Source organism: Gadus chalcogrammus, chromosome 14 (assembly GCF_026213295.1).
Source record: "Gadus chalcogrammus isolate NIFS_2021 chromosome 14, NIFS_Gcha_1.0, whole genome shotgun sequence".
In the NCBI taxonomy this organism is placed as follows: domain Eukaryota; kingdom Metazoa; phylum Chordata; class Actinopteri; order Gadiformes; family Gadidae; genus Gadus; species Gadus chalcogrammus.
In genome coordinates this window covers 9717801-9860292 of record NC_079425.1, presented here as the reverse complement: position 1 = coordinate 9860292, position 142492 = coordinate 9717801, and the positions used below count along the sequence as shown (strand labels likewise).

The following is a 142492-nucleotide window of genomic DNA, read 5'->3' as shown; positions in this document are numbered from 1 at the left end:
AAAGATATTTTGGGATTTTCCAGTCGAAATATAGACTTGAGTCCTATAGGAAGCAAGCTTAAAATACAGGCCTCTACATTTGGGCCCTGTTCTTTGCTCTGTTGATACAACTTTATTCTATTTTTATTTTAGGTCTTTGCCTCATTTATGAGGTTGTGACAGGGCCTGACCTGCTGTCTTGTTATTTACATCGTTGGGTCAAATCAACACGGCAAAACATACAGCCCAAAGCACCAAAACACCTCAGTACAAGCATATATAACGCACTGGATTTTCTCAGATTCACAAGCAACATACAAACATACAGACATTCATAAATGGCAACATAGCGCCACTGAGCAAAACAAATGATGGTGAATTAAGATAGCAATTGATGGCTCCATCAACAATAGTGTTTGTATCAGCCATCATCGGAAAAGCAGCACGTTGGTCCAGTAAAGATCCAGTCTCCTTCTCTCAAGTTCTCTTCTGTCCAGGATGCAAAGCAACAGGTGTAGAGAGCTCCTAGTAAGATCTCCAACCGAGTGCGGTTGATTAAGTAAGAGAACTCATGAAAAGGACAGTACCCTCCCTTAACATTTTTACAAGCTACACTGAGCCTTTTAGCCCTTAATAATGCATCAGTGCCAGTTCTTTGAAAGCCAAGCTTCGTACTAATATCCCTCCCCTCCCCACACACACACCCCCCCCGAACAACTACAGGCAGTCTTCCCCCCCTAGTTCATATATTAGTGTTTATATGTGACAAATCAATAGAGGAAAACATCTGTAGCATAACCGTGCTATCTAAAGCTTTGTCACAACAACAACACCCTCTCTATTTATACCAAAGCATTCCCTCCGGTGCCATTGTCATCTTTATTCTCATCTCTAATGGGGGAATGAAGACATAAAGCAATTTGAAGTTTTTCGTTAACAGCACAATGTGTGGAAAAACTCTGCGGTGTTGCAGCGACAACAAATGACCGGGGAACAAAACGGGGCTGGGGGGATTATAGTGGAGACCGTGGGTAATGTCTTTCTGAACCCAAGTTCCTCCCTGCATTCTGAGTAAATGCAGGTGACTGAGGGAGCCTGAGCTGATCCCAGAATTCCTCATTACGTGCCCAGCGGGGGGGGGCTCAGTCCCCGCTCGCTCCAGCACCGAGCGTGCTCAGCCCAGCGAGACAGGCCCCAGAGGAGCGCTGTGCTGCAGGGCCATCTGGGGCAGGCCAGGTCTGCTCATTATATCTAACTCATCCTTGGCATCCCCGCAAACCAAGTGCCACTTAGTTCCCACAGGAGGGGTCTAAAGGCTGGAGCGCTGATGAGGTGGCAGAGCGACCGCAGAGAGGTAACGGGAGGAGTCTTACCTCAAAGGACTCAGAGAGAGAGAGGGCGGCATGATATGGACTGAATATTCCAGCCCATTAGCCTAGCGCATATAGTTATCGCTTTAGCCTAGTGAGTCGGATCAGACCTGCGCAGTGTTAACAACATGTTGAAACTAATTGGGTAAACTGTGGCATCACACCCAGAGTAAAGACAATAATACACTATGATTTATTTCCCCCAAGCCTTCTTCTTCAATAAAATGTTCCCCCCTATTTATTTGATATAATACTCCTGAAAAAAATACTACTACCTATGCTTTATTGTCTGTAAATAGAAGAGAGCCAATGAAAAGATATTGAAAAAAATACTACTACCTATGCTTTATTGTCTGTAAATAGAAGAGAGCCAATGAAAAGATATCTAACAAAAAAAAAACGATGTGGATTGGGCCTAGACAGTATCAAGATGCAATTTGTGTCCTTTCTTCAGCTACGAAGACGATGCTATTCAGTTTGCAGCAGGGCATGTGCAAATGCATAACAATGAATAAACATACAATTTGCGTGAATCGTGTCATTTCATGTATGCACCCAATTTCTAGAATAAATAAATGCAGCCTCGCACAGCAGGTGAACGGTGTAACTGTAGCGCGATAAGGTCTTCGGCTGCATTACTGACATGTTTTCCTTGTGCTTTTTAACATCTAGTGGCCAGTGGACTTGGGAGCCAGGCAGAGAGTGCTGGGTAATGCCTACTACGCAGCTGTGAGGCTTCCTGTCCAAGTCACAATTAGCCTCACAGGAACGGGCACAGTGCCAACCAACGATAGTTTTTTGGACATCAGAAAACACTCCAGGTAAACACCACAAGAAGGAGAAATTAGGCATTGTTTTTTTTACAGCAAGACAGTTGCTATAGAGACTGTTGCTAATTAACAGCACTCTGCCCCTGGGTAACAAAGGGCTTAAGGGCACTCGTGGCGGCTCCTCTTGTGATCAGCACTGTGTATGGAACACTGTAGCATCCCTAGTGGCCTCTGCTCTCACAAATACATGTTTCCCCTTCTGCTGCGCCTGCTTCATATTACATGCCAGGAGTGTTTTTTGTCTTCCTGGGTCTTATTAAAAAAAAAGTGCATGGAGCTGGATTACAAGGCACATTTACTCAAGACCTTACCCGCTTAAAAGACAAATTCTGGTGCTTTTTATAGAATTCTTGTTTTAGAGAAATCTGCCTCTGAGCCGTTCTGGAGGACCCTTCATGGGTTTCTCATCATCTCTGATGGTATTCTGAAAAGAGGCCCTGCTACCGAGGAGCGCATCCCTTATGGAAATCTGATGGATCCCGGCAAGAAATTTACATGGTAAACAAAGCCCCGCTGATTTTATGTCTGGAAGCGCCGGCCCACATAAAAATGAAAGGCATCTGGCATTTCCTTTACCTAGTAACAACAGGTCTGGCCTGATGAATGGCCTAAGCCCTTCCTTGTATTATAAATGAGAGATGGAAAGAAAGCCACCAACTACTACTACTACTACTATTACTACTACTACTAATACTACTACTGTTAGTACTACTACTACTTCTAGAGCATAAGAGGCAGTATCAATATACTGCCTCAGAGTGTGCCCGTGTACGTGGGCATGTAGTCCATCCAGAGGACAACATTATTATAAATACAAATACAAATGGTCGAGCCGTGAACAGGTATGTTTTGCCCCCTTTGTGTACACGTTAACATGATATGGAAGTATACCAGCACGCTTAGTAAACATGCTGCATGCAGAAGTTTAAATTCAGCCTCACTCTCCAAGCCAAATGGTTCGAAGAGAAGAAAGTGGGACCAGCCCAGCTTCTGCTTTTACCTTAAACAAGTCCACCCCTGGCCCTAGTTAAAGTTTACGATAAACAGCCCTGGCCCTTGTAAATGTTTAAGATAAACAGTTTCACTACGGCCACTAGAGTTAACACTAAAGCAAAAGATTGGCCAAAATATAGTTCACCATTTTTTGACATTTTATATTTCAAAAATCCTTCTCCTGGCATATCAATTAAACTGCAGCGGCTTTGCCATGTAAGGATTTACTGCGTGCTGAAGGTAGAAATGAATGCTATCATTTTGACCCGAAGTAAACCAATTTGCTGAGCTCTCATCCAGAGTGGAGAGTGGAGAGTGTATTGGTCTGTCTGTCACCCCAGGCCGGCCCCTGCCAGGGAGAAGGGGAGTAAGACGGAAGACGGATTGGAGAAGGGTCCTGGTTAGGGCTGGGGGGGGGAACTAGGATTTACATTTCATTTGGCCAGAGGGGTCACATGACAGTTGCAAGCAAACGCCCAGGAGAGAGACAGGGACCGAAAGAGAGAGACTAAGACAGAGCGAGAGAGAGAGGGAGAAAGAGAGACACAGAGAGAGACAGCGACAAACAGACAAGAGAACGAGAGGCAGAGAGAGGAGGGGTCTCTCGGCTTCCCTTGACACTGACAGTCTGTGAGACAGTCCAAATCTGCAGGAGAAAAAAAAAAATCCCTCTTTCCATGACATCAGGCAGCCAGGAATGGGGGTGGGGTGGGGGGAGATTTGAAGGGAGGAGAGGGGCTACAGCTGGTGGCAGCCGTAGTACCATCTGCTGCTGACCAAACCTTGCTGCTCCGCTTACACAGGCAACTTCTGGAAGGCCAGAGGAGTTGTTCACCATCAGTGAGCCAGTATGGCTTTTATCCTGATTGTCTCATGCATAATCATCTGGTTCAACACGATTTTCAAATCAATTCCTTGGCTTTAAGTCCACCGTGTTTGCATGTGTCTCTATACACACCACATTGTGTATACAACACAAAAAACTGCGAGTGCAAATTACCCAAACCCGACAACACACCCCCACACTCACACTCACTCACCCCTGTGGACTATTCAAGGGTGGCCTCCGGCACTCACCGTACATCTTGCCCTCATCAGACAGGATGATCTTCCGGCGGCCACACGGTGGGTAGATGGCCAGCGCCTCCTGGAAGCTCTGCTCTATGTCGGGGCTCCACACGCCCTCCGCGTCGTGGTCCAGGGGCTTATCGGCCGAGTCGCTCAGCCTGTCCATGTCCTCCGCGGGGCTCTCGCTGCCACTCCAGCTGCCGGGGTCCATGGTGGCGCTAAGGGGTCAGGACTGTGCGGGCCGAGGCCTGGACCAGACTAGGGCGAGCCCTGGAGGAGGTAGTCGGGCACACAGGGAAACAAACACAGACGAGATCAGATAAGGACACGCACACACCCACAGAGAGGCTGTAGCTGCAAATGCGTAGGCAGCTGCCTCCAGCACACCCAACACCAAAATGCTGCCCAGGCCCGCAGCCCCAGAAGATCTGAATAGGGAGGAGAGCGTGCAGACACAGCCAAGACAAGGCCAGTCGAATTGAAGCAAGTGACGTCAGTTGGGTTCATCAAGGAGGTTAGGGGTTTCAGTACCGCTCGTCGTGTTTTGAGGGTCACGATCTTCACACGGTGGGGACACAGTGGAGTGAGTTATGTAGAAGCTAAGATGAATTCTTCTTAAATGATGAATAGCATAGCACATTCTTTCAGGTTGACTCATCTTCCGTTGGCGTTGCTTCGAGAAGTGTCAGTCATAGGAAGTAACTTGAGAGTGACACGATTGAGTTTGGCAGAGTCAATTAAACTATTTAGATAAATATGTGGCATAAAAACATAAATAGCTTTGTTTTTTACAGAAGGCCCAGCTCTAAGAAAGCCTAACAGCTTTGGAACAATTTTATACTTGTTTTGCCATCAACATAAAGTACTTCTTTGAATGTTAAAGAATAAAATAGCTTTTTACAAATATATATTATATCGGTACATAACTAGATAACATATGGTAAATGAAACATTAAGGAACTAACTTAGGGCATCTGGCCACCTGAGAACAGGTCCTTGTTGAGGCATTTACAGCACTTAAATGTGGGCTGTTGTTTTAAATGTCCAATTACATGTGTTTGTATTGTATTTCCACATAAATGTTTAAACCTTCTGCAGCAGTTGCCTTAATCTCCCCCCTTTTCCTCCACCCTACTGCTGCTGAGCTCCATTCTTTCTAAGCAGCACAAGCTGTCGGAAAGTGGAAATAGCAGCATATGTTTCTTCTAGCGTGTGTCAGTTCATGAGGGGTGCTGGGAGGGGATGGTGGTGAGGGGATGGCTGATGGGGGGGAGGTGAGATGGGAGGCAGGCTGTTGGGGGGGAAAAAGCAACAAAAAAAACCTCCCAGCATAGAGTAGGGAGGAGGGATTTTTTACTGAATTCCGTTTTTGTGTGCTTTCCTGCTGACTCTGCAGAACCAACTCACAAACCGATGAGGGAGGGGGGGGGGGGGAATTCCCATTTGGACCACTAAGAAGCATGGACCCTCTGTTTGTCTATTGCTTCACACCAACCGGCTGAATGTTACTCAAAGTAATCAGTGTTAAAAGTGTGTTGATTGTGGTCCAACGCAATGATGTAATAACGACAATGAGTGCTGTACTTAGATTAAATTTAAAAGACAAAAAATGTGTCATTGACAAACTAAAAGACTCGTCAGCCGCAGCAAAATATATGGCCCACAATGGAAGTACTCTTCATTTACCTTAATCATCGATAATGTAGTATTTTATCCAGATTCATCCTGCATGGGCCGTATATACACCACGTGTATATTGATTTCACGCAGGCCTATTTTGCCATTCTCACGGCCACAGGTGGCATGCTCACACTTCACACGAGGAAATGAATACTGCTACTGTGATGCTTGATGAATTATTGAACCAGCAACTCCACCCTTTAGCCTGACACAAAAACTATACACTCCACAAATAACTATTGTGTTCAAACTTCTGAATTTAACTGTAGTGGAATCGATGGCGCTTTTTAGAAATGCTACGTCAGTAGTATGCCAGTTTGTTCGACTCATACGGACACATATCTCCATGAATCCATTACTGGCCGTGTCTGATGGAGAACGAATATGAGGGAGACAAATTGTGTTGTCCACCTATTAAAGCCTTAATCTCATTCATATTGAACACGTCGCAAAATACGGTCGGCTCTTTTTGCAGAGCCTTTCAGTGTGAATGGTATCTATGGTGCCATGTTTATAAAGACGGTGTTATTAAAAGAGACACGGATAGGTTTCACCCCATGATGGACTGGCGTGCAGCTCTCGATAAAGTTTCATTGGATCGAAATTTATAGGAAATGTATGCAAGCCTTAATAAACCACTGTACTGGAATCTTTCATCCTTACGCGGCAGTAACCCTTGAACATGTCATCACATTATTAAGACATGTTATATCTTCTAACACACACTATTTTATTTGTGGCTTAGACATCACTTAAAAATACTGTGCATGAGGAGTTAGCTTAAATAAGGAAGATTAAAAAGCATTTGGTACAAAACATCATCTGAGGAGAAATTTAGCATTTTTGTAAGCAAACAGAAAAATTAGAAACAATATTTATTAAAATAAATTAACACACCCTTTATGAAATGTCTGTGATTTCCTTGTGATCAAACTCACAGCAGGCTAGTGTGTCTTGCCATCCCTCAGCATACAATATTGTCTTTGGAGTTTGTCTGCAGGTGTGCATGTTTGTGTGTGCGTGTGGGAAATGTAAGAGTGAGAGGGAGAGCGAGAGTATTGTTATTGTCCGGAGCGCTTATCAACAGGCACAGAATAATGAAATGATGACAAGATAGCGTGTATTACAGAACATGTGAATGTGTATGTTATTAGTAAGACATTAAATAGTCATTATCAATAGTCATTTATATGGTATGTTATACATGTTATAAAATAACATAATAGTGCTCCATAGAACTATCTCTGTATGTTCCTTTTTTGCTTTGCTGATGTTTAAATGTCTATATGTTTGTGAACAAAATATATGAAAAGAGTTATCTATGTATTATCTATGAATAACATTATAAATTCCTCCAACAGACAATCAACATGTTGGTATTATCTCTAACTTCAATCAAATACAGAGGTCACCGGCTTGTCTCATATTTTACAGAACCATTGAGAGTCTACCCACCACACGGCTACAAAGCCTGGCATTCTAGTTTTATTTACAACAAAACTGCTTACCAAAATATGCTTTTGTGTATTGGCTAATAATGTCTCTAGCTAATAAAAGACAGCAGTACTGTATCTTTAGCGGGAACGGGAGACAGAAAATATCTATATGTGGAATGACTTTGCATCCAATTATTTAAAAACCAAAATTCCAGTGATTAAGAAAATAAACATACAATCTTTACATACGAAGGCTTCCCTCAGGTAAGAGAAAAACAGAAATGCGATTGACATTTCAGGGGTACATGTGTCTCTCCCATTCCCCAACCCTGTACTTCCTTGGAGTCTATACAGAATCCTTTCTGGTTCCGTGTTGCCATGCTACTGTGGCCTATGTGATCATAGATCATTAATTCTCCAACAACAGACCATTAAGTAGAGGGAATAATTATCACCCCATCACGGCTAGCCACAGAACTCCAGCACTCTGCCTCTCGCTTGAATTTCTGTGCTTTCTCAAGAATCAACATCATACAATGTAACGTGGCTTTAATCACCACTTTAATGGGAAACCTAATAGAAAAAGCAAAGAACTACATAGAAGGAAAGATGTGGATTTTTATGACGGGGAGTTTGTCCACAGATACGTTGATACGTGGGCAACGGTTTTGTCGCTTTGAAAGGGATATCTTCCAAAAATTAAAAAGGCTATACGAGGAATGTGAGATTACTTATGCAGTTTATTATCCTCTTATACACAAGAAAAGTAGCATTGGTGGTGATAATATTTTGTTTCCCCGGCTATGCCTAGCTACATTGGTGAGGATAACTAGCTGCTGTGCATTGTTTCTTTTGTGTACTATGGCTACTTTGGAGATGGGAGACGTGTGAATAACATGGCGGAGTTGCCTATTGATGTGGTCTCTAAGTGCTCTAGAATCCCAGGCCTAATTATGACAACCGGAGGAAGGTATGAATGTCATCTGTAGAAACACATGAGGCCAATGGATAATTGCACACTCTTGTCTTTACAATGTGGGAACCATGGAAATAGACCTATTTGTGTGATGGGGGGAGGGGAGGTGACAATGCAACACGTGTGTGTGGTAGTAGGGGAGTGGGGTAGCTGTGACATGGCATTAAGAGAGATGATGCTTATCGCCAGATTACATAAACCACTCGCCTACCTGGAATCCAACTTCTTAAATTAAGAGAAACCCATTTTACCCATCAGGCGCAGCAAGGTAATGAAATAACGGATGAGAGGTCTCAAATGTAATTTTGCTCTTTTGTGCCCGTTATCTTGGAGGGTGCAATAATGACTCTGTGAATGACTTCCGTGCACCCCATAATGGCCCACAGCAGTTAAGTCCACAATGTTGAAAACTATAATCACCAGGTGATTACAAGATTCTGCATGTTGTAAAGACATATCCTGGCCCTCTTAATTACTGCTGCTGTCAAAAGTATTCCATTTAGTCTTTGCAGAATATGCTTCCCATAATACACATTCACAATGACAAACATAGATGGAATTCCATTTACACTTTCATGATGTCATTAAAGCAGGTTAATTAACTCTGGAATAACACATCCATCAGTGAAGACCTACGCATGCAATGGTAAAGAAAGGAATCTTCTGAAATATGTGCATGTAAAATCTATGGAAATAGGCTATTTTATTCCTTTATCTAGTGACAACATTGAGCATAATAGTTCAGCCCGAACCCACCGTCTAGATTAAGCAGGCATAAAAAAAAAAACTACAAAGTATTTGACGGAATTACTAACCAGACCGCAAATGTATCCTAAGACAAAAATAAATTGAATGAGGAAAAAAAGAACACGAACCTCCAAAGTAATAATGGAAATATTTCTAAAGACTGTTCAAATGAAAGTGGCTGACCATACAAAGGACTATATCAAGTTTTAATGAAAAAAAAAATCTACAGGCTATAGAGTCCTAATGAATGAATGAGCAAGCTTTTCAATACCAATTTCCAAAGGTCCATTGGAGTCGCTGGTAAGCTTGCCAATGCTCTTCCAGTTATTGGCAAAGGCCATGTGTTTATTTCATGCCTCTTTAAACTTGCACGCTTAGGTGCAAGGAATCTGTCCAAGATCATCTCACTCAAACATGAGACCTGGATCCTTCCAACCAGCAGCTGTCTGGACACTGGGATCAATCTCTGTCAGCGAAGCCCATTGATTTACAGGTACTGTCAGCGCAGGCCTCCCTGCCTGGCTTCTACCTAAAAAAAGCTATAACTGTCGTGACGTGAACAACACAAGAGATGTCCAGTCCAACAAATAGGCACTGGTTAAGCATATCTCTCCTTATTCTACTAATACGTCCCTGTCCTTGGGTGTCTAACATCCCTAAAATTCAGATAATACGTAAATAATAATTTCCTTTTCTGAAAAGAAGCTTAGAAAATATTTTTCTTTCAAAAGAAATATGCGATGCATTCCAGACTGCATATACTCCAATGTGACGCTGGTGTGGAGAAAGGCAGAACACGAGAAGCTCAGGAAATTGAAGCTGTAAATAAAGGTCCATCAGATAAAGGATCTCCTGACAGTTATGAGAGCAGAGCAGAATGAGACCCGGGCCGCTGGCTCATTCAAGACACGTGCGCACGGGTATGACAAAACAAATCATAGAAATGAGAAGGAAGGCCACCATTAGCTTTGGACCCTTCCGATGCCTCCTTCTCGTGGTTCTCATCGCCTCCACCACCTCCTCCTCCTAAATTACTTCACTTCATCGCTAACCTTTGACTACACTTTGGGTTGTAGTTGACCTGCATCACACATGTAAAAGAGCAACAGTCAAAAATCTTTTTTTCCCCCAGCCAGATGTGACTTGTTGCACCAAGACGGTCAGTGTGCGTCATATTCAGTTTTTTTTAATGAATAAACTTATCTTTCATAAGTTTCAACCAGGTTTTTTTTTTCTACAATAAGCAACATTGTTTTCTCCCAATCCATATATGTCTACCAAACAAATAGCTGCATCACCAGGGCCATAAATAGCCAATTTGATCTCTGGATCTTTGATTCAATCTGTATTGTGTACCTTTTCTCCACCTTTTCCTACTAGATGGAGGAACTCTACCTCTGCACATTAAGACATGCCTTCCTAGGAGGCAATTCTTCTTAAATCTCCTGGAAGCCAATAAATAGCCAATAAAAATGTTGAGCAAGAGATGAGGCGTTAAAATGTATTGCGGTGGTGAGTGGTGGATCTGCTGACCAAAACAATAAGAGACAACTAGTGGACCACCATGGAAGTCCTGGCACTTAGGGAAGCCTAAGCATCAATTTGTCATCCGCTAGACAGTGCAATTCTTTGGAATCCATTGGTTGCTTGTGGCCGGTTTAATTGGGCTGGCAATAAGACAAAAACTTCAGAGAAGATACATTGATTTGTGTCTGCTTTGATCATACATCATCTATAGGAATTCAATGTTTTAGGATGTAATAGGGATTGTGGTTTGGAAGGGGGTGGATAGGTTATATTTAAATAAAAGCCACACATAAAAACACTTTTAATGAATGTAATCTGGTCCATTTGTGCAATGGCTGCAAGATTTCCTTCCGTCAGCAGGAGGCTTGAATCCAAGCTCCTACTGCTTCTATGAGCAACGCAAAAGAAAGTTGGTGAGGTTTCGAATTCCTGCTTTGATTGTGAAAGAACTCTAGCGTTTATGGGGGTTTCAGAAACTGACTCATCTAATGATTCATGGATTATATATTGCTTTTCATCTGCGTCTAATCAAAGTCAAAAACATCATGTTGTAGGTTTTCTCCAAATAAGGATGGGATTTCAGCAACAAATGGTAAAAATTATAACTAAATGACTGCTCTCTCTCTCTTTACTTTCAGAGGAAGGATAACATTATTTATTTAAACAGTCTTCCATTTATTTTAACATTTCTAGTGATAAAAACATCTTACGTTCATTCTCACCATTATCTTAAGAAGATCACAAAAAGTTTTGGACCCGTGTGGCTTGCCATAGAAGCATCAGTGGAAACTCACGCTCTTTACGATGAAGTCAAACCGTGGATATGGATGGACATATCCTATTTACCATAACAATATCTATCATGAAAAAGTAATATCCCACTGCCAAACACCCCTTTGGCCTTGTCAACCGGGGCTGGGGTTGTTGACAAGGCCAAAGTGCACTCGGTAGCTGGCAGTCATTTTACGACTGCGGTACTGAAGCAGATTTACTTAGATGACGTCAGCGGCTTTGAGCCTGCTTTTCCTTTTTGGTGGCATTCTACTCTGGCCTCATTGGGGCCCTGCTCTTAGTACTTCGCAGCTGCCTTTACTCTACAATTCCCTTTCTAACCCTGGGTTTACCTTAGGGCACACACACTCTGAGTCCCACTGGATTGTTTCTTTCATTTTCTTTCCGGCCAGCCTTGACTGCTAAGAGGCTGGCATTTGGACTTGCTTTGATGCCTGATTTTTCATCCTTGTAACGATTAATTTCCTTAATTTAGATTTGAAGAGATAACAGATAACGCGGGGATGACATATGTTTTAGTGCAATGTTTCTGAAATAAAAGAAGAAAACCATTGGAGATTAGATAATGGAAAACAAAAATAGTATTTGACGTCCTTTTTGATTTGTACATTTGGGTTAAAAAAATTGGTTAAATGTTCTTGTTTTTTGCTGGAAATATAGCAACAAGAATTTGATTAAATAATATTTTCCTCTTGCTATGGTTCAGCAATGAATTTTCCATATTAAATAGTTTTGAACTTGCTCCAAAAACCAACATCCACATGAGTACCATTTGAACACACATATCTATCGATTTCTCAACCAACAAGGATTTTTTGATGGCATCTCATTTGAAGTTGGCTTATTCCAAAATCCCACTTTCTAGTCACTTGTCTTATTGAAGGATACGCATCTATAACTACATAAGTGATGCAATTGAATGATAGCTGTGAGGCTTCTGATAAGCATTATCATTCAGTGTTTTTTGATGGTTCTTTAATACATACGACTTTAACTGTGAGTGTGACCAGAGTGGTGGTCTACAGAGTGCACTGTTAAATAAATACACCAACGGTTAAAATGCGAACGTCATTTTAAACCTGATTTATTGCAATGGTTGAAAGAGAGTTTTTCCTCCTGCATAAGATTTGCATTTGATTTGATGTTAGGCAGGGTAAGTTATACAGATCAATGTGAATTATATCTTTATAATAGAAAAGAATGGTGATATTTAATGATGGTTAGGTCTATATGATACCATTTATCTATAGCTATCTATAGCTATCGGTATCAAAGGTTTCCATTAATTGCAGTATTTCCGTTCTACATGTTAAGACCACACTATAACAATCCACCACTGGTTATATAACATATGTTAACATCATTACAGCATTGTTGCTAAAAAACTACTTCAATGATGGGCAGCCAAAAAAAGAGGCTGACAATAACCATGCAACTGTGTTCATAGAATATGTAAAATAATCAAATGTCAAACAATGGGGCATTATATAGTAAAGGATTTAACAATGATTAAATGTGACTAAGTTAGTTTTGAGTGATACATAAGAGCTCAAATCCGAATTTTCAAAGTAGGGACTCGTGTTTCAGCAAAGACAATATCCTATTCTTTTGAAAATGCCATTCAGGCTATCTTCCAACAGGTCCAATGGTTGCATAAGCTGAAAACAAAGCATCTTTTGCTCCCTCTATTTTTCCTTTTCAGGCAGATTTACATCTTGTTTGGAAGTCTGAAAGAATACAAACTGTACGTTTTAAATAGCAGCTAAATTAATTAATGAATGTGTCCCTAGCCATACTGAAAACCTATTTGAAATGTATGAGAAACCAACATTAACACTAATAACACTTTTAAAATTGCCTTTTTTTGGAGTCAATACAATTAAGTATAAATCTACCTGAAGATAATTGTGTGTTGCCCAGGGGCAAGAGATGCAATTTTCAGTTTTGGACATATATAGGTTACCATTTGTACATTTTAAAAAACACCAAAAGAATTTCAACAGTCCCTAAAATGAATCACTCTCCTGTTCACTCTAGCTGATAACTGCTGCTGTCATGATAGGTTAAATGAACATGATCTTAATAATAACATGCAACAATGTTCTACATATGGCATTTAAAACAACACTTTGGAATTGATCATAAAGGATGTTTAGAAAGCTGAGCTGACTTGATGGATTTGTTCAAAAGAGAAAGTCTAAAGATTGTATATCGATGAATGATCACAATCTGGAACTGGAAATATTACATACATATCATCACTGATGATACCTGTTAACTACCGCATATTACCATGCATTTTTAAAAGATGACACTCAAATAATGGGCAAAGTATGGCTGAACTAAATTCCAACCCTGTCTCTGCCCATTGTCGAGTGCAGACCATTCTCTCGGTGCGATCAGTCGCCTACTACTTTAGTTTTAGCTGAGCAGGCATATCCCGAAAAAAAGGCGGATATGGGAAAAAGGGAAGCCCAAATAAAGGCTGCACAACAGCGTTTGGAAACATAGGCTATCCGTTCGTATAACCCTATCCATTTCATAATTTGCTGTACGGATTTCCCATGACACACCGTTTTGTTTTGGAATAAATAAAGAGTTGCTTAAAATAAATCAATTGCACGCCACTTTTATTCTGAAACATTGGTCGGAATCCATGCCAACTTGACTTAGAAGAGTAGGCCTAAATAACCAGGACATAAAGGAAAAAATATATATTCTGATATTGTAAATATTGTTGTTTTGCGAGATGGAACTATGTGTTTTTTCGCCAGGCGAGCGAGAAGTGTCTGTATCCTTCTTGCAACATAGGAGTTGAAGCTGGGCTCAATGTGGTGTGTAACATGGAGTAGAAGGCATTCCGGTATCCCGGTGGAAAATAAGGGAATATACTCACACAAACTTCGATGGCGATCAGAAAAATGCACAGCCAGATGTGTCGAAGCAACAAGTCTTGCAACGCGGTTTGGTAGTTTCCCGAAAATTCTCCGATGAAATCTCCAACTCCCGGCGGCGGATCCAACTATGGAGAGGAAAACACCTCCGTTTTTATCCGTCATCTTGTCCAAAAACTCATGCAAGCGCTACTTATCGTTTGATTCTGAAAAATCGGATTTGTTTCTGAGACTCTCCGATGTTCTGTCACGCCACCTCTGTGTATTATACGCGTAAGGTATAGGGCGGTGTGGTCACGCTTCTTCCCAAAAAATTTAAAAAATGTCAAAGATTTTGGTGCCATGTCAGTGCAGTCTCCCACAACACTGAGCGGACAAAGTGAGCACCCTGTTGCAACACCGAGGAAAATCGGCCATCTCATCGATGGAAATTCTTTAAACAATATGGGACGAACTGATTAGAATCGCTACGTCGCTATTTTAATAAAGACATAATGAAGAAATATTTCAAGCGCATGATGTAAACCCACTACGAGAAGAAGTCTGCGATCTGTTTGCATATCATTAACTACGTTGAAACTTACCTCAAACACATCCGTTATTGACATTCATATAAATCACCTCTTGAGATTTTTTTTCAGATGTCATATTATTGATATTGGAGAACTGTGTAAAGTTATTGTATTGTTTCTGGGCCAGCCAGGAAGGTGTACGTAAAACGCAGTCGGACTGACAGAGATGCGAAGAATGCTCGGAATGAGAACAAGAATGAAATGAACGCAAAGAGCGAGTTTGCATTGGGGCGGAGCAAAGGTGTCGTCATCCCCGATCCCAGCAGTCGTGTTGATAACATGGACACGGGGCAGAATCTGGAGGAGTGACCTCACATGTCGGCAGCCGTATAAATAGACTACAATTTTGTTTTAATACGCCTGCATTTGAAGTCAGGGCAAATAAATAGTTGAAAGAAAAAATGACGTCATATGCGGCATAAACAATAATGATTAGGGCTGTGTATAATATAAATCTGGCCACGTGTATCATATACACAAAACAATTCAATGTTTAGTGCAGTTGGACAATGTTACTACAGAGATATACTATTTAACATGAGTTGATAGTTTGGTATCTAGATAAAATCGCCCTGAACACCGTTAACAACAATGCTTTGTATGGTTGAACTTGAACAACAAAGCAAAATACACATTTTATGTGAAGTAGGCCTACTATAATAATCATACGGTATGAATATTGTATAAAGCATTTTAACATTGCTCTGTTCAAAAATACATACTACATAACTACTCCAACTAAACTATCTGTACTAAAATGTACAGATATGAGTACAGCCAATGATTGACTGTATTTGGTTTCTTGAGATGCCATGAGATGAAGAACACGATATACGAAGACAAATTACAGCCTTCTTCAGGCTATCTATCAAAACACCTGGCTACACACACACACACACACACACACACACACACACACACACACACACACACACACACACACACACACACACACACACACACACACACACACACACACACACACACACACACACACACACATACACACACACACACACAGACACACAAACAGAAATATATTGATCTGTATTCCTCCTTACAGAGACAATGCTCACTGCTGAGGTATTTGCAAGCCCAACCCACCATTCAAGATTCAAGATGGTTTTATTGTCATATGCACAACAATTACAGAGCAGTCGCTGGCAATGAAATTCTTTAGTCTTGGTCTCATCAACAAAATCCTCTGTGATTGGCCACAGCCCATCAAGAGAACCAAACAGACAACTATGCAACAATGTTAATAACAATGAGATTCTTTCAGAGGTGGTGAACAAATTTTTAGTTTTTGAGTATTTCTGCAGCCTCCCTCCTTGTCCTGTCTAGCGTTGTAAACCCCAGATGTGTATGATTTTTTTATTAATTTATGTTGTTGGTGTATCTTATACTTTAAGAGGAATATTGTGTTAATCTTTCCCCAGGTTATGTAATGTAACAGCAATACTGTCGTAGATTATTTAGGATGGTTGGCCCTTTTCCATTAAACTATTGAAGTCAGGGCTGGGTCACGGTTGTGTACGAGAAAAAAACTCTGATGGGATATTGTGTTGCTCTTTCACCAGAAATAAAAGGTCTGGGTGACCAAAAGTCAATTCTAACTTTAAAATATCCCCCACGCATGGGGACACTTTCCCCCAGGAGGAAGGAGGTTGAGAGGAATGGGTCACCTGTCAACAGGAGGGTTGCTTGTTAGAACCTCACTGCCTCCGAGCTAAGTGCTCATGGCCTTGTTCAAATTCCACTTGTGCCCCAAATAGTGCACTATTTGAGTTTCACCATAGTGAAGTGGTGTCCCAAATGTACAAATCAAGTTCAGTCTATTAGTGCACAACTTGATACCCAAGTCATGTTAAAGTCATGTTCAACTGAGGCCCACTTATTTCCTCACTATATCCCATGATGCAACGTGGTTTTCGTTGTCATTGGATTCATCCAATAGAGAGGATCCTTAACATACAGGATTACAAATACACGCCATGTCGATGGATTTCTGGTGAATAATAAGTATCCCAATTCCCCCTCAATCCCTGAATAGTGTACTATATAGTGTTCACTATATGTAGGGAATAGGAAAGAGGAAACAAGTGACCCTGAACAAGCTTTCCCCTAATGAGATGGCTGTTGCCATCTTCAATGGTCGACACTGTTGGGGCTGGAGGCATTCATTGTTAAAGCTCCTTGACCCAGGTCAGAAATAATAAATGTATACTGAATAGGAGTGATGTAACTCAACCCAGGTCAGGAATTATACATTTATACAGAATAGGAGTGACCCAACAGGATTTTAGCACATCCTAATGTTAAAATTCAAGATTTGGAGGGGTAAAGGTTATGTTAGAATGATTCTAATTAATGTAACAACGTCAATCTTGTTGGCATTATCATCATAGTCTGATGTTACAGAGAATATAAACCACCTTTTGGATCTGCTGTTTTAGATCCCATACAGAGGAATCAAAATACGCACTATCCATAATATCGGTGGTCCTTGGGTTAATAGGGCCCCACTGCTCTAGGATGGAATTACTTTGACTCTGAGCCTGCTGTTCCCTGCTCAAAGCCTCCCAGGGAGGCCAAGGAGCAATACAATTAGCCTGGTTTAGTTTTTTTACTGCAGATCGCCTGGCCTGCGACCCTGGCTAATCAGATGGGCCTGTAAGGCCAGGTGCAGACCTTTTCCTGGTATCCTCTTCCACTCAAAAACAGCCACTGACTGGCCTCAGAAACCCCTAAAATGTCTACCAAATCTCGGCAAATGCCCCCTTGTGGTGATATATTTATTTAACAGATTTTGTATTTGGCGTCTTTGTGATTAAACTGCAGTGCGTATCAAACTATATTCACAATTATGATGTGGCTGTTGGACTTGTTGTAGCATAATCTCCCTGGCTCAATGTAAAACTGTTGTGCCCTTATCAGATGTTGTATTACTATTTGAAGAATCAAGTGGTTGGATCTGATGACTTTACTCTCTTTGTATTAACAGTTTCCTTTTGTTGATGACACATCCTCTTTGCAAACAAACTAAAATAACATTGGAATTTGTTTTTAGATATTGGTATCGTATGTAAAAAGAAAATACATAACAAGATATATCTAGTACGAATGAAACAAGCAGATGACGAAACAATATATATATATGCCTGATCATTTTGTTATTTTCTAAATGCCCGTCTTTGCTATAGTTCAACTTTTTCTCTTTCTCCCTCATTCCTATCCAATGCTACAGTCGGGCGACTTCTTTCCAAGCAACCGCTTAGCTTCTTGTAGACTAAATGTTTGAGCACTAAATGCCCTTCAATACAGTTCTGTAACGCAGTGAAGATATGGATCAATGGGATGTGCCTTTGATGTCCATCTCTGTACTCGGAGGCATGCCCGCTGTATCCATTCCATAGAAAAATATGACTGAAGAGGCCCAGATGACTTGATAATTGTGCCATCATTGCTCAGCAGATCACATCACTACGATACAGCTCATCGTGTAGATGAGTGCACGTCTTTTATTCTATTGTGAAAGACCAATGTTGACCTCTGTTTGCCCAGCATCACTCAATGTTCTCATTCTGCAGTGCTTGAAACAAGACGCTCGGAAAACATCAAGCATCCAACCGTAAAGGGTGATTTATAAACTTTAATATTGATCTCATCACAAATGTGTATACATTATCTGGATGTCACAGAGGTGACTGGTAGACCTATCACAGTATAATAGGCAGGAAGATTATCTGCTTAAGAAGGGAAGAAACACTGAAACACAGATAGCAAACTTGAACAAAAAAAACGACTTGAACCAAGTATTGGAATATGGTTACTCCCTCGGCTTCATCTTCAAGGAACGCTATTTCTTTCTCTTTCCCTTGCCATTGTTTTCAAGGGAATGTCAAACCACCCTTTCCTACAGACAGGGCCCAGAGTGTTAACTCATTCTCATTCTCGAAGGACATTATTATTTCATTTACATTGTCATTAACTCATTAAGGAGACACTTTAATCCAACAACTTGACAGAAAGTACAAAGGCCTTTCTACATTTTACAACCATTAATACATTATCCAATTATCAGCAGTATAATGCGTTTCATTTCAAATCTGATCAAGGTGTAACAATGATAATGCCATTGTTTAATGGAACTACAGAAGTAGATTTTTGATGGATTGGGGATAGCTATGCATGATTAGAAATAGTGAAAGTAACTATTTTGTTCTACTGCTTCATGAAATATCAGTCATGCCAAGAAGGCCATGGTCTATGTCTGTTCTCTGAAAATTCACTTCACAAATTATTTGAAAGCAACCACGTGGAAACTGCTCTTTGTCAAGATGTTTAAAATCATGGGAATTACTGTGCTATGCGTTAGATGCATTTGGTGATCAACCTATTTTCACCTGAAATGTCTATTGCACTTTAGCTAGTTATACCCCAAACCGGCTATAAGCCAAGTCATTTGAATATTCAATAGAATGTAGGACACAGCCATTAACACAGATTATTGCATATCCAATGTTTGAAATGTGATTAGAACCAGATGTGCATGCAGATTGTATCTGAGGCGGAGGATTTTCGCATATCACACAAAAGCATATTTCTAGAGAGGAGCTTTATGTCCTGCCATCAAAAAAGATTAAGCACAGCAGCATTTACATCCTCTGGCACACATACACTGAATATATTATCGTAAAACTATCCAGAGGACCCGTCACTTTCAAACTGTAATTGTTGCCCTTATTTCAGCCTATTTTTCATTTATCTTTCTTAACAAACTAGAGAATGCTCTTCCTCACAAAAGAAAAACTAAGTAAGATCAGGGCTTACAGGAAGCTCTGGCTCTTTTGGCTTGTTCCAAAGAAAAAGTATGAGAAAAGTATCTAAAACTGAAGAACACCCATTAAAAGAAACAGGGAGAGCGATGATTATCATTTCAATGGGGAGAGATTCTCCTGCTGGAGTCTCGGGTACAAATCAATAATGAACAGATGAAAGTGGCTTAACCACTCATAAATGATGTTAGTGGCTTAACCTGTAATAGGTATCAACTACTTTTTTCCCAGTATTAGTCTCTTCGATGTGATATTTTTCTGAGGAGGTTACGGCGAGAGAAGACCACAGATAAAGGGTCATAGATGTACGCATGTTCAGGGAGGCTTATTTCACATGATGAATAGAGTGATATAGAAGGAGAAATAGGTGGGTAATTACACCTAATGGCTTGAAATGCTCTGTTCAAGACATCTTTCTGCGTGGTGTCTGATTATTGGTGGTCATTTTCAGCTCTTTTATGAAAAAGCATGGCTCTTAAGGTTCTGGGTCCCGCTGATGATGAGTGGGTCATAACTATAGGCTATTGAAAATAAATTGTCAAATTCCCAACTTAAATGTCATGGGCTGGGAACACGTGAAAAGTCCAAGCTGTGCCTGTGGGTCCAGGTGAGTTTGGTGGAGGTGAGAGCATGCATCCATGCATCCGGGAACATTATCACACATCCATCAGTGAGGCGATATAGGGAAGTGATCGATTACATCACTGGGGAGAGTTACAGAGAAGGAACATTTAACATGGTTCAAATGCTGGTTACAGAAAACCTTTGGTTCCATACCAAAAGATTATGATTACCTTTATATACTTATATTCTATCCACAAGGTTATGATTATATGAGTGTAACTGTATTCTACATACAAGCCAGCTCAGGTTCCATTGTCAAACATGATGTTGCAACGTTATAGCCTGCAGAGGAAAATAGCTTTTTGAATAGAAAATTCTTCAAGTTCATACAGTGGCCTTTAAACAGTTCTTCTTAAACCATATATTGTCAGCTACCTTGTGGCTTGCACAAGGAAGCAAGTATAGTGTTTCCTTTACCGTTGATATTGGTTTTTCCAAAAAGTATTTTCTCGGGAACTATATACTACATGCAATTTTGAGTCGAAGTCCAAATGACTGCTGCTTTGTGCTCCATACAAAATAAGAGTTATTTGGCCTAATTTGACTCACTTCAAGTAACCATGATGACTGTATCTGGCTAGAGTATGCTCATTACACGGTCTGCATGGAAGACCTTATGGTCCACCAGATCTGCCAGCTCTTCTGAGATGTAGCTGATCATTTTAGATCTTATTTGAATCTATGGAATAAAAAGCAATTCCTCTTTGTTTCACTCAAGCTTTCACACAGCGGCAGTGGTTCATCTGTTAATTGGCAGCAAAGGGCACGTCTGCTGATGGTAACATGATATTCGATGTTGGCAGGAAACCGACACTCCCTGGACTGCGATTTAAAGAGTAGCGTAAAACACAGGAAGTTGCAAAAGTGAGTAAGACAAACAAAAACAATGTGACAAACACGGAAACACTTGAGGTGGGGCTAATTAGCCGGAGCCAGACGGTGACACACAAAAGATGTAGCGGAGGGTCCGGCAGTTCCCCTTAGAGGCAGGGGGGCTGCCGAGGCCTGGGTGCTGGGGTGTGGACCCCTGCCCGGGCCCCGGCCTCATGCCCCAGCTCCACAGCCCAATCTCTCAGAGCAGAGCAGAGGGATGCTGCAGCAGCTGCTGCCCCCCTCGTCACAGGACAACAGCCCCAAGCCCTGTCCTCTCTTATCTCCTCCCTGGATCCCCCCCCCCCCCCCCGGACCCCCACCCATCCCACCATCGTTGTTGGAGGACTATTAATCAGCTGTGTCTCTGTTTAAAATAGGAGTACAGGGCTGGCAGAGGGCCCGGACCCCCACCCTGCCGATCGCGGACCCCCTGACTAATGCTACTAATCAGTATAGGGTTCGGGCCAACAGCGTTTTCTTTTCTTTTTTTATCTTCCCGCCCGCCTCCAAGGATTTGGCAAATCCTGTCCTTTCACTTTACCACCAGGTCACGAGGAGCCATGGTGTTGTGTCCTTCCTGGCCTAATCCCCAGTGCTATCATGGATGGATGATGTTATTGTAGTTCCGAAAGAGCCTGTTTGTGTGGGTCTGTCTGTGTTGAAATATTTTACTCTGTATTTTTTGGTTGAAATTAATTATTATTATAATTAAATTAGAAAAAAATATGTTACTTTGGTTGTGTGGTTTAATATATTATATACTTGTTTATGCCACAGTGTGCCTCCATATGCTGAATTTTGATTATAATTATTATTATTATAATTATTGTAACCCACCCCTTAGGCATGAAACTCAGGACTCTGATTGCAATCCATAACTGTGCTGATTGACTGCATAAGTTAATGTGGAACACTACCTTTTTCTCTATACCTGAACATTTGTGTCAATAAAGTGACAGAAGAATGCCATGCGCTCCTTCCTAGCCATCCTACAAATGTCTTCTCAAGGTTTGATTTTATATTGCGCTGTTTTGGGGGGGGGGGGGGGGCGGTTGGATACTGCATCATTTGGCAAGGCCAGAACATGGCCAGGTCCTTTGATGCTGTATTTGTGTTTGAAAAGGAGCAAACGTACATGACAGTTTAGTTTACACAAAGATGCATAATTGGGAGTGCATTACAATACATGCCTACATTTCAGGAATGTTCTATGGCTTATCTTTATATAAACCAAACTGATGGAAGAGTCAAGGTTATTTTTTTGTGTGGCTGTTTAAGCTGTTCTAATTATTCTTCGAAAATCGACATTTGCATTACACATGAACAGAATGTTTTACTTCAAACATTAATATTTATACTGACAAACCATATGCCGTAAACAACTATCTATCATCATCGCCTTTAAGAGGTGTCAATGAGAGGCCTATTCAGCCAGAACCGGAACTTCTATTAATTTCTGCTTCTCTTGCCTCCTGGACACAAGATTATACAGTAGTGCTGAATGTGGCCATGAATGTGGAAAGTAAAATCGTCTAAGGTTAAATAGAAAAGTAAATCATGTTTCATGTTTCAAATTTCCACTTAGTCAAAAAGACTGACATGTCCACCTGTTTGAGATTGCTGTGTATTTACTTGAGTGAAAGAGAAAAAATAATGAAATCTTATATTTTTAGACTAATGTCGTTCTAGCTATTGTTTTTTCACCCAACTTCCCCTTCAAAGCCATTGTAATTTAAATGCAATTTCAGTCTAAGATTGCTGCTTTTCCCAAATGCTAATCATTGTTTATTGTAGAATTAATTTGCCAATCTGCTTTCTTTTAACATATGAAAACATTATTTGAAATGAAAAAAATCTCCCGGGTCGTACACATCCCCTTGGGGATCTTCGCAAACCCCTAGCAGCATATGAAACCAAGCTGTCAATATTCCTTACATACCTTTTCTAAGAATATGATCATACCCTTCCTTTTGAGGCATTTATTTTTACTCTCACATTCATTAAATTGCTGAACTTTTGTTAACCTCGACTCAACATTGTTAGAGATTCCACATTGCCCGAAAGAGGTTTATGGAATAACAAAAGATGCTATGAGGCATAGGAAGGCATAAGAGAGCCAATTTCTACCTCAACTCAGCAATTATTGGACGGCTATTCAATTTGAGAGAGTTGTACAGATCTATCATCAGAGCAGAATTTTCTATTACAAAAGATAATTGCCCACTCAATGTAAATTTGAGCTCTGTGAGTTTGTATATTTACTTCCTGTTTTAGCAGATGAGCAATAATGCAACTTTCCTTTTTCAGCAATATTTTGTTTACGAGCATGAAAATTATGGTGACATTAGAAGTGCATTTTGTCATAAATGTCCAATAACAAGCCAGGTGAGTTTATTTAAATCTTTACTTTATTTAAAAAACGGGCATGAATAGCTTTTATTTATACAACCATGAGTTTTGGGAAAATTGGGAGTTATGGTGATTTGTTTGTATTCTCTAGGTATTCATTAAGAATGTTATAACATAATAAACATGTATGGTTTAATATAGTATTATGGTAGACAGTAGCCCTTTTATAATATTGATACTGAACGGATGCAGTGCAATATAAAAACAAAACATTGTTCCATATTAAACTTCAACATCTCTCATGTGTACACACAATACAACAAAGGGTTGTTCCATATACATTTTTCTATATGCTAAATATAATACGTGCCTGTCAAACAAAATACAGAAAGATCTGAGAATCAGAAAGAGATATGCTGGTACATAGGCGAAAGAGTTAGCAGTCCATCATTTTCAGTCACAATTAATTGGCCACTACCTTCTCCAGGCATAAAACAAAGGGCTTCTTACATGCACAAAATTCAATGCAAAGCAGATTATACTTGCAGTTTGAATTGGTTAAATGCTTTTAAATGGGATCTCTGTTTTTTTCAATTGCGTAAGCACAGAGGGTATGCTGGGCTCTCAATGGCTCTGCACGGTTTGGTTTAGAAGATCCAATTGAGTCCAATTGGACAGATGACCTATGGGTATACATCTGGCACCTTTGCTTGCATCCAGGCATGGTGGAAAAAGTGGCTCAAAGAAACCGTTTCCATTGATATACTGTATATGTGATGCATGTTTTGTTATGCAACATGTGCCAAAGTCTAGGTCTAGATGTAAGATCAATGGTATGTTTATGTCTAAAGGTTTGAAGAAATTTGACAAGATATATTTTTGTATCGTATTTTTATTAAATTCACAGTTGAAAATATTTGTAGAATATGGAAACAACTCACAATAGAATTATAGAGCAATACAAAAACAAAACATACCATACAAGAAGATAAACTTGCAATGTTTACCTCCCACTATTTCACAGTAATGGTCAGCGATTATTTAGTCAACATTACAGGCAGCTGCAGGATAGTGTCTGTTAGTAGAAATCCTCTCTCAAGCACACACACACACAAAGACACACACACGCAAGCACGCACGCCCGCCCGCCCGCCCGCCCGCCCGCACGCACGCACGCACGCACGCACGCACGCACGCACGCACGCACACTTTTATCTGTCGTCATAATATATCATTTTGATAATACAACAAGAACATTTTTATTAACTATGAGACACTACCAATGTTCCACATCAGTATTAACTGTGAAAATAAGTTTCCAACTGAACTGCCATCACCAAGTCAAGGACACTTAACGCTGAGGGTGTGGATGATTTACAAGCAATGCTAAAAAGGTTATTTTGCAATGAACTATTAAGAAAGAAACACATTTTTATCAACAGAAGCAGGGTTTTTCAATTGCATTCCTGAAAAACTTCCTATGCAACAGATAAACACATTAACTTTACAAAAGGCTTTTAAAGGAGGCAAAAAAATTCCAGTGGATAAAGTTTTGAGCGAGTGTGTGAGCATTGTTTATCATTGTATTGAACAAGTATGAAGAGATGTATTTCTACAGTTATCGTGGTTTCTATCAGGGTCTGAAAGAATACTTAACCTAATTTTTATTGTTTTACTTAGCCAGATCTGTCTCCAGACTGTTCACATGGCCAGAGATCAGATATACATCACATATAGGACCACACAAAGTGCCCTTTATTTGGTTGAAACATACAGTATACCATGTTATGCGTTTGCTTGTTGAAGCTTTTTTCACTTCATAAAACCTGATATAAGCCAATTAGGCATTCTTATGTTAACGGGGACATACTTAATGTAGGGCCTATGCCTTGAAGCCATTGTTCACCCATTGTGCATGTTCAGCCAAAAATACCTTTCCCCAAAATAAAATTCATGCAAAAAGTTAATATCTAAAATTACCCTTCATGTAGTTTGACCACTGTTCGATTTGAACCTCCATTGAATGCTGCTCATCGATATGAAGACCTTTTACATAGTCATATATGTCAGATCAGTGCTCTCAATTCTAAATGATCACCACACAGAAGAAGAATTGAGAAAGGTTATCTCAGGAAGTGATGGAGGCCACAGCTGTCCGGGTCTTCTTTATAGTCCTCCGTCATCTTCGGCTAAGAGAGATTGGATGTTGACTAGCCTCATGAGACTATCCAAATCTCGCAAATTCATATTGTTTACCAAATGTAAACGTAGAAAAATGTGAATATCAGGGAACTCTTATACAAGCACATACCCGGTGGGTACAAATATAATGCTGCACACATTGAATGGTCTGAAGTTTAGATTAAATTTAGATGAAAATTAGATAATTGATTAAACACCATAAAGGTGCTTGTGTTGCTAGAACTAGTTGGTTTTACATTTCGGTGTAACTTTGTCCGAAACATATTTGTATGGCTAAAATTCCTTAGACTCAACATTTAATGAACAGTAAGGTAGATAAGAAACAAACCATGTCACACATCATTAGCCATTAGAGGTAAATATAAATATAAAGACAGTTATTCACCCAGAATATCTCCCATTCTCAAAATATCAAGTAATTCTCTAATTATATCGAATGGTTTAATTTATTAACCAAGTAACTAACTGGGTTGAATAGTAAGCCTAGTTAATTTGCCATTGTGGAGTGTGTGGATGATGGCTGGTTTGAGCAGGCCCTTCTGGCCCGAGGCTGATTGGAGTATAGGCCGGGTGAGGCTGCACACCTGAAAATGCCTAGAAAAGCCACCTAGGTGGAGTGCAGCAATGTCGGTGGCTGCCACACTTCCACCTAGGTCGAACACAAGGATGCAGGGTTGAAAGACGGTTTATCGAATCGTTTGGAGATATGATACAGGACGCTGGTTGCTCCATGTTGCCATGCAGGAGATCTCTCCTGTGTGTGTGTGTGTGTGCGTGTGTGAGAGGCTGGTTGAGCCTGGGCGCATTGATTACTCAATGAACAACAGGTGTGCAGCCAAGCCCAGCGCAAGTCCAATCAGACTCAGGCCAGGTGAGGCTGCTTTAACCAACAATAATCCACAGCCATATATTTGGGAAATATGTTATTCATTTTCTTTTTATCAAATCTATTACCTGTACTCAAATTTGAAATCCTGTAAACCCTTGTAAATGTACAGACAAGAATGCTTCCACTGATTGTAAACCATGCAGAGAATACAAACGTGAATATAGAGACAGGAGTGCCCCCTGGTGGTATACTAATGAAGTACATAGGAGCCATTGGTTAGGCGTGCATATTTTGTCTTGCAAAACCCCAAAATGCCTGGCAACACTTCAAAGCTTTATTCATTTTTAGTGTCACACACAACATGTTAGACAATATGGTTCAGAGCAAATGGATAACGTAAATAATAGGGTATAACTGCAGCCACACCACAGCATCAACAAGACATGCAGGTGCAATCACCTGCATTATGTAATTTCCCTTAATGATCCAGAAGGTTCCGCAACTCAAACGTCATAAAGCTTCAGGGACATTTTGGGAGAAAGATGACAAAGAAAATCACAATCAAAAGAAGAAATGTAAAGTTGATCTTGGGACCTTGTTTGTTCTTTGCGTGCACCATTGCAGTGTATATTAACTGAGACATTAAAATCCAAATAATAAAAGAAAAGTAATATCTTTTCATTTCCCAAAACATTTACTTTATTAATTATGTATCATTTAAAAAGCACAACACAGTTAATACATCTATATAAAGGGGATGGTAACAAACTTCTATATTGTTATATTCCAACATTCAGATCACATCTGCACATTAAATAAAAATATATAATGGAATTAATCATTTATGACAAATGATTTATCAGGTGCATGAGTACAATGTTTTGTAGTTAAAATAAAATAAAATTGAATTCTTCACTTCGTTTTGCCTACTTGAAGTGAACAGCAGATGGCAGAAAAGTTCCAACGATAATACGACTAAAATGTCTCGATTTAAGAAAAATCTCAGCAAACATACGTGGTTTAGGAAGAACATCCATTCTGTAATTTTGTAAAGTAGTAAACGCAAATTTCTTTATCCTATCCACCACAGAAAGGTACCAATGTCCATGTTATTCCCCTCAACTACGTTAGTCCAGTCAGTAAGTTACTCTCAAGTGTGTCCTAAGCCCACAGAACACTTTTAAAGATAGGAGAGTTTTAACCCGTCTAGGTCAACCTTATTCAGCATTAGCGACCCTACCTTTTTTTCTCTGGTCATGTAGCACCTATTGAAACAATCTGTGCACATTTTTACTGCATAGCCCTGTTTTATGAAAATACCAAAAAACATCTTTCCAGCGTTGAAACACTGCTTTGATAAATATGAAGATATACAAAACATCTTAAGAGTCCAAATATACAAAATAATCTTAAACTCAAAAAAAAAAAAGGAGGCTGCCACGGGAACCATCTTTATGTATATTCTTTGGTCAAAGTCTTGTTTTCAAAATATATATTTATTTCATAAACATCAAAACAAGACATCGGTGTTGCTGTGAGAAGGTGCTTCCGTGCGTCACAAAGTTGTCGCCATCCCATGGCGGACATAAAGAAGCTCTGATTGCACTTGTGATCGTGGTGTCCGAGTGTGTGGAGGCGAGAGGGAGGAGCAGGCGAGCACAGCATCTATGTGAGCCTGAGGCCAGCATTCTCCTCAAGCCACCGGAGCGCAGGCTGTAAACACAGGGCCACGGCCGGGGCAGCCTCCACATACATCTGCTGCAGGACTCCCTGCAGCACCAGCAGCAGGGGCAACCCCACGCTCAGGAGCTCGTAGAGGAATGCATAGTCCCGGCCATTGGCCCTGACGTGCACGCCTAGGGCCCGCGTGCGGCGCTGCAGCCAGCCGCTCAGTTGCCTAGGGGCCCCGCACACAGCGTGGGTCAAACTCATGGGCCAGCTCAGGCCCTTCCTGAGCAGTGAGGTGAGGGTACCTGTTGGTGAGGGGCTCATCTTAGCATCAGTGGGGCAGTGTGGGGGCCTCTCCGGACTGGTACTACAGGATGTGGGCTCAACAGAGTCCCGGCGGTCACAAGAACCCTGATGATGGCACAGGAAGGGGAAGGAAGATGTAGGATTACATCAGAGTTGATCGTAGTCTGCTGCATTCCGGTCACTGTGTTTTTTTCTTTTCTTGTGTGCATAAAAACCCAAGAGAAAAATCATTGTACTGTAATAGTACATTATAGTATACAAAAAACAACTTACTGTGCGCCCGTTTATATTTCTTCGGAGATGGGTCCCATTTTTATGTTGTACGAAATGTGCTTTGCAATAAAGTTTTCCTGTAAAAGCAAACACATATTTGCCATTTCAGTAAAATCTCTGGCAGCCTTTAAACCGTCACCCGCCTTGACTCTTTAAAGCGATACATACCCTGTTCAGAGTCATACACATGCGCGCCCTGGCTCAGTGGCGAATTGCAGGTCTTGCAGCGAAAGCACTCCCTGTGGAAGTAGAGGCCTTCGGTACTGATCCTCTCAACCACGTAGACGCGCTTCCCACAGGAGTGACACTTATCTGTGGACTGTGGCGATGTCTGATGGACAGACCCCTAGGAAACACAGCCAGAGAGAGGGGCATTAAGTAATGTCTGTTGACAGTGGGACTGCAGAAGAAACTTTCCCCTTCTGTATGCTCATTTAGCAACCACAAGAACACAGACATGCGTGTTTACAACAAACAGGACGTAATTAGTAAGAACAAAATCATTTTTCTACATCGACCTTCATGGGACTTTATGACCTGCACCCTGTGTAGATATTTTCCTATTTGAATGATGGATATGGTTGCTCTGAAGTTATCAATTTCCTTCTAATCCTCTCCTTCTTGATAACTAAAAGAGGAGCATTGGAGAGAACATCTGGTGACCACGATAGCGGTTATCCTACATTCCTCCACATCTGCCCTCAGGCTGCCACCACAGAAATGCCCATCATTCTTCCCTGTAGAACCAAGGTAACCAACGCATGAGTTACAACACGGCCCAATCTGAATATACTATTGATAAAATAATAAAAGGTCTGACTCTAAGGGGGAATATTATGAATACCTATCCATTTATTGGACTTGAGCAATGATAAAAAGATACATATATTATATAAAATGAGAATGATAAATAAATATATTATATTGCAGATTAAGCAATTGTGAGTATATATAATAAAGTGTTGACAATACATATTTTAAATTATGGATTAAGTCAATCATAATTACATGCGTCTATGGATTTTGGGAGCATCAATGTGATAAGTGAGTGGCTTGCTGCAGAATACAGAAAACCACTCGTGTGGCGATGGTTCATCTCTCATCGTCTCTTTATTAAGTGGCACATCCCTTTTCCAACGTGGGCAGAAAGCTGGATGTGTGGATAGAAATTTGGCGTATGGGCAGAAAGTCGGGTTAGTGGGCAGGGAGTTGAGTCCCATAGCAGAAAGTCTGCAGATGGGCGGAATTGTGTTCCTTTGGTTAGACACAAATAAGATAATTGAGGTGAAAAGCAAGGGGCGGTGACATCATGGTGCAGCATAAGGATTGTTAGGAGTCAATCACTTGCAGTTAGAGAAATCAAAGTCTTTTCCACACAGAGAAGCAGAAGTTGTATCTCTTCCTTCACTTATACATGACTCGTTTCTCCCCAAAGGAAAATGCCATTTTGAAAAAATAAATAAAATAATGAGGTGTAAATGTCTGTTAAAACAAGATGTAGTGTGAAAGCTGCGTGTATGGCTTTAGGGGAATCGTTTCTTCTACTGAGAACCGTTGGTTTATATTTGACAGAACTCCTTCGACACACAGTACATTCTCAACATTCTTGCCTCCAAGGATAATTTACATCAATTGTGAAATTCATGAGGGAGTTATGCTAAACATAGAAGTCTCATGCGAGGAAGAAAACACACACACACACACACACACACACACACACACACACACACACACACACACACACACACACACACACACACACACACACACACACACACACACACACACACACACACACACACACACACCTGGGATATGTGCTTAGATCGAGTATAGAGGTGTGGTGTGAGGCGCCACATGTTGAACTTGATTTCTGATGCGTGGCATCTACTCCATGCACGCCTAGTGCCCCAATGTGGGACTTTGGAAGAAACTGTAGTAGCTAGATAGTGAAAAGTCAGATCTGATGGCTATGGCTGCTGTCCAATAAGCACCATGCTTACTTTAAGTCTGAAACTTTAGTTAGGACATTTTTGGTCACACTAATGGCAAACGTATTATTTATGAACACGGTCACTGTATTTGTCCATCTCACTAGCATGACGCGAGTCCTATTAGCAGAATAATTCACTGACGGACGTCTTTGTTGCTGTTTGAATCACGTGCGAGTCACTACAGCAGAACAATCAGTTAGCACAGCTGTTGGACACGGGTCCCAGTGCAAAAACATGATGTGTCCAGCAGCCACACCCAACACTGCATGACCTACGGTGTGAACGCAGTCTTTAGGGGTCGGGGTCAGGCGTGCACATGCGCAAGTAGGACGAGGTACACAGGTCGAGCTTTTCAGAGAGTCACCTTGGGTACATTAGTGGCATCCAACAAATCACAAAGATGATGTGCCTTGTCCTTTATACTCTTTTTCTGAAACTCCCTAGCATGTTGAGTCTGAGCCTTCTTCTGCAGAGTCACAGGGTTGAAAAGGAACAAAGAAATTGAATGAGATGAAGAGATGGACGCACACACACCCAACCACACACACACACACACAGCACACTACAACACTACATCATTATGATGAAAGAGTTCTCTGTATTATCTTTCCAATTATAAGAGGACCGTGAGATCTTGAACGTACTGTGCAGGGAACAATATGGCTGCTGTGCAAAGCACAGGCCTCTCCATTACCTTCATTTACACCCCCGGTGGGTAAATAAGAAGTCATCATCATACTGGGTTCAGGCTGCGGTGGATTTTGACACACGCATACCTAGCAAGAAGCCGTAGCCAACAAAGTCTGCTGGGTCGTTCCCTCATCCAGGAGCAGGCATCTAAAAATATGCTTTTTCCTTTGAATAATAATTTTCATGGCCAATTTTTCAAAACGGGCCAAAATTAGCACGTTGACTCACATTCGAAAAAATTTACTTTTTGTTTCATAGGCCCGCTGCTCTGCAAGTAGTTGTATAGAACTGTATGCCTGTCAGGGCTATTGCGAGGAACAATTCGAACCGGTTCCTAACCCGCCTGCGGCGACCTGCTCAAGCCATTATGGTTAAGCGGGGGGAAATTACAGGACTGACATCACTAACGACAATAAAATGCACGCACACGTTAAGCACCGAAAGTCAAGAAAAGAAGAAAAAAAAGAGAGGATAAAGTGAGAGGACAGAGGTAGAAGAGTGAAGACAAAGTGGACAGGAAGAGAACGGAAGATAAGTAGTTCACCTCAGAGATGTGCTCCTCCACCTCCCTCAGGCGGAGGAGCATTCTTCTCATGACTAGGACAGCGGAGTGGTTGGAGGGGGGAGAGGGGGAGGAGGGGAGGTCTGCGTACTCCGCCTCCGCACACCGGCGCGCGGTCGGCGTCTGAGCGCGCGTCTGCGTCTGAGCGCTCTGCTCAGCGCGTCGGCCTTCCCAAAGAGGGCGCTGCTGAAGGGGAGTGGCGTCGGAGGGGTGCTCGCTATGAGGCAATGTTTGTGTGACCCTGCTCCGGGGTTTGGGCGGCACTTTGGGTGGCTGCAGGGCTGCGTACTCTGGCAAGCCTTTATCAAAGTTTTTAAACTGGAAAAGTGTGTGTGGGGGGGGGGGAGGGAGGGGCGTGTGGAAATTCAGTGACAGAGGTCAGTGATATATTACAGCCCAGAAGTTAAATGGTTATCGGATCAAATACTTTTCCATCTTTCCCTGTTCTATCTGTACCTTGAGGGAGGGCTTTGGCGGGGCCGACACCCTTGATTCGCTACAGGGATCCTCCGTCATGCCAGGGTAGTGTGTGAAGGACTGTAGGGTCTGATTTGGGTGGCATTAAGTGAAAAGTAGGAAAAGTTGGAAGACGGTCGAAAGATTACCACATGAAAAGAAAAGAACAGGCAAGCGTATGAGGACAGGGATAACAGACGATAGAAGAAATATAGATCAACCAAACCATTTAGCTCTCATACTCAGTTATTCAATGGAATTAAACTACATTGGACATAAATCCAAATACTTTGTTCGTCCGCTACTCCAGGCAGGCAGTTTCTAAACAAGGAGTACCGCAGAGGACACACACACAGTATCTTGTGAGTCAGTGATTATTTCTGGGCTTCTCCTGTCCCCCTGAGAAGGTTTGGCCTCTCTCGTCCCGGTAATGCTCACATGTCTGCGGACGGTGCTAGCGGCGGTGCCTTCGAACATGGCCTGCAGCTGGGTGGCCATGGAGCGAACCCGGTTGTTCTCCCGCGGGGCCGTCTCCTCCAGCAGCGCGGAGGAGTCCCGGGAAGCCTGCAGATGAGTGCCCTGGAGGGGGACACCAGGGGAGACAGGGTCCAGGCTCACAGTCAAATAAACAGCCAGCAAAGAGTCCTCATTAAGTTGCAGAGTGATTGAAGTGTTGGAAAAATAAAGAAAAGGCCTCACACACCTCCTCCAGATGGCTACTGCTGCCTCCTTTTCGCCGCCGCTTGTAAACTGATTCCGGGGTGCCCTCCGATTTCCTCTCCTCCTGTTAATAGTAATTTAATGAGCACAAGCCAACCAAAAATACCACATAAACTACGCTGACGCACTGGAGGGAAAGAACATCACACGGAATATTAAACTTTTTCAAAAGGGATATAGAGGGTATTATTCCCGAAGCCCGTCACAAGTTGTTAAGAATGTCAAATGGCAATATCCAGCAACACATTACCCTGGGCACTCGTTTCCGTGGTTGAGAGACATTAATCCCATTGGTCATGTGTCTCGGGTCGTTCGACGGATACTCCACACTGTTTTCATCAGCAACCCTTAAACCTGTCGATAAGTCACTGGATTTAGCTCCTCCATGGATATAAATACGTCAAATTCATGCATTTCCAGAGTCATAGCAATTCAACTAGGTATGCATAGCAGTCAGCTTATTTTTTTGTACATTAGGCAAACGTAGCGTTGATGTTTTCCCTAATCGATGATGTGAATACCAAAATGCTGTCCTCATCATAGTATCACATCATGCGTTGTATGTGACTAGGCAACACTCCAATTTAAAACTTCTCGTTTAATGGAGCAACTAGCCAGGCCCTTCCCCTCACGCACATACACAGGTTCTTATTAAGATCTGCCACACCAGCGCCCTGCTGCAGGAAGCCCGGAGCAAGACTTCACACCTCGTTAAACAGTCTTGCTTTTGCATACCAGGTCAACCGGCAAAAGTCAATGCAGGGAGGGCCCAAGAAAGGAGGCCGGTTAAGAACATACTGTGTGTATATAGGCCAGGTAAATATATCCACGGCTCCACTGTCCTGTTCTACTTTAGGGACAAAGCCCTGCGGACAGTGTGGGCCGTGTTGGCTTTAGGGTAGACGGATTGCCGTCTTTGAATAGCTGGGGGCTGTTCCATCTTCGTCATGCAGATCCATCCTGGTATGCATGACATGTAAACACGAGTGATTTATGACGGGGGGGGAGGTTACACACGCCACAGGCAGCGCCGTACCTGTCTGAGGTAGAGGCGTGCCGCGGAACAGCTCGTAGAACTTTGACAGGTACAGGATCATCTGCGTCTTGTCCACGTCCGGAGCGGCCGACAGCTCCTGGCCGGACGTGAACGGCGCCACGCCAAACTCCCGCTGGCCGACGTCGAACGCCAGCTGGAGGTTGGCGGCGGCGTCCTCCTCGGTGAGGGAGCTGAAATCTCTACAATGGCGGGGGGGGGGGGAAACAACGAGGACAGACATGACCGGGGTGGAAACGTGTGAAGGTGACACAGAAAAAGGACAGTTTGGACGCGATTTCATGACGTGCCGCCGTAAGGCAACACGGCTAACACGGAGCCCCCTCCCCCCCCCACCCCCACCCCGTCCTAAGAGGAGTGCAGGGAAAGCCAGTGGGATCCTTGGATTTATATGTTTACGTATTACATGTCAGCCGGTGTTATGCTTTCTTTTTCCATTCAAATGTTATCCATACATCCCAAAGGGGTTGCTTTGTATACATGGTTGCTACTAGTAGCAGTAGTGCTACTGAAAACAGCTACCAAGATAGGTTTCCCCTTCATGCTTCAAAGTCTACTCCACTCCCCAAGTGTGAAAGAGGTTGCCAAGCAACAATGTTTGCTCTTCAGGAATAAGGCGGATTCCGTCTTGGAAGGGTAAATACACAATTCCAGTGTGGGATGAATAGTAATACCATGTATTAAGAGACATTACAACCATTCTAGGTAACATTTTTCTCAGGTCATTGCCAGAGAGTATTGTATTCCATGACGCATCAGACATCAATGAGTAAAAGAAAATCATTTAACAGCAACCAGCAAAATCAAAAGGCACAAGCATGCGATAAGGTGTCACACACCTCGGTGAAAGAACTAGTGACATGGCATACATACTTCACATACAGCGGGAAGGTGGGTGCAGACGTAAGATCGCCGTCGAGTCGAGACAGTGAATAAACCACCGGTGTAATGCTAATCATTTGACACGGCAGCCTGACATGCGTGGATAGAGTATCACTTACACGAGCTGGGAGTTGAACCTATGGATCAAGGCGCAGAGGGCCAGGCCGCTACGCCAAGAGGACGTCAAGTCGGTCACCGACACATTCCTGTAGCCCTCTGTCTGCTTCTGGCACCAGGTCAGCAGTCGACCCGGTCTAATCTCAGACTCTGAACGACAACACAAAGATATCACGTATCAACATCGCCGGCAATGCCGTCACTCAACAAATTGAAAACACTCCCAGAAATGTGTAATGTGTTTTGTATGAACCAATGACCTAAAATGGTATGAATATATATGTTTTTGGTCCTTTCTATAAAAGACTGCGCTTTGATGTAGATCATACAATCTTGTATGATGTCACCATGGTTACTACGGCCAGAAAACATAATTGGCATTAGAGAGGGTAGGATGCCGACGTCATGGGTAGTAAATCATGCCCGACAGATAGGATCAGAGAGAGATGAGGAGGGAGCTGAGGTATGCACACATCCCCTGCCCGGACACGTTGTACATGCTGCCTGGCTCCGGAACTCACCTTAGTACACAAGTTATTGAAGAGGAACTCAAAAAGGAAAAAAACGGTCTTAAAATGTGCGAAAGCAAAAAAAGCACACATAGGTTGTGCCTGGCTGTCATTACAACATTATCCTGGAACGCGTTAGCCCTAAATCGAGATGCAGTCCCAGTTTTTGTAGACTTTGTAGGATGTATAAAATAAGGTGATTGAGGTCAAGAGCATACTTTATCACCACATCCCATTCCCCAGTGCTTGTAACAACTGATCTAGACGAAAACAAATCTTTCATTTTCCATTACCCGTTCTACACATTAGCAGGCCTTAATTTAATTAAATGACTCAAACCGATCAGCATTCTCCAACAGAGGCCCACCGTACAACAGATCAGGTCGGACTACAAGGTCCACTCGTCCTTCCTCGGCTCATGTTTCAGAGCAGTGCTGTGCGGTCGGTTCACGTGCAGACTCACCTCGCCTGTCTATGTTGACAGGCCGTCGTATGGTTGCAGACCGCTGCAGAGGGCAGGCATTGAGCTCTCTGGTGACATACAGGTGACGTACCTGAGTGCAATACATAACACATGACAGTGACGCAAACAAATGACGATTGTAGGATTTAACCACTATTAAAATGATATCTCCCATTGAGTTTATGATAGTTTTATTTCATTAAGCCTTACTAGTAACTAAGTTAGAGAAAATAAAGGAGTGAAGTGAAGCATCACCTGCTTTGCCTTGACACTTGAGAAGTTTTTGTTGGGGTACCGGCTTCCAGGGTCTATGGTGTACAGATCAAAGTTCTTGGCCAAGTTCTCGGGTGTGGTTTGGGGAAGCAGTCTGTAAATGCTCTCCCTATGGTACGTGTGGTAAAGAAAACAAGCCATTAAATACAGGAAGCTCAAATTGTTTTGTTTTTTTAAATAAGAAATCCTTCTAAGGAAGGTAACCAAAAATAATTTGCGAACCACAATGTATTGCAAAACCAGGCCTCAATGACTAAATGTCTGGTTGATAGACCTGAATATATACAAATATTTTTCCAGGATAAATATAGCACCAACACACACAACGATTTACATGCGCTTTTCATACAAATCCAGTCGTTCCGACGGGTGCAACATAGAATTCTGCAACATGCATTTCCCATCCATGTCCAAATTGAACGAGTAAAGAAATTAATTTCTGTGGGCATGAGCCTGTACCTCTCGGCCAGCAGCTCCAGGACGGGCCTCTCCTGAGCCCAGCCCCTCACCATCCAGGCCGTGTCCAGGGCGGCCAGGAAGCCCCGAGCACAGCCCGTACCCATGGGCCAGAAGGGCTACGTCAGCGACACAAACACAAGGACCATGTCAGCTTCAGGACTCAGAGTGTGCTGGTCATGTTAGGTAAGACAATGCGGCTTGCTGCTATGAACGCTAGACGCCAATATAGTGGGAAGTAGGCTGCATAAGAAGACAAGTTTAGGAACAGTATTGGTGTGTTCCATTGCGCAGGTAGGCTGTATATGAGGACATGTTTAGGGACAGTATTGGTGTGTTCCATTGTGCAGGTAGGCTGTATATGAGGACATGTTTAGGGACAGTATTGGTGTGATTCATTGGGGAGGTAGGCTGTATATGAGGACATGTTTAGGTACAGTAATGGCGTGTTCCATTGTGCAGGTAGGCTGTATATGAGGACATGTTTATGAACAGTATTGGTGTGATTCATTGTGCAGGTATTCTGTACAAGGACACGTTTAGGAGCAAAGGCGAAAGCTAAACTACACATTTTTTTAAAAAGGACAAAGGGAGAGGGGAACGATCCTGTCAAGAACGGTAAATCTCCATTTAATATCATTTGAAAAATCCATAAACAAATTGACTTAATAAAGTCTTGCACGATATGCTACGTCGCCGTACTAGCAGCACTCATCCCTCCTCACCTCTAGAAGACTGTCCCCGACCAGTGCCACCAACAAATGGCGCCCGTGGCGCTCACGCACGACCGCCGCGTGCTCCGACGCGTGCATGCTGGTGAAGTCGAACATGGCCACGTCCGGCTGCCCGTAGTGGTTGGTGGCGTAGTCCAGGGTGGGCAGCTGGTAGTTGGTGCCAAAGTCAGCGGCCTCACGGGCATAGCACAGCAGCGCTTCCTGGTTGACGTTGTTACTGCACAGCAGACTCTGGGTGTCGACGTAGTCCTGTGTGCAAACAGGAAGGGGCGAGGGGGAGTCAAAGTGTGGGAACGCGTCTAGAGTTTGCACCAGGATAGTGTGTCAGTGGAGTCATTTCCCCATTTCCATCGAACTGGAGTTTGCGTTTTTATTTCCTATTTTATAGATTATATGGGAAGATACCGTCAACATGATGTTCATTATGGAAATTGCTGAAGCATTTAATAGTATTTGTTAAACTCATGAAATGCGAGACCATCGGAGAGCTCGGTGACGACATTAGGCGCCTGATTACATAATTCTATGAAATAAAATGTCGACCAACAGGCCCTCTTCAACCTTTGCGGACACCTCTAGATCCTGTGGTGTTTTATTGCGATGTTTCATTCTGCACTAGTCAATGGCCGCTGTGCACCACACCTGCCTGCATCACCTGTGCATCACCCCAGTCCATTGGCGGCAGACCGCCTAAAAAATGTCAGCTTACGTGAATAACAACCCCCTTGTCCAATAGGCTCTGCTTCTTGGCTGTCATGACAAAGTAATGCGTCTTGTCTTTGTAGTACACAATGTTCTCCAGGTCAATACCTGCAACAGATGACAAATGGGACAGTGAGATTTATGGGAAACGAATTTGACACACACACACACACACACACACACACACACACACACACACACACACACACACACACACACACACACACACACACACACACACACACACACACACACACACACACACACACACACACACACACACACACACAAAGTGGGGGTCTATTTACTATTATGATTGCAAGCTGATTGATTTCCACATACCCGTCTCCTCCTTGAGATCAAGGAAAAACTTCTGGTTAAAGATGAAGGCCAACCCACTGATCTCCTCCACCTTAGCTTCAGCCGTGGTGTTCCTGTTGGTGAAGTTGGCCGTGATAGCAATAGCCAGCTTACCCCGGAACTCGGTCCTGCTAAAACCTGACAATCACGCAGACACAGAGAGCGGGACAGAGTTCGGTTTTAATAGTTTGATTAACCCGACTACACTGTACACACCGTTTCTATTTTTATTGTATCGTTTCTTTGTACATTCTATCGTATTTATTTGTATGCATTTATTTTTGTAATCTTTTTGTGCTTCGGCAATGTAAATGTTCTCCATGCCAATAATACTCTTTGAATCTTGACAGAGAGAGACAAAGAGAGACCAAGAGAACACAAGAATAGACTTTTAGTCGTGAACCTCCTCGCTTTATGAGATCTATATGTTTATCCTCTAAATCCACAAGGAACCGACTTTTAAGTACCAATAACAAAGAGCTATGGTAGGATCAGTAAGAGTTGAGACCGATGCAGTGAGTTCTAGCCAATCACAAGCCTCGGCTTGAGAATGGGACTATGAACTTAAATGTTGCATGAGGAGCCTGACATGCACTTTGAGACACAAGACGTGTTGGAGGAAATGATTTCTGATCTGGGGACTTGAGTAGGGAACATGACTAACACAGATACCAACAAAGATGCATTCTTCAAGATGATGCAGTTCATTTGATAATTCTAACTATAAGGGTTGATGAAGAGATTTGCATGTCGTCATATACCAATGTTTTAAGTCAGACAATTGGTATGTGGTGCACAGACTATATTTAAGTCTGCCTAGCAACCACAGCAGAAGGCTATGCTGACTAGATGGAAAAAATAAACCCTTAGGCCTCATAATTACTGAATGAGCTAAACGCTATGGCAGACTGCAAAAATGCCCTTTTTAGGAATAGGCCATTTCATTGGTAGGTTACGTCATTTGAGAAAAACAGTGAAAAAAATAAATGAATGGTTGAGAAGGGCAACCCACAAGGGAACAGCAAGCGTGGGAGTATAGCATTAAACAAGAATAGCATAACATACACCTGATGCTACAAGCCCACTGTATTCATAATAATATTATTAATAAAGAAAAATCATCATCATCATCCTGGATCATATAGTGATTTGCTTCAGGCACAAAATGGACCCCTAAACAACCGCCTCACCTTCCAGTGTGTTCCTTCGTCCATCTGCGCCGACCACCACATCAAACTCAAAATTAGCCACGGGATGATCCGCAGGCAGGATGCCAGCCCTCCAGCCCGACGCTAAAGACAGGAGGCACACAAATATAATCATTAAGAAGAGCAAACCAATGGGATACCTGAATCTCATTGTCCAAGACAAGTCTGCATTTGTGCCGGATTGACGTTGCGGTGGGCCAAGTCTTGCAGCGGCAGCCTTTCCATACGGAAAGGCTGGGACACGGATTCACCTTGTCAAAAAAACCCCACTTATAAGAAGGACGGTCTTTAAAAAAAGATTCATCAGCAGACTGTATAAACCCATGCATTGAAATATAAGAATATAAATCATTTCTGTGAGTGACAAAGATGACAGTTAATGAGAACAGAGGTTGCTCTGCCGCTGAAGGAGGCCGAGTGTTGCAAGTGAGTGCTGTGGGTACAACCATAGTCCTTCTGTTAAGAGTCCACTTCCTTGAAGAATAAGGTTCTCCATCACTCTCTTCACTCATTAGCTTCTATACCTTTCAGCCGCATGCAAGCAGATGTTCGTGTAAATGTGTTTCATGGACAAATGATTTCTCAAGGTGCTGTGTTCTACCTCTGTGTGGCAGTATAACTTGTCCGTGTCCTCACTCCTCTTGAAATAATTGCGCATGGAAAGTGCACTGTGATAACAGGGCACCGGCAAGTATGTCAGAGCGAATGAAGTCTCTATGTTTAGAAGGCCGCTTGTTGCTATCAGGCTATTTATATTTCGGTACAAGGGGAAACACTTGACAACACTGTAGCAAACTTTCCAACCCAGCATTTCACAACTTCTGCAAGATAAACTCAAACATGAGTTCAAGTTAATGACATTGGGGTGTTTGCTGTGTAACATCAAATAAATCAGGGGAGATAAAGTGGATGACACGGGGTGTGTACTGAGCTATGTTTTATAACTCTAGTATTTAACTGTGTTACATTTTAAACTTCTGCCTGTGGATTTTATTTTTTCTAAAATATTAGCATTCAACAGGAGGAGCTCAATTACAAAACAATGTTGATGGAAATCTCAATTTGGGACTTTCCTGAAATAGTCTTCCATATGAGGGAGAGTGCTACCTTCATTCTCCTGGTCCTCTGAAGGCTCCAACAGCTTCACAAACTCCACGTTGATGTGAAACTCCACTCCGACAATCAGGGCAATCTTAAGCAACATGAGCTGCAGCTGCTGTATACCTGTCAAGAGGAGGCCATTTGACATTACTATTAATACTAATAGTGTCACCGTTTGCGGTGGACAGAATTGAATTGAAATCCAATACATCTGAATTGTAGTTATGTCTCAGGCATCAACTGATATTTTGCTATTGTACAATAGACAAAACTTCTGCATTTGTCCAGTCAATTCCCCATTTTAAACTTTTCCAAGAAGTGATTTTAATTGAATACATTTATTGAAGTAATGAACGAAAAATAAATGAATGAATAGAGATACTATAATAGATTACTTTGTTACATCCAATTATACAGGGATGAGAGGGAATAGATCGACCAATAGATAGATCAATAAATAAAACCATCAACCAACGAATAACCCTCTACTGTCCACTTCAGCACGCTAATCAAATAACCCGTGGAAGACGCTGACGTCACTCAGCGCGGGCCACTCACTGATGTGGTCGATGGCTCCCGCGCAGAACTTCCCGTAGAACTTCTTGGCCCCCAGGCCCCGGAGGTCATGGATGGTGAAGGGCCACAGGTGCAGCACGTTGTTCCTGGAGAACGAGTCCCTCTTCTCGATCACCACCACTTTGGCGCCCATCAGGGCGAGCTCGATGGCCGTCCGTAGCCCACAGGGTCCCCCTCCGATCACCAGACACTAAAGGAAGGGGCCGAGTCGAGTTTTATAGCCCTTAATCCCAGTCCCGCTCTCAAAGGGCTTCACCAGCCACATCCTGCTACACCCCACAAACCCCAAGTCCTCTAAAAAGGGCAAGGAATATTTGTGAGAGGGAACCCAGAAGGCTCTTGGGGCCCTTCCTCCTGGGACAGTTGGGAGTGCAGCAGGTGGGCCGATACTCATCGCACCATGAGGATGTCTCTTCCGTCTTTGTTTTAGTGAGTTGCGATAAACTACTAGGCCCATGAGCCCGTCCTGATCACTGGTTCAAACTCCGTTTACGGGGAGATTAAGTTCATGAGAGTCAGGGAGCGCTGTCAGAGTTTCAAAAACGATGACGTCGCCAAAGAAAAGGGTAGAAATCAAAAACACGTTTTATCCGAGATGGATTGAAAAAAGATTTGAAAAGACAAACTGAAATTTGCATGGAAGGCTTTTATCAGAAGAGAATACTCTTCTGCTGTACTACTGCCAACCACAATCCCGCAGGAGTACAGAGAGCCACAGCATGACTATGATCGGCTCCATTTTGTAAACATATTTTCTGCCCAACAAAGGCCAGACTGATACTCATTGTGAAATGCAAACATCAATATCTGGATTGTCTCACAATGCTGAGTAAACCACCCCTAAGACCATCATCACGACTGGACGCCTGGCCACCTCACCTGACGGATACCAGCGACCATCGCCAAACTACTACATGGACAGTAATCATCTCCTTTTTTCTAACAACCTAATTTGTATTAAATCACTTTGCTTGTTATGCTCCCATTATGTCTGCCCTTCATGATACCCCTTGCTCTCCTAACCCTCCCTGGAAGGAGGGTTCCCTCACTCTGCAAATCTTCAAGGTTTCTGCCTTGAGCATTACAGCTTTTTGTTCCCTGGTGGCCTGTGAAGCCCTTTGGGACTGTAACTGTGATTAAGGGCTATGAGTAAAGTAGACCCGACTTGAATAAGTCAAAAGGAGTTCACGAGGCATTCATGATAAGGGTGCCTGGCGCAAGTATATACCAATGGTGAGGTTGTTTACAGCACAAGATAACACATTATATAAGCTTGTTGTGCAGATCCAAACGCATCGCATCTACAGGAATTCCGAAACATTTGAATTGGGATCAAGTTGGCAAAATGTTCTTGATACCCAACATGCCCGTTCATGCAGCATGTGGATAAAGAGTTTGCAACCAGTTGGATAGAGTACAAGAGCAGGTTTATGAGTAACATATTTGCTAGAAGTAAAATGCCTTTGTAAATTATCACGAGATGTGAATTGCTTCCGGTAACCCAGTGCAACGTGGACTTTGTGCTTCAATGCACTTTAAGGCCCATATTAACCGAGTAACTTGGATAGCGTGTGCCAAAATACTATTATTTGTATCATGTTTGTACATGAAAAGTGATGTATTTTATTCAGTCGTCTTGGGAATGGTTACACAACTTGTCTGAGAATGCATGATTCACTCCGGCACCGGCCCCAAGTCTCCTTATTTGTGTGTTCATGTCTGTCTGTGTGTGTCTAGGCGTCAGTTAATGCCTGCGGCTGAAATCTTTTGATGCCTTGCCCGGATCCAAGTCATCCCTGAGTCAGAAAGCAGCCCATGCTGAGCCAAACTCCACATGGTGGTTTCCTGTTCCCATAGCCCTTAAACAAATCCCTGCTCCAAATTGTCTTTTAACCTGCCCCGGGGGGAACTGTTCTATCACTTTGACTCGTATCTCTAACACCCCAATTTCCAGGACCCTGGAAGAGCTGAGGGTGGACCAAGTCGACCCCTTCCTCCATCCAGTAAAGGAAGGAGAGGCGCTGGGCTGGCCACACGTTCCTCCAGGGACACTCATTTCCTCCCGGGTCCATCAGCAGAGTCCAGTATGAGGAGAACCCGCCTCCGACAATATTGTGGAAAGTCAGCGTTTCAACACCTGTTTGGGGCCTCTCTCAGAGGAGAACATATTTCTCCCTAGAAAACACCCTCGCTGTGTGCGCTGTTCAAAAGGATCCTGCTGGTTCTAAACAAACATGACAGTAAGCTCGCCGGAATACTGCAGTGAGAGCTTCCTAGTGCATCAGATTATAAAGAGAGAAAAAAACATCACAGGACTGGATGGGCCCTGCAGCAAGTACCCGATGGTAACTTGGTGAGTAACAGGATGCAAACGCTTGGGGAAAACATGACCTCACTAGCCTGTGGCCGTCGGCATGAGGAACACGGCGCTCGTCATTCTTTCGACGGGGGTGTGATACACGTAGGCTGCTCTCGGCTTGCTCAATCTGATAGATTGTTTGTTTTTTTTTCATGGTGGAAGGAAAGGACGATTGCCGAGGAAACGCATCACCCTCAAATGAGACTGCACAGTCCACAAATCTTCCACTGTGGGAGTTCATCCCAGCTCTGTGTTACTCTCTTATCTCCCTCCGTACCGCTACCAGAAATGAGCTGTTTGTTATGATTACACGTATGCTGGCTTCCGCAGGGATAGTTACTCAACTGCTGAACACACACACACACACACACACACACACACACACACACACACACACACACACACACACACACACACACACACACACACACACACACACACACACACACACACACACACACACACACACACACACACACACACACTTTATTCTTTGATTACTTCACTGGGGACGATTTAACAACAGGTCACACCCATTGCCCAACACCATGGACTGTCAAAGTAGATTGGGTTCCTCTTACTGTCACATCACTTTTTGGCATCAGATTTTGAAGCACAATGCACACAAATGTTGTGTCTTTGATGTTACTTGCCATATTGCCTCACCAGCAAGAACCAACAAGTGGCAGACATCTTGACTGGCCAGCAAGTGCCCATGACACCGTCTATATGAACGCTCTTAACACCATTTTTCTTTCCTTCAAGGGTAAAAGAGGGGCAATTTTACATTTGAAAATAACAGTGTCAAAGCATTAACGTTGAAACCAGCGTCTTACCGCCATCTGAATCATTCAATGATACAAAAAGACGCGTGACCAATAAAACAATAAAACAGAACGCTAATAAGCCTAGAGCACCTGGTGTAGTTGTCCACAGGTGACATCACCACACCCTGTTCAGATTGCAGCCACGAGAGGAATTGGTTGGTGAGGCTGGTTGGTGAGCCACATCACATCCTCTCAGATAAAAACCAGGCTCACTAAATCATGACACGTCATCACCCAATGATTGTCAAAGAAATTGTACTGGCAGATGTTCCATCATAAAATCTGTTGGCACAACCCACAAAAGTGAGCAAATCTACCTTTTGGAAACACCTCACAAATGAACAACAGATCAATTCAAAGCCAAACAACACAGAGCCCACGGTCTGCAATGTTCATCTGGTATATTACTTTACTGTGAGGTGCTACTTTATTAAGCAACTTACTGGATTTTACTTTTTAAGAATCACTCATACCAAATTTGTAAGGTTTTGTGCCGAGGCCACATGATGTAAAATCACTGTGCCTACAAAAGTTTAACTGCAACTTTGGTGTGAATTAACACATCTCGTAAAAGCACAGCAAACTCTGGGGCATTTAAGATGCACTTTTATAACAATCTGGGCCCGAATCCACCCCCTTTAATTGGCAACTATAAAAAGACGTCAGCCAGACGAACCAGGACAAAATAATAACACTTGAGTGAAGCTGACGAATTGCGGTGATGTCACCTGACAGGAACACAGAAGTATACACAGAAGTGCTCCAAATTGTATGTCGAAAGTATTTAAAAAACTTTAACTTAAACCTACAACCTTCAAACCAGGCTGTATCACAATAGCTTTTTTTCGGCACCTACTAAAATAGTTTTTGATAGTTTCGGATTTCTTTTGGATTGCTATTCTCAGCCTCAATTATAAGTCACTTTGGATAGAATTGACTGCTAAATGAATGATGTAATGTACAAGCCATCATTGGAGTAATGGTTATTTGATATTGCCATATCCAACGCTGCACAATAACAGAAAACTATTAGGCAAATTAAAGTCCAGTCGTAAATACACTTCCCAGTATCCAGGTCAAGAGACAATATTAATGTGACTCTTTAGATTGTGTGGTTAAAAAAACAACATCAATGACAACAATACATTACCTTGGTGCCCACACACGCTTGTCCCTTCTTGTACTCCTTGTGTGCGAACCTCTTGTCCAGCTTGCTCCAAAGTGCTTTGGCTTTCCACGTGGTCATCTTGTCCTTCAGACTGCTGTAGAAGGTGGTGTGCTCCAGGGGGTCCAGCCCCAGTTGAGCGCACATGACGTTGAAGGCCTGCAGTGTGCACTTACAGGCCGGCGCCTGCGCAAAGTTCTCAAACAGCTTCATGACCAGATCCTTCGGATCTGCCGTCATGTCTCCCATTGTAGTCGTGTTGGGACCGCTGAACTCTCCGGCAGACGTTCTGCTTTCCTCGTTGGCGGTGACCCCGCTGTTAAACCCACAGGCTGGTCCGTCTGCAAGAGGAATTTAATAATTAAACTCATGATCGGCAGTTATAGCTTATGGAAAATCTTCAGAATTGGCTGACAGGAAGGAGATTTTTCCCCTTTTCCATGTAATTATGATGACATTCAATATTCAAGGTCTTAAATCTAAAAAAATTATATTAACAAGTATATCTTCAGCAGTTAAAATTGTGTATGATTTGTTTCCAATATTTAGGGTTAGGGTATGGGTTAATCCGTAGCGAAAAAGAGTTTTATTCCATTTAGTAAATCAAAGTTCACACTTGTATTGGTTGAGGATTGACATGGTGTGACAACATGTTAAAGGGGTGATATTATGCCAGCGTTATTACAAGCCGTTTGAAAATCAGATTTTATCCTGTATTTTTTCGGAGCGTCAACCTAGATGTATGCTGGATAGATCAGTCTACCAGCCTACCCAGTGGACTGTAGTAATCTTTTCTAATATATCCATCATACATCTAGATTTACATTCCCACTTGTAATGGCTTATCACACTCACACCTGGTGGCCCAATAGCACCCCTTTAATAGCACTGGTACACAACCTTTGAAGTATCCCAGGGTTTACTCAAATCAGCCATCAAGCGAGTGGGGGTTCATGTTAACACTCCAGGACTTCAATTTCAATACAGCCGAAGGTAGCGCTGAAGGCTGGATGGAAGCCTACAGTGGAATTTAGTTTCTTTGTACTCTAAATTTGCCTTTTTTTCTCTTTAGGGTGGAGTACCTGGCTACAGTGAGGCAGAGGTGACTTTGATATTCTAATGTAGAGGGGAAGTGAGGGACGGGAAGTGAGAGACAGGCCTTGTTGCACAGGTTTCGCTGTAATCAAGTAATTTCCTTACAATATGGTTCTCGTAGTTCAACTATTGCTCCCGAGCTGGTATCCACACAATATTAGTGGCGAGTACCTGTAGTTTTGAGAATTTTTGAAAAATGAAAATGGTTTTGAGTCGTTATTTAGCCCATTTTGTGGTGGATACTGACCTAAACCCTCAGATGTAGGTTTCCCTACTAAACTGATATATAGGCCTAATAGGTTCATGCCATTGGCACCATGTTAGCCTGTAAAGGATAGCATTACATGACATCATGACATCAAAGACGGTAGATAACATTAGTATCATGCCCTGCCAAATAACCATGGTGATAGCAGAAGCCTCAGTAGACATCATCCAGGCCCTTAGCCTCACTCACTCAGCGGCAGTCATCATATACTGACTGGTACCCCAGCATGAGAGCAATACTCCTGCACGGGTCGAGATAAAAGCCCCACCAGAAGCATTTGCCTGGAGACAGTCCACTGCCCAGACTCTATGAGCCCACATTCCAGTGCCACGTGGCTGGAATAACTCTGAACTGCTCCATCAGCAGCCCTGAGCTGTGGGCCCAACGCCCACAAAGTCCCCGGACTGCTTTCCACTCAACCGGCTATTCAGTGGTTTTGTGTGACCACGCCCCTGCTTTTTTTGGGTTGAAGTGTTTGTGAAAGAGCATTGGTGTGATTGCTAACTAGGTTGGGTTAAATATAGGAAAGACGTGTGTGATACAGGTGTTTGCATGTATAGGGCCGGAGACTGTGATATGATAGGACAATTGTTGAGTGTAGCATGTATCATTGGGTGCGATTCATTCAAGGTTATAGTGCACGCCACAGATTTAATCTTATTATCTCATTAGCTCATCATCTGCATCAAATACAAATCCCACTTGATACTGGGGTCAGTGTTGTACATTTAACAATGAAGGTCAAGAAATAAGAGTACAACTTCTGAACACCAGTCTCATTTTTAGTTGAAGGCCAGAATAGATTTTTGTTCACCCATTTAACATCGCCAAGGAAACAATAACAATTATTTCCTGCTTACAAATACAAATGTTCTTTGTGTTGCAGTCTGAAAAATTATGTTTAACTTTAGTTTCATACACGAAGTTCCATTGTCCAAAACCGCACTAACACCAATCCCAGATCCCTTCTATTGTTCCAGTGAGCGGAATCCAGTCCATTATTTCATTCCTTATTTCCCCAAACATCTGTGTTAAGGTGCAGCATTGCCCATTTGCATGTAGAGAAGGTAACGAAAATGCCCAGGGATTTACAGGCTTTGTCTTGCAGTCACTGGAAGCAGATGTTTTTGTTTGTACTCTTGTATTGTAGGGATGGATTTTGTTGAACAGATCACCAGGAAAAATCGATGCCTCGAAAAGTACAAACAAAGGATGCACCACTCTTGTTGTTTCTCTAGGAAGTATGGAAGGGAACCCCCTTACCGGTAAGGATATTGCAGTTGACTCGTTCATATTTGAGCTTTACAGTTTAGCTGAAATTAAGATATGCTAACGACAACCAAAATCTTTGAATAGGTGTTTAAAATAGCAAGAATAAAAAAATCAATGCTTCAGGCCAGTCAGCCTAAAGCAAAATAGTTCAATACTTTAACTGTATTGTCTCGCACAGAATATCATGAGCTCGCCATCTCGGGTCTGACGGAGTGGAAAGACAGCTGCGGGCAGACAGAACCCTGCACCACAGAAGCGGCTGTACAAATACATAGAAAGACAACAGGCGGGAGCATACAACACACACACACACACACCCAGTTATAGCATCTGAAAGATTATCTGCCTTGGTTTGATCCACTGGTTTCTTCCACCAGACATATGCCTTTGTAATGAGTCTAAGCTTTCTGATTTAAGCAAATAGTTATGGGAGATTGAGCATACAGGCTCTTTGTCTATTTAGTTGTACAATGCTTGCCTCCTCCTACTATGGTGCCATCATCATGTGTAAATATGGGATGTTTGCATTCACTTTCTGTATGATCTTGAATGCAGAATGACTGGCAGCCCCCCCCCCCCTTCCAGAAAGAAAAGAGGAGCAATATCAGGGAGAGTCACATTCATGCCTACACAGACACAGAACTTTGCAAGTGTGTGTGGGCATGAGCTGTCATATAATGACACACATTGCCTCATGTGCAGATATTATAAAAAGGAATATGTATTAATTACAGTACAGTTAATAAATAAGCAGGGCAAAAGCAAATTTGAGAGGAAACAGTGGCATGGCACTTCTATACTTGCTGTTTACTTCATATTACTGCCTGAGTCGATCGCAAAACAATAGGAAACTGACAAGCTCAAGGGAAACATAGGGACGGCTGGGAACTACACGCAAGTTCGTGGCCGGCCAGCTACAGTAATTACAGACTGTGCTAAAGAAAACCAGGAAGGAACCCTCTGCCCTGATAAGCAGGCCCCACAAAAACAGCATGTTCATCTGGACTTCAACCCATTGCCACACACACACACACACACACACACACACACACACACACACACACACACACACACACACACACACACACACACACACACACACACACACACACACACACACACACACACACACACACACACACACACACACACTATCTTGTCAAATCCTAGTGCCAAAACAAACAAACACAACGTCATGATTAGTTCATCCAACATGTTGTAATCTGGCTACTCACAGCACACCGTCAACTCTTCTATGGGGGTCAGGTTTCATTCAAATATAAAGATCAGTGTTCTGAAAGATTCTGGCCACTAATCGATGTTGACTGTTCAGAAAACGATTTATCTGTTCCTACAGAATGCAATAATTTCTGGATGACACGCATGGAATAGATTGCTAAGATATTTCTCCAGCTTTCCAAGAGGATGACCGTAAACTTTGTTGTTCTTTCATGAAGGTATGCAGAAGAATAACAAAAGGAATGTGCCCATTATCTCATGCCAAAAAAGTGCGTAGCCACCAAAGAAATGCATGTATCCAATGTAACATGGATCCATCAAAACAAATCCACAGCAAGGATAGGAACGGCAAGCCTTTTAGGGTGTTGGCAAGTGTAGGAAACAATCATTGAACAAAAGGCGACAAAATAAACAAGCGAGCGCCATTAGTTGATCAGTTGTCCATCCATTAACACTCTCCAGTCTCTATCAGGAGGTGTTTTGATGCCAGACATTTATTCCTCTGTGGTAAGTCAACTTTCGGAGAAGCCATGCTTAGAATAGAACAGTCTCATGTTCAAGAGGAACACAGCACATGACACAGCACAGTCCTGTAGATGGGACACCATATGCCCTGAGCAACATTCACTTCAAACAAACAATCACAGGACCAATTCACTGTCTTCGGTGACACAGAGTTTACTTATGTAAACTAATAGACTTTCTTTTTATACTCACTGAGCATTATTGTATCAGCCCATGGCTACTCCTGCGGACAAGCACAATGTCAAATGGGGGGGACCTGATTTGCTGATGTAATCATCAAAGCAGTGTGTGTGTGTGTGTGTGTGTGTGTGTGTGTGTGTGTGTGTGTGTGTGTGTGTGTGTGTGTGTGTGTGTGTTCAAACCATCAAATCAGACCAGATCAAACCTACAAGTGTGCAGGCTTTTTCTTCAGCCACTTCAGTGAAGAAAGATGGAAAATCCTAACTACATTTCCCTGTCTTTAGCACACAACGAGGAGGCATTCACCACAGCCATGGGCGCTAGAGGTTCCCTGTTGCAACCTGCCTGCCTGTATAGAACAGGATTTACATAAATGTCTATTCCAGGGGACCAATATGGTGGAGAAGTGGGCTGAGGATGTACTGCATTTGTCTGTGCATTTTTGCCCCAGCAGCAACAATAAGTGAAGCCAATGGTGAGAACTTTTACGATGGCTACACACATATGAAAGTGACATGTAGCTAGAAATATATGTCCAACCCAAAGTATTGTCATGGTTTAAACAAATTAATAACAACAGAGAGAGGGCATCGACTGCAGCTCATCTCTTGAAAGACTGGAATGCTTTGTGTGAAAACAGCAGTTAGTCTCTTCCCTACACTCAAACGATAAATAGAATAGATAGACACAAACATATATACATACACAAGCCTAATAAATACTGCAGTATAATTAGCATTGTGTGGACGATGGGCATCTGGCTACACAAGTAAAAGGGGACACTAAAGAATGTGCCAATAGTGCTGTTTTTCTGGGAACACTGCTTTTAGGTTAAGCCTGCACAAACCACAAATGACAAACTTCAGACGAGAAGTCGACAGGGACTTGGGTATGCTGTGCACAAGAGTGGCTTTTGGCTTAAGCTTTAAAAAACATGGGTTTCCCAAATCTTAATAATCTACGATTATTAAGGTAATTCAGAGTCAATTATACTCTTGACCTTGTGTTTGACTTTTTACAAGTGGTAGAGACATAATATTAACTTCTCCATACAGTTGAAGGCAGGAACATCCTGCCATTTAAATACTGCCAACGGTTCTCCTTTTAGTTAGCCAGATGCTGTTAATATAAGAGTCTTACATTTTTTATTTGTCCAGCATTAACAGATGTGTTTAATGAATCCATCACGTAGGCTACCGACAGAAGATTATTTTAGGCTTAACGTTATAGCATGCCTGACGAATGTGTTTTCTTAACAAACCAGGAAACATTTACTCATTCAAAGGCGGCTGGAAAACACTTGCACGGGGGCAAGACTCGGTTGCTTTATCCAAATATTTCTCTGAACGAATCAAAACCATTTCTTACAATTAGTCGCTGCAGGGGACTCCCGATGAAGTTTAAGGTAGAAATGCTACCTGTCGAGAGATATGTGGGCTTTAATCCTCGTTTTAGGGTCTAGTCTTATTCAGTTCAATAGCAAAACGTGAAATCCCACTCGATATCGAATCCCATTTGACCGTGAGGTGATCTCCCAAATCTCTTCTGGCTTGTTATTGCTTGTGGTTACAGGTGTCTTGAGCAGGTGGAGCCGCATGAGAAAAACACTCTTAAATTGGCTGCATTTGATTAACTTTTAAAGATATTTTTTAAAGTAGCCTATTTTATGTAAGGCATGTTTAAGTAGGCCTATGTGTCAAATTACTACAATGTAACTTTTATTTTAAAGCCCAAATCGATTGTGACTCAAAACTATGTTGCATAAACAGATCACAGCTGAACAGTTAGCGCAAGAACCGCTGGGTCATATCCCATGCGTAAAGAGAGACCCCGGAGTTACACTTCCCAAGACAATGCTCTCCCTCTTAAGAACTAGTACCATGTTTAATGAAATTGAGGATTGAAATCCAGAAACCGCCAGTTCTCTCATAGAAAGAAACCCTAGAGCAGCCCAATTCAGAAAACGAAGATGATACCAGGTGTTAATATTCACTGATTTTAAACCACAGGAAAATAAACACCACTTCTTACGAAAAAATCACTTACTTCATCTCACAGGAAAAAATATGAACTTTTCCCTCATCCAATTATTTTTGAAACACAGAATCCGGAGAAATATGTGGCAGCTCGTCCCAGTCGCCCAGTGTAATGAAAGCAGCTCCACCATAGACTACACACTACTGGCCAAGGGCGGAGCGCAAAGTGCTCCACACACAAATAGAAAAGTTGAGCCGTGACTAAACTAACCGTACACTTCTAGCCTCGACACACTACCGCCCCCATGCGAACAAAAGGGCACATTGCATTCATAATCAAAAAGTATATATCGGTATGTCTATTATCACTTTTTTTTGTGTTCTAGTAACCTTAATGATTTGGATATGTAAACGGGCAATAGTACAGGACGATTATGGGAAAGCCTCTACAGTTTGTCCATAAATGACATTAAACAATTATTTCAGGGCTATGAGGAATACGAAGTTAAACAGCGTCATCTTCTGGTCAATCTGCAACCACGCAGCAACGATACAAATACATGCAAGTACTGTCCCATTTTCAACAGATTGCGCAGTTGCGATGACAGGACTCGCGTGTGGCTCTCTTGAGTTTTGTAGCCGGTTAAGTTGATTTGGCAAGTTCATTAGGTTTCATTGTGATCTGATGTTGAGCCACGACGTTATAGCGCATTTGCTCTAAGGCGTGACTATATAAATTGTTAAATATAGGCTGATTCACATTTATTGAATGGCTTTAGGGTTAGCTTTGCGCACCTCTTCGGACAGCACCAACACCACCGGCACCACCACACCCACACTGCTCCGCTGCAGCAGTGGTATGATGTTGCGGTTGTTAGCCCTAGGGTTCTTGGGTGTTACCATAACACCCGTCGTTTGTATCCTCCCTGAGATACAAAATAACGGTATTCATCACATTCTGGATTATAATTCCTATCATGTTGATGTCGAGACTTCGATGGACAACAATGTTGTCGAGACGGTCACGGAGCATCCTGCCGAGAACAAGCGAGAGGAATTCGAAGACGCATCTAATCAAGTGAGCAGACAAGCAACGTCGCAATTCATATAGGCGTATGTAAAGGATACAGACAAGTCTAGTTTATTTGCCAAGTTATTGGCCTTGGTCATCTTTGGGATGTCACTCACGAGAATGTATTCTGTTCATAAAAAGTTTCCTTCCTTTTTTTGATAATTGATGAAAAAGTGTATTCTTTCTAGGTTAACCAGGGTGACCAGAAAATACAATCAAACGTTTATAATGAAACGGGCTCGGAAAAAGTGGTTGTTGGCAATCATTCAGTGCAAATTTTCGACAAGGTAAGTAGGCCTGATCAAATAGGCCTATGCAACATATGATGTGAATGATGCAAATTATTTCTCCCTATCCCATCCCCTGTGCAGATATTAGACAATAATATTCCCACTGGGGATACAGAAGAAGACTTTAACAGCAAAGTCGTTCGGGCCAACGGCAAGGTAGGCCTATATTTGATTCTCATTTATATTCATAGGTTTATATTAAGGCTTGTGTTTAGAATACATAAAGCAAAATATAAGGTATGGCCTAATTGTTCTTCTAATGCAGCCTGTGAAATTACCTCGTACTGAAAGTCAGAAATCTGTTGAGTGATTTACAAACAATTCTGTAATTGTATTCCAACCGCATGCCTACGCCTATTAATTCAAAGCCAATACAATCCACGTATTCTATTTCTTTAGGCCTATTTGTTTGTCTACCTCTTCAACTCCATATTGAAGATGGATCAGTTAGTTTGCCTGATTTACATGACAATTTCCTCCACCATTCATTCAAGAATAAAATGTCCAAGTTGACATTTGTGTCAGCAGGTTAATGCTTTGGAAAAATAACATCTCCTAAAAAGGGTTTCCTCAATGTTTTTCTGAAATCACATGATACAATTTCAAATCTAAAACACACCATCTGTTCACTGTATTCCACAGAATTTATTTGCTTAAAATTATTTTATCAAATAAAAAAAGAAAGTTGGCTAACATTGATCCATCCATTTCATCTCATTAGTTTGTTTCCTTCACCCTTCTTATGTAGGAGTGCATCATCGCTGAAGACTGTGAGAGGGGAAGGTACTGTTTCTATGACACACAAAACTCAAAGTGTCTCCCTTGCAAAGCTCTTGATGTGGTAGGTAGAACACACACACACACACACACACACACACACACACACACACACACACACACACACACACACACACACACACACACACACACACACACAGTACGTATACTAAATCACACACCGATTATATTTCATAATGGACTGCATTGCAGTGTTTTCACCAGCGTAATTGGAGTGGCATCCATCGTCAGTGGTCTCAGTGTTGCAGACAACACATGTCAAGGTTAAGTTGGAACTGGTGCCTCTCTCTGCTATGAGACATACACGTTGAAAGTGTTGAGTGTTGCGGAATAAAAAAAAATGACAGCATCCACTTTACACAAACACAGCAGTGTGATTTGTGTGTTTTGCATAAGCATTCCCATTTATGGAGTCCCTGTATGGTAATGTGTTGCAGCCCTGCACCAAGGATGCGGAGTGCTGCGATGGGCACATGTGTGTGTGGGGACAGTGCAGTCCCAACGCTACCAAAGGGGAGGCTGGCAGAATATGTCATTACCAGGGTGACTGCAATGAAGATCTTTGTTGTGCTGTTCATAAAGGTAAAAGGCCTTTGACATGATTAGAATGTAGGTTTGAATAATGCTGTAGGTAAATTGTAAGAGTAATAATTTAAGTGTGAATTTTTACAAATGCAATACCCACCCATCAGCTATTAGTGATAGAAATGCTCCGTTAGAATATCTGTTGTAGTTTGACTGTGCATCTGTCTATGCATGATACTCTTTCAATTTTTGGTCATTCCCGCCTCATTTCTAACCAATCAGTGCACCTCTTCCTCGATTGGTTCCGAGAATCCATCTTGCCTGTGAACCACATTTACGTACACTGCGTTACCATGGCTGGCTCCCACACAAAATAACAACCCTTCTCACTGGCAGGGGATCGTATGGAAGGAGCAGATTTTATAGGGGGGATATCCCCCCAAAAAACAGTTGACATTATAACTCTTAATCTAACTTACAGCACCTTTTACTTCTCCCCTTTCAATGACTCAATACACTGATTAGCATTTCATCAATGTTTGCATATGTATTTGGATGATAATATAGGTTGGCAATTAGGTTGCTGCTGAATGAAACCATTCTGATTTTGCGTTTGTTTACTGTGGTGTTCGGGGGGGCTCAGCTCTGCTATTTCCAGTCTGCTCAGCCAAGCCCATTGAGCGTGAGCGCTGCTTAGGCCCCTCAAACCACCTGACGGAAAGGATGTCCATAGACGGGAAGGGAGAAGGACCACTGGAGCACTGCCCCTGTGTAGGTGATCTGCACTGCCAGCCCCTCGGGTAAGTCTGGGTAATCTAATGACCACACAGTGGTCATAAGACACACCAAACAGGTACAGTGTACCTATAGGAAGTATTGGCTTTAAATCTGCATTGTGTCTTGGTTGACAGACGCGGCTCCCTGTGTCTTCAGGGACCGAAATCTAGCGAAGAGGACCTGGCTGACACTCTTTACTCAGAGATCGACTACATCGTCTAGACTATTTTTTCCTAAGAATTAAATTGGATATCATTGAGCAGTTCAGATGCTTGCAAAATCTGGGACACTGCGAACATCACTCATTGAGAAAATCAAATCAATTACATATCCAAGGAATAAGGCACTAAAAACGTTACACCTCCAAGTTATTACAGGCTGGCTCCTAACACGGATGTTCAGCACGGAGGCTTGACCATATTCACTGCTAGAGAAATTGTAGCATGCAGTTGCGGCTGTTCCAGGCTTTGGCTCAACATTCAGTTCCAGGATGTACTGGGTACCTATTACTACCTTATTACAATGTTATTGCAGGCTCGTTAGACCTTGTGAGACCCTATAACCCTATAACTCATCAGCCACCATCACCCACCACCGCAAACACTTTATAAAAGCTTATTTGCACTCGTCTTTCTGGCTGTCCACACCATGTTTAGGCCTTATGTCAGTGCCTGATTGCATCAAATCAGGAGTGTAAGACACAAGAGCTATGCAGAAAATAACTACGGCCTTCAGATTTGGTGAAATGTACACTAGATCAATTTGTTCTAATCAGCATTATTTGTACATTGTACAACTCTTGCTTAATAAATATTCAAAAAACATTTGGTTTTCGCATCATTTCTTTTGAAATTATGTTCATGATAAATTGCTAGAAAACTCCAATTATGAAAAAATTATTTTATTCAACTCTAAAATCTGATACTATGTTCACACAGGATTTTAATTCTTAAAGAAATACAAATAAACAAAAAAAACAAAATCAGATATTGGCATTTCTACAGTGAACAGCTGGTGGGCAGCACCAGAAGGCCAGCAGTGCTGAAGGACTTGGTTTAGCGCGGCTGGGTGACGCCCAAAATGTATAGCAAGTTCAGCAGACTCTACACCCCTGGGAGTCAGGACTATCAAGCAGCAGCCAGTAGAAGCGCCAAAACTTGATTCTGTCTCATCACAAAACAACCTTGCCCTGCAGATTTTAACGACCCGTGCGCCCACGCCAGTGCTCCCACTAGAAGGTACGCATTGCGTTCACACGCAACACACAGAAAAAAACCAACTCATCGTTGCCAGCAAAAAAAAAAAGGTTAAATAGGGATGAGGTGTGCCAGAGTTCTTCTGCAGAACCCGATCGGAGCATTAGGTCTGCAGCAAATCAATAATTTACAAAACAAAAAGGATTCTTAACATAGCCTGCTTGGCTTTGTTTCACTGTTCCAGGTGATGATGTGATGAACCAATAGCCTATTTAACAGATTATAATATATAAAAGGATATAAAGGAAAACTCTGCTTATGAAATAACCCACCAAATTCGAAAAAGCTTTGTACCACCAAATTTTGGAATTTAAAATTGCAAAAATAAGTGCAAACATTAAATGGGACGTTTCAAAAAGTTCATTAAGGATACATGTTTAAGCTCTTTCTTGCACACATGGGTGGTTCCATCGTCGTAAGGAGATGGTAAGGTAGACCTAAATCTTCTATAGCAAAGGAGTGCCGCGACGATAGAATAACGCTAAACTCACGGATGACTTCCATGGTTTCCAATGAATCTAACGACAAAATTAGGAAGCAAAACACTCAAGAGGTTACAAGAAGGGCTTTCTTTAAAGGACACATGGAGACAGTGATTTCATACTCTCCTGTTTCACAGTTCTATCCGTGCAGTGTGTATCTGTGGCCTTATTTTCAATGGATTCGTCTAAACGATGTTCATCTTTAAATTTCATAGCTTCTGTACTTCCCTTTAAAACTTTACAGTACATTACACTATAGTGCACAGATGGGACTTCTGAGCCAATCTCTACCCTGCTGGAGAGAGCGACCACGGGTTTTACTGCACAGCACTGCTTTGAAGTTGAAGACACCCATACGGACACCCCAGTGTCCCCGGACAACTACACTGTAGCAAGAAGAGAATCCAAAACAGCAGCAGGGGTGTGCGTCTCAGTCCTGTGCCGAGTCTTTAGCAGGGCCCCCGTCCAGGTAGATCTTGAGGGCCTTTTCTTTGCGTGGAGAGTAGCTGACCCGGTGTCCGGTCTTTAGCAGGCGGCTGCTCTCCTTCTTGATGAGCACGCTGCGCTCGTCCTCGGACATGTCCATCAGTTCCTCAGTGCTATCCCTAAAGGGCATATCATTTGTACATGTTTCTGATTTGTGAACGTAGTTGTGAGTCCATTTCTTACGGTTTCATTCGAAGAAAAGGGAAATTAATTGTGATTGCAATACTATTATATCACGATAATTTGTAATGTGTTTGTTGTGTTTTTTTATGGTTATGCATTATTATATATATTATATATATTATTATACAACAATGCTTTAAATGTGGTTGGAATATTGAGACATACAGCATGTAACTCATCCCAACACCAGAAGAAAAAAACAGAAATTGTACTTCTATGCTTCAAACGATATGCTTCTTAACATGAGAAACACGTTGAGGTGAGGAACACTGTAAATGTACCTGTAGAAGACCACAGCCCCGTCGTCGCAGATGTACAGAGGCCAAACATTGAGAGTAGACACCTTTGGGTTCCAATCCAGATCCTGATGAATCTCCAACACTGAGATGTCACAAGGAAAGGTTCCTCTCCCCTGCACAACCCGAGACATAAATGCTTTCATCAGCTTGCCAACAGGAAGAAGTACACAAAACAAGTGTGAGTTCAAGCCTGTCTCTTTGTAACATACCTTTGCAAACTCCAGGTTCTCAAGCGGTATTCCACTTATTTCACAGAGCTGCAAAGACACAGGAAGAGAGTGTTTCAAGATCAGCCTTTTAACTCCCGCACTACCAACACATCCTGCCTCCAGTTTACCCAGGCAAAATGACAACTCTTGAAGTTGATTATAAAGGATGCCTTACATATAGTGTCAAGAGAAGAGTAGAGAGCCTTGCTGTTCTTTGAGTATACATAAGTACACAGAAGAGGGGGCTGCCTCACCTTTTCCTTGAGCTCTTCCACGCTGCTGCTCTCCAGAACCACCTCCCGGAAGGCCTCCAGCTTCATGTGGGTGGGGCTCCAGCGTCTGGTGAGCACAGCCAGCTGGGACATGGACTTCATCTTCTCTGGTTCTGGTGGAGCGGAGCAGGATGACCATGGTTCAACAGCAGTGGGGGGGGGGGGGGGGGGGGTACTCAATTAGGTTGATTCATGAAAGAAGCAAGATTATTTGCTGCCATAATACTTGGTATGGTCGAAAATTGTTTTCTTTTTGCAACAAAACAAACCACGCCAGAATCCTACATTTTATCTCAGTGGATGCAAAGTAATGACATTGTCCTACAAAGAGGGCTATAGTGTATAGTCACCAAAGTCTTGCAAAAAAAAACATATATTGCAATATTTACAAAATCGCAATTATGCATAACATTGGCCCTAAAAAAAATCGATGTCCTATCGTATCATGAGGTGCCTGCCTATAACAGTCTGTAATGTACAGTTATTGACCGAAAAAAACAACAAAATGTCGTTCCATCTATCTTCCATCATATGAAGCTTGTTCTTACCGTCGAGGACCTCCAGAAAGACCTCCCAGTTGGAGGAGATGTTGATGTCTTCCTCGTAGACATGGTAGTCCAGGAACACTGTTCCTGGGTTCTTCCACGTCTTCTTCCTGAGTCGGAACCTGGTCATACACACAGACACACACACACAAACACACAAACAAATTATTGTACAGTGCATTAAATGCCAGAAAATGAATTACAGTACCAGAATTCAGTACTTCGTATACAGTTTGCAATAGTTGGTACACCAAAACAATCTCACCTGTCAATGCTGAGATCAAGCTTACACTGTTCTTTTACTTGTGGAAGCAGTTCTTCTTTAGACTGCCTCACAGTCATGCCTTTTGCAAACACTGTATCCACAAGAAATTTACAGGGCTGGGGATATAAAAAGAAAGGGTAAAAAGTACGGTAAGCAGAAAGTATTGTTGATAGCTGCAAATGAAAAAATAATAATAATTCAAGCATTGCATACCTCCGCTTCGTTCACCAGTAGTTGGTACACTTTCACTCTGTACTCCCCTTTCTTCAGTGCTCTTCCTAGTCGGATTGTTATCTGCATTGTGTAAAATTCACAGCCCTCATCATCATCAGAGTCTGTACCCTCAGACAAGTTTACAAGACAGACGCAATGTGACACAGGGTCTACTCTAAGAATACAGACCTTGTTATCGTCGGAGAAGGATGAGAGGGTTTCGTTAAGCCGTACGCTCTCAAACTCTTGGTTGTTGGCATACACGCGGAACACCTTGAACTGGCTGGAGCCCACTCCTACGAAGGGCTCCATGTTCTGCTTGAAGGCTGCCAGTGTAATCCGCTTATCCACATGGACGATTATACCTGGGGGCCACAGATTAGCCATGATGACCACCCATTCACTTAAAAATATTATTGTATACATAAGCTTCGCTGATCAAACTAAAAACGGTGAAAAGGCCCAGTGGCACTTTAAAAGCATCCCATACCCGCTGCTGTACATTAAAAGTGATAAAACAACACAAGCAGCTTTCCACTTTGGTTCTCAAATACAAATCTTTGGTAAATCACCTCCATTAATGTGTTTTAATCTTTCCTTATCCACAAACTTCTCTGAATTGACAACCATTCTCTTCATAAATATTTCGAAACATAAAAAGGAAGTAGCATGTACATTTCTGAGCGTCTCCGGATGCCTCGCCCTGGTTGCGCGGCTCGGACACCCTGAAGTATATGAACGGCGTGCTGCTCGCTTTGCTTTTGCCGTTGTCGTCGTACTCGCTGTCCGTGCCGGAGTCCTCCTCCGCCGTGTCCCAGGTCTCCTTCTTGCCCTCGTGGGCCTTGGAGCGGCGGCTGCTGGTGATGCTGTGCGAGTCCAGCCCGTTGGCCAGCTGGATGGGCCCGCTGTCGGCGTTGCACAGTGTGTCGCTGCTGTGGCTGGAGCTCAGGATGTCACTGTCCACCGAGCTGGTGCTGCGGTCGTTGTGCACCTCCGAGTCGGAGCGCTCCTCGCCGGCGTACTGGTTGTCGGGGTCCGAGGCAGGGCCGGCACTGCCCCCCGCGGCCGCGGCCTGGATCCGGTCCTCCAGCTCGCGGTTGTCCGCTGCAGCCGACGCGGAGGAGCCAGAGTCCAGTTCCTGAGTGGGGGACTCGATGTGCTCGAAGTCGCTAGTGTCCGAGCTCTTCTGGCTGTCGCTGTTGCTAGAGCCCTGCTGCTGCTGCTGCTGGTAGGAGAGGCTCTTGAGCTTCTCTGTGCTCTCCTCCAGGATCGCCTCGACAGGCTTCCTGGCGGCCTTTGAGCCCTCAAAGGAGCCATCCGAGCCACCGGCTGCTTTCTGGCCAGCAGTTCTGTTGGACAGGGTACCAGGCAACTGCTCCGGAAGCAGTACCATCAGTCGAATCGTGTTACCATGTCGATCCAGCAATTTCCACAAGTGAGAGTCAGTGAATGGGAGCTGTTGGTCTGGGGAATCCGAGCTCTCGACGAAAATCTGAGGAGCAATCACAACGAGAAAGGATGGAGTGAGTGTAATGGCAAAGTAAGACAAGCTAAATGCAAAACTGTTGGTTAGGAAAAAAAAAAGAATGTGAAAAAGGGCAACCGCACCTTGTTGCTTCTGAAGAAGCCTTCGGCTTTCAGTGTCTTGTTTGGAACAAAGAGGAGGCGGAGGTCGTTGTAGCAGCGTTCCAGCACCACACGCATGGTCTCCGCACAGAGCCCCGTGGCCTGGAGAACACATGACAACAGCACACACCAAAGATAGTCACACACAAAGCCCCCACTGTTCGCTCTCAGGCTGTGATGGTGCACACAATCTTGAAACCGAGGTCCCATAGGTGCACACATTCTTTCAGATATAACTTGCCATTTGCAAAGACTTACTCCAAGACTTACTCCAAGACTTACTGGGACAAGGGACACAAAACAACAGCTACCTGTGCGATGAGCTGCTTGAATTCCGCAATGCTCTGGTTCAGGAAAGCCCGGACACTGACGGGAGGAACGATAGTGTCGTTCTTCAGATCCACGACGTGAACCTTCACCATCACCTCTGCAGACACACCACCCAGGAACGACACACATTGGAATGATGAATGCCCAAGAAAATGACTGTAGAAGTACACTTGTTGCATCCAGCAAACAGTTCGCAAAATCATGAAAGTTCATTATCATTATAATATAATCTGCTATAAATAATCTTGATTAGCGCAAAAAGAAGAAGATATAGCCATACAGATAAACATCTCACTCTGAAAATGATAATAGCAAAGGTTTTAAAGTGGTCTACATAGTCTAGTGTCCTACTGACCTCCAGGTCTGTACGGCTGAAACACCTGCTCTGGCCTGCGCGTCTCCAGCAGCAGGTCAAACATGTACGAGGTCTTGACTCCTCCCAGCAGCATGCCCATGGGCGTGTCCTCATCATCCTCATACGAGAGCTCCAGATACTCATGGAACTCGTCGTACTTCACCAAGCGACAACAGTCTAGAGGAACCACTCCCTCCAGCTCCAGCAGCTACGGGACGAAACAATACGAGCACATGACCCACCTGCTTATCTTGATTTTAGAGCAGAATGATCTCTGATCTTAAGTCCTATAAAACAATGGGATCAAAGCAAATGCTTATCTTGACATCAGAGGTGATTCTGATCCAAAGCCCTATAAACCAACGGGAAAGTATTCCCTTTATAACTCATCTTTTGTTGCGTTATTCGTTTGCTTTAATGAACAAACGACACAAGCTACCCGTCTTGCATTAGACGTAGCCTACCTTGTAGGCCATCTGTGTTGCCTCCCTGAGGGTTTTATCCTTGTGAACTTCCAGCTTGTTCTCAATCATGGTCATCATCTTCCCAGGATGCAGACAGAAGAGTTTAATCTGAGAAAGAAAGTGAGTACAAGAAAAAACAGTTAATGATCCCTTAAACCTTTAAATTCTTTAAAAAAAAAAGTATGAAAGAAACAGACAGAACAGACTGAATTGGAACCCAAACCATAACCGAGAACCCGGTGGCTACCTTGCAAGTGTTGCGTTCAATCTCCCTCTGTCGCTTCTCCTGCTCCTCGGACTCCTTCTCCTTCTGGACCAAATACTTAATATGCTCGGGGAAGTCTTCCGGATCTAAATACTCTGTTAAACGTAGAGCGAGTGACAGACACCATACACAGATTCAGAGAGCAGAACACAAGCTAACAAACAGCCCTTGCATTTACATTACAATGATGTCTATTGTGGCGTTGTTATGTACTAATGTAATGAGCTTGCGTCCAACGGTCTGAACCCAATAACTTGCCAGAGGTGGATATAATTGAATGACTCCAATCATACTGGTTATTTGATGACCAGCTGGATCAACAAGTGTTGAATGTGACACCATATTGCCAACCTCAGTGGCCCTTTTTATGAGTTATACGAGTCTCAATTTAAGACTAAATCCCTTACTTGTGTTTCTTGAAGGATCTTTCAACCTATAAATCAGCATATAGGCATTCGTAGAGCTGTTGGAAAGGGGGGGGGAGAAAGCATCAATATTAACTACATTTATAGTTTAATTATTTAAATAATGTCAGGGTCCATTTTTTAGTCTTTTTGCATAATTAACTGATTATGTGTGCAAGGGCCATAAAGAGTCAGATGATTGGTAAAACCCTTAAAAACCAGTAAAAAATTACCAGTATTTACATATAGAAAATAACATACCGGCAGGGATAATGAATATGACTGAGCTGTAAATACATTATGCAATAAAGGCAACCATGAAACCCTAGGGGGTTCAGACCCGTGGTTTCAAACCACTGGCTACTGTAGTTAAACGTTAGAAAGTTACTGAACCCAGTAAACCACATCAACCAGCAGAGATATGCACGCCGACTGACCTGGCGAAGGCACTGGAATAATAGCCTCTGCTTCCTGTCGACCCTCCGTATGTCTTCCTGATGTCTTCTAGGGAGATCTACACACACAGACACACAAACACGGTTGGCTTTCCACAGTTGAGCCTTGAGAATCGTTAGGTCTCATCATTCAATAGTGTTGGTTGAGGAAGACCTTTTGGTGATGCTTACCTTGCTAACATGCTGGTCGTTAAAACTGTACCACTGGCCATCAGTGAAGGATTTGATACAGGCGTAGTAGTGGCCACCTGCAGCACTCCCCGAGTGCACCATCACAGAGAAGAGCTCAAAAGTCAGCGAATTCTGCAGATGGTACAGAGGAAACATCAGACTGTAACGCAGATCACAACCACAATAGTAATTAAAAACCTGAACCCAACTCTGGGTGGGAAAAACCTCAGAACAGTCTCTCCTGGCTTTACTAAAACAGCATTGAGCATAGGCGCACCTCGCCACAAATGTAAACTATAGCAGCAATTTGGTCAACGATACAAGATATTGTTGTGTGGTGTACGATTCACCGTTTCCTCTACACAAACTCTTACAAACTAAAGCATTGTTAACATTCGGGTGATGGCGTGCACATGGCTCTAAAGGCTCTTCAACACATTACATAATACCCTTGTGAACAGATGTTTTAGTAAAGCCAGATCAGAGTGTTGCGATGGTTTAACCACTCAGACAGTTTGGGCCTTTAGGTCTTAAGCAAATATTACCGCTGTTTCAGCAACCTTGGGCTTCAAGCCCCGCTCGGCGCTGCCCGTGCTGTCTAAGCAGATGCCTTCATCAACACAGTCGTCTGTGGCGAAGTCATTACTCATCTGGTCGCTGTGGCAACTGCCTTCATTTTCTGCTCCACTGTCCGTGCAGCTTTCCGTCTGCGGTGACTTCTACGGAGAAAAGCATTTGCAGAAACCAATCAGGGCAAAAAACAAAAACAATGATTCAAATTAATTTGGTCACTAAAAAATATAAATCAAGTGATGGCCATGCACTCACCTCGTCTTCTACATCCATGAAAGGACTCATGTCCAGCTCATCTGGGAAGGTCATTCGGTCGTTGAGTTTGATCCGATGCATAGTGGTGTAATCAAAGTCAAAGCGCTTGAGCTGTAGTGTCAGCAGGTACGGGAAGTGCAAAAACCTCAGTCCCTGAGAGGCGAGAGCATTGATTACAAACACGGTACAACAACGATTCACTAGCTTTGCTCAGCACCTTTGCTCCGTCTCAGTTTTTCTTTTTTGTATTCTCACCTTACGGGCATCACATTTTTTCTTGCATCGCTCACAGAAGTACTGGTTGGCCCCATCCAGGGTTTCTGGTTGGACGAATGCCTGCAAAGCCTCTTCCTGTGATGGCAAATACAGATGACACACCCTTATTGTTGCACAGAGTTTCAAGCTAGCTTTAAAAAAAAAAAAAAGGGGATATGCAGAGAAGTACGGCCCAACACAGGTTTAGGGTTGCTTGCAATGGGGGGAAAAGAGGTACACAAGGTAGAGACACACAGCAGAGAGACACAAGACGTTGACGCACCACACTGCCGTAAACCTGGCTGGCTCCAAACGGTCGGATGACGAGAGGGATATCCAGGTAGGTGTCGTTTCTCCAGCTCTCGTTGCCACACTCCAGACAGCGTACGTAGTCCTTCAGCTTTCCCTGGTATAACTGGTTGATCAGGTCAGCCTGATGGGGAACCATCATGAAAGTCAAGGCATGTGGATTGTGACCAAATGGTAGACATAAATCTTGTGTACACAGCAATGAACATTAGGTACACAACCACATTAATACTTAAATAGTTGACACAAGCTTAGTTACCAATCTTTTAAACATCTGTTAGCAAACATCTTGATGACTCATTGTACAAGTTATTCTTATGCTCGCCTAAAGGAGTTACTTTGGGTTCACTTTCAACCATAGAGACGGCCCCCGAGTCACCCACCATAGAGCATGGGTTAATTGTGTCACAAACGTAGCAGAGGAGATCACATCTTCAGACACAGTAGCTGCCAGGCACAAAAAATAAAAAACCCACACACACACACACACACACACACACACATTTACAGTTGCTTTTTTTAGTTGGACCAACTCATGATATCAGAAATAGCAAGCCACCAGAGCTTTATTGACCCTCTCCCCTCGTCCTACAGTAGCCCTTTTGATTTAACTCATATGGGGCCATCTAGATGCAAGCGCAAAGGCTGTCACTTCTCTTACCTGTTCGGTCAGCTTCCATTTTTGTTCCAGAGCATCAAACATGACTCTGCACAGCTCCTGGACATCATGCTGCTGCCAGGCTGAATTTATAACAGAAAGTGAATATAATTAGAGGTACGGATAGTTAATTATTATACAAAAAATACTTTATTTTCCCATTAGGCTCGGAACAAAAGCATTTAAACGTGAAATCTTACATTACACCATATGACTGTGAAAAATGACAAACAATGGAAATATTGTCATGTTTTCAGCTGATTTACTAGCCCTTGACAGAAAGAGAGAGAACTAAAAGCAAGGGGAACTGTCACACTGGGCTAATGTTAGTGTTGGAACACGGTCAAGGTCTATACAACATCTGTTTTTGCTGAGCATTTCAAAATAAATAAATAATTGGATTGGTTACTTCAAATTGGAGAACTGAAATCCCCGCCCAATGAAGTAAATGTTCCAACATTTGCATGTTGTTTTGCGGAAACAAAAGATGATGTCGCAGGCTACGATTGTTTCATAACACTGGCATGGCGCAGTGCCATCTTGTATAAGGAAATAGCCTCGTGATGGTTTCTCTTTGTACAACACTCACCCTCACTACTGTCCCAGCCAAAACTCCTTGTCACATCTGTGGTCTCAATTGCCCGTTTCTTACTGGTCTGCAGCAGAACAAACAGTCTTTGTAACTGGTAAGGGATGCTGGAGACTTGGTCCTCCTCAGATTCCTCAAACTCCCAGCTGTAAAAAATAATTTGCATTGTAAAATATTTATCAATGCTAGCCTTACTATAAAATACAACGTTTAAAGCATGAGCTTTGAACTCCTTACTTGTACAGTGCGTTTCTGAACTCTGGAGTCATAAACAGGGTTTGTAGGAGGCTGTTTAAATAGCAGGTCATAGCCTGATTCACCAAGCCTACGTATCCTGTGGCAAGATCAAAAAGAGGTTGGATGGAATGTGAATGTTATTCTTCCTGGTGGGGATATAACATATGAATCAGCCATCTGCCCCCCGGTCTCACCTGTCTCAGACTTGTTTAGTATCGAAGAGTAGGAGTACGAGGGGCTGCTGTAGTCATTGCTACATCCACCCGTGCTCTCTCTTGGCAATGGTCCGATGAAACGCTCTTGGGAACTATCATCCAAGCCACTGCTGTCTGCGGTCCCTGACTCATCCTGAGTGCAAAGGACACAAATAACAGGATTGCAGACAGTTCTGGCTATTGCAGCTGTGACACAAAAGTCCCCTAACCAAGAGTGGTTTATTTTTAATATTTACTGTGCGTAATTAGGCACTCACCGATGCCATCTGGGGTTGCTCTCCATCTCTGTCAGTGAGCTGTAGGAAATTCCTCTTCCCAGCTTCAAAACCAGACTCTGAGAGTGTAATCGCACTGCTTTGATCCAATGGGGTCTGGTAAAGAGTACATTACGTGGTCACAAAAACATGGTAACCGAATACATAACATGCTGGTTTTCAAACACACAGACACACATGTGAATGTACGTTGTTATATTATTAAAAGTTTAATGATGTTGTCACAAATGTGTATGTTGAACCCAACAGTCTATCAACAAAGAGTGTTTGTGTTTTTTCTTTAGGAGCAGGCCGAGGAGTTATCAAGGCTTCAGTGGAAACAAGCCTTAATCCACTGACCTACTATGTGAGATAACAACACAGCAACCTGGGCTCTGGCCTGGATCAGTGGCAGGATTAGCAAAAGCTCATGTACCCAAAAGAGGAGTGCATTAAATACATGCACACAATACCCATAGAGCCCTTTCTGAGTAGACAGTGAGGACATGTTTAAATTTGTACGCTGCCCGTTCAGTAGACTCATTCGCAAAAATGGTTCAACTGCATTCTGGTTTAAATGGACTTACCATTTCGGATATGTTGCCCCATGCAAGGTCAAAGGTGCCGATCACATAGCCGGCTTTGTGGGCCACATCTTCGTGGAGTTTGGAGAGGGACGTGGATGCTGGAAGGTTGACGGTCAGCCTTTCGTTGACCGTCTTGGAGTTAGTGGTGTCCTGAATAATACACAGCACTCTGGGCTCCTCCGCAGCATTTTCTATCTGCAAATAAGAGAGAAAATAATTCACACATTGTCCAAGCGCCTGGTGTGCATTTAAGTGACTTCTTCTAAGATGCACTTATGTAAAGCCTCAGGTTAGTATAAGAGAAAGGATGGAACATTCCTGTGGCTGTGTGTTCCACTGCCAACGTCATACTGTAGAGGAAAACGTCAACGGTACGATAGTAATTATTTTGTGCTATGAACCCCACTAGGAGGAATGCATCATTAAGCTTGATTAAAATAAACCCACAAGACATACAAAAATCCATTCCAATTCAGAAAACGAAGCCAAACAGTGACAAACGATTAGTCGGACCAAAACACAAATTAATCGGACAATCTGGATATAAAAGGGGTATAAACAACCATGGCATGGTGTTAATATTAGGTAACTAGGACTGATGATACACAGGAATATGTCAGAATCAGGTCATTCAAAGCAGTGTAAAGGTTACACAATGACGCTGTGGGGGCAAACAGTTAACAGGCAACACATCGCTTTTTGTAGATTCATGTTCCGCACAGTACTTTAACTTAATAGTTACGGAATGCCGGCCTCCCTATAAACCTTATTTTTTTAAATAACTGAGCAAAGCCTGACACAACAGTAGAAGACTGGGTTATTGTCTGCCTTAGTTAAATAAATAAAGCATTCATATGGATGTGTGTGACTATCACACCCACCTGATGTCAGTGGGCAGTTAACATTCTCTGTAAGTTTTGGACGGTGAAATGGCGAATAAACAGATTGCATGCATATTGCAATCTCATGCACACAAATTTCATGTCTATACCTGGGAAAACTTCTTCTTCATCTCATCAAACAAAGACTGTCTGCAACTCCAAAACATACCCTAATAACCCAAGTGGGGATGTGGGGGTCAACACAAATGAAACCAAAAACATCTCCTAACCAATAAATTAATAAATAAAATTAAAAAACCAACCAAACAGGTTGAACTACATGCAACATAGACTGCAGTCCAGCTCAGCAGTTCACCTTCACCTGCTACCTACTAAACATACTATGATGCCATTGTAAAATAACATCATGGTTAGACAGAAAATAGGGATGGGAATTGGATGATAATCAAGTCAAGTAAATTTGTGTATTAATTCATGTATTCTAACAGAGGATTGCAGCACAATTAAATAACTTGATACTTATAGCCCAAAAAAGCATTGTAATAGAGCATTATTTGAATGGGTAGTTTCAAGGTGCAGGGCTCAGATTAAGCCCTGGATGAGGCAGCAGGACTATATAAAATTCTCTAGAAGCTATAAAAACATAATGACTGTTGCATAACGTACCTACAAGTGCTATAAAGTTCAAGTGCAGTTGTAAGTTATGAGAATATAAATCATTAAAACAAAATTGATAACAGAGGAAATTGTAAAATTCTCAATAGATTTGGCATTGCCAACGCTGACATTGCTGTTAATTGACAAAAAGAAGTAGGTATTTATTTACCAGGGACCAATTAAAAGCATCTTAGGCAAAAACAAATTACTCAGCCAAAAAAAATTCACCAGGCAATACAAATCTTGCTCAACATTCATTGATATTGTCTGTTTAAAACTCAAACAATCTTTATGCACAGGGTGCAGTTGCAGTTATCCTTATCATATAATCTTGTTGCACCCAAGTGGGTGGGAAACTAATGATTATTTGCTCCCCAGTCCCCACCCAAATCCACTGTGATGTTCAAATTATCAAACAAAATACATTTTGCCATCATGCCGTTAAAACATTGGAAGATAGTCAAAACAGGCCATATACATTTGTGCTATGAACTATAGACTATAGAAAAGGGACATCTCTGTGACTTTGTTCCATGTACCATGTTGGGACAAGAAGGCAAGTTCAACCACCAAAGGGACGCGTCCCAAAGCATTTCATAGGAGGTGTAAAGACATAAGAAAAATGTATGTCATATCAGTGTCATGTAATGTCAATTATTTATTTGTTTTAAAGAGCCCAATACTACCGCTATAAAAAGGACCACTACTGGCTCGTATAAAAAAGGTAGCTGAAATTACAAGTTCAATCCAGAAAAGCAAAAGATTTCAGTTCTCCAAGAAAAGCCTCGTTCGCCTTTTATTATTTCTGACGAAATAAGTAATAAAATAATGTTTGGTTTATAGAACAAATAGTTAAACATGAATACGTTAAAAATGCGTATGATGGATTGGATTAATGAAAAAATACTTTTATGAACTGTATAGGTAGATTAAAAAAATGTTCACAGCATAGGTCAAATAAACTAAAATCACGCGCTTTCATTGAACCAATATGAACTGGTTTAATGCATCCAATAGTCTGTCAAAAGCGAAAAGCTATTCATAAATAGTGAACCCTGAACGTGTGTGCGTGTGTCATCTTTTCTAGACGAGGAAATTCACAATGTCATCGAGTGTTAGCTCTACTACGATTCAGCGTTGTTGTTGACAGCAGTGATAAAGTCAAGTCAAGTGATTCTTTGAATGCACATTTTACCAAATGACACGATCAGGGATGGCTAGTAAATGCATTCGGGTTTATTTTTGACAACCGAGGTGTCCGTCGGTAAATGATAATAAACAGTCAGCCAACGTTAGCTCCGCCAGTAGCTAGGTAGCCAGAGCTGACCAGTAAACTGCTAGCTCTTTAACGTCACAGCTGGTTTTGTTTTTAGCTATATGTGGAATACTTGACAAGTCAAGGCGACTCACTATCCCCTTTAAAAAGATTCTTGTGAATCATTTAGTATTCGCCATAACCTCAGTGAGGTGATCTGAAAACCTATTTGTCATATTATCTGACCTGCACTTTAACTAACCAAGTGCTAACGCTAGCCAGAGATAGCTTTGTCGCGAAAGGCCGTACGTAGCTAATGTTCATCGTTCGTGTTAACTACGAAGCCGTATAATCAAATGGGTTGCATGATGACTTGTTCGGACCAAACTTTCTTTTAAACAATAAACATTTTGTCATTGTCAGAAAGATGTTCAAATTAACGAGATGTCCTATCAAAGACCTGTGAAGGGTCTATTAAAATCTCACCTCTTTGGGTACGAGCTGGTTCTCCTCGCTAGGCACCATTTCCATTTGGACGACAGTTTAGACACACGTCTAGGTAGACAGGGGTGTCAACGGTACAACATCACGGAGGTGGACACAGCCATGGTTTGTGTTTTTCTTGCGGTAGGTATGGTTAAACAGAAAACAAAATTCAACTTGCCGGAAGTTCGAGACTTATCAAAGTGATCGCAACACTTTCTCTATTACACTGGTACACAAAGTAGCCTACTATCAATAAAGAAACATGGCCGGTGCGCAACTACGCGATACTTCAGTCAGTTCGTCCCTGCTCGCGTCACAGCCTAGGATGCGATGGTCAGAGCCATGGATGCGTGGCTGTCAATGATTTCGTCTGTTTGAAATGCACAAGTTAGAGTTAATCTTTATTTATGCATATATATATATATATATATATATATATATATATATATATATATATATATATATATATATATATATATATATATAAAATAAAGGACTATTTGTACAATGCAACAAAGATATACACAACAGCACAAATAATGAACAACTTGCATGCAATCAGTGTTGCTTCATTTATTTTATAATAATGCATCATGTTTTGTATGTTGTTTCCCCCAGCAAATGGAGGTGACGTAGACAAGGGTCGTATAAATGGTAAGACATGTTTCCTGACGCTAGAGGTCAGTATAGCTAAATCTCAAATCGAATAGTCTGCCTGAATGGCAACATGAAAACAAATCCCAATTTTGATGTATTTGGGTTTAGTTATTGAGAAGGTTCCTATTTTGGAACAGTAAATACAATTGCATAAATTGTGAAACCTGATAAATAAGTAAAATGTATATGCTATTATCACTGCACTGGTTATAAATTAGCATAATCATAATTCAGTTAAACCATAGTCGACAGATTGAAAAATAAAATGAATCAAATAATTGTGAGGTTTTTATTTATCGACTTTATTTATTTGGCATATGTTACTTCTCTTTGCATACTTGAGGTGACTTTTCACTCATTAGACACATTCCAGATGTATCCTTGCAATCATAATGAGACAATACAGTATTCTTCTTCTTGCGCCTTACTTGTACCTTATTTATCAGAACACAATGGATATGTATCAAATGGTTGTTCTTTTGATTATATATTAATGGCCACAGTTGTACTACATACTTTGCTATGATCTTTTGTGTTTATTTATACATTAGACATCATAAACAAGTATAGCAAAATCCTGGTAAATTGTGAGATAATTTAAGATTAACTGTAGGAGTAATTATGAAAATTTTGGGGAAAGCTGCATTGGATAATTTAAACAAAAGAGAATGTCTTTAATAATGACCAGCACAAATTACCTTCAGGGTCAACAGCCATTCAGGTCCCTTCCAGAGCTATACTAATTTATGGAATAAGATATTCACAAATGTATTTTTTCTGGCTGCGGCAGACCTCATCATACCACTTTCCTTGTGCAGCCACTGACAGAACAACACAGCTCTCCCTCTTGGTTCCTGTGGGTTGCTTCTTGGAGCGGTCCCAGTTCCAGAAGCTGATGGGCATACTGTTGACATCAACATACTGGCCCTCTTTCACAATGTCAGCTACTCCAATCCAAAAGTCCTTGGAACCCGGAGAACTCCGCTTTGCATAGTCTTTCAGCTCGTTGTTTTCGTTCACGTCTCGAGGCGTCGCAAGGGTGCCCCCCTGTGCGATGCAGTCTTCGTTTGCTTCGTGGTAGTGCTTTGGTTCCTCGATAGTGAGATAGCACTTTCCGACGGCTTTGATCCCTCGCAGACAAACTGAGAAGCCCAAAGCAAATGCCTTTATGAGTCGCATTAAATATCTTCTGATTATTAACCACTTCATACTATAACCATGCTATCTCTTAGTCACGGGAAGGCCATAATCAGATACATTGTGGTATATGAAGTGTTCTCACTCCCCCAAAGATGAGCCTTATGTGAGCCTGAACCCACCTGGTCGTTGCAACACAATGACCTTGTGTGCAATGGTAAGGTTTTAAAAATAAATGACTTTGTTGAGTAGATAGAATTACCTCAGCCATGCAAAATAACTTAAATGTACTGAAACACGTAGAAACGCTTTCTTTAAATAGTGGGGTTTATCAGCTATAATATTAATAGAAAATGTGTAAATACCTGTCTGCAAAGCCTGGATTTCCTTTAAGGAGTTGACCTCTTGCCAGAGCTTTTCTAACTGGGATTTGACGTCGTCATCTTCTGAAGCAACATAAAATGGTACAATATCATTAAGAGCATATCCACAAAATACCTTACCTCGGGTGCAATATTGATGTGTTACCTGTCTGTTGACCTGGCACAGCCTTTCTGGTACGAGATGGGCGGCAAGATGTTTCTTGGACCAAGGAAATAAAAAGCACCAGAAAGATAAAGAGGACCAAGCGCACCATGTCTATGGCCAATGGATAACACTATTGTAGCTGCAAGACACGTATACTGTCAACAGGGACCAGGTATACAGTGGACGGTGCCTTATATACAGACCCTCTCTGTGTCCTTTAGTGTTTCATTTCTACTGGCTCAAATTATGTTAGGGTCCTTCCAAACATCAGGAAGAGGAGGGGGTTCCGTATGGGTGGAGGGATCAACAACGACTTCCCTGTCTCAAAGCCATTCATAAATATTTGCCTGGGACATGGTGCACGAAGCAGTTTCTCTTTCATTTCACAAACAAGCAGTAAATTCATGGTGTGCTTCACTGTTACAGAGTGTTCTGTATGAGTAAATAGGTATGTTGCTGTAGTAGATTTAGATCATTTTACCTTCTCGTGATAAATTTAGTCTACCTTATTCTAGAAAACACACAAATAAATGTACAGTAATAGAAACGGGTTAGCAATTCGTGAACTGTACAGTGGGTTCTGAGATGTGTACCTTGCTGCAAATGTGTTGTGTTCCCTGAATATCATAACATAATATTGTATAATAACTGGTGACCTTATTCAGGTAACAATATATAACATTTTCCTGGTTAGAAAATAGTTCAATATTACTATTTCATAGATGGCTTGAATGTGTCTAAACGTAAGGCTTCTCTAAAAATACAGACTGAAACAAGAAAAGGTATTTTTAGAGTGTTGTGATATTGCAGACCAGCGGAGCAGGGGATCTGTGTGGGAAAACGTTCTGGCAGATGGACAGAACCTAAGAAAAGGATTAAAAAATAAAAACCTATGGCAAATGCCCACACGTGTAATAAACAGTATGCATTTGAATAAATGATATATAATTGTAGCAAATCATCTCATTATAATGTTGAGATCATGAGAATTATATTATTTTCATTCATTAACGGTGATGGCAGTGTAACATGCAATATGGATTGTCACAATAAACAAAGACATTGCTTATTTAGGTTATAAGCAATAGATCCGTTTCACAGATGCATCATTGTAAGACTAACACAGGTGTCCCTCATAGCACAAATTATGAGTCGGTTCTTTTTATGTACCAAGGCACAGGTAGCAGACCGAACTAGTAAAGTATGGCTACTATCCATGCACTGGTACATTAAAAGGAGCAGACTCATAATTTATGTCATGAGGTACACTGACCTTTGTTCTACAAAGGAAGCACTTATATATCTATGTATCTATTCTATGCTTTCATGGCCCTCTGCCCCTTTGAAATAAGGCCTATGTTACACTTTAAATTATGGAGATGGTTGTGATGGAGATGCTACCACAACCTTGACATCATTACAATTCATTTTGAGTATTAATCTCAATGCAAACTTTTGTTGCTTGGCAACAATTTTGATGTCTTGAGGAACTGCATTGCTTGGTTGAAAAAGAAGATCATTTGGTTCAATCATTGTAAAATCTAATTATGTGGAATATAGAAACCGTTACAGTTACCGTTTCATGACGGCATTAAGAAACGAGAGGCCGTGGTTAAGTTATTTTAGAACAGCTAGGGGGCGTTGTTAGGCCCAAGCAGAGCCGACATCCACTGACATCTCTAAACAGACATGGTACCCTACAAGCTGAGACCTTTCCAACAACTTGATTGGTCTTGTTCTATGACGCGTGAAAAAAATCCCAAGGCTCCCATGGTGAGGTGTGTATGATGTGGATTCGAAGAACACGGACAATTGAATATGACAAAAATCTTAAATTGGATAAATGTGCATTTTTATTGTCCAAAACAAGTCACATGTAAATCATATTCCAGAAATGTTTTACTTTACATTTACTTTCTTCATTTCAATGGCTTGCCATTTGAAGAAATGTTTTGTATAGTTTTATGGCACTTAAAGTACGAGGCACTGACAGGTAAACAAATGCTAGTGTCCATTAAAGTATGTTTAATGGATACCATAGTAACAGTAATGAAACTGCGCTTCTTGACAACAAGGATAACGCATTGATAATCCCAAAGCAATAACTTTACTGAACATTGAACTAGATTCAGTTAAACTACTAATCATTCCAACAGAAAGCATGTGCCATATTATGGCCCTTGAATACGAGGCACTAGCAGGTAAACATAAAATTGCACATACACACAAACAGACCATTTCAATTTGGGCTACATGCATTATGTACTATAACATCGCTCCGACCCATTATAATACCTAGTGTTAAGAACATAAATGTAGACAGAAGACAGTCCTTAAAGTGGCAGACAACAATAGCCATAACATATCACAGAGTAATGTATACCACACACCTACATAATATATTTTGATATATAAATGTTAAATGAATATACACCTCAAATCAAAGGGTTTGAGCTGAATCTCCCCCTCACTGTTCTGTGTTGTAATTGCTCAAAGTCTGAAACTGTCAATCAAAGTGCTATGAGTTAAAGTTGACAGTAGAGCAGTGTCATTTCACAAAAAAGGCATCAGCTTAATGTCAGCGCAGGCATGTGTTTCAACTACTTAATACAGCAATATACCAGAAGTAAGCACAAATACATTTTTGTATTTGTGCTTGAAAACATAAATACATTTCTTACATCGAATGATTAAAGATTTTGGACTATATCATTTTCATAACATAATTAAAAGGGAATTTGAAATTTCTGTTCTCAATCACTCTCCTCAATCACAAGTGGTTTACAGTCTTGGTCCAGAAATCTTTATAATTCTTTCTAGAAATGTTATGGCGCCAAATACATGTATATATTCAAATCTGGCATGTACTTAATTATTTATAAGCATATTTCAAAATACTAACACATTCTGGTTCAACACTAGATATACATGAAAAAAGCACTGGCGTCCCACTTTGTATACGACAACACAGCTGGGAACTTAAAAATAGATATATACTCATTTTCTGGCACATTCGAGTTATGATTCACTTCCATGGGTCTGCACACATCCCCCATAACATAACTCTGTGTACAATAAGAAGACAAGCCACTAAGGATAGAATTTGTTTCCTTTGCGCTGTTCCAATAAAACATTATTGTATCCCTATTCAAGTCTTTCAAAAACCTTATCTCTACCTTGCAGGGGCGGTTATGTTTCCAAGCAACTACATGGATGGATGCAAACAAAATCGAATTACTGGACTAGCTTCACACGTCACTTAAGGGTTGCACCGACTGTTGAATTAACAATCTTGACTACCCTAACGTTTACCTTTATTCCAGTGATCTAATGACCTGAAAACCTACAACAGACACGTGTACATGCACGCACACATTGAAACAAATCTACACACATGCACACACACAGCAAGTTCTATTTTAAGTTTCCTGATGATCTCCAGGGTGAGGGTGAGTGAGTGTGTAGAACCGTATTTTGCAGTATATCCGTCTTCCTGCTGGCCTACTGTATGAAAGGCATTCGTTCCTTATTGTCATTGTCTCCTTCAGGATCTTCCTCTTCCTCCCCAGCCTCACTAGTCTCTGTGCTGTCATTTGCCATCTAGTAGTAAAGCAGAATGAAAATCAAACATTTTGGTATAATCTAGCATTTACAATTTTATGAAGCACAATAAATCTGCATCGGAATGATCTGTGTGTTTAGAATGCAGCCTTAAAGGTAAATGTCTAATGATTTGTTGCTATACATCTTTGAAATTATGTTTTAAAAACAGAAGCCCTTGTATTACCCAATTACTAAAAATAAAGAATTAAATATCTATGATGATGTAATTAACGCATGTTACCAAAGGAGTAGGAGACTTCTCAATGTCCAGTATTAGTTTTCCTACATTTCCTCTGTCATGGATTCTTTGCATGGCCTCTTTCACCTGAATGTAAAACATAACAAAACTTCAAACATGCCTTTCAAGTGTTTAGTGCACACTCATTGTAAATATCTAACTTTAATTATTGGCTAACATTTGAATAAGCTTGATATCCATTCAATTAAATGTTAAAACAAGGACATTTGAAATATTGAATGACCACTGTGGTCATGTATTATTTGGGGGCATCTACATGAATGTGGGAAAAACATATTTCTGGCAGATCAATTTCCCTACAAAATGTGCCACTCTAAGGGATAACACAGACACATGTTCAGTTAAGTTTTTGGCTTGGCCAACCAAGCTAATCAGAAAGTAGGGAAAGGCTTGCCAAAGAAATGCCTGCCGGGTCTCCTTGGCAAAATGTGAACTTCAAGAACCCTATTTCATGAGGAGATGCTGACCAGATTGTGAACCATTTCTTGGATTCATCCCATTTAGAGAAAAATATCTTGCGCCAAAACTGAATGTTAAATAAGGTCTTAAGGGTCAAACTATTTCTGGATCCTACTTCAGTGTTCAGGCTCGGTACAGAATCGCCAGTAACAAATATGCATGAAACAGGCTTGCGAGATAAAAAACTGTTTGAAATGCACAAGATTATTTTGAGAATGATGAATAGAGGTGCCGTTCTTCCTCCTCAGGATTTGAGAAAGTGAAGGAAGACATATACTATTCATATTGTGTTTTGAACCTTATATCTCTCTGGGTAAATTAACATTAATAGTAATATACCAAATTAGACTCAAAGCTTATTCTTGTCATGGAAGCTCGTAAGGCTGTAACAAGGTAGTGTTAAGGTTAACTTTTCACAAAATGTTAGAGAGGAATCCATGTATTGCAATCCTATCATCGAGAAACAAATGCTTGTAGTGGCTTGTTTGGAAGCTATTGTTGTGCAAGCATTAATTTGCTTAATGGAATGGTGCGAACAAAGGCCAGAGCATAAATAGGTCAGGCACAGTTCAATGCGCTAAGTCGACCACACAATATTGTCAGTCTTATTATCATGTCAAATGAGGGTCTATCATCCTTTGGCGTATTGCATTTGTTTCACTTGTATCAACATGTGGAGCTCACAATTTGGAATAAATCAGGATGAATCTGCATGCCGCTATTTGATTCTGACACATACTCGCAAACATTTCAACCGAAGGCGGAAAAACAAGAATGGGAGAATGTGACCCTAAGAAATGTCTGTTCTTTTTTTAATCAAACACAACAAGTGAAGGTAGGCTAGTACCTCTGGTGTACTGAGCCACTGTGTTTTAATGAGATTCCTAATGGGCACCGGTTCCAGCCAGTGCCCTGAAGCTGCTGCCAAGTTACCAAGTGGAGAAGAGAGGGGAGGCAAACATTTGAAAAAATAAAAGAAGCGGTTCAAAAAAGAGACCTTTTTCATTGATATATCTTATTTGCCTCTGCATCTGCCAACAAAGCCCACTCTGCGCATCCAGAAGGCACAGGCGTCTACATCCTGTTGATTGAGGGGTGTTGTGGCAGACGTAGTGCCTTTTAGGCGGCCTGTTGTGAAATCATTTTCAAAGGAAGATATAGCCCACACACCGTCTGTGGGTAAATGTCAGCCGCAGAGAAGATGGCAACATCTCATAGAAGCTGTGGCGATCCAAACAGACCTCCCCTCATTCAATGCTGTTAACCAAACTCCCGTTCCAAAAAACGTCATGTTTCTGCTCTGCCGCTTGATTATTATCCGCCCCTCCATTTAGTCGACAACTTCAAAGTTCAAATCCCATCACCTTCCTGCCAGTTAAATATCATCTGGAAGGGGCATGTTTGGGAGGGGACTTACCTCTTCCAGGGCCCAAAGTGAGTCGACGACTGGCTTGATCCTCCCTTGATTGTAAAGAGACAACAGTTTGTCCATCACTGTCTTCACCCGCACCCCCCCCCCCTGTTTAAAGAGGAGGTTGAGGAGGGAGAATCCGGCCATCACTTTGTTCTCCTCGTAGAGTTTGAATGGGTTCACCTTCTCCACTTGCCACCACTGCAGATACCAGATACATAAACAAACTATTATTTTATATCTCAGACGATCATGTTAGTCTTCACATAATGTTCATTTGTCTGTGATCACTTTATTTGATAGGCTGCGTTGCAGCTATAATTCACTCACAGATTTTGCGATGCTGAAAAAACTCTTTGTTTCACCTGTGACCATGTTTGATGCACCTGAAAAGAAGAAATTATGACTTTGGTAAAATTAGTGAATATCACTTGGAAAAATAATTTTATTTGTGCTTTAAGGTTGTTTACATTCCTATTGTCCCTAAAAAGACACAAAACATGCCCTCCAATCCATTTTCTATTATCATTTATTTATATCCATTTTCAAGTGAACTGAAATGGGGCCTGTGAAGTTACAATAAATCATAACTTAATGAACAAAATGAATAAAAGGTCCAAACCATAGAGGACGTATGCTCCAAGAGGCTTAAGCAGAGCAAGGCCTTTCCCAGTGTGCTCGCCACTAAGACAGTCCAAAACAATGTCAACACCCTCCGGTGAAATCCTTCAAACACAAACACATTAAATTAATGGCATGATCTAAACATTTCATCATATTCAGTTGCATGGACATAATTTGTCTTATCTGTAGTATTTTGATAGGACGAAGGAGGAAGAGTGGTCACAACTACAATTTAAACAACAGTGGTAGAAGCTATTTTATTTTAAGTTGTATCTGTTTCACACTTGAACAATGTAAGATGTGCAATCCATTGATTGGTACTGGTTAATGTGTGAATATAATGTGGATATGAGATGAAATATCTCATATCCACATTATGATGATTTTATGACGATAAGTGTGAAATAAATAACAACCTAAGCTAGTGCCTATACTTCTTCATTAAATCCGTTGAGGAAAATCATATTCACACAACCAGTGTTACCCTAATCAGCTTCACTCATTTAGATTACCTATATATACTGAGTTAATTGAATAGCATAAGAAAAGTAAAAAATATTGATCAGCCATACTCCAATATGAAGGAATGAGGCTTGATTGAAAACAAAAAAAATTGTATCTTCCTGGCTTGTAGCCTTTCAGGAATCTTTTTGGCTCGAGTGCCTGGTCTGGTGATACCAATGCTCTGACATGTGGTACCAAACCTCTCTGCAGAGAAGGCTATCCTGTGGCTATGCTCATGATCCTGGGAGAAGTGGGCAAAAAAGACTGCACCGGCTGACAATATGCTCTAGTGTTTATAGCATTAAGCATACAAATGTTGATGATATTACAATAATACCAAAACCTTTCTCACTGGAAAGATATCAAAATATCTTATTTGCAAAGCAATTGCTTGCCTCTACGCAAATCAACGTTGTAATATGGTTTTAATTGAATAAAAATGAATCAGACATCCACCCATTATTGGTTCTGCTGGGCGGCGTAGGCTACCAGTAGGTAAGAGCCACCACCCTGCATTGTTGTTGTTCTCAGAGATGAGCCATGTGTTGCCATGGGTACAAAAGCCATAAAAGATGGAATAAGGCGACGTGTGGCATTAGCATTTTTACAACACCCTGTTCTTTCAGCGTGGTCTATTATTTGATCAAATTCTAGAGGGGAACAATGTTTTGTGCATGTATAATTGAATGGTCAAAAATCAAGCAACTGAAGATTGAAAAAATGCTGTAATTTAGCATGGTAACAATGACTCTTCTAAAAATAAATGGTTGTCAACGTGGTTTGTAGAAAATGAGTCAGAATAATCTCCAGTAGACAGTTTCCATTCTTACTTTTTCACTTCTTGTACATAATCCGCATTTCTGTCAAATATGTGGGTGACTGAGTCTCTGATGGCTACGTGTTTGGAACATGAGGCAATTCCAAACACAGTGACATTTGGCACGCTGGAGCAGAGCTGAGCTACTGCTTGACCCTGAAACAGCAATTTAAATGGTTATTAGTCACTAAACGACAACCGATGGAATGATTGGGGAAAATGGGTTGCTCTGAAACCAACGGCATGCACATAAACACAAACAGAATAGCTACATTGCAATTATGTCCATGAGCTTTTGTTCATCTCTGCATGTTTTGAATCATAAAGAGATGTCAGTGTTGCTAGTTAGAAACATGTGATGTGTTGTATACAATGCCAGTAACAGATTATTTTTTAATTCATGCAATTGCATAAATGCGTTATGAATGTCTTATGAATGTGTTAAGAATAACTTGAGGATGAATGATCTTTCGGGTATAAAATCTGGATCAATGAAAAGTTTAAAAGCTCCATAACGCTGAAGTTTACAGTAGTGCTTATGCCTATTCAGATGTTATTCTGCATTAAGAATAACATAATAATAACATAGCACATTTTCCCTCAACCCCCCGGGAGTAAGTAGGCTTACTTACCACACTACCTCCAGCTGAATGGACCAACACAGACATTCCTTCTCTGAGATTTGCGACTTCAAAGAGCATCATATAAGCAGCTACATAGTTCAATGAGAAGGCTGCAGCCTCTTGAAAACTCATTTTGTCTGGCATCTTGTAGACATAGTCCACTGGAGTACAAACCACCTCTGCCCAGGCATTGTAACACACAAATGCCATCACTCTGTCCCCTATCTACAACAAAAATGATAGTTGAAATAGTTATAACAGCCACTACAAGATGAGAGGGAATGTTTGTATTTCTGGGTATGCAGGACAGATATGTTGTAATGGAATTTTAAATTAAATACTAACAGCAGCTATAAAATGGTGCAAAACAAATACTTAATTCGACATATTTATCTCAAACATTGACACTTACTTCGAACCCATGGGTGTTTTCACCAATGGACTCAACTATCCCAGAACATTCGAATCCGGGTATTAGAGGAGGTTTTGGTGGACTGTCAATATTCCCCTGGCGAACCATCAGGTCCACGAAGTTCAAACCACTAGAGTAGTTTCAGTCATATGGAATAAATGAAAAAGGCGTTGAAACGATGACTATTCATATGATATTTTCAGTCACAATCATTCGATTATTTAGAGATTGCCTACAAGCTTCCACATATTTGGCAATGTTGTGAGACAAAAGTTATAATTTGAAAAGTTAATAACACAAATTTAAAGTAATATCCAACGTATGGAAAAAAGAAAACGCACTGAAAAGTGCAAAATGTTGATTCAGCCTTTAGCCAATAGTTTGTTCTGATGAACAAGAATCTGTGGAAACCTGTTGCTTTTATATAAATTGCGCATTCCGCTTCAATTTGACAACAATGACGCATGTCGGTCTGGCTTGACACTGAGACACTGGGATGTAGCCTAATTAAGCAGTCCATTGAAACCTGCTGCAACCATTTAACACGAGCGTTAACTGTGAGAAATCAAACAAGCCATATTTACCATGCCTTAACGCGGATCTTCACTTCACCATGCTGTGGCTCTGGCATGGTCTTCTTGGTTACCCTGAGTTTGTTGAGACCTCCGAAGCCTGCTAATATCACCGCTCGCATCTCTTTAGGGTCAATGGAAGATGCAACGTTTTCGGCCTCTACGACAAAATTATTTTCGATCATATGTTCTGTTTCTTCCTCTGCGATGTCCGCCGAATCTGTAGTAACGTTAGCCATGTCGCTGACCGAGGATCCACAGGTTCTGTTCTCCTTTTCTCTTCCGACCTGGTGCGCAGTATATGGAGAGTGTACACAGAGTGGAGTCTAGCCGCTAAATGCTGCAAGGCGAAGACAGTGCCTTTCTTACCCAGGATGACCAGACATTTCTCTCAATCTCAACACTGGACATCAAATGGCTTATCTGTATTTCACACAACTTAAATTATGATCTCCCTGTATAGGGTGCATTATTACAATTATATCCTCTAAACGTCAAGCATGAATTGGAAATAATTGTTGAACCAATCGCATCTAGTGCAATGCACACCACCTACAGGTTTATTTTATAGCAACATTAAGATGCTTGCATCATCTTGCCAAATGCTTTAAAATATTTAAGCCATGCTTGTCTTTGTTTACACACATATATATACATACATTACTCGTCAACCAGCTATTGGCTAACTGATATTATGTTATGGGATTTATTAAGGGGGTTAAGTGCGGTATGCACACTTCAAAAATATGTCTGTTTTAGTTCCTGGTAGTACATCTAAGTGTGTAGACTTTTAATATCCTGAGCCGAATAGCATGATATTAGTTTATCATAGTATAACATCAAGCTCCAAATTAAAATGTGCGTCTCAAAAGCCCACCTTTTGGGGGCGCTATTGGGTAAACTAGACTACTAATTTATATTTGTTGCGGAACTGTGCAGACTTTGGGGTGGGGAAATGAAGGTAAATACTAATTGTGGCTCAGACCTTGTTTAATTCCATCAAATGACCCGGGAGTAGGCGTAACGCGATTGCGTGAGATTGATTTTACTCGTAGAGGTTGTTTAAGGGCCTGTGCATGCCTTTATACACTTTATATAAAATTCCACAGTAGCTTTACATAGAATATAACCCCCACCATAACCATGAGAACAACAAATGATTACTTAAGATTGCAAATAATGTTACAATATTTAATTATAGTTTGTAATTACCACCATAGTGGTTGTTAAATTATAAATATACATATTACAATTGTACATTTCAATTTACACTGGGTTTGTGGGGGAGATGGGAAGATGGCTGATTCTAAGGTTGAGGGACGTCTGTAAATATTCTTAATCCATGCATTCCTGCAATTTCATCCTTTAGAGCCTGTGGATGAGAAACATAAACGTGTTATTCAAACAAATAAATTACTATAACAGCGGGTTGTAATGCCAACATATGTTACTGATGTGTTATGGAAACCATTAATACTAAATTCTTTCTTTTGCTTCTATTCCTCACTTTTTAAAGCAACATGTAATACATTTCCCTTTCTCTCATGACAAATACAAGACACAATCACCGGCAAGTTCTTATAGTAAATATATAAGTGGAAATCCAGTATGAGAAAAGCAGCTTCTTAGGATGGTTTTACCTGGTTGACTAGCTGGTGTTGTTGAATGATCCTTTTCCCTTTAAACTCATTGGACTCTATGTGTACCTCATACATGGCACCACAACCACCTATGGATGGAGCACAGACGCAATGAACATCTTGTGGCACTCACTTGCTCCCAACACACACACACACACACACACACACACACACACACACACACACACACACACACACACACACACACACACACACACACACACACACACACACACACACACACACACACACACACACACGATAAGGACAGGCAAACATGGTATTGGATTCATTGAATGTAATAGCAAATTCACAACAGTGATAACAAAACAATGACATTAAAACCTGTGTTCTATGAAAATCTGACACAAATATCTCACTTATTAATCCAAAACAGTTTTAATCAACACACAGAGCTTAATTTATGTTAGAGGCTCTGCATTTTTGACAAGGAAGGAAGTGATACATTGTTTATTCCCATTAGGATAATTACTTGGTCCTTACAATTTTATGGAAATAAATAGTGTCACAAATCTGAAAATGAGCCTGTGGCATTTAGATAGGTCACAAAAAAAAAAAAAAAGGTGACAATTTCTTTATTTTTACCCCCCTTACAGAGGGTAATGTGATAATTGTGATCCTGGTATCATATATTGTGAAACAAAGTTAAGACTCATAATAACCTACTTTAAGGTCTAGACGAGAGGAGGCTGCTTCATGTGAACATACTGGTAAAGATGTATTGTAACATACATTATAAGCAGACATTATAGACTAAGGGAGCTTGGTCTATTAAGAAAAACACATAAATTCATGACGGATTAGTAAATGGCCCTGGATTGTTTTAAGTGAATGAAACGTCATATGGTGTGACAGTCCATCACGTTTGTCAGGGTTTTCATATCATCTGTCGTCACACCATTGTAACTGAACTAGTTAGATAAGAAATAGTCCTTCATGGCAAGAATAATTGATGCAAAGCAATATTGGCATTAAGTTTTACTTTTATACCCCCAACAAAACCATACAACATAGGCTATACGGCAATACGTTCATTTTCGAATTGGTATCCGAGAATTGTACTTTTGAGAGAAACTAAAAAGAGGGACGAATATCTTCAGCCAGAAGTACAACAGATAACAGTATACCTGAATAAGCATAGCTGCATTGAAATTTATTACATTTAGATTTCGAAATAGTCTGGTCCTTCAGGGCTTTGTGAATGACCAACAATGACTTTTTGGGCGATGACATAAGCAGCCTTGGTCACATATCTGAGGCTGAACTTGCTTTCATGTAGATACAACCATAGGCCTACATTTGAAATAGCTCTCGTTTTGGATGGATGAACGATAATTGTTTTGATCAGTCAGATGAAATACAGAAGGGTGCGCATACAACACCGAGGAATATGGACCTACCCGATATATCCACAACTTTCAGAGAAGACGCCAAGGGAAATTTCTCCTTTAGTATCCGAACAATGCGACCCTCTCCGTCTGTTTGGGAGGATAGGCATCTCCGTATATGTAGAGCTAAGCCCCCCTAGAAAAGAAAAGTGCCAAGATAATGAGACATTGGGTCTCTGTTCTGTGAAACACTAATACATTGTTATAATCGCCACCATGTTACATCTACATTTGTCATTGAACGTTACGAAACAAACGTTTCAGAAAGTAATTTACTTGATTCATACGAAGAAACCGGGAAACACAGATCATTGCTGCGGTTGTATGATATATGTATGTATAAGATTTGATTTTACTCAAAACTAAGAAGAGGATCGCCTGAAAACAGCTAACTGCGTGTTAAGTCACCCTCAGGTGGTAGTAACAGCACATAACAAAACATTGTCTCATAAATATGACGCAAGCGGATGCGTGCATGGCAGCGCGCGAGACGGAAATAAATAACATCCGGCCCGGCCGTCTGGGGATTATTCAAAGGATTTGCCAAATTCAGTTGGCTCTATTACGTAATTGAAATCCGAGATAACCCCAATTCGTAATGTCTACTAATGAAACCAATGGTGCTGAAGGGAATATATAGAAAGGCTGGCATAAAATACAAAATTGCATTACGTACTCCTCGCCCTCTCTAACCTCCGTATACATACATATAAAAAAATTATGTGTTGTAGACCTATGTCAAGGAAGCTTTTCAAATATAATACAACTTTAACCAGACTATTGAAAGTAGTCTATTTCTACCTCTTACCCTAAATAGCATTGCTATAGATCAGGGGTCTCAAACTCGTGCCCGAGGGCCAATTGTGGCCCGCGTGATGATATTTTGTGGCCCCTTACTTGACATCAAAGTTCAGTGTTAGTGCGGCCCGCGTGTTGTTGTCAATCACACACTTTTGCTGAGTGGCTTGCCACGCTTTTTTATCACTTTGATAGGGTGACCAGATGTCCCGGTTTTGCCGGGACAGTCCCAATTTTGAGTTGCATGTCCTGAGTCCCAACAAAAGCCAAAGGACGCTAAAATGTCCCGGTTTCCACCAACCGCTATGAAATGTCCCCTGTTGTCAGCGATTACATAGCCAACGTGATCTAATTATAGCCCGATCATTAACTTAGATTTGGTCAGTTGTGCTACTTTTTTTTGTGGAATACTTGATGCGGCCCAGCCTGACCCAGACTCTACCTCCAGCGGCCCCCAGGTAAGTTGAGTTTGAGACCCATGCTAAGATAGAACAACTGTGGAGCTGTCCTGCTGTCCCTTTCTTGTGCCCATCATGTCAAAATAGATCTTCATCTTTGCTCCTAAACGACTCAAATAACAAAGATGTATACAAAACATTGACTATAAAATTACATTTCCTATCCAGGTGAACACATCAATTAGTGGACATTTGAAAAAGAAGAATAGCTTCTGCTATCTCTCCGACCAGTTGTGAAGTGCTAAATCAAGCTGCCTAATGCTGTTGACAGTGGATTTGTACCTATTCGTTCAAAGCCCAGGCTTTGTGTTCAAGCATTTGAACAGCCCCACACAATGCCAGGCTGACAGGGGGAGGGCTGTCAAGCAGTTATCTGAAAAGACGGATTGTGTGTCCCAGAAATGTGACGTCAGTGCCCTTTAAAGCCCCTAGGTGAGTCAGTGGACCCAAAGTAACAGATGCAAGGTCTAACGACAGAGATGGCTGATGCTGTGTTCTCTGTGATGCTCCTGATGAGTTTCTCACTTAACGCTGTCTCCTACGCTCAGGATCTGACAGACATATCTTGCCCAGATTCCCAGGAGGCATTTGACGGCTCCTGTTATGAACTGGTGGCTCTGCAGCGTCCCTTTCTGAACGCTGAGAGTTGGTGTGAACGAGGTGGAGGGCACTTGGCCTTCATCCTCAACGATGAAACACAGCAGTTCCTTCAGAAGCACTTGGACCCCGGAAAGGACTGGTGGCTTGGACTCGCACCCGCAGCGCCAAACCTCACACTCGACTCTACTGCCGGCAATGAAAGTAAGTGGCCATTAGATAAACAATTATGCATGGAGTTTTACTGCACCACGTAATTGTATCATATATATATTGGTACTTGATTCATGCCTGAGGGAAAATTTGGTAAAATCATCTATAGGTAATGAATACTAAGGTATGACAGATGTCAGAACGAGGAAACAGTTGGGAAAGTGTCAAAATGCTATCTGCCGTTGGGAGGCAGACAATTATTACAAGATTTTGTATTTGTGAAGATCAGCAGGAGACAATATTTTTAAGTAAAAAAGAATCATCATTCGGTGATAGATAATGAACAGAATATTTTTTCAGTGCCTATCTCTCAATGCAGCATGGCTGTCTGCACTACTATTATGATGTCTGTTTACTGCCCATTGTTGGAAGGCACACACATTTGCCTATCTCCCTCTAGCAGCATGCATGACAGGAGAGCCTGTGCTAATTTAGCAGATACTCCAAATGGCTTTGGCAACAACAACGCCTGATTTGTGAGTGTTCCTTTTGTCCCCCTCACAAAAGACACGTCGTAACCATCTTTTAACCATGTCACTTGTAACCGAGATAGCCTTTAAGGACCCGTTCCTCAATGACCCCCATGGGGAAGATGTGAAAGGCAGGTGCTAACTTCTAATACTTTCGTCATTAAAAACACAGGACCTGCATTTCCTGACTTGGATCAATCAAGTATCAGCAACATTTTAATAATTAATCAGTTACTCATTAATTGATCCATTGCTGTTGTCCTCCGCTGATTTCCTTCTTCAGGCTCTCTCTCCTGGCTTGATGGCTCCGACATCAGCTATAACAACTGGGTGACAAACCCTCATGCAGACTCGGCCTGCGGACATGTACTACGAAACTCAGGATTCCAGTGGGAAGCCAAAGTTAACTGTAGTCAGGATCTAAACTTCATCTGCCAGTTTGGTACGCATCAAATATGTATTATTTATATGTAAAGAATAGACAAGGTCAAACGATTTGTAGAGCCCTGTAATGTGTTGACAATTTCCTGTGTTTCCTCAGATTCTGGGAGATCTATTGCGTGTGATGGACTAAACGCCACTTTGCAATGTGGCTCAGGTCAGGTAATAGAGATAGACGACAGCTTCTATGGCCGTAAGACAATTCACTACTGCAAATCTAAAGAAACCTTGTCGCCTGCATCTTCCAAAGAGGATTGTAGCTGGATAGACGTTGTGGATCCAGTGAAAGGTAATATTTCATATTTATACATCATATGTTTATTTAGCTATTATGACAGTTATGTGTAAATGGAGAGTGAGTCAGTATTATATACTCCTAGGTGGAAGCATACAATGGGTAAAATAAAAATGAGCTCAGGATAATAAGCTATCAAAGAAATGGATATACAAGCATAATCAAATGGAAGGCAGCTGTTTCACTAAGAGCTGTTACACCACACAAACAATGCCTCTATATATCAATTGTTCTGAGCATAAGAACGATTGTGTACACAAACATTGCACTGAAAGGCCGGGCAAGTTATTCCTGATGAGGGACATGGATATGGGCATTGTGGGGAAAATTGTCTCTTTTGTAAATGCATTTCAGAAAGCTCTCCTCCATTTATAGGGGCTATTCTTAATAGTAAGTTAAATCATAAAAAACGGACGACTAGACTGCTGCCAAGACTATACATCATATCTAATGACATTCATGAAGTAGAATATACATTGTGTATTTAATATCGTTAGCCTCACAGCATCATAGTCATATTTTAAGGTTCATCTTGTTTTTACTGTCAAAATTGCTTAAGTTAAATAGGTGACTCCGGCAGAAAGTGATTAGGCAACGTGAATCAGTAACATGGGGGAGTAGAGTGAGGTTTGATATCACCATTGGCCAGAATAGAATTTAGGCCATTATGCTACGTGACTAACGATATGTATACTATTCTACCACAGTGAGAAAAGAGCTTTGATTGCACAGTGCAGCTGAGGAAATTGGTTTTGTCCTTCCAGGTCATTGTCATGGACTACAGGCTTGCCAGGCTATAGCAGACGTAGGGACTTTCGGGGAACCCTGTCCTGAACAGGGAAGTTATTTGTCGGTGGAATACCATTGCAAAGATGGTATGATTCGGTCTATGGTTTTTATGGTCATATATTTTATCATACACTTGTGTAAATATATAACTATAATGCTGGGTTTTGGTTTTAAAACAAATTTCAGATGTAATGATTGATAGAAAAATATGTATGTATTTTGGCAGGCCTCAACTTGTTAATGAGCAAGCTGGCTGCTGTCTCCGACAACGTCAATATCACGGTGAAGTGGCTCCTTCATCCATTCGAGGGGAATCTGACTTGCACCCTAAATGCAGGAGATGGACACAACATTGACTCCTACACTCCTGAAGAGTGAGCAGAACTTTGCATTTTAATAGTTAATTGGAAAAAAATGTCAATATGTTATGTATTATTACATATGTATTATATTTATATTAGCATTATTATCAATACAAAATATTATTATTGTATTCATTATTTGGTTCTCTTCCAGAGTGGACAGTAGTGTTATGCACAAATACAGCAAGCCGGGGGTTTTCACGGTGGGGGTGGAGTGTACCACCAGCGACTGGCATGTCACTGCTCAGCGAGTCATCACCATTCAGGAGTCCGTTGGTGAGTTTGGTGTCATCACCTGCTACAGCCAAAACCTGTCCACAGAAGGTACTGCATGCCAAGCTCTCTACGGGAGACCGCTTCAACTCCACGTCGTGTTAGAAGCCGGTAAGCTAACATCAAGGTTATCCACTTTTACAGATAACCTAATACAGTAGGCATCCTAGTGATGCAATTACTTATTATTATCATTGTTTCCATACAGGCACAAATGTGAATTTGGAGATCCAGAGTCGGGGGACAGTGTTGGCAAATTTCTCCTCGGTTGAAGGGGCGATGGGACACAACATCACAGTGAGTGCAGAGGTGACCGAGCAGCTCGAGCCCGGTTGCCATGACGTCACTCTGCACGCTTCTAACGCAGTGACGCCCGCGGGGGTGTCCACAGAGCTGCGTCTGTGTCTGGTGGAGCCCGTGGACGGGCTCAAGGCCTCGGCCGTGGCCGAGGAAGACGCGTGTCCACTGGACACCTCAGACCTGGCCCTCAGTGTTTCCCTGGAGAGGGGGGCCCCTGCAGAGCTCCTCTTCTCCCTCGCCTCACCCTGGGATAACCGGACGGAAACCAGGGAGATGCTGAATGCTAGTTTACAAGATTATCATTTCTCAGACCCAATCAGAGGTACTCCAAACCTAAACACACCAAAAAAAGGATCAATGAAATACAACAAATAAACCACAACCATCGTTGTACAATTGCCAGTGTATATAATAGGATATGCCTCTTTGTTTTTGGTGATCTAGCACTTAGAGAAGTGACTATAAAAGCCACGAATTTGTTTTCTGCTGCGGAAGTTGACGTGGACCTTCGCAGCTTGATCAAAGCGTGCAGGAATAATTCTGATTGCTCGGCGGATGACGACAGAGGCACTGTATGTTCACCATTCTTTTACCACACTTAAACGTGTCCTTTTGTCTCCTTGAAGCAGCTCTTACAGTTATATGTATTCACAGCATGTCATATTTGTGTAGTTTCAAGCAATTTGCTGTTGAAATACAAAGTAGTGCCTGTTGATACCGACTTAGTTTTTAATTGTTAGTATCAGCTAGAGATCAGTGCTACTCCGGATCCTGCAGTGGACCATGCTCAGAGTGTCCGACTCACAGGCACTGGAGCAGATGCACTGCTATCCAAACAAGGAATGGCATTTAAGTGGAGTTGTGGTAAGTAGTACAACACTGTCTTCTGATTGATGGAATATCTTCACTCGTTTTTTTTTCAATTGTTTCATTTATTCTGATTCATACAGATGGAAATTGCAGATGCAAAGATGTCTCACGTTTCAAAGGTCGTATTATCAGAAAGCACTGCCTTCCCAATCCATTTGAGATGTTAAAATACACTTTCACTGTGAAGAGGAAGACATGGTTTAGAAACTGTGTTGTTACCTCTGCATCCAAGTGCATCACTGTTACACCAAAGGAATTCACAGATGTTACTATTAGGTAAACTAGAACCCATTGACACAATTCATTATGCACAACATATGAACATGAATTATACTGTATATATACACACATAAATATATCAATATACACATGCTAAACTATATATGCATATTTGTTTTTTGCAGTTGTCCCGATTGTGCATCCATAGATGTGGACAAGCCTGTAGAGCTCAGTCTGACTTGTGTAGGAACCTGCCCAGAGGTTGTGTGGAACATTGAGGACCCAAAGGCCCCAACGGTATAAGGAGAACACACACAGGTTTAACCAGGAACAAAATGTCATGTTGAGTACCTTTCAGGATTGGTCAATATGTGAATTTCTCTATCAGGGTGAGCTCCAAGACTGCTATACCAGAGCATCAAGGAGGCCATTGATAGAGACACAGGATGGTAACACTAGCTACACAGTGCATAGCCAACGTTTGAACGAGGCAAAGGACGCATTCCGCAACATCACTGTTATTGCCTATGGTATGTAAAATCATGTCCTACTACACTTAATTAACAGCAATATTCAATGATCAAGAAACATAACTTTGTTTTTTTCTGCATACTTTCACGTTTTAAAAGTAACTTGATAGGATTTGAAACAAAGTACCGTATGTCTCAATAGAACAAAAAACAAGAATTCCAAGTTCGCCTGAAAATGTGTTCTGGTTTTAAGGTAAGACGGACCCAGGCTTTGCCATGTATACTTTCCCAATACTGAGTGTTGCGCCGACGGCGGCCTCTTCAACGACCACCTCACAAATGACCAGCGTAGCAGCCCCCGACCCCAGCCCTTCCTGTGTCATATCCCCACTGTCAGGGACCGTGCTCGATACGTTCGACATCTCCTGCAAAACCAGTTTCCCCTGCACTGCAAACAATTGTCTTTATTGCCTGAAAACAAAGCAAGGTGAGCTGGGTTTTTGTTGCTTTTGTTCTTGATTTATCTTGACGGTTCAAGGATGGATGCTGATTTTGCGTTTGCACATATTAAAGATGTGGAGAAGGGCACCTGCCAAATAAGTCCATCCAAGTGAATAGCTGATTGTAATTGAATGGTAGTGAGTATTCATTGAACTTGGGAGTTGTCAGTGATTAAGGCTGTCCTGGTTTTAGGGCAACAACTCAGATGCAGCGACTCAGATGAACTGAAGTCTGTCTCCCTACCCCTCGGAGATAAGAACAATAACTACAGTTTGACAATGGTGGTGACTGTGAAAAATGGAGATAAGGACAACGACATGACAATCACCACTCAGGTTTGTCTTCTGTCACAAATGCATGCATCTTGGAAGAATGAGTGGACCTTCTTTCTTTGGATGTAAAATACACGGGCTTACGTCTTGAAAACTGGTCTGGTTCTTTGTTATTCTGCAAGGTACGGAAGAGTGATACCGCCTCTTCGGTGGACTCTCTTCAGGCTGCCGTCGCGGGTAATATAGCTCAGCTGGAGGCGCAGGGTCTTCTGACAGGCGCAGTCCTTGGCCAAATGTTCTCCTCTATCTCTGACATGCTCAATGCGGACGCCACTGACGATCAGAAGGGTGCAAGACTAAAGGTAGAGTTACTCTATGTTAATAGGTTGGCTATTCAGGTTGACTGCTCCCTGCTAATACCTGACCAATCAGGTTCTTTCTTCCCTGATTGGTTCTGGGAATCCATCTTGCCTTTCAATCGCAGGTGTGTGCATGGATTGCTTGCTTTTGCAATCTTATTCTCTTCTGCTCCTTTTTTCCGCTCTCTCACTCACTCTCTCTCTTTGCAATAGTCAAATTTTGCGACAGCAACTTTAATTGTGCAGTGTATATTTTTGTGTATGTATATTTACAGTAGAGATTTAAATGAAGCCTGTTCCCTCTCCTGCAGCTAAGGGAGCAGATGCTGAGCACAATGACATCTGTGCTGTTGGATTCTCCAAGCAACAGCTCCCAGGAAGTGTATGTGACAGCCAAAGCAGTGGCAGGCCTCACCAAAATATCTGATGAGCTCAGTCCTTCAGCCCAGGTACACATTGGTGTGCAGTAGAAGGTTTGTTGTTTGTTTGTTGTGGTTTGTTGATGGGACATTTATTGTTGCCAAATGAAAATTACACAGGCCAAAATGTATGCAATACCTTGACGTTCGATTTTAGAACGCTCCAACCAATTATATTTGGTTTCAAAAGTAGAAATGACCATAGGCCTAATCGTACCTGTCTTGTTTAACAGGTTGAGGCCAGTTCTCTTTTGGCAGACCTCAGTTCGTCCCTCCTCTCTATTAACGTTTATCCACAAGATGGTGATGAAGAGGAGGTTTTGGAAGCGGCCACACCAATAGTTGAAGCAGTCAGCAATATTTTGAATGTTTCACCAAATGTAAGTACACTAACTCTCCTTCTTTGAGATGCTTAAATTTATATTGCTGGCCAAAACTCAGATTTAAATATGCCTATATTGGTGACCCATAATGGTTTCTAGGCCCTTTAAATGTTTTGTGCTTTATAATACTTTACCGCTATCTGATCTTGATTTCGGATTGGACACCCCGTGTCATCGGTACTGCAGGCCAAGTAGAGTTTAATATGAGAGAATGTGTTGAACTCGCTGTACATCAACAATTATATATGGTCCTATTATATGTTAGTACATCCTCATAGGAACAGCCACCTACGATAACATTATAACTCACCTCACCTGTCGCTTTGGATAAGAAATATCTGTTAAATGGATATATGTAAATGCCTAAATGTATGCTGGAAAGTTTGTTTTTGCCTGTATGGCAACATTGTTTTAATTTTGTCATAACTCCTCAGAATACACTAGGCAATAAAACAAAATAATTATATATTTTTTGTTCCTCCCTCAGAAAATCGTTTCCGATATTCTTCTCACAGGAATGAACAATGTCCAGAGTGCATTGTTAAATGGCAAAGAAATAAACGAAGGACCGGTCATCATTAGCTCTGGTCACATCAGTCTGTATGTCAACAGGTAAGACACGATGGTGACCAACCCCAGTATGAATTGCAATGGAGAATAAATATTTGTTTATATTAAAGCTGCAATAGCAATATTTGCTCGCCCCTCTTCATTTTGATGAAATTTTGTTTTGATGAGGCTCATGGCTCTCATGCCTTCAGCTCTATAGCAATGGCCAGTAATCAAATGCATGAGAACCTTGAAACCTCAATCAAAACAAGGTGGGGCGAGTAACCACTGCTGATTGCAGCTCTGACATCTGGATTCTAATGCCCCTATTTGCTGTCTCTAGAGTGTCTCCAAAAAATATACAGATGCAGAGTATCGCTTCCAATGAGAAGAGCTCCTCGCAATTTATCTTCCCCTTGCTACCTGTCGGTTTGCTCTCTCCAGAGGAGCCTGTGGATGTTAGAGTGAGTGTTTGTGTTCTTGTGTTCCTCACGTTGTTTACCCAATGACAGCTGTGTCCTGATCTTTCTATTCATCATGACAGTGATGTTGATTCAATCGATCACTCTCTTGATATGTTTTCTGTAATTCTCAACGTCTAACAACAACATTTGTCTTGACAAGACCTTTTCTAGAGGAGATTGATAACATGTGTTTTTGTTCTGCTGCTTTTTCTTTGGGTGGCATATAGATGATGAGTTTTGAGAGGAATCCTTATCCTGGCGAAGAAGCCAACATCACTGGCACCGTGGGATCGGTCTCCCTCACTAAATTAGATGGCACAATTATCCCTGTGGAGAACTTGCCCAACGAGATAGAGGTCAGGCCAACTCACCCGTTGGATATTAACAGCCATTTGAATAAAATCGTATATCTTTTTACCACTGCACTATGATAAAAGAGAGTCGTTAATCCCATGAGGAAAATCCCGCTGTTACAGCAGCAATAATAGAAATTCATAGTAGTAAATCCTGGCAAAATAAATAAACAAAATAACAATAAGATAACGCAAGATTTATCTATTATATGCAAATACGGCTGGCTACTGCTGTTAGGAGAGCAGTCCAAGAATTTTTATTTGAGGAAATACATTGAAAAATACTATAAGTATGTATTTACAGCATTCTATTGACATATTCCTATTGCCAGGGAGAACCAAAAGCTGCCTGGTGTGCAAACATGAAGAGCCAATGTGCATGCAGTATTCCCTGGACATCATAAGTGTGTGTTTCCTTGGTGTTTTGACAGATTATCCTGCCCAGACTGGAGGAAGAACAGCAGATCAGTACCCTTCTGGACCTGGGCAACTTCAGCACCTTAATGATTGATGTGCCCTCACCAGAAGTGACCCTGGTACTTAGAATTAAGCCTTCTGAAAACATCAGTTTCAAACTCCTTTTGGGATTCGGCGGCTATCCCAGTGAAGAAGACCATGTAGCTCAGATCCAGATGCCCCTAGAGGGTTCCCCAGAAGGTACACAAGGGCAAATTAAACTCACACACACAAACACACACGTGTTTGTGTGTGTGAGTGCGTGTGTCTGTGAGTGTGTGCTTGCATATAACATGTGCATGTTTACATTTAACCACATTTCACTATTCTTACACAGAGGAATCATACATCTGGGTGCTGGGGCCAGAAGAAAGAAAAGGACATGTGGGATTGCACTACCTCGTGGTCAAACCCATTGTGGGGGCTGGGGTGACATCCATCAACGCCACAGTATCTGTCTCTTCCATTGCTGCCCAGTGCAAGTTTTGGAATGACAGTACATCAGCCTGGAGTGAAAATGGCTGCAGGGTGAGGACCAACTACACCGTAGCATCTCATTTTTACCTTACGTCCATAAAGAGGACCTATTAAATTGCATCTATTTTGCAGGTTGGTCCGCTCACCACATCGTTGGTCACCCAGTGCCTCTGTAACCATTTGACCTTGTTTGGAAGCTCTTTCTTTGTCATGCCTAACATGGTGGACGTGTCACGGACCGCAGAACTTTTTGCCACGTTCACCACCAATCCTGTAGTGGTGTGTTTCGTGGGGGCCATCTTTGTTGTGTATCTCCTCGTAGCTATTTGGGCCCGCAGGAAAGACATTCAGGATTTAGCTAAGGTGAGCCCCACTAAAAGTGGATTTATTACGTTTTTTGTTGTGTATCCATTAAAGTGGATTGAATTGACTTTTCTTACGATAGATGGCGTTGAGAGATTTTAAAGGTGTTTCTTTTCCGGGACACTTCTTGTGCTTGTCTCAACATTTAGGTGAAGATAACAGTACTTGATGACAATGACCCGTTTGCTGAGTATCGCTACATGTTGACTGTAAACACTGGGCACCGCCGGGGCGCATCCACATCCTCTCAGGTGAGTGGGCCCACCTCAGCCCCTCTTAACATAAAAGAAGGAAAAACGAAGCCTGGTACACATCACATCCCACTGGTCCAAGACTCTTTGGATGGAATCGGTCCCCCCCATGGGATATATCTATTCATTTTATGTATATATATATATATATCAACATCTGTGTGTTATAGGTGGCAGTTACCCTGCAGGGTGAGGAGGGAGAGAGTGAGCCCCACCACCTCACAGACTCGGAGAAGCCCGTGTTTGAGAGGGGGGGCATGGACATGTTCCTGTTGACCACCCCCTTTTCCATCGGGGAGCTTCAGAGCATCAGGGTCTGGCATGATAACTCGGGGGAACACCCTGCTTGGTATGGACGCCCCAACGCAACAAACCAATGTTGAAACGGGTTACTGTTACCATAGCAGCAATCACCTTTGGATCAAACAATTATTTGAAGCAATGTTTAGAGCGCCCGTGTCACTGTTGGCTATTTATTTTGGGATCATTTCATATATGTTCATATTAATTAGAAACTTTTTTGTTATTTTGTTGAATCCATAAGCCTACTTGATTTAACTCGCAAAAAGTAGAAGGTATTTGTTTTGCTCTTTGTTACAACAATGCTAAACATCATTTTAATAAGTGATGGCTTTGAAAGTGAAAATGGCAGTGAAAAATAAGCACATACGATTCTTGATTCTTGAATGAGATTCTTAAGAAGGCATATGGAATGGATGGGTTTTTGTTTATTTGAAGGTATATCAACAAAGTGATGGTGCAAGATCTGGAGACGGGCCAAAAGTGGCATTTCTTGTGTAACTCATGGCTGTCCATAGATATGGGAGAGTGTACTCTCGACAAAGTTTTCCCAGTGGCAACAGAAATGGACTTGAAGAAATTCAGGTAAAAGCAGCCATGTTTTTAAGTTTGCACTAAAGCACATCAGATCCATTAAGATGCATCCTAAGTGACTATTACATCCAATACACATTGGTCATTATTTTTTGTTCATTCTAGCAATCTGTTCTTCATGAAGACTGCCAAGGATTTCCGTGACGGTCACATTTGGTTCTCTGTGATTAGCCGACCACCCTGCAGCACGTTCACACGCGTCCAGCGAGTCTCCTGCTGTTTTTCCCTACTGTTGTGCACCATGCTCACTAGCATCATGTTTTGGGGCATTCCTACAGATCCATCGGAGCAAACGATGGACCTCGGTAACTATCTATTCACAAGCACACGTAAACAGAATCACACAGCTCTGAGAATATCGAAAATACATACACGAGGGTAGGATTACTGATGTAAATCGGCTTAGACAACAATAACGTCTCACTCACTACTACTCCACATCCTCAAAGCTGAACATTTGGATGTTTTCTTTCTCTGTTCAACTTCAAAGGTCACATTGAATTCACATGGCAACAAGTTATGATAGGATTCCAGAGTTCAATCATTATGTTTCCAATCAACGTCCTCATCGTGAGCATCTTCCGAAACACTCGTCCGCGACAGAGGACCGCCCAGACAGATGCCTCCAAGCAGGGGAAGTCTGGGGGAAGAGTGGGCCCCTCGCAAACCTCCCCGCAGAAGCAGCTCAAGGACATCTCACCCGACACTGTGATGAAGGTATAGTCAAACAAAAGCCAGATTATCAGTCATGCAGAGCAATGTTTTCGAAAAATCGTATTGCTTTGCAGTATGTGCCACCCTAACCCTAACCCTCTTTTTGTCTTCATTTCAGGACATTAAGAGAATCGCTCAGTCGCTCTCCAAAGCAATGAAAAGCCCACTGCCTGCGCTGGAGCTGAGGAGCGGTCAGCCAGCGGACATCAACACACTGCTGTCTTTGGTGGAGGACATCATTAGGAAGCAAAATCGAGTGGGGGGAGAATTCTATACTGATGCGTCTAAAAAGGAGGCCTCAATGATTCTCACTTTAGGGGCTGTGAATCTACAAGGTATTGTTCAGGGTATCGGTGAAACTTTGTTAGAGTTGTGCAGCAAATCATTCTCTTTTCATTCGACAGTTTGTAATGTGTGTATATATTGGGTTGGACTAACTAGCTCATCATCTTAAATTAGATCTCACGAAACCTTCATAGTGATTAATATGGGCATGTTAATCACCGGAAGAGAATGGGCCTTTATCCTCAAATTGTAATATGAGGGATGGCAGCGGCTCAGGAGATAGATCAGGTTGTCTGGCCTCTGGGAGGCCGCTGGTTCGATCCCATGCTCCTCTTAGCTAAATATCGAGGTGTCCCTGAGCAAGACACCTTACCCTTACTTCTCCCGACGAGTGGGCTGCTACCTTGCAGGGTAGACAACGCCGTCGATGTTTGAATGTGTGTATGAATGGGTGAACGTGAGGCACTAATTGTAAAGTGCTTTGAGTGGCCGCAGGTCGGAAAGGCATGCCCGTGCCCATAATTAAAATCATGAAATACACTTGTTCGTCCCTACTATTACACCTCTGTGATTAAGGCATAACCCTCCTGATTGAAAACTGTGCTTTTGCCCCGGCGTCACAACAGTTTACTTTTACCTCTCATTTTCCATACAGAAACCAACCTGTGTGGGAGCCCTGAGAAAACCGCGGATGGCGTCCAGAAAATGAGCAGCAACAGCCAGTATCTGTACAGGCAGCTACGTCACGTGGAGAAGGAGCTGTGCCTGCTGGGAGCGTCCCGTTTCCCGGACCCCGGCGGCTACAGCAGGGCAGTGCAACAGGTCCAGGGTATGAAGGGTCTGCTGGAGTACCACCTGCCCTCCTCTAGCCAGCCGCCGTGTCCCTCCAGCCCGGAGGAGAGCCTGCACGGGGACGGCGGCGCCAAGGGAAAGTGCTGCCAGGGGGGGCTGCCCTGGTGGTTCGTGTTTGTTGGCTGGACCCTGGTGGTGGCGACCAGCGGCGTGTCGGGCTACTTCACCATGATGTACGGGCTGACCTACGGGAAGGACCGCTCCATCAGCTGGCTCATCTCCATGGTGGTGTCCTTTGTGGAGAGTCTGTTCATCACCCAACCATTGAAGGTGCTACAGAAATGCAAATAATATATATACATCAATAAAAAAGTTTAGATGGAAATATTAGTACAATAATATAGAGAGAGAAAAATAATAGAATATATAGATTTGTGCTATATTGTAGATAATGTATTATAGAATGTGTTATATTTTCCTGCAAAAGGTTCTTGGATTTGCTGCCTTTTTTGCTCTGGTTCTGAAGAAAGTGGACCAGGAGGAATACGGGGAACCTCAGGTGGAGGACACTCGGAGAACTTCAGGTATGTTTTCAGTTAAAACCAGAGTTTGTTTTTATTGATGGAAATAAACACGTTGGGAGCTATATATAATGCGCAGATACTATTCTTTTTGGAAAAAATGTAATCCGGCTTGCAAAAATATTGGCTTGTTGTCTCCTTTCTGTTATTTCCTTTTATGTGCAGAATGCTGCTGTTATGATTAATTTCATTTCTCCTCGTTAAGCTCCAGCTGGGTTTGTTGTGTTGGGTTAGGAGCAGCCATGATGAAAGGATGAACCACTTTTCTCTTTTACAGATGATCCGGATGCCGTTCGCACAGCCAGGAGGGACAGCAACTGTAGTTTCTACCAGCCTCCACCCCCCACCGACATAGAGAGGATGAAGAGCAACATGATCAAGGAGCAGAAAGTCTATGCTCTCATTAAGGAGATCCTCGGTAAGGGGAAACACACACACATAGAGACGGGCGTGTTTGTTTGTTTGGGTAGGACGGATGGCTGTCTGGATAGATGGATGGACGGGTGGATGAAGATGGATATAATGAATATCTTAGGGAGATGCTGCCTTAAGAGGTACTCAATCGATGTGTGATCATGCAGCTTACGCTGGATTCATGTGGATGCTGCTGCTGGTGGCCTACGGTCAGAGGGATCCAAACGCCTACTTTCTTTCCCGGCACATCCAGCGGAGCTTCAGCCAGGGGATCTCGGACACCATGAGCATCGGCGACGTGTTCGTCTGGGCAAACACCTCTCTGCTGAAAAATATTTTCGGATCGCATGCGGGTAAATCATTGCGATTGATCCATATCCATTTTTATTATAGGGCCTAGAAAGATTCGGATTTGAATGAAAAATATACTTTTTTGCAGATATGAAATGTGTATGCGACTTTCTTTCTTTTATGTACATGTTGCAGAAATGATTTATCATTTCATTTTACTAAGCGTTTGTAACGGCTTTGAGTTTTTTGTTTTACATCCATCACAGGATTCATCACAGATGGAAACTCCAAGCTTGTGGGTAACGCCCGGCTCCGCCAGGTGAGGGTGCAGAACAACACTTGCCAGATCGACAAGTCCATGCGATCGGGCGTGCCGGACTGCCATGCCCCATACTCATGGGATGTGGAGGATATGGGTTCCTATGGTCCGTCCTGGAGCCCCTCCGGGAGCGATAATGCCTCGGAGGGCCTCAGCAGCCCCTGGAAGTACCAGTCCCAGGCTCGACTCAAGGCCCTGCCCCTCTGGGGGAGCGTGAGGCTGTACAGAGGAGGGGGTTTTGTGGTGGATCTTGTGGCATCCATACAGAACTCTACCAGGTAAGCCTGATAGGAACAGTGCATAATTTGTAGAGACAACATGAATACATTTGAACCCGTTTTGTATGCATGCCATCGTGAAGTTATATTGATTAAAAAGCAACCTTTACTATGTAGACAGGGCCAATATAAATGAACTTTGAGGAATTAAAAAAAATGCTTAAACTGAACCAGTGATTTTAAAGCTAGGACAGGCCATTTTGAGAAACCAGCAGAGGTAGCTAGATGTTAGCTAGATTGAAAGTATCCATGCTTTCGGGATGTAAAGATAAACTTATGACAACCAACCAATTGCCTACCCTAGCTGTAAAGTTATTGTAAGATTGAAACTGTTGCGGCAACACATTTAATATATAATGGAGATATAATGTATATATTTACATAAGATACGCAGTTATACAATCGTGTTGTCATGTTGTTGTCTTTCAGAACACTTGGTTATCTATTTGACAACACTTGGCTGGATGTGTACACCCAAGCCCTGTTTGTAGAGTTCACCGTATACAATGCCAATGTCAACCTCTTCTGTCTGGTTACACTCATGCTAGAGACCACTGGCATAGGTAAGTCACATGTATATAGCCACTTGATTTGCATAATAGTGCATAGCTTCGACATGCACTATGTGCTATACGATGTCCCTGTACAGCCGTTGTTTCAGTTGAAGATGGTGTGAAAGTTAATATAATAACAAAAAGCACTCTCACCTGCCTGGTCCTTCAAATTGTTGAGGCGCTTTACGTCTCTTAAAGGTCCCATGGCATGCTACTTTATGGATGCTTTAATATAGATATTAGTGGGCCCCTAACACAGTATTTGAAGACATTCCCGAAATTCAGCCGTGGTGCAGAATTACAGACACTACGAGCCAGTTGCACATTTAGCTTTCCCCAAATAGCTTTTGTAGCTTTAATGCAAATGAGGAGGAGAGAGGCGGGTCAAGGAGGAGGGTTGGGGCGTGGCCCTGAGCAGCTTGTTGCCATGGTACCATGCGCTCACCCTAGGCCGTGTTCTGTAAATATTCTAGAACACTCCGGTTGCTCTGGCGGGAATCCTGGAGTTTATATCTAAATAATAAATCGATATAATAATATAATCAATCTGAAGTAGACTGAACCACGACATGGAGGAGAAAGGGTTTGTTGCCCACGATTGTTGATCGCGATTGTTTCCCGCCGGAGCCTCGCTGCCTCGGCAGCGGGCAGCGCTTAGGCACCACCGCCTCCTGCAGTTGGTAGCGGGCAGCGCCGAGGCGGTGGTCAGCAGGCATCGGGCAGCAGGAAGCGGGTCTCAAGCGAGCGACAATCGCGGGCAACAACAAATTACTCTGAATTCCCAGCTCTTAAATCTTACTGACAGCACATTAAAGCAATATAAAAAAAAATAAGCCATGAAGAAGCAGTGCCTTCAACGAGTGCAGGTTTAATTCTGATCAATATTGACTTTCAATGCGACCAGGAGCATTCCAGTTCCGGAGTGAGCTACAAACCATTCGTCTCTACCAATCTGCCGGTGGTCTTCACATCTTCGTCATGGCTTCTGAAGCCATCTACTTCCTTTTCATCTTTTATTACATGGTTATTCAGGTAAAATATTGTATCCGGACCGTTGACTATAGATAATAGAACCCAACCTTAATTTTGGTGTGTCTGGGTCTGTCTCCCCCCAACATGAATAAATGTTTTTTATGTTTTAACAGTTGATAGCTATGCTATTCTGTTTCACAATCACAGGCTGTGTGCTTGTCTTCTCACAGGGAAAGCTCATAAAACAACACAGTTGGGCTTATTTCAGGAACAAGTGGAATCTGTTAGAGCTTGCTATCATTCTGCTCAGCTGGAGTGCTTTGTCTGTCTTCATTAAGAGAACCCTTCTGGGGAACCGCGACATGGCTTACTACCAGACACACAAAAACCAGTGAGTCATTCACAAACCGGTTTTGTTCCTTTGATGAAAGAAAGGTGATGATTCTGCAGTAATTTATTAATGTGGTTACCTTGACATGTCCATGCTGTTGTCAGTTCAGTTATGTACACAGTGATGTGCGCCTCAAACTTATCTGCTTGTTATGCTACCAATGTGTCTGCCCATAAGGGAACCCATTGCACTCACAATGCCTGCAAGGAGGGATTTCTTGGTGATCAAGGGAGGTTTCCTTACTCTTAGAATGCTTTAGGGGGGTATATCGTATAACATGGCCTGTGAAGGCCTTTGAGGATGATCGCTCTGATATTAATAAAGGCATACACAAATTGAATTGAATGTGTGCAGATTTCCCAGTTTCCACGAGACTGCCACAGCCGATGCAGTGCTTGGGTACCTGATCGCCTTCCTAGTGTTGCTGGCTACGATCAAACTGTGGCACCTAATGAGACTCAACCCTAAACTGCACATGATCACAGCCACACTGCAGCGGGCCTGGACTGATATCTCCGGCTTCCTCGTGGTCATCACCATTATGTTCCTCGCCTACTCCATCGCGGTAAGGGCGAATGTGAATCTTTCACAAAGAACCCCTGTAGCTCATTGTTTTTCAAGTTAAAAAAACTGTTCTGAATTCTGAAGAATTTTGATTGATTTTTAGCTGATATCACTGTCCTTGACATTGTGCGGGGAAGCCTGAATTCCCTGTCTGGGATCTAAAAAGTCTATCGTACCATCTGGTCTTCCGTTCCTTAGTCGAATCTTCTGTACGGATGGAAGATGTACTCATACCGCACTCTGCTTGATTCGGCCTTGACCATGGTCAGCCTTCAACTAGGAATATTCAACTATGATGAGGTCAGTTGGAGATGATTTCCCTGTAACTCATTCAATATCAGTAGATTGAGATTCACTTAGATTTATCCTGTACCCTTCCTCAGGTTCTGAATTATAACCCGTTGCTTGGTGGATTCCTGATTGGCTCCTGCATTGTCTTCATGACTTTCGTGGTTCTGAACCTCTTCATATCCGTCATCTTGGTGGCATTCACTCAAGAGCAGATCCATCATAAGGTTTGTAATTTGCTCTTAAGGATTGATTGTTAGGTCTTAAACCAAAACTAATGCTTTAGCTTTAGCTAAACTATCCGCCCGTTTAAAATATTCTCACTCGAATGAATGGGTATTATTATCAGCCTCATAGCTAAGGGGTATATCCCTGTGATTAGCAGAGGATCTGAAGGAAAACTACATTACTCTCTGTAGGAATTATTTTCTTCTTCTCTTACTGTTGCTCTCTAGCCGTCTGAAGAGGAGGAGATAGTGGACCTGATGCTCATGAAGCTCTGCAGTTTGTTTGGAATTAAGTTTAAGACTAAAGGCGGTCCGAGTCAGGACACAGTTGTCTCCTCTTCTTCAAAAAATGGAGTCTCAATGATTTCCTCTATTGTCTAATGTATTCCAACCTTTAGAGACTGTTTTGTAATAATATAATTCGTATGTACTAACATATATGTTATGAGTAATTATGTCTATTAAAATTTGTATTTATCCACTTATATAAGGCTATTATTGTTGCTATTGTAATTGATATTCTGAGAAATGATTGTTGTTATATATCATTATAGCATTATTAGCATACTATAGTCCTGTTTATGTATATTTTCTTACAAATAAATTGATGTTGCTCGAATACAATGTTTCAAAAACTTTTCTCTCATTTTCAATCTCTTTGTTTAATTGTAGGCTATTTGATAATTCTTTAATACTAGTCCTCCTACTGCTGTGGGCACAATACCCGTTTTTTTGTTATGTGATGAACCGATATTGGCTGTGAAAGTATATTTCTCTTAAAGGCTTTCACTACTTCTTCTACCCCCAAGTCGCAATAGAAATCCCACATATTGGGTGTCTATATACCCAACATTGACTCATATTTCGGCTTTATTGTTACTTTAGAAGAGCCGGAAGCATACCCTGTCACAATAATGAAAGCCTTTAAAACTTGACATGTTTTCTGAATAATGTAGCCTACAATTTAACATATTAACTATTTGTCCATATTATACCCCTACAAGGCAGACATGTTGTGTCTTTGAATCAACTACTTTCATCTTTAGTCAGCCAAGTCATTGAAAATCAATCAATCATTGAAAATATTTTATGGTATTTATGTAAAAAAAGTTATGACTGATGAAAGCTTGCGCACAATTCGGACTTCAGTCCTACGTCATCATGTGGGCGTCACCCACAACATGAGTCCCTCTCAGCCCCTCAGATCATAAACATTCACAATGAACCCGAACAACCGCCGTGGTTGACAGCCTGGGGCCGGCCAACTATAACCTAGATGATTTCATACACATGACTTATGTTAACTTTGTAACAAACTTTTATTTGAATTTTATCGAGGAAACAGTTCTCACGGAAAACGTCACGCTTTGTGTTAGAGCGTATCCAATTTCTCGAATCCAGAGGCACTGCGATGCCCTCTGACTTTATATCACTCTTCAGCGGAGACCTCGACCTGAATTCACCCAGATCTTTGTATTCTAAAGGTAACACACTTGCTTGTATTCTACGATTGTTTTCCTTATGTGTCTGTCATTTAGTTCTTTGGTATCAAATCCTTCATGTGATTTATTTATATAGCCTCGTGTCTGTTGACGTTCAGCGAAGTTTCTAGTTCATAAAATTTATCCGAAGTTTTATGGCACACTTACTGCCCTTAATCCTCGAATTTGTCCAGTTATTTTGTCGTCGATTTACATTGAAATGATTAGTCTTGGAAGATTGTGCATACAGTAACATTCTTTACCTACATCACCATTTAATGGACCCCCTCAAGTTAACCCTCAAGTTGAAAGGGAATACTGCAGAGAAATAGATAAATATGTGACGTGGGTCTCTGCCCAAAAAAGTCATTCCGGCATCCGGTTATGAGTAGCCCCAATGACGGGAATTGAAGAATACAAATTGTATTACAAATTTTCATTGACTGACGCATTGAAGAAAAAAAGAATGCTACAAGAATAGCTACTATTGGTCTATGGGTGTATGCTGATTGGCCATTATAAATTTGGTCCAGCAAATGTATACAATAATCATGTCATTAGGTATTCACAGAGTATCTGTGTCACCTGTTATTCTAGTTTATATTACCAATTATAATTGCAAGGGATGACATAACATTATAGGATGATTTGATTTTTTTCATTAAACGTACTTCATACTTGCCAATTTGCCAATGTGAGCATTGGCAAATATGTAGTTAGGGTTAGAAAGAAGTGGCATTTCATTTTAGAGCACTGGTTCTAGAGAATTATTTAAATGTGTTTGACTTTGGATATTATTGAATACAACAACAATTTGAAAGGTTTTCTTTTGAATATTATGTTGAGAATATGGAGCATGGGCTTACCTACTTTCTCTCTGAGAGGGCTTTTATAATTAGTACTTTTTGAAGATATATTTGTTGAACTGTATCACAATCTGATTATGGATATCTGATGGATCCATGTGGCATGAGAAAGTTTTGCTGGTGATAAGAGTTTTCAAACAAAATCTTTTAAAATAACAAAGTGTGGTAGTTATAGGTGTCATTTGGTTCAGTACATTGATACAGTTATTGACTATACTTTGGACCCTTTGGGTAAAAAGACAGAACTATGAAATTTCATCTTGAAAATATACCAGGAGTAAATAAAGGAAAAGGGATTGTTTGAAGGAAGTATTGCCATTGGGCCTGTATTGTATTTCAAAACACTAGGCTGACTTTTGTTAGAAAAGTCATTCTGTAAATTAAATAACACGTTTAAATAAGGTAAGGGATCTAATGGCAATTTTCTTTCATAAATATTGAGTAAGTAGAATGCCATTTTATGTTGAATAGAGTGTCAGGTTATCTGAAGACCTGGCATGTAGAATGAAATGGCTCTTCTTTGGACTTCAAAAGCCCCCCCCCCCCCCCCCACACTTAAATTGACACCAAAGCCATGCCAATCATTAACCATGTGGCCACTCTGTGTGTTAACCTGGGCTTACATAGCACTCCATTAATATTGACTTTGCTATGTTAAACAAACAAAGAGACCTGTGCTTAAAAATAGTCGATTGCCCTAAAAGCTTGTAGATTTCAGATGATGAAAGACTGCAGAGCGCACACATGCCCTTTTTTTCTAGGGAGCACTAATCGAATAGTTTTGGTTTCATTGTTTAAAAACAAAAACAGCTTAACCGGAATTTGGTAATGATACCAGTTGAATGTGTCCAAAGGAAATCCTTTCTAAGTGTTTTTTTAATTTAGAGAGATTCTAGCTAAGATAACTGTTTGAATCTCAAACAACCACTGATAGGGCATAATAGCCTTGGTTTGCTTGATTCATGGGAAGTGTAGTTTATGGGTTAAAATCTTTTAAATTATCGATAGGTAACCTTTTTGACTTTTTCTTGAGATGTGGCCGTTTTTTTATATTGTAATTCAATAATGGCATATTGTATGAACAGTATGAACAATATTTTCTAGATATTTTTGGCTAATGTTTAAAATATTATCTGGTTAGCTAAAAGCTTACAAGCCAAGTTCACATTTTGTTATTATTTTGTTTAGATGTTATTATTAAGTAGTCACGTTCCAAAAGTGGCAATAGTAGAACTCTCCTGGTAAGCGTTTTGCTTGCGTAGTAAAATAATCCTGTTTTGGGTCCTCTAGCCAGATCTAATCTGTAATATCTTACATGTTTTCTTTGCTTTACTTATGTTATTTACCATAGTAAAACATTTATTCAAAAGTCCATTGGTATCATAAATACACATCCTTTAGAAGAAACAAGACCAAGAACCTAATTGTTAACCTAAAACTCAGTAAATACTTAAGACTAGACCTAATCTGTCTCAAATATTTATGCATCGGCCAATAATTATACTACCGTACATGTTTTTGCGAATTGAAAGAGTTAACTCATTTCTAAAATATACCTTGTTAGCACATGTCAATAAATATGATAATGATAGCGATCGGACAGCATATCTCTCGCTTCTTATTGGCTAGTACTGGATGTGCGATACCCTTAAACACCCAATACACTCAGAGCGTGTCAGTAAGGCTTTCATTATTGAAGTATTTCAATTGGCTTGTGAGAAGAAGCGTTTCGGCTTTCAGGATAACTTGCAGCTAATGCTATAAACACTGTTGGTTCCACTTCAAGTGTTACTTATTTCAATTTAATCTTGTTGCCAGTGAGCTGATCTTTTCACAACTATCTCTTGCTTAAAGGGGATTCTTTTTACAGAGTCACATCTTTCAGACCTTGGATATTGTACATGGTACAAAGGAAATTCAGTCCTCATTCTGTCGTCGACAACTTTCTCAATTTCTTCTTTAAACGTATTTTATGTCTGATGCAACCGTCAATAACCCTGTCCTATCTGTCCCTGCATCCTGTTTGCTGTTGTTTATCATAAGCTGGCTCTTCATTCTTATCACTATAATATGATAAAGCTGAGTAAGATGTAGAGTGTAATGATTCAAGCCTTTACATATTACATTGGTGATGATGTCATGCAGTCTGGGAAGTAGTGTCTGTGATGTTTTCTCAGACAATACCCCATACTCTATACCTGCAAACTTGCGAGAACGGTCTGCATTGGTACACAGAGAGGGTACTAGTGTATGTAAAATATTATTCCCACTGTAATAGTAAGAATTGTTTTTTTTAAATAAGTACATGGTATCCCCTCAAAAAGATACCCATTTTGCATGCAGGAAATTGTATCCGATATACGTCTGTATATGATTGGAGCCAGTTCACTGAAATAGGTGAATCTGTGAATGAGTGAAAGATTGATGTAAGCAAACAAACATCAGATCAATGTACACTATGTGACTTCATTTGCACAGGAATCTCAGGAACAGACTACCGGTAATTTGCTTATTTTACTTCAATATCAATGTGGAACTAAATTGTTGTGTTAGGGGAAATCCAATGTTGTACTAACTACTACTAACCTCTTGAATACAGAGGGCGGCAACTCCTATACCCCGTCATAAAACTCAAGCAGAAGCCATTTCTTAATAGCATTCATCTTAGGAACTGAGAAAGTACTCTATATTTGTTTCTTCCTTTCCATTGAATCAAGCATCAAGTGTTTGCCTGACCGTGCCACTGGACAATTAAAGTCTTGTTTTTTCTTTCGTTCGGTAAATATGCTATATGAGTGTACGGTGAGATTAGGCATGCGATATTTTTACACTGTTGGCATTCAAGCCAACTGAGTGCACTGAAGAGAACTATGACTAGCTTCTTGTGCTCACTTGATTTGGTCCAAAAAATGAGTTTAGAATTGGCACTCGAATTTCCATCCCCTTTTTTCTTCCAATAAGGAGCTAAATGGCATGGCACTTCTTTAGATCCAAATAATATTTTAATGTACAGAATGCCATCCAGAAACGAAACATGTTTGTATATTTACAAATCAACCTAATCATTGCAAATAAAGATTCTAGTCATGTTCTGCAACCACTTTTTCCACCTCTTTTAACAGAGAAACAACAGAACAGAAGAATAACTAGTATAACCACTCGGATTAAGCTAATAATACATGATCAACACTTTGTAAGTTGCAAAATACCTTTGCAAAGTTTTGCCAGGATGTTTTGCTAATTGATGAAACATCCTGCATGCATGCACACAGACACACAGACACACACACACAAGCGCACACACACACACACACACACACACACACACACAGACACACGCACTCCAATGAGGGGAGCTGTTTCTCCTGGTGTGGGCCGTTGCCATGGGGTCAGTGGCAGCTCTGGCGTGCGCCTGGCTGTTAACATATCAGGGTTGTTGCAGAGGGTGTGCTGCCCTTTTTAAACACACTTCTTCCCTGCCACAAGTTTCTTTTTAATGTGCTCAACCAAGTGCCCATACGGTTCTTTTTCTCAACCCCGCTCACCTTTTACACAATTCATGCTTGACTGGCTACTCCAAACTACAGCTAACCTGTTGACCATATAGTATGGGCCCCTAGAAAATGTCCTTATCGTAAACAAAGCGAGGAAGACAAAGAGGAGGTGGGAGACTGAAGGGAAGTTACCAGTCACCCTGGCCCACAAAATAATAATGCCACGCCCCAGGTGCCAGGGCTAGTAAGAGCAAGCAGCAGGAATGTGAGAGAAATGAATGGGAGCGTAAGTCCTGCCTTTCACTTGGTGCGTGTTTTCTTTTTCACCTTTAGTCCCCCTGCTTACTGTATAAACGTATTCAAAGGCATGGTTTAGGGCATAAAGAGGCTCTTAACATATCTTGGATTTTTCAACAGAGCTTACATTACGTTTTGAATAAGAATGCCTCAGAAAACCACATTTTGGATTTCCAGACATCTTTCATCTTTCAAATTTTGTTTTTCAATTCCGTGCGAGTGGAACAAATACTGCCACGCGTTAGAATACAACTTTATTTTTCTTGAATACATTCTGGGACTGTGGAAACACTTTAAACAGGCCTACCAGTGATTCAAATTCTGCTCTAAGAGCTAAGTACATATTTTCTGTCGGTGCGGTGGGCACGCTGTTTACTGGAAGAACTTTTCAGCCACTGCACATGTTCTTGCATGTGCAGTCAGTCAATAAGGCCTCCCAATAAGAGCACTGTTAAACGGGTAGATGAAGGGGGAAGGTGTCAGAGTATAAGCTTTTTGTACGGGATATGTGTGTCTGCTGTGTGTGTGTGTGTGTGTGTGTGTGTGTGTGTGTGTGTGTGTGTGTGTGTGTGTGTGTGTGTGTGTGTGTGTGTGTGTGTGTGTGTGTGTGTGTGTGTGTGTGTGTGTGTGTGTGTGTGTGTGTGTGTGAGCGTGAGAGTGTGACTGTTTATGTTTGTGCGAGATAGATAGATAGATAGACAGTGTGTGTGTGTATGTGCGTGCGTGGGGGCATGAATGCAAGTTAAGCGAACCCAATTCAGATTGAACCAACTCTGCTGGGAACCAGTGTTCCTGCTCTGCCCAACTCTGGGCGGCTGTGGGGCTTTAGGATTTAAGAGGCTGCTGGTTTCAGTGTGTCCCAGGTTTGTATATTGTACGCAGCCAGTGGAAACAATGGTGACCGGGGGGTGTGAGTATCTGATACACACACCAACCCCCGGGACTCAGCTGCAAGTAATTAAAGCTGGCAGTTGGTAGAGGATAGTTGGAGGGCTATCCTCCAACTATCCTGCTGCTGTAAAGTTATAGAATAGTTTTTATAATTCAGAGCATGAATAGGGCTGCAAGTTCAAGTGCTATCGTGCTTGGGTTGCGATTTTGTCAAAATTGGTTGAGAAATCTATTCCTCTGTGTGAGCATGCTTATTTGTGTTGTATTATGTAGTGTTTAAGACGTTTCTCTGCTTTAAGGTTTCTGATATTTCACAGGTACTGCAAACATGTGTAGCTGTCCACCAGAGATACCTCATAGCACATCTACTGTTTACAAGTTTAATTTCCACTTGCAACACCTATTCAAGGGGATACGGATAGAGAATAATGAGCATGATATATTTTTAGATCAATCTAGTTCAAGACTTGAGGATTGGAGGAACAAAAATGGACGCACAAGCCTACACAAAACAGCTTTGGCAACTTTAGCATCAAATTTTCCCTTAATGGAAAATAAGAGTTTCTATTATATTCTGCTCTATTGTATTCTGGTAATATAATACGTAGGCATTTCGTAGGTTGGTGCTAGAAACCTAATTCCGGTACATAGTAGTACTATGCATGAATTTTTGTATCTTTTCTTTCTGCTGCTGACAACCCACAACATATTCTCTTCACAGAATCAGTTTATGATCTGCTTCCAACAGAGCTTCAGTTACCCTTCTCCAAGCATCAGAGCGAAGCAGCCATGAGCCAGACCAGTGGTGGAGACACCGGGCCAGCGCCAGCTCCAGCGGCCCTCGGACCGGGTGAGCTCCCCTTCCTATTGCCCTCTCCCACACCTCCAGGGACGGCTTTTCCACAGTCAAACGCGCTGGTGTGGCCCCCGGAGAATGTGGTCTTGAGCATGGTCATGAGTCGTGTCTTTTTGCACACAGTAGAAAAACAATAAACAAATCTAGAATAAAAATACCATTGCCCGAAGTGAATCTCCTTCAAGCTAAAATAAACAGCCCAATAAATGGCTTGCTTGAAGTACATGAAAACAATTAGAATGGGTTGGTGGTGGTTTAGTACAAGAGGCTTCACCTATAGGGCTTTCTCAAAGGGCTTTCAGGTTGGTTCACCTACTGTTTTCTTTGGCACACCAAAGCATTGAGCCTCCATGCTCTCACCTCAAGCTTGTTTGTTTACACTATAGTTATGCTGGCAGGTCAAATAGACATCTAGAGGTATTGTTTTTAACCGGAGTGTGGCTATTTGTGTTGGGTTCAAAGAAAAGAAAACAAAAAAAAGTCAATGGTTCATTTTAGTTATTTTCTTCATGTTATAAAAGCAAAAACAAAAACAAACATCTTTGTGCATGAATGTAGATTTAAATCATTGTCCTCACTAGCACTACTAAAGGTGTGTATTAAAACTGAAAGATAGGATCCTGTTAGAATCAACGCACTAGCAATGTGCTCTACAATGAAACATGAGTTTTGGATCCATATCAAATCAAGATTTAAAACCAGTTATAAAGCTAGCAATTTCACTCACGTGAACAGGGTCTGACTCTATCACAGACTCGCATAGCTTTAGTTCAGAAGTTACGTTTTATTTGCAATTCTTGCAAAGTATTGTGCAATGTTGGACAATTCTTGTAAGGTTTGTAATTTCTCCACATATCCCCTAATTGCCATACTTTACTTAAATGTGAAGTGTGTAGGATTTAGTTGCATCTAGAAGTGAGGTTGCTGATTAAAAAAGGGGGATGGCAATTCAAGGACCAACTCTTGGATCAAACCAACTTATCTTCACTATTTTAGACTATTAACCGTGCCCTGGTACATAACCATGAGGGACATACCGGTTGTTTTGAGATGAAGGCAGCGGATTCATCCGGTTTCACTTGGAAGAGTAATTGTTTCAACAAAATGAAAGTAAAAAAATTTGAATTCAACAGTCAAGTCCTACCTTCCATCCACTAATTATAACCTTTACGTTTCAGCCACTGGTTCCTGTGAGCTCTGTTATTTAAGCAATATCACACGAGAGGGAGGGCTGTTTAAGATAACCGCAATCCCTCTCATGTGATATTGTGTTCATACAACAGTTCAACATGTGCCATGTATTAGTTATCAAGAATACAACTATCATTTGTTTGTCTATTTTACCTTTTATTCGGCTCTGCCAACACAAATGGTTCCACAACTGGACTGGAACTGGAATGTTGCCAAGTAACACATAAACAATTTCCAGCACAATAACTTTATACTTTGTGATGGTATATATGTTACTGCAGGACAGCTACTTTTTCTATCATGTACATTTATCTGTATAAATTATTGTGCAACCAGGGAAACAGAGTCCTTTGACAATTCCGATGATTTCACAGCTTCTGATCAAAAATGTAATTAGCGGTTGTAACAAACAAAACTCTGTATAGCGGAATGATGCATGTGTAGTTAAAAGTCCCTGTGCTGCTATTTTCCATATCAGGACTCATGGTATGCCTCTTGTCGAATCAAATTAGGCAAGGCAAGGCAACTTATATATAGCACTTTTCATACACAAGGCATACTCAAAGTGCTTCACATATAAACATTGTCATACAATAAAAATAATATAATAGATATGTAAAAGAAAACATTTGCAAAAATTTAGTAAAATAGATCAGCATTTTATAGTGCAATGTATTTAAGATCAGATCAACAGTGTCTCTGGTACCAACGTCGCGACTCCAACTCGACCTAAAGGAACCTGGACCTTTCTCTGGGATTCCAACCCGGATTCTACTTTGATTACTTACTTTCAACTGCTATTTAATACAACGTTTGTACTGACAGTTAGTTTTGGCCATGTTATTTTATCATCATAACTGGACTTCCTATTTTGTGCTCTTAGAAGTGGCTTTGACATCAATGTTTTCCCTTGATATGGAACAATATGTTCTTAGTGTGCAGTAAAAAGCAGAAGAGAGCTTAGAGGTGATTATGAAACTAAACAACCAAAAAGATGTCCCCTCCCTCTCTGCTCTCTACCTTCCCACAATTTTCACAAAAAATGTACACCAATTTTTGAAAGTCAAGAAGTTACCCCCCAACCAATCAGGGAAGAGATGTCCGAGAGGTCAGAAATGTGCTGGTAGCTGTCTGAAATCTAAATTGGCTCAACCAGTGGTCATTCGGAGTAGCTGAGGGAATGCTATGTTATTTCAAATTTAACTCAGATAATAGCTCTTAAATCCTACCTACCTACATAACTTTTATAGTTATTGAAATGATGCCAACAATTGTAATAGATATATCAAATGGAAAATAATAAAAAAATTAATATTAATATATTAATATAATATTGAAGGACTTCAGCAGGAACTTCACGTCTTCAACGTCAAACAAATGAACATTATGAATTTGGAGCAGTTGTTTATCCATGCAATGCAAAATATGGTTTCACTGAAATATAATACATTTCAAAGTTGACATATTCACAGGTACATTTGATTGGATTGTTAACTTAATTATAACTTGTATTTTCTTTCTTCAAACTTTTTTAATACCCTTTTTCATTGTGCTATCCATTTCTTTGTTAATTTGCATGTTAGCAAAGACACCTCTGGCTATTTCCTCATGTAATCACTCGTTTAATCTGCAGCTTTCTGTGTCACCTGGCCTGAATAAATTCAGCTACGTCAAACGGATATGCAGTCAGCAGCAGTCTTAACATTCCAGTGCCTGATAGTAAACCCCAGACCTGTCATGCCACTTGACAACTTAATGACAACTAACAGGATCATTTATAAAATAATGTGTCAGCATGCTAAAAGAAACGCAACACATACAAAATAAAAATGAAATACTACATGTTCAGCTTTTATTGTTCATTCGCTGTCTCATTTTTATTCCAGGTAGTTCCCTCTGAAGCAGGGAGTGTCTGCATATAAAATGGTCTGCAGTTCTCTGCTTCATAGGTCAGAAGCTTGTTTATTTTGTCTCTGTGGCTACGTTCAGTCCCGACAAAACCTGTACAGCAAAAATGATCCAATTGGCATGCATCATCTTACACACATACACATAATGCTGGGCTTTCTTGGATAACATTGTCTTACTTATAGGCAATTCTGTAATCAGTAGATCAAATCAACCAAAGGCAAAATCAAAAGATGAGTCCTGACATGATTTGGCTTTTCATCGTCATTTTGCATTGTAATTCCTTTATCTACCATCACAGCTGGAAAATTCCTGCTGTCTAATTTTATTTTGGACTTTTAGAACAACTCTTTCCTGGCTTCACAATGTGTCATGCAAGCAACACACACACACACACACACACACACACACACACACACACACACACACACACACACACACACACACACACACACACACACACACACAATGCAGTAAAACAAAACCCCAGAAAATAATTGGGTAAACAAAGAAATGTATGAAAAAAAAAGTAAGCAATCAGTGACAAATTTTGCTGCTTTAACTGGGACTGCTAGCCAACGCTGTCGGAGGGGCCTTTATTAACGCTGTCCTTGTTTGCTCTGTAGATGCTTCCACCGTCTCCTCCTCTATGAGCGTGGGAGGAGCCCCCTGCAGTGCTTTTCCTGACACTTCCAGCTCCACCATGCATTTCACCGGCACCCTGGCCCCTGACAAGGCTGCAGGCCTCAACAGCGCCACCGCTGAGCCAGAAGACTCTAGAGTGGGGCCCCCAGATATCCTGGGTGCCGAGGCTGGGAATGGTAACAGTGGGAGTGCTGGGAACTGCAGAGCTGGCTCGGAGCAAGGAGGAGGAGGAGGAGGAGGAGGAGGGAGAGGAAGCTCCTCACAGGAGCAGCAACATCAGATGACCCCTTCCAAGCGCCGCACTGTGCTCATCATCCCCCCGCCGCCTGAGGACCTGTTTGACAACAGCTGTATGTCCTTGCAGACCGAGGCTACCCTCGACTCGGAGCAAAGCAACAGCATCTGGACGGAGGACTCTGTTTCCAATTTCAGCAACCTCAGCTCTAGCTCGTACAACGACAACACAGAGGTGCCCCGGAAGTCCCGGAAACGCACCCCTCGCCAGCGGCCGGGGCCTAAAAGCCTTTCCCTGGACAGTGGCAGTAAGGACATGTTTGACGCAGACAGCGCTAAAGGCCCACACTTTGTCCTCTCCCAGCTAGGCTCCGACAGCAAGCCTTGCCCCATAGGAAGGTATAGTCACCATCATAATGCATACTTCTCTGTTCAATGGTTGCGTAATAGTGTAATACCCGCTAGTCAGAGAGGTGGTTGGATCGGAGGTTAGGGAGTGGCAGGACGTTACGACACAGGATGTAAGCTTTGGTGAATCACGACGCAAAGTTAAAGTAAGCCTATAAGGGTTGTGGAAGGCTGATTAAGTACTAGTAGAGCGCACTCTGCTGTATTGACGGTTACAAGTCGGCATTGATGTCGGCAAATCATTTGAAAAAGCTCTACCAAAGAATATATATTTAAGGGCCTGCTCTTCTAGGACCTTGACACTTAATGGGCGTCTTTGACTTGCCTTATGTCATAAACACAATTTGATCCCAGCAGCAGAATTGTGTCACCAGCTACATAAAGACCAAGTGCATATTATGTGGCTATTCAGAGCCTCGTAATACACTTCTGGGTCACAGTTACAAAACATATGACATAAGTCAGACATATGATGCATAATACCACATTGGCTAGTATGACTATATCCACTATTCTAACAGGGAAGATAAAGTTGTCTAATAAATGACCCTTACCCAAGTCATACAACGGTAGATAACTGTTCTTTCCTCTGTGTCTCTCGCAGTGCTGCAGATGGACCGTCAACAACTATCCAGAAGGGCAGGATTTTGTCGATGCAGTACCCATCGAAGAGGGAGGGGAAGGAGCTGAAGATCATTGTGCAGCCTGAGACACAACACCGGGCCCGCTACTTGACCGAGGGCAGCAGGGGTTCGGTCAAAGACCGCACCCAGCAAGGCTTCCCCACCGTAAAGGTTAGCGTGGGACTCCTTCCGATAGTCCCTCCTCTATGTGATTGCTATCACAGCTTTTATTTTTACTCACTGCTGTAAAACTAGGGTTAGCAAGTTATTTGTACATGGATAGATAAATTATGTTATTTTTTTGAGTTAAAAGTACAACTTTCTCTGATTAAGATAATTGCTCTCCTGATTGTTTTTATTTTGATACCTATAACCTGAAAATATAATAGCAATAACTGGAGCTACGACATCAGATACTAGACGTTGCTAATGTGGAAACTAACATAGTCCAGGTTTCAATGTGCTCATTGTTTAAGGACATTATATACATTCTTGTTGTTCAAACTTTTACTGAAATGAAATGAGACACATTTAAAACGTCTCTGAAACGCATATATGGTAGGTTATAGCTGACACGTTCTCTGTTAATCCTCTCGCACAGCTGGAGGGCGTGAACGAGCCAGTACTGCTGCAAGTATTTGTGGCTAATGACACTGGGCGGGTGAGACCCCATGGCTTCTACCAGGCCTGCAGAGTCACTGGACGCAACACCACAGCTTGCAAGGAGCTGGACATTGAGGGCACCACCGTGATTGAGGTTCCTCTCGACCCCAGCACCAGCATGACAATAGCGTATGTACCTTTCCTCAATGTTAACACTACAACTGTGGAGGGTTCCCTTCGTTTGTATGACTGTGCCAACTGAATAGGATCCTGACCTCTCGTCAACAACGATTAGTTTTCAGCCATTACTCTTTCTTTGAATTGTCACGTCTGCATTTATGGAATGCAGTTTGGTGGTGAAATGCACACTTACCTCTGTGTTGTCTATTTACCTGAAACAATGTGGATGCTTTGGTCTGAGATAACCGCGCCCCCCATATTTCATCAGTAATGTGAAATTGTGAAATAAATGTGGCATTCAATGAATAAATGTGAGCCAAAGCTGTTTTACTGTGTCTTATGTACACAAACGAAAGACGCACAGCACGACCTCCCCTCTTGCGTGTCACTGCCTTGAAAAGGCAACGTATTCCCGAACCTGACCGTTGTGGTGAAGTATGTCTTCACCACAGCATTATGAAATGAAAGTCCCCTGAAATAAATGAACATGGCATTGTGAAATAAAAGTCCCCGAAAATAAAGTAGACCTTTTGGAAAAACATCCTTTTTTACTGACGTTGGCGGTTGTTTCCTGCAGGGTGGACTGCGTGGGCATCCTGAAGCTCCGTAACGCTGACGTCGAGGCCCGCATCGGCGTCGCCGGCTCCAAGAAGAAGAGCACCCGGGCTCGGCTGGTGTTCCGGGTCAACGTCCCAGGTCCGGATGGGTCGCTCCTCACCTTGCAGACCCCCTCGTCCCCCATCCTCTGCAGTGAGTCACTCCTGTTTTCTTCTCCTGTGTTTAAATAGTTCAACGCATCGGACTGATCTATTGTTGGTTGTGTCAACTTGACCGGATGGCGATACCACAATGACACCCAAGGGGTTAAAGCCATTTCAAAAGTGCACCAGAGATAGTTGAGCTGTAAACTACTTGAACCAGTTAATATTTTGAATGATTAACCAATTGCCCTTTTGAAACATGCGGTTTAACGTCTTATGTTTGACCTAGCCCCGGGACGGGATGACATTGTCTTTTGATGTCAGAGACAATGTGAGTAGTTGGCTCTCAAGGGTTTAGGGTGTGGTCTCTTTAAAGAAAAAACTAAACAGGAAAGACTGCTGTGAGCCAGAAGAGAGATCTTTTTTGTGTGTGGATATGGAAGAGCTGTGTGTCGAATAAAAAGAAAGGAAAGAAATAAATAAATAAACAAAGGTGCATTGACGTCCATTGTTTACAGACAGCCAACACGCAATTTAAGGAAACATCTTTCAACAAGATATTTATTTGGGAATGTATAAATGTGTGTGTGTGTGTGTGTGTGTGTGTGTGTGTGTGTGTGTGTGTGTGTGTGTGTGTGTGTGTGTGTGTGTGTGTGTGTGTGTGTGTGTGTGTGTGTGTGTGTGTGTGTGTGTGTGTGTGTGTGTGTGTGGTAAAGCAACAGTGTCACGTAGGAAAAACATTAAATGCGAGACAGCGGTTGGAGAAGGAGGGGCCGGGGCTTGTTTCTAACAACAACATTTGAACAAGCTCAAAGAGAATTTGGAAATACTACGCTTCTACAGCGCTTATATAAAATTAGTTACCTGTGTTTCCAATATTTCTCAGAAAAGGGCCATAGATTCTTAAAGGATAATACCGGTCTTTGTGATTAAACCACCATAGCCCCCGGCTCCACTTAAACATCTGTTACCAATATAATGCAAAAAGACTTTGTTTTATCATGAGCACGATTCTTGCAACTAGTGTAAACAGAGGCCTTTAGCACTTTTGTCTTTTGGAATCAATGCATGTCGTATCAGGACGTTTTTGAACGACACATACCCTGAGTTTACACAGGAACATCTTGTCACGAAGATCCATGTGCTACTGCTATAGTTTACCTCGTTGACAGGCACGTTCATGCTAACCGCATTTCGGCAGAATCAGTCATTTTATCAAACGATATTGGTAACGTATGTTTTAGTGGAGCCAGGAGACCGTCATGAGATCTGATCACCCAGAAAGTATGGTCCCCTGAGGCATTCTCTAATTGTATACTGCAACGGCACTTGTTCGCTGCACTGCCTTGTCTTGACATGCATGTTACTAACACAATGCCTATTTAGCATTTCCCAGCTTCATGGTATACATAACTGTGTGGTCCTAGAAAAGCCATAGGTTAACCATATGTCCTGGTGTCCTGTCTGCAGCCCAACCTGCAGGGCTGCCTGAGATCCTGAAGAAGTCACTCCACAGCTGTTCAGTGAGGGGAGGGGCGGAGGTCTTCATCATCGGCAAGAACTTTCTTAAGGACACCAAAGTCATTTTTCAAGAAAATATATCCGGTAAGAATCTGATGTTTTATTATTATTGTAGTATTGCCTGTTGTCTGTCTCTGTCTTTGTCTGTAGTGTTTCTCTCTGTCTGTCTGTCTGTCTGTCTGTCTGTCTGTCTGTCTGTCTGTCTGTGTTTGTCTCTCTCTCTCTCTCTCTCTCTCTCTCTCTCTCTCTCTCTCTCTCTCTCTCTCTCTCTCTCTCTCTCTCTCTCTCTCTCTCTCTCTCTCTCTCTCTCTGTATGTATGTATGTATGTATGTATGTATGTATGTATGTATGTATGTACGTACGTACGAGTGTAACATAATAATAACAGCAATCAGAATATTACATTTATACTCTTTCCGTTTCAGATGAGAACTCCTGGAAGGAGGAGGCTGAGATTGACATGGAGCTTTTTCACCAGGTAAACAAGGCACGCATTCTTTCAGGTCCCAGACAATTCATCTCCTTACCCTGAGAATATTAGTAGCAGTAGCCAGTTCAGCATTGTAAACAAGCTTAGATGTAATCATCTTAAATGGCTACTGGTACCAAGGTTTCAGTGGTTTCATTGTGTTCTGACCTAATTATGCAGAGCCTTAGAGGCTGAACGGAGTTTCAACAATCCATCTCAATCTAAGCTGAATGGTCTGGTCCAAATGACTGTTAGCACAATCATGCAAAGTTGTGAGAAAAAAAAAAGTTGTGTTTTGGGGATTATATCAATATAAATCATAGATATGTTTTGAATATACGATTATATTTTATTATAGATTTTATTACTTAAAGTGAGCAATTTAATTCTGTTTTCTATATGAAGTGTTTTTCAAAATCTGTAATTAACTTATTTCTCTGAATTGTACTTAGTTGTAGTTGTTGCTTTTGCATGAAAAATTTATCCGGTACCCCCGTGTATATAATAAGCACCTTCTAATCGGACTATTTGTGTTTTTTTCTCTTCGGCTTTGTTCTACACATATGATATAACTCCTGCCAGAATCACTTGATAGTGAAAGTTCCTCCATACCAGAACCAGGACACGTCCTCCTCAGTGTGCGTGGGTATCTATGTGCTGACTAACGCTGGACGATCCAACGACGTGCAGCCGTTCACCTACACCCCAGACCCTGGTAGGTTGGGTGCACCTACTCCTGTTACAATCCTCTAAAACTCCTCTTTAAGGATGTTATTTGGAAACATATCTGCATTTATAGCAAAAAAATCTCTCTCTCTCTCTCTCTCTCTCTCTCTCTCTCTCTCTCTCTCTCTCTCTCTCTCTCTCTCTCTCTCTCTCTCTCTCTCTCTCTCTCTCTCTCTCTCTCTCTCTCTCTCTCTCTCTCTCTCTCTCTCTCTCTCTCTCATGTTCTTGCAGCCAAAAAGGATGTTTCCGTCAAAAATGAGCGCTCCTCTCCAGTGAAGCCTTGCCCCTATGAAGGAAAAGTTGAAGGTGATTAAATGCATCCAAATCAGTGTCAGTGTAAAATAATTGTATTTCTAATTTGTATTCCCTACTAACTTACATTGTATATTGCTTCGCAGCTTTAGATCCCAGTTCTTTGATGCTGCCCCATGTGAAGAGAGAAGACATCACGCCGATGGATGTGTCGAGCAACCTCACTCATACCAGAGTGTTTAAGGTGGTGCATTTGTTTGGGACTATCGTACTATTGTTACGTGAAACTGTTACCTTTAATTGGTTGTGAAATATTGGCGATTTCATTGTGTGCAATGCTACACAATATTGAAAAGCAGTGATCAAATGAACAGAACTGTTTGATATACAGGTGTAACATGTATATTTACATTTGGGGCATTTAGCAGGTGCTTTTATCCAAAGTCACTTAAAACAAGTACATTTGTCATAAGAAATTGAAAAATATATATCTCTGTCTGTGCATTACGAATGTTACCTTGGGTTAACCCATTCCCCTTAAACATCAAAGACAGCTAGGATAAGGATATAACATATATCTATAGCTATAGATATAGCAACGTATATCCCCATCACTTGACTGTGGACTAAGAATGACTTTGTTCCTTGAACTCTTGAAATAAGGGCCCTTCTAAACATGCTGTCTTGTTGTTTTCCAGCCGCCCACGGACATGATGTGTCAAGCCAGGCAGAGCGCAGACATCCCGCCCTGCCGCCTCACCAACAAGGTGTTCCCCGTCCTGCCTCAGACCGTGGCCGGAGACGGGGACAATGTGGCGCCTGCGGCGGCCGTCCTGCAGAGCCAAGACCTCTCCAACGCTAGCGGCTTCGCTGTGCCCGCGGAGTCTCTGCTCCAGGCGCCGGGGGCGCCCCAGCCTTTCCGCATGGAGCCCAGAGAGAGGCGCTGCCCCAGCCCCGGGCCGGTGGGCCGACTGCGTAGGGAACCGGCTTCCCAACAGCAGCACCGACTGCCCCTCTTGCCCCTGGAGGAGATCGAACAGGCTGTGAGGCAGCTTCAGGCCACCGGGTTCTATAGGCACCCGCTGCAGTCTGACAACGCGATGGCCGAACAGCAGCAATGTCAACAACACATTCAGCAGCAACAACAACAACAACAACAAATCCAAAAGCAACATATTCATCAGCAGCAGCAGATCCAAACACAACACATTCAACAGCAGCAGCAGCAGCAGCAACAACAACTGCAGCAACTGTATCAGTCACAAATCCCCATGGAGTGTACCATGTTTCATGGCACCTCGAGGGGGGACAACGCTGAACAGCAGGGCTCCCCGCAGGGGTCGGTCCCAAACCGTGGATCCCTGTTCCAGCAGGCTCAGCAGCAGACAAGTGAGCAGCTCCTCCCTCTTCAAACCAGCTTCCTGCAGCAGACCCCCTCGCTCGCCTCCCCGCCGCGGTTCCACAGACAAAGCTCCATGGCGGAGGCCCGCGAGCCGCCGGCGGCGGTGTTTCACGCTCAGAAGGCCTCTTGCGCGCAGGAACACCTGCAGGCGACGCTCTTCCCGAATAACCTGACCGCGCTGAGCGGCAGCAGTCTGGCTCCGGAGCAGCAGCAGCAGCAGCAGCAGCAGCAGCAGCAGCAGCAGCAGCAGCCCGCCCCCTCCTTCCTGCCCCAGACGTCCTTACCATCGCAGCCCCAGCAGCAGCAGCAGATGGCTTTCCTCAACGCGTTGCAGACCACGGTCCCAGAGCCCCAGCCCGTGTTCCAGGCTCAGACCCAGCTCGCCCCCATTCAGCGGGGGACCCCTATGGAGCAGCAGCAGGCAGCCCAGCCCCAGACGCAATCTCCCCAGCAGACCTTCCAGAATATACCCCCGCATCCCGTCGCGAGCACCCTCTCCCCGGGCCAGCAGCAGGCCGGGCTGCTCTTCCACACCAACCCCAACCTGTCCAGCCAGGACCAGCCCTCCAGCCTCCTGTTCAGCGGCCAGGGCCCGATGCCTCCCTTGAGCAGCAGCAGCCTCTCTACCCAGCAACCTCCGAACCCCTCGCTGCTCTTCTCTCAGGCCAGCATGGTGCCGGTCGGCCAGCAGGACCGCTCAGAGCCGATGGCCCTGGGAAACCCAAGCCAGCAGCGGCAGCAGGTCCTATTCCCCCAGCAGCCGCCGCCGCCGCCGCAGCAGCAGCCCATGCAGCAGCCCATGCAGCAGCCCATGCAGCAGCCCATGCAGCTGGGTGGCAGCTCTCAGAGCACCCAACAGCCGCCCGTCTCCATCTTCATCCCACAGGCCAACATGGCCGCCTTACAAGGGGGCATGGCTGCTCAGGAGCTTCCTCCGGCCACCATCTTCTCCTCCCAGAGCGGAGCCGCAGGCCTCCAGGCCACCAGCTCGTCCCCCCCCGTGAAGCAGCCAGGCTCCCTGTTCCAGGCGGCGGTGGGCGGCGGGGCCCGGGGCCAGCCCAGTCACCCTCGGCAGCCCCCCGGCCTCTTCCTCTTCGGAATGGAAAATGGTAAAAAAAAAAAAAGCGAACAAGAAACGGGGGAAAGACGCCTCTTTCATGATAGAGACATGATGATGAGATTGTAATGAATTGAGACGATGTCCGTGTGCTACACTGATCCGATCTTTCTCCCGCGTCTGTCCCGTCCCATACAGAGTGCAGCCAGATGATGAATGCCCCCGGGACCTCCCTGTCGGATCACATCATAGCCATCAGTCAGTCTGGCCAGAACCAGAGGGAGAGCGAGGCACACATCCAGTCCCTTTTCATTCAGTCTTTGTCCGAATCTGGGACGATCCAGAATACCATGGCCTCGTCGCAGAACATGGAGAAAATGGAGGATCTGTTGATCAGCTTGCAGCAGGAGCCAGGGAACAACTTAACACGCTCCTACTAACACACAGGTTAGTTTGTACTTTCAACAAATATGTGGCTCACATTATTTTTCTTAATTCTGCTTAAGCCATTGTGCTGTCACTTTGCATGGTGTATAATAAGTATTGTTTTTCCTCACTAAGATGGTTCCCTCTTTTCTTTCTTTCTTAGGTTCTGTGAGGTAAAAGCTGTGAAACGTGAACTGGATGATGAGCATTTGTATTTGTTGGAGCATTCTTTCGAAGGAGGATCCTCATAATCATACTCGTGAGCAGCAAGGGGCGCCATAGGCTATGTGTGACACTAGACCCAGGTCTATTGCTCGGCTGCGCCTTTTTATTTTTTCAGTCTCCATTCTTCAGCTGCCATTCTTCAAATATCTAACATTCACAGTTCCTCCCTGCAGGACATCAGGACACCGATACCTGCTAACACGTTCTAGCATCTACACACATCCAAAATACTTTTATTACCGATGAGAAGATTGTGTTTATTATACATGAATCTACATTTGCATTGACGATTACAAAACTGAGGTGAAAATATGTAAACGTTGTAGGCATAATAAGCACATCATGGTGCTCTTTGCAATGGCAGTGACTCTACTATTACTGTATTTTATTTACATTTGACTGCATTTATACTGCATTCGAAAAATGTAGGTTGAGAAAAAATTGTATTAATAGGAAACAAAGCTATTATTTTTACCTAAACCTGCACTATGTACGTTTTTCCCATTAGCAGCCTGTAGTGGCTGAAATTGACGCTACAATTATAGCTTTATATTTTTCAGACAACCATCCCTTTTAGATTTAGCAAAATATGACCTGAATAGAGAAAGTATTACAGAGGAAAATTACTGAGATGGATCACTATTTTGGAGAAAAAGTTTATTTCAGTAAATTGTTGCTGTAGAAAGGAAAAAAAAGTCTACGTATAGTATATAGATTTGAAATACACCTTTTTACAGATCTATTATTCTACTGAATGCATTTCTCTCACTGCATAAGCATCTACTGCTTTGATGATCGTTCTCATAGTTATTAAAATAATTAATTGGATTCAAGCCAAAGTGCAGTTTTACAGCGAGATTTTAATCCAACTATTACTACTACTATTACTATCATTTCAACCCCAATATTTAAATATAATATATATTTATTATATTTATATATATAGCCTATATAATTATATATATAACTATTTTTTATGGGAAAGCCTTTTTAGAAATAATCTAAATTAACATATATCAGAGGTGACAATGTCATCTGGGTCAATTTATAGCAAAAAGTTTAAACTAACTATATCTCTATAGATGTAAATGTATTTAAAATGATACTGTACGTGTGGTTATTGTACGTTAATAGTGAAATATCAAAGTTATATCACATTGTTGAATGTGTTTGTGTTGCATGATACTGCGTCAGGAACGCATCAAATTGGAATAGTATTCTATATTTTAGAAATATTATACTGGATTTGTTTCGATAAAATTAATTAAGATTGTTTGGTTAGATTTACCTTTTTAAACAGTTTTTATGTTCTGGTCAAATATGCCCACCACAAATATTGTTTTTAAAATCTTGTATTATACTTCATGATTCCGAGTAGGCCTTGATAAGAAAAAGTTGACAGTACCTTTGTTTTGATTAAGGCCAGTTTTATGGCTTGCATGTTTGTTTATTTGTTCTTGTTGTATTCTATTTTATTTTAAGGATTCTCTTTTTTTGTCTGGACTGTGTAAACAAAATGGCTAAGATTCTCATTGCGAGATATCCATCTGCTAACTGTAATTGTTTATTAGCGCATTGTGGGATGGGAACCATCTTTTTGTGTTTCCTACAGGCCATGTAATGCATGTGCTGTGACTGTTCTCTGAGTTCAACTGATCTCTGAGGATGGTTCCACTCTTTCAGTCCATGTACTGTTTTTGCTGTAACAAGGAACTGATCTGTGATGATGGTTCAAGAATGTATCATTGTAATGGTCTACATTTCTATAAGTACTGTATGTAGGAAAAAGGTTAAACTCATTGAATTGTATCGACTCTTAAAAGTGACCTTGTAATAAAGAGGATGCAATATCTATTTTGTAATGTGACCGGTTAGGTATGGTTTGACCACATTGTCTATTTTGACCTCTATTTCTTGAGCTCTCCTTTTGGGTGTGTAATGGGACCATCGGTTTTACACATGTGACATTCAGCTATTATTTTGCTGTGTAATATCTATTCTGTGTTACACAATAATATTTATGTGTAATTAAATTGACACCAGCAATGTGATTTATATGGCATCTGTCAAAACTCTTAAAAGTCGGGTTCACACCTTCTTAAAAATCGTGTGTACACTGAGATTTTTCTTCATTTACTTCATAAAACGACCAGACTGACTAATTTTCAAATGATTGGAAAGGTTTTATTAATCAACCTCTCGTTCTTTGAGAGTTCCAATCATAATTTTTGGAATTTTTGGAAAACAGAATGTTTTGCATAATCTTACATACAATCTCACATAGTAGTATCCATATCCCTACAGACAATGTGACATTTAACATAATACTAAATCCACAATTTAACCTAAATTTACAACAAAAAATGAAACATGGGGCCTTACATTACATTTACATTTAGGGCATTTAGCAGACGCTTTTATCCAAAGCGACTTACAATAAGTACATTTGTCATAGTGAAACAATATATCGCTGTCAGTACAGTAAAGATGTTCATAGAGCCAAGTGCAAGTACTAACAATCGCAAGGCTAACCCATTCCCTGTGTACAGCAATGGTAGCAGCTACTGCAGATGTTACACAATTAAGTAGTATGAATAAGTGCAATGCAGATAAAGTGAGTACAATAAGTGCGTACATTAAGTGTCAGGACGTACAACATATAATGGTGCCTGGAAGGGGCTGGGTAGCTATGCAGAGTCGCACTGAACTCTGAACAGGTGAGTTTTGAGTCTTTTGCAAGCTGGTGAGCGACTCTGCGATCCTGACATCGGCAGGGAGCCAGTACCATAATCTTGAATCTGATGCAAGGTACTACAGGGAGCCATTGGAGGTCCCGGAAGAGGGGGGTCACATGGGAGAACTTCGGTAGGTTGTACACGAGGCGCGCTGCCGCATTCTGGATGTGCTGCAAAGGTTTAATCGCAGAGGCAGGGAGTCCAGCCAGGAGCGAGTTGCAGTAGTCGAGGCGGGAGATGACCAGTGATTGGAATAGAAGCTGAGCTGCTTCCCTTGTGAGGAAAGGCCGGATCCTGCGGACGTTGTAAGGTGCAAATCTGTAGGATCAGTCCACCGCAGTGATGTTTGCGGTGCAGCATAACTGATTGTCCAGTACAACACCGAGGCTTCTGGCAGTTGGAGAAGGAGATACAGTGATGTTCTCAACAGTGACCAGTAAGTCCATGTGTGGGCAATCTTTCCCTGGCATTAGGAGGAGCTCAGTCTTGTTGAGGTTAAGCCTCAGGTGATTGGCAGTTGTCCAAGTGCTGACGTCTGCCAGACATTCAGATATGCGTGTTGCTATCAGGGCTTTGTCAGATGAGGGGAAAGAGAGAAATAGCTGAGTGTCGTCAGCATAGCAGTGATAGGAAAAGCTGTGTGATGTTATCACAGAGCCCAGGGATCTGGTATAGAGGGAGAACAGAAGAGGCCCCAGTACCGAGCCTTGAGGGATACCAGTTTCAAGCGTGCAAGGTTTACATTAGACTCCATTCACATAATAATAAAAGCAACCGTTATTCAAACAAAATTCAAACAAATTTTGACATACAGTATTAATACTATAGAAAGGGCTGTATCAAATTTGACATAAATCCACAATACTGTACGCACCATAGAAGGAAATATGGAGTCTTACATCAAACTACATTGACACAAATATTATCCATCCAAAATGCAACAATCTGACATCATACATCTTATGTTATTGAAATAAAAATGTCTGCTAACTACTACAGCAATCAGAATGAGAAAATCTATTTTTATTGATTTTTGGTGAATATTTTAACTATTAATTGCATACTGATTCGCCATAATGCAAAATATCAGCAAATAATCACCTGTAGTAGGTAATAGCCCACCATGGGCAACTACTACAGCAATCAGAATGAGAAAATGTGGTGAACATTTTAAACTAGTAAATGCATTTCCTGCAGAAAATGCGGTGAGTGCCGTAATGCAAAATTAGGTTGAAAATATTTTCATAGAATAAGACATAAAGAAACGTTAAAAGGCTAAAATCAAGTGAAGAGATTTGAACAAAAGTTCAACAATGTAAACATACACACCATTTAAGAAAATGTAAATGGTTGGAAACAAATAAAGTGACTGAATGAAAAGCGCAAAGCATTGCTAAAAATGCAGAAATGTAAAATGAATTGAACTGAAGAATCTGAAAGGTCAAATGTATTGCCCTGCACTGCTGGTGTGTGTGTGTGTGTGTGTGTGTGTGTGTGTGTGTGTGTGTGTGTGTGTGTGTGTGTGTGTGTGTGTGTGTGTGTGTGTGTGTGTGTGTGTGTGTGTGTGTGTGCGTGTGTGCGTGTGTGCGTGTGCGTGCGTGCGTGCGTGCGTGCGTGCGTGCGTGCGTGCGTGCGTGAATAGCGAGCAGGTGCGTGATTATAAGTAGCCCAATAGATCGGGAAAAACCGCCCAATCTGGCAACACTGCCTGGACGTCCTTTAAAAGTAGCCCAATCTGGCAATACTGCTGAACGTCCTCACGCTACAGCGTCAACGTAAATCAATGAGGCCAACTGAAAACGAAGCCGGTATGAAACTAAAACTGTGATTCTGAAGAAAGTTTACATCTTATCGAAATTCCGTTTAGATATCATTGAAGATAGAAGGGTGTAGATTTGTTAAATGGTTTGAACGAAGATAATCGGTGAAAATGATTTAGGTACGTCTTAAACAATTGAAGTACCAGTCGTCCCATTGACTCCCATGTTAAAAGAAAAGATAATATTTTAAAAGTAGAATATCTAAAAGTATAAAATATTTAAAAAATCTGAAAAGAAGCGCCCGATTCCAAGCCATTCTGAATATTGTAAATTTTGTATGGAGTCTCTAGGTGAACAATTGAGGAAGGAGATAGGTCCCAAAGTTTGTAGTGAGAAAGAAAGAAAGAATAAAACTTAGAAGAACAATAGTTGAGCGCTGCATGCAGCACTCACCTAACTAATTAGGGAAATGCTGCATGCAGAGCTCAACTATTGTTCTTCATAATTTTTTTTCTTATCAGATTTTTTATGTAGGCCTATTTTATGCTTTTTAAGATATTCTACTTTTCAAAATACTCTCTTTATTTTAACATGGGAGTCCAAAGGAGGACGTAACTCAATCATTTTTCAACCGTTTACCTTCGTTCAAACCATTTAACAAATCCACACACTTGTATCTTCAATAATTTCGATATAATTTAAACTTTACTTAGAATTACAGTTTTAGTTTCATACCGGCTTCGTTTTCAGTTGGTCACATTGATTTAAGTTGACGCTGGAGCGTGAGGACGTTCAGCAGTGTTGCCAGATTGGGAAGTTTCCCCGCCAGATTGGGCTACTTTTGGAGGACGTTCAGGCCGTTCAGGCAGTGTTGCCACATTGGGCTGTTTTTCCCGCTCTATTGGGCTACTTTTACACCGGCTCGCTATTCTCTTAAAAGACACACACACACACACACACACACACACACACACACACACACACACACACACACACACACACACACACACACACACACACACACACACACACACACACACACACACAGGGCCGTAGCACCAAGTCCTGGGCCCCTATACTATAGGTACTAATGGGCCCCCCTGCGCTAAATTGTTGACGGGGGGAGGGGTATGGAGCGATTGTTGACGGGGGGGGGGGGGTATGGGGCGATTGTTGACGGGGGGGGGGGGGTATGGGGCGATTGTTGACGGGGGGGGGGGGGGGGGGGGGAGACGTGGCCGATAGGTAATTATTATTATTATTATTATTATTATTTTTTTCATGGGCCCCCCCTCTGCCTTGGGCCCCCCCCACAACTGTCCCCTTTGTCCCCGCAGTCCGTCGGCCCTGCCACACACACACACACACACACACACACACACACACACACACACACACACACACACACACACACACACACACACCAGCAGTGCAATTGTCCTTTCAGATTCTTTTTAGCAATGCTTTGCGCTTTTCAGTCAGCTGTCACTTTATTTTTTTCCAACCATTTACATTTTCTTAAATTTTCTTTTTTCAAATGCCTTCCCTTGATTTAAGCACACTTGTCTTAATCTATGTGGCTTTATTAAAAAATATTTTCAAACTCACTTTGCACTACAGCACTCACCGCATTCTCTGCATGAAATGCATTTTCTATACATCCGATGATGATTTTTGTCGATACATTGTCCTAAACTGTCCTCAACATACTACACCCCTAATGGGGTGAAATTGTGTTGATTAAACCGATTTAATGAATTTATTAATTAAGGCCGCCACCAGAGGGCGCCCCCGACGCATTTGCCGCCCTAGGCGATCGCCTAGGACGCCTATAACTATAGCGCAGGTCCAGGGTAGACATTTACAGTAAAAGCAAAATTATGCGGAAATAACTGGGATGACAGACGGGTTAGCCACGTCTCGCGTGCCCAACAATGTCCCCTAACAGTGTCACCTAATAATGACAAATAATTGCAATAGTGAAATTCTAACCAATGACCTAAACAACATTACTGCTTCGAAATATCCTCCTCAATATTGCTGAACATTTTACATTTAACTAGTTAGCTATTAAGGAACCTACCAATGCAGCTCTGTTTATACCTACAGTACAACAATCCGATACGTAGTTCTTTAAGATTCAAAGAAACATTTAGAATGAGTGAAATTCTTTGTTAACAGTTAAACGTGAGAAAAACCCTAACCCTTTTAACTATTGTGTTCCCTGTGTTTTCTGTGTTGTTTGCCAGAAACCCTTTTAAGTGTTCTACCAAAGTGAGCTATCAAAAAAAACCAAGTTGGCATCAGCTTGTCCTTATGAAAGAGCCATTGTTTGTGTTTTGAATAGATGCAGCTGATTTTTAAACTGCTAGCTTGTAGATCTGCTCGAAAATATATTTTTTATCAATAGCATCTACATTCACTGAAGAGGAACTTAAGTATATGTGCATACGTTCTATCAATAAACTATCTCTCACTCTATGGCTGTGGCCACACTTTACAAGACGGGGAAAACACCAAATTGAGACTGCAGAATTCTGAATGTCCATTCTCAGATTCCAAAGTCAAACACCAAATAACGCATTCAAGGCATAATTAAGACAATATTCGCCTATTATCAAAAGGCGAATATTGAAAAAGATGGTCCTCTGTATCATGGTTGACCAGGCCATATGCCAGCTGGGCGAAACGGCTATCGGCTGGCATAGCTGAAGGATGGCATTGGAGAAGCGGGACAGGAGGAACAGTGAGGCCCTGAAAAGGGCCCAGCTCTCATGGAAGCACTCTTAAATGGCCCTGAAAAGGGCAGTATTTCTGTCGCCTCGCCCACGCCGCTGCTGCAAAGTTCTTCGGAAGATGTCATCGTACTTGCTGATTGTTGATCAGTCAATGCTGAAAGAAGAGGGAGGATTATACAGGATAGTATTAAAAGTAACAAAGATACAATTTAAAACGGGCCTGTCTCAGTAAAATTGCTGATTTCCAGCGGGTTCCTGTTCTGCAGCACACATAACATGTAACAGGGACAAGGCACATCACACGTCACATTTACATACAACACATAACAGGGACATAGAACGTCAGACATCAGTAGGACAATCATATAGACAGCAGACTGAGCATAGACAGTGATCTATATAAGTCAGTGTTTGCAAGTGTATGTGTTGAGGAGTAACAGTTTATAAGCTTTTTTGAACTGTGTGATGGATTGTAATGCTCTAATGTGATGGGGAATGCCATTCCAGACTTTGGTGAAAGTATGGGTGAAGGACCGCTGCCCATAGCCGTTATTGTATGCGGGCACTGGGTGGAGGGCCATGGAGACAGATCTAGTGACTCGCACTTGGGGCATGTTATGTGTTGGTAAGAGGGAGATGAGTGTTTGTGAGGTGCTGTGTTGGAGTTGAAAATAAAATGTGATAGCATGACTGTAAATACAATTTTGAAAGGACAGAGCGTGGTCTTGAGTCACTCCTCGTACTCCTGTTTGACCTCCTGTCAAACAGGAGACGCCCACCCACCAATCAGACGTAAGAGATTCCTGCTGGAAGGTTGCCTTCGATGTAGCACATTTGAGCCTGGTCATTAGCCATTATCCATCCTCTCATTACTTGTCTAAAAAAAAAAAAGAATATTAGATTTATGGACGAAACGATAGGGTGGGCTAAGGCAAGTTTTGGGTGGGCTTGAAACAACCCACAAAAGGTCTAGCTTCGCCACTGGTTAGGATACATGCAACGGGATTGAATAACGTCATATCCTCTATCTATTGCATCAGCTCAAAGCATGAGACCGGAATTCAGAGTTTTTCCTACAAGTAAATTTATTTCTATTTCAAATTGCATGATTTAATAATGAAGATGGAGGGGTGATCCGTATGGTTAAGTTAAGTCTAAAAATCTCATGACATTTCTTAGGGCGCACTCACACTAGGCAAGTTTGCGTGTTCCATGCTGCAGGAAGATTCAGCACGATTCCCCCCCTCCCCACTCCCCCCAAAGGCCGTGGCCTGGGCACGATTGCTCCTTCATACATACGTCATCACGTCGTAATACGATAATACGTCATCACCAAGCGTCCTCGCCGCCATAACAACGATGGAGAACAACAACGTGAATGCTGTCGTCGGCCCAAATTTCAAGTAAACACTCGACTTCACTATCGCACCAACGTAAACCCACTCGTGAACTGCTTGCCGCTATTGTTTAAAATGATTGTTGTGGGGAAGAAGGACATGGACCAATAAAGAAAGAAGGGTCGCGCAAGGACTACGTCATCCAGCTCACGTTGCGTATCTGTGCGTGTCATCTCATTAGCATCTGTACTTTGGCCACGGCACACCTCTCCCAAGTGTGCCGCGGCCAAGTGGCTGTTCCGTGCTGGAATACGGATGGCGTGGTCACACTAGCCAAATGTTCTAGACTTTAGTATGCAAATGAGCTCGGGCACGGGGCCGCGGCCCTAGTGTGAGTGGCCCCTTAGGTTCTGTCCCTTATTTTATTTTTATTTTTAGGTGCTCACTGCATTAATCGTGAAACATTTGATTGACACAGCGATTCATTCATTCTGTCTTCCTTATTGGACAAAGCATTTCGATGGAATTCAAATAGATAAGCCATTTAAAAAAAAAACGTTCTCTATTGTTCTAATGGGCGTTATGAATTCCTTTCACCATACTGTGTGGCCAATGATGGATTTCTTGTGAATGTTTATGTCTCTCTTCCTCTGGTCTCACCACGTCCGCTGTAGCTGCGATGTTGTTTTCACTCGTCAGAGCGGCAAGGCAGTATTTGTTTAGGGGGCAGTAATATGTTAGTAAACTAAGTCTGAATCTGGGCAAGACTGGAAAACGCCCATTTACAGATATCTCGGCGTATCACTTTTAAGAATCTAGACTAAACAGTTTCTCAAATAAAGAGGGCCTCAGTTTGACTTCAAATGTAAAGCCTACCCAATTTTGAATTGTTGATGCTAATGCAAAGTTTTCTTGTGTGTGTAGCAATACTTCAATATCGGTACCCAGGCCATCAATGCCCTCAAGGGCACAGCGGAGGACCCTTATCCTCACAAATACCATGTTGATTTGTGCCTCACCGACTTCGTTGAGAAATACAATTATCTGCAGCCAGGAGACCAACTCACAGATGTCGTACTCAGTGTTACAGGTACTATAAGATTGAGCAGTTTTCTGAAATTGGTCTGGTACTTTACATTTAGTAGTATATTTACTTAATAATAAAATATGTATTATATTAATAATATAATACATAATTTACGTTTTATGCAGGCTGTGTCCATGCCAAGAGAGAGTCTGGTGCCAAGCTGCTCTTCTACGACCTGCGGGGAGAGGGTCTCAAGTTGCAGGTTATGGCAAACTCAAGGTGCAGGTTTGATCTTGGATGAAACGCCACAAAGACCTCATATGGCACTTCTTGTGCTTATTCCTCATATCCTTCCCAGGACCTACAAATCGGAGGAGGCCTTTGTGGCCATAAACAACATTTTGCGCCGAGGGGACATCATTGGCGTCCGCGGTAACCCCGGGAAGACCAAAAAGGGGGGGCTGAGCATCATTCCCGTCGAGATGACGCTTTTGTCTCCTTGTCTGCACATGCTGCCCCACCTGCACTTTGGGCTCAAAGACAAGGTAACCACGTGTGCATGGAGCGACATCTAGTCAGTCGCTCTGGTGGTTCATCGTCATGCAATTTAGCACTTGCCAAAAGAGGAATTACTCAATATTTATTCTAAGTGAATCATCTGCCATGAAAACGGTAGAATCATAACATGCAACGGGATTGAATAATGCAATATCCTCTATTAGATCAGCTCAAAGCATGAGACTGGTATTCAAAGTTGTTCCTACAAGTTTCTATAGTATTTCTATTGCAAATTGCATTTATTTAACAAGGAAAAGCGTTGTCTATTATATCCAATTTAAGTGTAAAAATATAATTCAATACTATGTGACATTTCATAGATTCTCTACCTTCTTTTATTTTAGTTTAATTTTTAGATGCTGACTGAATTAATCGTGAAATGTATGACTGGAACAGGGATGAAGTTCTTCTATTGTCATTATTTGACATAACAGAAAAATAGATGTGCCATTTTAAAAACTGTTGTACTCTATTGCTATTATGGGCATTATCACTTCCTTCCTCAATACTTTCACTTTCCAAATGACTGCTTTACTGCAAATGGGTATGCCTGTCTCTCTCTAAGTCCACAAGACCCCAGAGACACTCTAACACTACTCCCTAACAAAAAACGGTCCCCTAACCCACTCCCACACACAATAAGACCCCACAGACCATCCTTCACTGCCCCCTTCCCATTAAGACCCACAGAACATCTGACATAACCCTCTAACCCACTCCTTAACCCAATAAGACCCCAAAGCCCATCTGACACTACACCCTAACCCCACTCTCTAACCCAAAATACATCTCTGCTGTGCCTGTTCACCGTATTATACTGTAGTGCTTATTATTATAAAACATATGCTATCAATTAAGTGGCAGTGGATATGGTTAGGAATTATGCAACAGGATTGAATAACACCATATCCTCTATTGCATCAGGTCAAAGCATGAGACTGGTATTCAGAGTTGTTCATACAAGTCAATTCGTTTCTATTTCAAATTGTATTATTTTACAAGGAAAAACATTGTTTTTCATTTCATTGTTTTACATGAAGAAAGAGGAGGCGTGGCTGCTGGGCCGGGAGCGGGAGCTGAAGGAGGAGGTGAGGCGCGGCCGCGACCAGGAGATAGAGCTCGCCATCAGGAGGCTGGAGGAGGAGAGCGCGGCGCCCGGGGGCGAGAGCGAGAGGGCGGCCGACAACAGGTGAGAGGGGGAGGGAGGGAGGGAGAGAAGAGGAGAGGGAGTGGGGGGGGGGGGAGGAGGGAGGCGAGCAGTGGCGCCCGGGGCGCGAGAGCGAGAGGGCGGCCGAGTAAACCAGGTGAGGTGGGGGAGGGGGGGGAGGTAGGGGGAGGATGAGTAGTGGATGGGGGAGAGGGAGGCGAGCAGCGGCGCCCGGGGCGAGAGCGAGAGGGCGGCCCGACAACAGGTGAGAGGGGAGGGAGGTGGGGGGGGGGGGGGGGGGTAGGGAGAGGTAGAGGGATGGTTAGAGGAGGAGAGATAGTGGTCGGGGAATTTGGTGGGGAGGGGAGGGGGAGAGGAGAGAGGGAGGGGAGGAGGATGAGAGCAGCGGCGCCCGGGGCGAGAGCGAGAGGGCGGCCGACAACAGGTGAGAGAGTGGGGAGCTTGTGCTGGATTAGGGTCTGTTGTAACAGGGCTTCACTCCACCTGGGTGGAGGCACCACCAATTACAATTATGGCAATTATATTATGGCTTTTGTCCAGTCGCGACCGGTTAATACCCACTGACATTGACTCACCGACGGCCGACGGTCCAGTCGCGACCGGTTAATACCCACATTGACTCACCGACGGCTGAGTCACCACGCAGGGCATCAGCCAGCTCGTCAGGAGCTGTCAGGGTTAAGTGTCTTGCTCAGGGACACGTCTACACTCAGCTAGGAGGAGCTGGGGATCAAACTAGCAACCTTTTGGTTACAAGACAACCGCTCTCTACCTCCTGAGCTAATTCTTCCAGACAGAGAGACCAGGCTGGAGGTGTTGGGGAACGGTTTATTGTAGAGGTTCAGAGTGTTTAAATGTGGTCGATAGGGTTTACATGTTTAAATGTGGTCGATAGTGTTTAATTGTGGTCGATAGTGTTTAAATGTGGTCGATAGGGTTTACATGTTTAAATGTGGTCGATAGTGTTTATATATGGTCGATAGGGTTTACATGTGGTCGATAGGGTTTACATGTGGTCCATAGTGTTTAAATGTGGTCCATAGTGTTTAAATGTGGGCGATAGTGTTTATATATGGTCGATAGTGTTTATATATATGGTCGATAGGGTTTACGTGTGGTCCATAGTGTTTAAATGTGGGTGATAGTGTTTAAATGTGGGGGATAGTGTTTAAATGTGGTCGATAGGGTTTACGTGTGGTCCATAGTGTTTAAATGTGGGTGATAATGTTTAAATGTGGGCGATGGTGTTTACATGTGGTCGATATTGTTTAAATGTGATCGATAGTGTTTGAATATGGTCGATAGTGTTTAAATGTTCTTTTCCCTCACTCTCCACCTCATCCCTAACTCTCCACCTCAAGCTGGTGTGTAGTGAGCGTTCTGGCACCGATTGGCTGCCGTGCATCACCCAAGTGGGTGCTACATATTGGTGGTGGTTAGTGAGGTCCCCCCTTCACTTTAGGCGTCTTTGAGTGTTATTAATTATTCTTATTCTTCATGTTTAACCTCTGTTTTCCTTTTATTCCTAGTCTGTTTTACATAGTTTTGAAGGATGACTATATGCTCTGTAAGGTGACCTTGGGTGTCTTGAAAGGCGCCTCTAAATTAAATGTATTATTATTATTATTATTACACCCCCTGAGTGTTGTTGATGCATGGTTTGACCTGGGGTGATTCATTAACCAACGCACCACAGGTGGGCTGCCTCACCGAGCCCCAGAGCCAGGCAGTCTGACTCAGGCCAGGGGAGGCTGCTTCAACCAGCCATCGCCAACACACACACATTTGTATTGTTTTATCCATTGTGACCCTATTGTTGGCCGAGCGCTGATAAGCAGCCCTGGACTTCAGTTATACTGTGGCTTTGTGTGCTGAGTGCTGATAGGCTGACAGTCCTCCGCTGATGTTATCCACCAGCTGTGTGCACACCAAAACATGGATAACAGAAGTTGTACATTTAATGTATTATTTAATTAATTTAATTAACAAACCTCTTCCGTAGCCCGACGAACATTGGAAACACTATTCACTGCAACAGTTATTTCCTTCCATATAGCATTCTTTTGCTGGCCTTTAATGCCAGCTTTTAGGCTACAAAATAAAACCAGACTGTTCGCATCCACCAGTGACCCGAGCGTCTCCATTTGGGTCTCGGAAAAATTCCTCTATTTTACCGTTGGACGTTTCTCCATGTCGTAAAAGTTAGGGGCGAGACTTCTGAAGACGTGCTTTTATATGGGCGTGTTACGTTAATTACGATCGATCTCAGCCGCCGTATTTATCAACGCAAGATCCTTCGTACGCTGGGATTGGTGTGATACGAAGGTTTCGTAAATCTCACGTGGGTCCTATCGTAAGATGAATCATGCGTTCAGATTTGCGCTCATTTCTACGTTCGTTTGATAAATGAGGGCCATTGACTCACCGACGGCCGACGGTCCAGTCGCGACCGGTTAATACCCACATTGACTCACCGACGGCCGAGTCACCACGCAGGGCGTCAGCCAGCTCGTCAGGAGCTGTCAGGGTTAAGTGTCTTGCTCAGGGACACGTCTACACTCAGCTAGGAGGAGCTGGGGATCAAACTAGCAACCTTTTGGTTACAAGACAACCGCTCTACCTCCTGAGCTAATTCTTCCAGACAGAGAGACCAGGCTGGAGGTGTTGGGGAACGGTTTATTGTAGAGGTTCAGAGTGTTTAAATGTGGTCGATAGGGTTTACATGTTTAAATGTGGTCGATAGTGTTTAATTGTGGTCGATAGTGTTTAAATGTGGTCGATAGGGTTTACATGTTTAAATGTGGTCGATAGTGTTTATATATGGTCGATAGGGTTTACATGTGGTCGATAGGGTTTACATGTGGTCCATAGTGTTTAAATGTGGTCCATAGTGTTTAAATGTGGGCGATAGTGTTTAAATGTGGGGGATAGTGTTTAAATGTGGTCGATAGGGTTTACGTGTGGTCCATAGTGTTTAAATGTGGGTGATAATGTTTAAATGTGGGCGATGGTGTTTACATGTGGTCGATATTGTTTAAATGTGATCGATAGTGTTTAAATATGGTCGATAGTGTTTAAATGTTCTTTTCCCTCACTCTCCACCTCATCCCTAACTCTCCACCTCAAGCTGGTGTGTAGTGAGCGTTCTGGCACCGATTGGCTGCCGTGCATCACCCAAGTGGGTGCTACATATTGGTGGTGGTTAGTGAGGTCCCCCCTTCACTTTAGGCGTCTTTGAGTGTTATTAATTATTATTATTCTTCATGTTTAACCTCTGTTTTCCTTTTATTCCTAGTCTGTTTTACATAGTTTTGAAGGATGACTATATGCTCTGTAAGGTGACCTTGGGTGTCTTGAAAGGCGCCTCTAAATTAAATGTATTATTATTATTATTATTATTGTATCGTTATATCCAATTTACAGTGTGTAAATATAATTCAATTCCCTGTTGCATTTCTTAGTTTCTCTCCCCTATTTTCTTTTTGGTTTAATTTTTAGATGCTAACTGAATTAATCGTGAAACGTATGAATGGATTAGGGATGAATTTCATCTATCGTCATTATTTGACATAACAATAATAAAATAGATATTCCATTTAAAAAAAATGTTGTTCTCTATTGATAGTATGGTCATTATCACTTCCTTTCACAATTCTTTCACTTTCCAAATGACTGCTTTACTTTCAGGAACCCATGCCATTTTTGTGATGCAAAAAAATCCACAGTACATTTTGTAGGCCTATTTGTTGATAAGATCATGTTGTTATGGCAATGAAAACGCCCTCAGCTGCTATGGAGCCAGTTTCCTGCCATAATTCAAACCTGAAAAAAAAAGTTTCAAAGGCTTGTAAGTCTGGGTTTGAAAACTCAACACCTTGTAAAAAAGGTTTTGCAACACTGAAAAAAGAAATTATAACCTGAAAAAAATTCAAACCAAAATTCAAACATCTGTAAACATGATTTTGTGTTCTATTTTATCTTCATCATTTTCACCAACACATTTTCAAAGTTCAAACAATTTCACCAGCGCATTTGCAGAGTTTCAAATCTGGCACTGTTCTAACAGTGTATTTCATTGTTTCCCGGTTTTGAAACCTTGTAAATGGGATTCTGCAAACAGGTGTTCATACATTGAGAAATAAGTTTTGAAAGGTTGAATATTTAGTTTTAAAAACTTGCAAAGGTGTACGTTTACGCCATTGCAACGTATTTTTTCAGAACTGACTTTTCAGAGTTTTGACCACATAGGTGCAAGCTTTGAGTCACGTGAATATTGGCAGTGTTCTGTCGCACCCTCGTTTTGAAACTCCTGACAGTCAAATCTGAAGAAAAAAAAAACGTTCCTGGGGGCGGGACCATTTAGCTCTAAACCTATTGGTTGCTCTCGGCTGACGTACATTCCAATCACATGCGCCGTTCACCGGGCTGTGCGTGATTGACAGTGCTCTGCCGATGAAAAAAATGTGATTGGAATGTACGTCAGTACATTCCAAGGGGTCAGACAACTATCATGCCATCGCAGTTCACCGCCCAGACTCTATGGAGCCAGTTTCCTGCCATAATTCAAACCTGAAAAAAAAAGTTTCAAAGGCTTGTAAGTCTGGGTTTGAAAACTCAACATCTTGTAAAAAAGGTTTTGCAACACTGAAAAAAGAGATTATGACCTGAAAAAATTCAAACAAAAATTCAAACATCTGTGAACATAATTTTGTGTTCTATTTTATCTTCTTCATAATTTTCACCAACACATTTTCAAAGTTCAAACAATTTCACCAGCGCATTTGCAGAGATTCAAATCTGGCACTGTTCTAACAGTGTATTTCATTGTTTCCCGGTTTTGAAACCTTGTAAATGGGATTCTGCAAACAGGTGTTCATACATTGAGAAATACGTTTTGAAAGGTTGTATATTTAGTTTTAAAAACTTGTAAAGGTGTACGTTTACGCCATTGCAAGGTACTTTTTCAGAACTGGTCAAATCTCTGAAAAGTCAATGCTTAAAAGTCAGTTAACGGCTTTCACAATCGCTAATCATTATCCGGCTAAAAGCTTTTATTGGCAGCATTTTTTAATATTGTTTTTAATGTTTAGAGGTCTCCTGGTTTAATGTTTCACCTGTATTAATGTCCCACTAACAGTAAGCTACCCATTAAGTTAGTATGCAACAGTTAGCTTATGCGTAGCTACGGTTGACTCGCTAGCTAGCCGTAGCGCCGATAGCTGTGTGAATGGTTGACTCGCAAACTACCCGTTATGGTCATGGACATGCAACCTGTACGTTTTGCTTTACTGGTGCACCAGTTTTACACACAACACTAACTGATTGATGTGTAATTAACAGGTGGGGACCAACATGGTGGAGTACATTCATCAATCCGAGAGGAGTCAACCAAGTCCTCATATTCTGTGCCTCGGAGATGAATTTAAGACAAGTCAAGCATGTACACGAGTGAGGGAGGGTGTAAAATACTTTCAATAAATCCATATTTAAATGCAAATTTACAGTGGTCTAATTGTGTTTGTATGAGTATGTGCAATTATTGAGATTGCACAATCATTTATATTTTGTTTATATTTTATATCTGTATA

General features: G+C 42.0%; 9 protein-coding genes and 1 long non-coding RNA gene across 28 annotated transcripts in view; 4 read left to right on the top strand and 6 right to left on the bottom strand.

Moving 5' to 3' along the window:
• tead1b (TEA domain family member 1b) overlaps positions 1-15066 on the bottom strand; it is a 37012-nt gene extending 21946 nt beyond the window's left edge. For 5 of the 7 annotated variants that reach the window (XM_056607216.1, XM_056607217.1, XM_056607218.1 and 2 more), the window contains exons 1-3: positions 14877-15066; positions 14295-14420; positions 4250-4510 (exon numbers count right to left, since the gene is read on the bottom strand). In XM_056607216.1, coding sequence (XP_056463191.1) covers positions 4250-4451 — 202 coding nt within the window. In that variant the 5' untranslated portion in view covers positions 4452-4510; positions 14295-14420; positions 14877-15066. The other 2 variants (XM_056607219.1, XM_056607222.1) reach the window with 2 other exon arrangements.
• An 8683-nt stretch (positions 15067-23749) lies between these two features.
• On the bottom strand, positions 23750-52839 carry mical2a (microtubule associated monooxygenase, calponin and LIM domain containing 2a). 7 transcript variants are annotated; one of them, XR_008904044.1, is made up of 24 exons: positions 52660-52817; positions 46020-46375; positions 41666-41873; positions 41114-41230; positions 39989-40090; positions 38781-38936; positions 38446-38546; positions 37728-37985; positions 37006-37121; positions 36529-36655; positions 36274-36364; positions 35304-35451; positions 34285-34484; positions 33499-33602; positions 33232-33312; positions 32967-33107; positions 32529-32618; positions 32055-32390; positions 31185-31286; positions 28995-29172; positions 28827-28903; positions 28553-28658; positions 27039-27097; positions 24710-25737 (listed from the first exon to the last, which is right to left on the bottom strand). XR_008904044.1 is itself a non-coding variant. In XM_056607099.1 (23 exons), the coding sequence occupies exons 2-23, from the start codon at positions 46281-46283 to the stop codon at positions 27090-27092; spliced, it is 3111 nt and encodes a 1036-aa protein (XP_056463074.1). In that variant the 5' UTR covers positions 46284-46375; positions 52660-52817; the 3' UTR covers positions 23750-27089. The 7 variants fall into 7 exon arrangements, 5 of the variants coding, with proteins under 5 accessions (XP_056463074.1, XP_056463073.1, XP_056463072.1 ...); XM_056607099.1 differs by having other exon boundaries at positions 23750-27097; XM_056607098.1 differs by adding an exon at positions 47235-47300 and having other exon boundaries at positions 23752-28658.
• Positions 52840-53069: 230 nt separating this feature from the next.
• On the top strand, positions 53070-56845 carry dkk3a (dickkopf WNT signaling pathway inhibitor 3a). Its single transcript, XM_056607381.1, has 7 exons — positions 53070-53667; positions 53850-53948; positions 54033-54107; positions 54700-54792; positions 55187-55331; positions 55918-56074; positions 56186-56845. Exons 1-7 carry the CDS (start codon positions 53359-53361, stop codon positions 56271-56273), a joined length of 966 nt encoding a protein of 321 aa, XP_056463356.1. The 5' UTR covers positions 53070-53358; the 3' UTR covers positions 56274-56845.
• usp47 (ubiquitin specific peptidase 47) lies at positions 56049-71821 on the bottom strand. 3 transcript variants are annotated; one of them, XM_056607379.1, is made up of 29 exons: positions 71504-71773; positions 69255-69314; positions 68264-68458; positions 67680-67793; positions 67402-67555; positions 67208-67304; positions 66971-67116; positions 66385-66464; positions 65698-65847; positions 65415-65510; positions 65160-65312; positions 64877-65047; positions 64332-64463; positions 64143-64219; positions 63709-63764; positions 63284-63396; positions 63037-63144; positions 62573-62780; positions 62199-62314; positions 61870-61989; positions 60937-61753; positions 60451-60626; positions 60262-60342; positions 60049-60164; positions 59787-59905; positions 59221-59351; positions 58967-59014; positions 58740-58870; positions 56049-58394 (listed from the first exon to the last, which is right to left on the bottom strand). In XM_056607379.1, exons 1-29 carry the CDS (start codon positions 71546-71548, stop codon positions 58220-58222), a joined length of 4185 nt encoding a protein of 1394 aa, XP_056463354.1. In that variant the 5' UTR covers positions 71549-71773; the 3' UTR covers positions 56049-58219. The 3 variants fall into 3 exon arrangements, with proteins under 3 accessions (XP_056463354.1, XP_056463353.1, XP_056463355.1); XM_056607378.1 differs by having other exon boundaries at positions 56931-58394; positions 64877-65050; XM_056607380.1 differs by lacking the exon at positions 69255-69314 and having other exon boundaries at positions 56931-58394; positions 64877-65050; positions 71504-71821.
• A 251-nt stretch (positions 71822-72072) lies between these two features.
• Positions 72073-74013, bottom strand: clec3a (C-type lectin domain family 3, member A). Of its 2 annotated transcripts, none has more exons than XM_056608338.1 (3): positions 73826-74013; positions 73663-73740; positions 72073-73302 (listed from the first exon to the last, which is right to left on the bottom strand). In XM_056608338.1, the coding sequence occupies exons 1-3, from the start codon at positions 73932-73934 to the stop codon at positions 72905-72907; spliced, it is 585 nt and encodes a 194-aa protein (XP_056464313.1). In that variant the 5' UTR covers positions 73935-74013; the 3' UTR covers positions 72073-72904. The 2 variants fall into 2 exon arrangements, with proteins under 2 accessions (XP_056464313.1, XP_056464312.1); XM_056608337.1 differs by having other exon boundaries at positions 73663-73743; positions 73826-74012.
• Positions 74014-75676: 1663 nt separating this feature from the next.
• On the bottom strand, positions 75677-83887 carry vat1l (vesicle amine transport 1-like). Its single transcript, XM_056608437.1, has 9 exons — positions 83122-83887; positions 82538-82667; positions 82135-82350; positions 81516-81658; positions 80180-80283; positions 79888-79943; positions 79564-79758; positions 77670-77753; positions 75677-77425 (listed from the first exon to the last, which is right to left on the bottom strand). Exons 1-9 carry the CDS (start codon positions 83346-83348, stop codon positions 77327-77329), a joined length of 1254 nt encoding a protein of 417 aa, XP_056464412.1. The 5' UTR covers positions 83349-83887; the 3' UTR covers positions 75677-77326.
• A 230-nt stretch (positions 83888-84117) lies between these two features.
• On the bottom strand, positions 84118-86610 carry bola3 (bolA family member 3). The gene is made up of 4 exons (XM_056608438.1): positions 86435-86610; positions 86171-86294; positions 84750-84838; positions 84118-84481 (listed from the first exon to the last, which is right to left on the bottom strand). Exons 1-4 carry the CDS (start codon positions 86468-86470, stop codon positions 84416-84418), a joined length of 315 nt encoding a protein of 104 aa, XP_056464413.1. The 5' UTR covers positions 86471-86610; the 3' UTR covers positions 84118-84415.
• Positions 86611-87893: 1283 nt separating this feature from the next.
• Positions 87894-105735, top strand: LOC130403649 (polycystic kidney disease protein 1-like 2). The gene is made up of 41 exons (XM_056608066.1): positions 87894-88215; positions 88978-89136; positions 89236-89424; positions 90195-90305; positions 90446-90593; positions 90736-90965; positions 91063-91476; positions 91599-91726; positions 91895-92018; positions 92105-92300; positions 92429-92540; positions 92632-92773; positions 92967-93200; positions 93407-93549; positions 93669-93848; positions 94157-94294; positions 94498-94644; positions 95135-95259; positions 95540-95660; positions 95888-96016; positions 96445-96670; positions 96807-96997; positions 97079-97309; positions 97459-97560; positions 97731-97909; positions 98299-98445; positions 98560-98759; positions 98945-99171; positions 99287-99503; positions 100109-100575; positions 100733-100829; positions 101104-101244; positions 101408-101593; positions 101798-102128; positions 102558-102691; positions 103587-103714; positions 103885-104045; positions 104400-104610; positions 104808-104909; positions 104993-105124; positions 105353-105735. Exons 1-41 carry the CDS (start codon positions 87894-87896, stop codon positions 105503-105505), a joined length of 7455 nt encoding a protein of 2484 aa, XP_056464041.1. The 3' UTR covers positions 105506-105735.
• Positions 105736-106353: 618 nt separating this feature from the next.
• Positions 106354-128545, top strand: LOC130403138 (nuclear factor of activated T-cells 5-like). Of its 4 annotated transcripts, none has more exons than XM_056607325.1 (14): positions 106354-106608; positions 112902-113003; positions 116735-117386; positions 118000-118189; positions 118620-118810; positions 119379-119551; positions 120973-121107; positions 121450-121502; positions 122076-122208; positions 122451-122525; positions 122618-122715; positions 123170-124982; positions 125129-125377; positions 125520-128545. In XM_056607325.1, exons 1-13 carry the CDS (start codon positions 106536-106538, stop codon positions 125368-125370), a joined length of 3930 nt encoding a protein of 1309 aa, XP_056463300.1. In that variant the 5' UTR covers positions 106354-106535; the 3' UTR covers positions 125371-125377; positions 125520-128545. The 4 variants fall into 4 exon arrangements, with proteins under 4 accessions (XP_056463300.1, XP_056463299.1, XP_056463302.1 ...); XM_056607324.1 differs by having other exon boundaries at positions 112875-113003; XM_056607327.1 differs by lacking the exon at positions 106354-106608 and adding an exon at positions 116087-116149 and having other exon boundaries at positions 112919-113003.
• A 6489-nt stretch (positions 128546-135034) lies between these two features.
• LOC130403141 (uncharacterized) lies at positions 135035-135717 on the top strand. Its single transcript, XR_008904063.1, has 3 exons — positions 135035-135241; positions 135364-135457; positions 135537-135717. It is a non-coding gene; the product is annotated as an uncharacterized LOC130403141 (long non-coding RNA).
• Positions 135718-142492: the final 6775 nt, after the last annotated feature.

Excerpts from the sequence above, each read along its gene's own strand:
- mical2a (XM_056607098.1), bottom strand. The coding sequence starts at position 46,283 with ATGGGAGACATGACGGCAGATCCGAAGGATCTGGTCATGAAGCTGTTT. Across the intron at positions 37,122-37,727 it reads TCGGGGACAGTCTTCTAGAG|CCCTTCTGGCCCATGGGTAC; the intron begins GTGAGGAGGGAT and ends TCGCTGACGTAG. Across the intron at positions 33,108-33,231 it reads GCAGTAGCCATCTGGAGGAG|GGCACTCATCTGCAGGCTTC; the intron begins GTGTGTGAGGCC and ends GTCCCCCTCCAG.
- dkk3a (XM_056607381.1), top strand. The coding sequence starts at position 53,359 with ATGGCTTTAGGGTTAGCTTTGCGCACCTCTTCGGACAGCACCAACACC. Across the intron at positions 54,108-54,699 it reads TCGTTCGGGCCAACGGCAAG|GAGTGCATCATCGCTGAAGA; the intron begins GTAGGCCTATAT and ends CTTCTTATGTAG. Across the intron at positions 55,332-55,917 it reads TTGTTGTGCTGTTCATAAAG|CTCTGCTATTTCCAGTCTGC; the intron begins GTAAAAGGCCTT and ends GGGGGGGCTCAG.
- usp47 (XM_056607378.1), bottom strand. The coding sequence starts at position 71,548 with ATGGAAATGGTGCCTAGCGAGGAGAACCAGCTCGTACCCAAAGAG. Across the intron at positions 64,464-64,876 it reads CCAAGGTTGCTGAAACAGCG|AATTCGCTGACTTTTGAGCT; the intron begins GTAATATTTGCT and ends TACCATCTGCAG. Across the intron at positions 59,352-59,786 it reads CTTTCTGGAGGTCCTCGACG|AACCAGAGAAGATGAAGTCC; the intron begins GTAAGAACAAGC and ends CCGCTCCACCAG.
- clec3a (XM_056608337.1), bottom strand. The coding sequence starts at position 73,934 with ATGGTGCGCTTGGTCCTCTTTATCTTTCTGGTGCTTTTTATTTCCTTG. Across the intron at positions 73,744-73,825 it reads TGTGCCAGGTCAACAGACAG|AAGATGACGACGTCAAATCC; the intron begins GTAACACATCAA and ends ATGTTGCTTCAG. Across the intron at positions 73,303-73,662 it reads AATCCAGGCTTTGCAGACAG|TTTGTCTGCGAGGGATCAAA; the intron begins GTATTTACACAT and ends TGGGCTTCTCAG.
- vat1l (XM_056608437.1), bottom strand. The coding sequence starts at position 83,348 with ATGGCTAACGTTACTACAGATTCGGCGGACATCGCAGAGGAAGAAACA. Across the intron at positions 79,759-79,887 it reads TTTTCAGCATCGCAAAATCT|TGGTGGCAAGTGGAGAAGGT; the intron begins GTGAGTGAATTA and ends TGGTATCTGCAG. Across the intron at positions 77,426-77,669 it reads AGAAGTCTCCTACTCCTTTG|ATGGCAAATGACAGCACAGA; the intron begins GTAACATGCGTT and ends CTTTACTACTAG.
- bola3 (XM_056608438.1), bottom strand. The coding sequence starts at position 86,470 with ATGATCTGTGTTTCCCGGTTTCTTCGTATGAATCAA. Across the intron at positions 84,839-86,170 it reads GAAAGTTGTGGATATATCGG|GTGGTTGTGGTGCCATGTAT; the intron begins GTAGGTCCATAT and ends CTCCATCCATAG. Across the intron at positions 84,482-84,749 it reads AACACCAGCTAGTCAACCAG|GCTCTAAAGGATGAAATTGC; the intron begins GTAAAACCATCC and ends TCTCATCCACAG.
- LOC130403649 (XM_056608066.1), top strand. The coding sequence starts at position 87,894 with ATGGCTGATGCTGTGTTCTCTGTGATGCTCCTGATGAGTTTCTCACTT. Across the intron at positions 100,830-101,103 it reads GGACACTCGGAGAACTTCAG|ATGATCCGGATGCCGTTCGC; the intron begins GTATGTTTTCAG and ends TCTCTTTTACAG. Across the intron at positions 104,611-104,807 it reads TCCTCGCCTACTCCATCGCG|TCGAATCTTCTGTACGGATG; the intron begins GTAAGGGCGAAT and ends TCCGTTCCTTAG.
- LOC130403138 (XM_056607324.1), top strand. The coding sequence starts at position 106,536 with ATGCCCTCTGACTTTATATCACTCTTCAGCGGAGACCTCGACCTGAAT. Across the intron at positions 121,503-122,075 it reads ACATGGAGCTTTTTCACCAG|AATCACTTGATAGTGAAAGT; the intron begins GTAAACAAGGCA and ends AACTCCTGCCAG. Across the intron at positions 122,209-122,450 it reads CACCTACACCCCAGACCCTG|CCAAAAAGGATGTTTCCGTC; the intron begins GTAGGTTGGGTG and ends ATGTTCTTGCAG.